At 43.3% G+C, this 129569-nt stretch overlaps 4 protein-coding genes, 1 long non-coding RNA gene and 1 pseudogene across 14 annotated transcripts; 3 read left to right on the top strand and 3 right to left on the bottom strand.

The window, feature by feature from the left end:
* Positions 1 to 11369: 11369 nt before the first annotated feature.
* Positions 11370 to 61456, top strand: LOC139536581 (rho guanine nucleotide exchange factor 25-like). 2 transcript variants are annotated; one of them, XM_071337222.1, is made up of 16 exons: positions 11370 to 11806; positions 41679 to 42019; positions 42198 to 42299; positions 47645 to 47772; positions 48159 to 48225; positions 48458 to 48561; positions 48930 to 48999; positions 50011 to 50100; positions 50568 to 50660; positions 51238 to 51288; positions 51514 to 51591; positions 51847 to 52038; positions 52138 to 52318; positions 57623 to 57825; positions 58034 to 58165; positions 60165 to 61456. In XM_071337222.1, the coding sequence occupies exons 1-16, from the start codon at positions 11713 to 11715 to the stop codon at positions 60279 to 60281; spliced, it is 2043 nt and encodes a 680-aa protein (XP_071193323.1). In that variant the 5' UTR covers positions 11370 to 11712; the 3' UTR covers positions 60282 to 61456. The 2 variants fall into 2 exon arrangements, with proteins under 2 accessions (XP_071193323.1, XP_071193324.1); XM_071337223.1 differs by lacking the exons at positions 47645 to 47772; positions 48159 to 48225; positions 48458 to 48561; positions 48930 to 48999.
* Positions 53186 to 56968, bottom strand: LOC139536586 (putative nuclease HARBI1). 4 transcript variants are annotated; one of them, XM_071337231.1, is made up of 10 exons: positions 56170 to 56968; positions 55906 to 56082; positions 55754 to 55815; positions 55585 to 55671; positions 55214 to 55497; positions 55099 to 55134; positions 54446 to 55000; positions 54261 to 54376; positions 54053 to 54164; positions 53186 to 53958 (listed from the first exon to the last, which is right to left on the bottom strand). In XM_071337231.1, the coding sequence occupies exons 7-10, from the start codon at positions 54915 to 54917 to the stop codon at positions 53588 to 53590; spliced, it is 1071 nt and encodes a 356-aa protein (XP_071193332.1). In that variant the 5' UTR covers positions 54918 to 55000; positions 55099 to 55134; positions 55214 to 55497; positions 55585 to 55671; positions 55754 to 55815; positions 55906 to 56082; positions 56170 to 56968; the 3' UTR covers positions 53186 to 53587. The 4 variants fall into 4 exon arrangements, with proteins under 4 accessions (XP_071193332.1, XP_071193333.1, XP_071193331.1 ...); XM_071337232.1 differs by having other exon boundaries at positions 55099 to 55497; XM_071337230.1 differs by having other exon boundaries at positions 54446 to 55134.
* Positions 61457 to 63378: 1922 nt separating the features above from the next.
* LOC139535273 (transcription factor Sp5-like) lies at positions 63379 to 66357 on the bottom strand (annotated as a pseudogene).
* Positions 66358 to 72471: 6114 nt separating this feature from the next.
* On the bottom strand, positions 72472 to 102175 carry LOC139536582 (beta-1,4 N-acetylgalactosaminyltransferase 1-like). Of its 4 annotated transcripts, none has more exons than XM_071337224.1 (12): positions 101976 to 102175; positions 82870 to 82962; positions 82379 to 82594; positions 82057 to 82233; positions 81616 to 81722; positions 79488 to 79525; positions 79197 to 79377; positions 78968 to 79060; positions 78634 to 78821; positions 78249 to 78389; positions 75222 to 75459; positions 72472 to 74610 (listed from the first exon to the last, which is right to left on the bottom strand). In XM_071337224.1, the coding sequence occupies exons 2-12, from the start codon at positions 82914 to 82916 to the stop codon at positions 74393 to 74395; spliced, it is 1644 nt and encodes a 547-aa protein (XP_071193325.1). In that variant the 5' UTR covers positions 82917 to 82962; positions 101976 to 102175; the 3' UTR covers positions 72472 to 74392. The 4 variants fall into 4 exon arrangements, with proteins under 4 accessions (XP_071193325.1, XP_071193327.1, XP_071193326.1 ...); XM_071337226.1 differs by lacking the exon at positions 101976 to 102175 and adding an exon at positions 90239 to 90650; XM_071337225.1 differs by lacking the exon at positions 101976 to 102175 and adding an exon at positions 90270 to 90650.
* Positions 75579 to 80059, top strand: LOC139536590 (uncharacterized). The gene is made up of 2 exons (XR_011667334.1): positions 75579 to 77730; positions 78019 to 80059. It is a non-coding gene; the product is annotated as an uncharacterized lncRNA (long non-coding RNA).
* A 4611-nt stretch (positions 102176 to 106786) lies between the features above and the next one.
* os9 (OS9 endoplasmic reticulum lectin) lies at positions 106787 to 118260 on the top strand. Of its 3 annotated transcripts, none has more exons than XM_071335650.1 (15): positions 106787 to 107109; positions 107553 to 107735; positions 108236 to 108299; positions 108567 to 108643; positions 112592 to 112690; positions 112863 to 113064; positions 114549 to 114686; positions 114810 to 114910; positions 114992 to 115046; positions 115159 to 115250; positions 115369 to 115560; positions 115763 to 115970; positions 116342 to 116509; positions 117153 to 117262; positions 117515 to 118185. In XM_071335650.1, the coding sequence occupies exons 1-15, from the start codon at positions 106960 to 106962 to the stop codon at positions 117653 to 117655; spliced, it is 1980 nt and encodes a 659-aa protein (XP_071191751.1). In that variant the 5' UTR covers positions 106787 to 106959; the 3' UTR covers positions 117656 to 118185. The 3 variants fall into 3 exon arrangements, with proteins under 3 accessions (XP_071191751.1, XP_071191752.1, XP_071191750.1); XM_071335649.1 differs by having other exon boundaries at positions 106872 to 107109; positions 114816 to 114910; XM_071335651.1 differs by lacking the exon at positions 116342 to 116509 and having other exon boundaries at positions 117515 to 118260.
* The last annotated feature ends 11309 nt before the right edge of the window (positions 118261 to 129569 follow it).

Raw genomic sequence — 129569 nt, 5'->3', positions numbered from 1 at the left:
ACTGAACCATTGCCTCTTAACGGCAGCAAACAGTCAACAACTTGTTGTGCTCTGTTCAATTATCGTTCACCTGAGCATGCACATTTCTAGAAGATCATTATAAAGAACACAATCTATAATTAAAACTTCAAAACTGTCTCTAGTAGAAAGTCTCCAGCAGAACATCTTTTAAAACCCATCTCTGAAGAATGCACTTACCTCAAAAATCTAACTGGTTTCTACTCACTCTGCCTCTTGAGAAGATATTGTTCAAACTGCTAAAAAAAAAGTATTCTCTGTAGATATGGTGCACCACCAAACAACCGTGTAAAGTTACAGAAGTCACTTCCTAATCCACCTCTTCTCCTGTGTCCTTCCAGTGAGTGACAGGTGAATGCAGGTTTCCCACACAGGCCCATCTATGCCGGTGCATTTCCCTTCTCCATCCCATAGTCTGCCTGATGACATGAGGATCAGAGGAGGAGTCTTAACGTAGACACCATGTGTCTCAAGTCAGCCAGCATGCTCTCTCACCTCATCCCAATTACTGAGGATTTCAAGAGGGGATTATTGACTGTGGCCATTTCCATCTCTCTCTACAAACCACAAATGCATTGAGACCTATGCCACCTTAAGTCTGAAACAAACCGACTGTCCCTTTCCCTCTTATATTGTCCTCTCTGGGCCACTGTAACACAGTGTTAGGAAATTATGTAGTGTAATCACGAGTGTCTTGCAAGGTTTTCCCCCCATTTCATTCAGTTAATCCATTCCCTTATCGGACATCTTTTTGAAGCAGTCAGGTATGACTGTTGTGCCAAAGTCCCCCTCAAGCCAACAAACTTCCCCCTTGTGTTTTCCTCCTGACCAATGAGAGATATTTCTCTTACAGTCATACTTACCTCACCATCTTGTGGCTCCCCAGTTTGAACACTGTTCTAATGTATCATTCATGGTTTGTGAAGACCGGTCTCGTATTCTTACAAATTATGTGATTTGTGGCTTAAAAACAACACATACTGTATGTGTTTATGACCCATTACAAAGGTCTCTGTGAGAGTTGCAGTCAGAACAGAGTAAACAGTCCAGTGGTGTTGAAGACAGAACTGTAGGGGAAACAAGGAAGAAGGAGGCAAAGAGATGACTCAGCAAAGTCTGCCCAACAGACCTTTCCCATGATGCCTCTGTCATAATCTTATTTTGTCTGTTCTTTATTTTCTCTGACATTCCACCTGTCTGGCAGGGTGACTCCCTCCAGCTTCTCATTCCATCCAAATACACATAGTCCTGCCTGATCAGAGTTTACTGTGGGACACAGCTTTGATACCAAACACACTGATGCTTGTCAAGCCCCACCAATGGGATGGCCTAGACTGGGATAAGGCTTGAATTAAGTAGTATAAGTACTCGTATAACGACACATGACATGGATACAAAACGAGAGGTGACCCTCTTAAAAACAAAACCTTCCAGTTCACTCCCACCACCTCTTTCTCTCGCTCTTGCTCTTTCTATTTAGATTATGATTCGATAACACACTAAAAACAGCCAACTTCTTCTCATCTTTTAAATAGTGTTGTTTGTTGTTCAACATACCAGAGCCAGACAGAGAGCAAGGATCTGTTGCTTTAATGAAAGCAGCTTATGCCAGCGGAGTCTAAATGTTTTCTAGGACTTCAAATCTATCAAATCTCATCAAATGTACCTACAGGGGGTAGTGTGCATGTTAACGTACAGAGAACCTTCAGAGGACGGTGGCCTTTATAACACACGTGTCAAATATTTAAATGTATATAATTCTGATCCACATGCAACCCAACACTTTTCTCAAGGTCATTTAATTCCCACCAAGATCTTCAGATCTGTTGGTTTGATTTCACAGACTAGTGGAACAACTTAGATTTACCACAGAGTGGCGCTACTGCTGAGCTAAAAACAAAACAACACTCCTGTCCTTTTACAGTACAGAACTAGACAGAGAGATTTAGCTGCTGTTTCTGATTCAGTACTTGGGTTTTACCTCATACGTTTGTTCATGGACACACTCATTCGTCCTATCTCCTGATATGGGACATTGGAAAGAAGCTACAATATCTTTCATGGAAAGGAACTGGGGCTATGTCTAAAACCAAAAGCTGTTTTAACCAAAGTCTTGGGTCTGGCTAATATTGGATTCTTGGCAGTTGATCAATGATGAATCTCCAATGGTTTTGGCTTTGAAACAGGGTTTAAATAGACATATTCCCTGCTGGTTATTCCTAATAATTGTATATTTTTCATTCACTCAGTAACTCAGTCATAAACACATATAAAACATACTGTTGGGGAGAGTAGGGTAAATTGAGCAAAAGGGGTAAGTTGAGCCACCTTGTTTCTCAGAAACCAAACACAAAATTAATCATTTCACCAAATATTTAGGAAGAGGTCATCATTTCATGGAGTCTGTGAAGGAAGAAACCACATGGAATAAGTGGTAAGCAACTTAGGTCCAAATAGATTTTCACCAAGTCAAATTCATGTATTGTGTTAGAGGTTACAGGATGCTTGTATCTAAACCAAAGTAGATCATTTTAAGATTGTTCTATACATCAGTTAGAGACTCTATAAGCTTCAATATGAGCTGTGGGCTAAGTTGAGCCAATGTTTGAGCCAATGGCAAGTTAAGCAAACTCAAGTGTTTTCTTCCCAGGCTAATGCAAGGCATTATCATTGGGATATAAGGTAATAACAGGGCCTGGCCTATGTTGTAAGTGTTTTTAAAAGTACAACGTCTTTGTTAGGTGTTAAGCCTGTGTTAAAAGATGCTTAATATTATTAAAATACAAAAATAAATTGTGTGTGTGTTGAATTATCTCTTGGAAAAAAAGATAGATGTGGATTTAAAAATGTTGTGGTAATTTCATTCAATACAGAAATTTGTATACGGCTTAACTTACTCTGTCCCGTGGCTCAAATTACCCCCATACCTGGGATAAGTTGTGCCAAGAGAACACTTTTTTGGGGCAAGCTACAGTGTTTTTTCCAAACTGTAAAGTTTCATGAATTCTGATTATTTCCAGGGATGCACAACATCCCGAAATATATGTAGGTATCTTTGCTAGAAAGAAAACTATATTTCCCTTGACGGAGTGATGCTGAATGTAAAACATGGCTCAGCTTACCCCACTCTCCCCTACATACGCTCACACATACTGAATCAAATATTCCCATTCTCACTTACTTTCAGTGTATCAAACACATACACATGTAGCCTACATCACATGTACAAATGCCAAGAGTGTGCAAAGCTGTCATCAAGGCAAAGGGTGGCAACTTTGAAGAATCTAAAATCTAAAATATATTTGGATTAATTTTGGTTACTACACGATTCCATATGTGTTATTTCATAGTTTTGATGTCTTCACTATTACTATACAATGTAGAAAATAGTCAAAATTAAGAAAAACCCTTGAATGAGTCGGCGTGTCCAAACTTTTGACTGGTACTGTATGTCCATAGACATACAGCCAGACAACAGAGAACATTTGGTGGGGCCATCCTTTTAGGGCCATCCTCTGACACCGCGGTCCTGGATGGCAGGGAGCTCGGCCCCAGTGATGTTCTGGGCCGTACGCACGACATGAGAGAAAGCGATAAGAAGAGGGTGTCACGCCCTGGCCATAGAGAGGCTTTTATTCTCTATTTTGGTTAGGCCAGGGTGTGACTAGGGTGGGCATTCTAGTTTCTTTATTTCTATGTTTTCTGTTTCTATGTTTTGGCCGGGTATGTTTCTCAATCAGGGACAGCTGTCTATCGTTGTCTCTAATTGGGAATCATACTTAGGCAGGCTGTTTTTCCAGGCTGCCTAAGTATGTTGTCTGTGTTAGTGGCCTGTATAGCCCTAGTCAGCTTCACGTTCGTTTTGTTGTTTCTTGTTTTTGTTGGCGACATTCATAAATACAAAGAAATGTACGCTCATCACGCTGCACCTTGGTCCGGTCATTTCCACCCTGACGACGATCGTGACAGAGGGAGGTTGCTAGGGGAAGGATGAGGAAAGGGGTGAAATGGTTGGCGACATCTGATACCCAATACCAAAGAAGGCAGTTGGGGTGGGTAAGGAGCAAATGGAAATCTGTTACAGAACTTCGACATCATAGAGTTTGAAGGGGTTTTATAGGATAGATTTGGTTAGATGGACATTTTTACATAGTGGAGGAGAACCCTGTTTTGTTAAAACTTTGATCTCTATGTGAGTGCTGATGGAGCCTGTCAGAGGGGCAGAGTAACGGGACGGACTGAGGAGAGATCCCTCTCCCGACAAGGACAGCGACAGGATCCACCAGATCCACATACAGCAGTGAAGACTCAGCCCAGACAACAAACGGATCTCTTGTATTCTCCATCTGCGTCAGAGAAAGAGGAGAGATAGAGAGCTTAGAATGACATGTATAGAATGACATGTATAGAATGACATGTATCTTCATCCATGTGAGCTGCAGGAAGGTAGTTTACACAATATACATCACAGAAGACTGAAATATAACAAAACTGTTTAACATAGAAACACCTGATTTCTGCATAAATCATATTTCATATTAATTATGAAAAGTATTCATAACATTCCACCCATGAGGCCACTAAAGGGCAATTTGGTAATATGTCTGCAGGAAAGGCCTATGAGCCACATCATAGCACTGTAAGGTAATAGGTAAACACACAGTGCATTCAGAAAATGTTCAGACCCCTTGACTTTTTCCACATTTTGTAATGTTACAGCCTTATTCTAAAATTGATAAAATATTTTTTTTACAAACAATACCCCATAATGATGAATTGAAAACAGATTGTTAGAATTGTTTTGCAAATGCATAAAAAATGTTGTGTTGCTACCATGCTGTATTTTCATGTGTTGCTGCCATGCTATGTTGTTGTCTTAGGTCTCTTTATGTAGCGTTATGGTGTCTCTCTTGTCATGATGTGTGTTTTGTCCTATATATATTTTTTTTTCTTCACATTTTTAATCCCAGCCCCAGTCCCCACAGGAGGCCTTTTGCCTTCTGGTAGGCCGTCATTGTAAATAAGAATTTGTTCTTTACTGACTTACCTAGTTAAATAAAGGTGAAATAAAAATATATAAATATATATTCTTGTGTAAATGTTTTTTCTTTGTAATGCATTTGCAAAAAAAATCCAAAACCCTGTTTTGCTTTGTCGTTATGGGGTATTATGTGTAGATTGAGGAGGGAAAAAAACAATTTAGTCAATTTTAGAATAAGGCTGTAACGTAACAAAATGTGGGAAATGTCAAGGGGTCTGAATACTTTCCGAATGCACTGTATATACACTGCTCAAAAAAATAAAGGGAACACTTAAACAACACAATGTAACTCCAAGTCAATCACACTTCTGTGAAATCAAACTGTCCACTTAGGAAGCAACACTGATTGACAATAAATTTCACATGCTGTTGTGCAAATGGAATAGACAAAAGGTGGAAATTATAGGCAATTAGCAAGACACCCCCAAAAAAGGAGTGATTCTGCAGGTGGTGACCACAGACCACTTCTCAGTTCCTATGCTTCCTGGCTGATGTTTTGGTCACTTTTGAATGCTGGCGGTGCTCTCACTCTAGTGGTAGCATGAGACGGAGTCTACAACCCACACAAGTGGCTCAGGTAGTGCAGTTCATCCAGGATGGCATATCAATGCGAGCTGTGGCAAAAAGGTTTGCTGTGTCTGTCAGCGTAGTGTCCAGAGCATGGAGGCGCTACCAGGAGACAGGCCAGTACATCAGGAGACGTGGAGGAGGCCGTAGGAGGGCAACAACCCAGCAGCAGGACCGCTACCTCCGCCTTTGTGCAAGGAGGTGCACTGCCAGAGCCCTGCAAAATGACCTCCAGCAGGCCACAAATGTGCATGTGTCTGCTCAAACGGTCAGAAACAGACTCCATGAGGGTGGTATGAGGGCCCGACGTCCACAGGTGGGGGTTGGTACAGCCCAGCACCGTGCAGGACGTTTGGCATTTGCCAGAGAACACCAAGATTGGCAAATTCGCCACTGGCGCCCTGTGCTCTTCACAGATGAAAGCAGGTTCACACTGAGCACATGAGCACATGTGACAGACGTGACAGAGTCTGGAGACGCCGTGGAAAACGTTCTGCTGCCTGCAACATCCTCCAGCATGACCGGTTTGGCGGTGGGTCAGTCATGGTGTGGGGTGGCATTTCTTTGTGGGGCCGCACAGCCCTCCATGTGCTCGCCAGAGGTAGCCTGACTGCCATTAGGTACCGAGATGAGATCCTCAGACCCCTTGTGAGACCATATCCTGACACATGCACATTTGTGGCCTGCTGGAGGTCATTTTGCAGGGCTCTGGCAGTGCACCTCCTTGCACAAAGGCGGAGGTAGCGGTCCTGCTGCTGGGTTGTTGCCCTCCTACGGCCTCCTCCACGTCTCCTGATGTACTGGCCTGTCTCCTGGTAGCGCCTCCATGCTCTGGACAATACGCTGACAGACACAGCAAACCTTTTTGCCACAGCTCGCATTGATGTGCCATCCTGGATGAACTGCACTACCTGAGCCACTTGTGTGGGTTGTAGACTCCGTCTCATGCTACCACTGGAGTGAGAGCACCGCCAGCATTCAAAAGTGACCAAAACATCAGCCAGGAAGCATAGGAACTGAGAAGTGGTCTGTGGTCACCACCTGCAGAATCACTCCTTTTTTGGGGGTGTCTTGCTAATTGCCTATAATTTCCACCTTTTGTCTATTCCATTTGCACAACAGCATGTGAAATTTATTGTCAATCAGTGTTGCTTCCTAAGTGGACAGTTTGATTTCATAGAAGTGTGATTGACTTGGAGTTACATTGTGTTGTTTAAGTGTTCCCTTTATTTTTTTGAGCAGTGTATATAGGACTACTGGTAAAAGTAGAAATACAGAGTGCTACATGTCCCTTTGGAGGACTGTATGGCTCCATATACTTTACATAAGATCCATATAGTGTATTTCCCACAGATGATATCATGGGCGCAACTTTGGTTTTAGAAGTGGGCGGGACATAATTATTATTATTTATTTTTTATCCAGTAGGATAAACACTCCAAACATCATCCGCATGGTCCTAAAGCACACCGTTTCCTCTTTTTGTATCCCATTCCAATGATAAAACTGGAGGGGACAAAAATGCAATTTCAGAATGTGGGGGGGACATGTCCCTGTCACCAGTGAAAGTTGCGTCCCTGGAAGATATAAGAGACAATGTATTCTGGGGTTGAGTTAGTGAGAGAGGGTGGCTGGTGGCTTAAACATTCCTGGTGGCTTAAACATTCCCTCAGTTAAATGCAATCTTTCCAGAATTATTACAAATGACCAGATGCAATGGGTCCAGTCTAATTTCATTTAGTCAAATTAAATTTAACATTTAGCAATTTAGTCATTTCATTGCGTGAATTATCTAGTGTGTTTGGTTTAATTCATTCTGAAAGGTTTTACTGTGTCCTAAATCTATCTCATGTTGAAGATTTCCAAGACAAAGGAGGACCGGCTGCTGCTTGGTTAGCAGAAGTGGAGAGCAGAGAGGGGTTTCAGATGGACACTGAGACCTAGTGAGATCCTGGGACTGGGAGGCCGAAAAGATAAGGAACTAGGGGTGGTGGGGGTGGTAGGGGTGGGGGGGTGGATGGTAAGGGGAGGTGTACTGTCAAATATAGCAGCCCTCTATTAAGGGTCAGTTTGACCTGTCAATCAGAATCAAAACAACCATCAACTCTAGGGGGTCACACAAAAGTATTTCAAGAATCCAAATTGATAATATGATGCAGTGCTTTGCTTCACCACTAGGTGACAGTATCAGACCCAGTCTCTGTGCCTTGGGCTGTGTCCCTCCTCGCTGCAGACAGGGCAGGTAAACACAGCAAGGCCTGCCTATCTGTCTGCAGCTGGAGGGCTCCAGGCCAGAGCTCTGCAGTCTGTCCCAAGTCCCCCTCCCTCTCCTCCCCGTCTCCACCAGAGGAACTGTCTGACTATATCCCAAATGATACCCTATTCCCTACATAGTGCGCAGCTTTTAACCAGAACCCTATAGGCCTTGGTCAAAAGTAGTACGCTATATAGGAAACAGGGTGCAATTTGGGACAAACATCTGACGGCTCCTTAGCCCCAACCAGAGCAGAGGGTAGGGAGGGGAAGGAAGGAGGAGGGCAAATTAGATTTGGTAGGGAGAGAAATCAAGCCACAATTCCTTGAGCAGGAGTTGGAAATGGTTTCAGGAGAGTGCAGAAAGGAAGAAGTGGTACCGGGCTGGGGTTGGGTCAGGGTGCAGATGTTTACACAGTTTGGATTGGGAAGGAAAGGCTGATCTGAAGGTGTTTTGATTCTAGAAGCATAGTTATGTCTACTCTACACTCACCTTCTGAGCAACGATTCCGTACTACCAGCAACACAGTGATCCAACCCTTCAACATACACACATACGCAACACACACCCACACATTGGAGAAAGATCAACGCTTTTCAGCTCACTGGGTTTGTCATTTAAGCAGGGTTTTTAAAGAGGCTTAAGTAGATGGCCAAGGGACCAAGCGCATTTAGATATTTTTATAGCCTTAATCTCCTGGGTAGATTCAGATTGCTGGGTTGTGCTGGTCCACCCATGATCGAGAGAGTGGATGGAGAGAGGGCGTGAGATAGAGGATGGATGGAGAGAGGGCGTGAGATAGAGGCTGGATGGAGAGAGGGCGTGAGATAGAGGATGGATGGAGAGAGGGCGTGAGATAGAGGATGGATGGAGAAAGGGCGTGAGATAGAGGATGGATGGAGAGAGGGCGTGAGATAGAGGATGGATGGAGAGAGGGCGTGAGATAGAGGATGGATGGAGAGAGGGCGTGAGATAGAGGATGGATGGAGCGAGATGGATGGTGAGACAGAGAGGGTGAGAGAGTGAGAGACACATATGCTGCTTCTTCACAACCTTCCTATAATTTCTGCTCCAGTAAGCCTGCTGCAGTCGTTCTCCATTTCTAGGTTCATATAAAATATTTTACACGTAGCTCTCCATGGAATAAACGCTACCACGGCCACACGCACCTGTGCTGCTGAGATCATCTGGTCATAATTATTTTATCTGAGATTAGAGAAAACAAGACTCCAGGCCTCGGGCACGCTTTGTTATTTAATGTGTGTGGGATATTTTACCTGCACATCGCTGCTTACCCCAGAGAGAGAGAGAATGAGAGAGAGAGAGAAACAGAGAGAGAGAGAGAAACAGAGAGAGAGAGAGAGAGAGAGAGAGAGAGAGAGAGAGAGAGAGAGAGAGAGAGAGAGAGAGAGAAACTAACACCATTGTAAATACAACCCATATTTATGTTTATTTAATTCACCATAATATAACATTTGAAATGCCACCATTCTTTTGAAACTATTGTGAGTGCAATGTTTACTGTTCATTTCTGACTGTTTATTTAACTTTTGTTTATTATCTATTTCACTTGCTTCGACAATGTGAACATATGCTTCCCATGCCAATAAAGCCATTTGAATTGAATTGAGAGAGAGAGAGTTCTATACTGACATTATAAGCCTCGGTCTAAACACGCAATGGAGTCCATTGTGATTGGTATCTGTCTGTACCGCCACGAACATCTGGAAAATCTATAATCAATACTGGAGAGTGGAGAAGTGTACATTACAGACTACACACTATGTCCACTTACATCTACAAATCCCCTTTAGAAGGCAGCTGTCCTCTTGATTAACAAGAGACAGAGGGAGGGAGAGACTGTAGAGGTGTTATGATTAGTAAAATACATTATTATAGAAAATATATTATATAAGTTCTCTGTAAATACATGTTTGCAACAAAACATACTCACTTTAAATTGTACTACTTTATTAAAAACGAAATATATTTTTTCTCTTTAACCAAGATGATTATTTATCTTTAGGCTTCATTAGTGGTAAACGACAGCATTTAGAAATGACAAAATATTAGATCAATGTACCTCAAAATATTAGATCAATGTACCTCAAAATATTAGATCAATGTACCTCAAAATATTAGATCAATGTACCTCAAAATATTAGATCAATGTACCTCAAAATATTAGATCAATGTACCTCAAAATATTAGATCAATGTACCTCAAAATATTTTTGTTGGAGTGATTTAAAATGTTGAGATTAGACAGATGACATTTTTTGTTGAGCAAGACTAGTGGCATCCAGGGAAAGACTAGTGGCATCCAGGGAAAGACTAGTAGCATCCAGGGAAAGACTAGTGGCATCCAGGGAAAGACTAGTGGCATCCAGGGAAAGACTAGTGGCATCCAGGGAAAGACTAGTGGCATCCAGGGAAAGGATTTTGTGACATGAAGTGGTTTCTGTGAGAATTACAGGAGTGTGTGTGTGTGTGTGTGTGTGTGCGTGCGTGCGTGTGCGTGCGTGCGTGCGTGCGTGCCCGTGCGTGCGTGCGTGCGTGTGTGTGTGTGTGTGCATTTTGAATGTGTGTTGCTGAACGCTGTTGATATGCACATGTGTTTACATAAACAAATGAACCCTCCTCAAAGATATCATCCTGGAGTAAACATTTGATATACACCCAGTTCTATATTGACCAGTTTCATTCCTTATACTCCAATCAAACATTTAGGCAAATATATATGCACTTACATGGAGACCTTAATGACACTACCAGGAATAAAGGAGAACAGAAGGTATACAGCAAACAGGTATACCATAAGGTCAATTAACAGTGAGTATTATAAACAACATACACTTTCCCACAAAAAGTCCATAGGAAGAAAAAGAGTGAGGCAGGGTTGCCAGGATAATGTCTGGGTGAGAGATGCAGACACCGGTGGTGCATTTCAGTTGAGGATTTACCATGGTGTTTTACCCAAAAGACTCAAACTTTTCTGTTTCCATCTACTCAGACCTGCAGCCATGTCTCACTGGGGCATGGCTCCGGCGAACCTGCCCTGACAAGGGGCCAAGCCCAGGCCCTGGGTACTTTTCAGCCTACATTTACTAACAATGGCTAACTCTGAACTTTAACACCTTCTTGAAAAGCAACTGTCTTGAATGATGCAGAAGTTGTTGATTCTGCTTGCCCCAAGTCTTAGTGTCACACTCCTGATGGACACACAACTACACTAGAGCTGACATTAACATAAACATTGGTGACAGACTGGTGTGGGGGTAAGTGTCATTGGAAAAGCACCATGAGTAAATGAGAATGAAAGCTCAGGCTGGTGTGGTGAGGGAAAATAGGAAGGAGAAAAAAGGTAGAAAAAAATAGGAAGAGGAGGGAACTACATGCTGGAATAGCCAGCGAGCAGGACTGCAGACTCCACCCTCCCTCTCCCTGCCTCCCTCTCTCTCTCTATTTCTCTCTCTCTCTGTTTCACACACAGAGAATGCTAGCCCACTATCTGACCACAGAGTGAGCTCAGTGAATTGTGGAAAGCATATTGTTTCTCCACATCTCTCTCTCCCTCTCTCTTTCACTCTTCCACATTGGATCCTAAAAGACTGGACCATTTGTTCTTTGGATATCCTCCTCCTGCTTTGGGATTTAACTGAGAGTAGAGCAAGCTTTCTTACTTTTTCTTTCGTGAATTTTTTTATCTTCTGGGGATTACAACAGGAATACCTCCTGTGTGTGTGCATTTGAGCGTGAGTGTGTGTGTGAGTGTGTGTGTCCTGTGCCATGCCCACCCCTGGTCGTTTTGGGACTAACGGCAGTGGATCAGCATGAAGGGGGGTCACCATCAGCGGGGGTGCGGGTGTCAACACCTGTTCCGAAAAGTACTGGCTAAGTGTGGCTGCTGCTACGCCCGAGTCCGAGGTTGGTACATCTCTGCCTTATGTCCGTCATTTTCACCCAGCTACTTCTCTTCGCTTTACTGGTCTCCGATGAGATGGAGTTTAGTTTGCTTTCTCAGTTATACTGTAGGTCAGATGGTCTTTGCAGTTGTGAAGTCTGTGTTTTTTGCTTCTGTAAACATACACGTTTGTCTGAGATGGTCTGAGATCAGATGATGAGAGAGAATCAGCAGTGCTCCATCGATTGTTGGTTGATATTCAATCTGTTTTTAGGTCAGATAATACTAGCAAATGGGCACCATTAAGTATAGCCTATACTCTTCTTCACTGTCCAAATCTGTTGTTCTGTGATCAGATATTGAGACCGAGACACTGCCACAGCTATAGGCTGAGAGAATTGATCCTTTTTTATTGTGGTATTATGACTCATACTTTGGTACTCTATTGGAATGAATGGCAGTAGAGGCATAATCCTGATTTTACTTATGCAGGAAAATAAAACAAAGGCATGTGATATATCAGAAATTGTGTAATAGAATATATTTGTCAACCTAAAATATTGTCATGTAATCATAAATACAGTTTATATGCATTTTATACAAATGTTCCGTATAAATAGCTTCTAAAATATATGTAAACTGACCATAAATGTCTCAACTTTTGTTTTCTTGGAAAGCTGAGAGTGCTGTTATATGATACAATATCAGTACTTGTTGCATTTACAACTTGTCCTAACATCTACTTCTTTCAGCCAGTGTATGGCTGTGGATTGACTGCATTGTTTGAATGGAATGTTGACATATTGGCAATTAATTTGAAACATTAAAGGAATCGTTCGTTTAAAACTGACTGGCTAGCTAGCAAACAAAAATACAGTGCAAACAAATTCTTCAAATTCATTATTTTACACAATATCTTACCACAGAAATGGCAACCATGGTTGACCAACTCCCTGACCAAAATGGCTGACCTTTATTCCATCATAAGAAGGTTCACCCAATTCTAGTATTCTAAGTCCTAATTCTAAGGGGGCGACCTCTAGGAGGTGTGTGGTACGTCAGTGTCTCTATCTTTCTCTCAATCTTTCTTTTTTTTTTTTTTTTGTCAGTCTGTCTGTCCTTCTCCCTTTAACTCCTCATTCCTTTGCACTCTTCTCTCTTGTTCTCTCTCGGGGGAGAGACAGCTGACGATAATTGATGGTGATGTTTTGCTGAGACTCCAACTCCTCCAGAGGAAATTAAATGTCTTTGGGCCCTGGTTGTGTTCACTCTGCTCTGGGGTTTGCAGCAGACACATTGCTAGTCTCATGCGGACCCGGGAAGCTGTGCATAATGTGAAAATGTATCACACTACACATCTAGTTAGAGTTATCAGTTATATAAAGTTAGAACAGTGACATAATTATTGTATTCTCAGTAATATAGAGTTCAAACAAAAACAGTAACTATACAGTGCTTTCGGAAAACTGAAATATCACATTTGCAAAGTATGCAGTACTTTGTTGAAGCACCTCTGGCAGTGATTACAGCATCGAGTCTTCTTGGGTATGACGCTACAAGCTTGGCACATCTGTATATGGGGAGTTTCTCCCATTCTTCTCTGCAGAATCTCTAGTTCTGTCAGGTTAGATGGGTGCATCGCTGCACAGATATTTTCAGGTCTCTCCAGAGATGTTTGATCGGGTTCAAGTCCGGGCTCTGGCTGGGCCACTCAAGGACATTCACAGACTTGTCCTGAAGCCACTCCTGCGTTGTCTTGTCTGTGTGCTTAGGGTCGTTGTCATGTTGGAAGGGGAACCTTCACCCCAGTCTGAGGTCCTGAGCGTCTGGAGCAGGTTTTCATCAAGGATCTCTCTGTACTTTTCTCCGTTCATCTTTGCCTCGATCCTGACTACTCTCCCAGTCCCTGCCACTGAAAAACCTCCCACAGCATGATGCTGCCATGGTGCCAGGTTTCCTCCAGACGTGACACTTGGCATTCAGAAGTTATGCTTGGCATTCAGGCCAAAGAGTTCAGACCAGACAATATTGTTTCTCATGGTCTGAGAGTCTTTAGGTGTCTTTTGGCAAACTCCAAGCTGGCTGTCATGTGCCTTTTACTGAGGAGTGGCTTCTGTCTGACCATTCTATAATAAAGGCCTGATTGGTGGAGTGCTGCAGAGATTGTTGTCCTTCTGGAAATTTCTCCCATCTCCACAGAGGAACTCTGGAGCTCTGTCAGAGTGATGACCGAGTTCTTGGTCACCTCCCTGACAACGACCCTTCTCCCCCGATTGCTCAGTTTGGCTGGGCGACCAGCTCTAGGAAGAGTTTTGGTGTTTCCAAACTTCTTCCATTTAAGAATGATGGAGGCCACTGTGATCTTGGGGATCTTCAATGCTGCAGAAATGTTTTGGTACCCTTCCCCAGATCTGTGCCTCGACACAATCGTGTCTCGGAGGTCTACGGACAATTCCTTTGACCTCATGGCTTGGTTTCTGCTCTGACATGCACTGTCAACTGTGAGACCTTATATAGACAGGTGTGTGCCTTTCCAAATCATGTCCAATCAATTGAATTTACCACAGGTGAACTCCAATCAAGTTGTAGAAACATCTCAAGGATAATCAACAGAAACAGGATGCACCTGAGATCAATTTTGAGTCTCATAGCAAGGGTCTGAATAATTAAGTAAATAAAGTATTTCTGTTTATTACATTTAATACATTTGAAAACATTTCTAGAAAGCTGTTTTCGCTTTGTCATTTTGGGGTATTGTGTGTAGATTGCTCAAGATAAAAAAAAAAAAAATCTATTTTAGAATAAGGATGTAACGTAACGAAATGTGAAAAAAGTCAAAGAGTCTGAATACTTTCTGAAGGCACTGTATATAAACCATTGGGTTTAAACTAAGGTTGCAAAATGTACATAGACACTGTGACTCTTTGCTCAGTGATGTAGGGTTTAAATAGACACTGACTCTTTGCTCAGTGATGTAGGGTTGCAATAGACACTGTGACTCTTTGCTCAGTGATGTAGGGTTTACATAGATCCCGAGAGAGTCAGCGATACGCTCACATCTGGAAATCTGCAGTGTCTCGGAATGTGCTGCTTTCGGATCATTGGATCATGGAAACGCTGGAGTCACTGAGTCACTCTGCCGAACATTCCTTTCCCCCAAAAAGCTAGGCTTAAGCAACCCCCTGACCCCCCAATACACACACAAACTCTGAACAGCTATCCTTTCCCCCCCAAAAAAACTGTTTCCGACAACTGAAAGGGGATTTATGGAGCGCTGTGGTGAAGAAATGTTATGTTCATTATCATCTGTTACAACTCCCATACGGGCTCAGGAGAGACAAAGGTCGAGAGCCATGCGTCCCCCGAAACACAACCCAACCAAGCCGTACTGCTTCTTAACACAAATACCTAGGTGTCTGGTTAGACTGTAAACTCTCCTTCCAGACTCACATTAAGCATCTCCAATCCAAAATTAAATCTAGAATTGGCTTCCTATATCTCAACAAAGCATCCTTCACTCATGCTGCCAAACATACCCTCTTAAAACTGACCATCCTACTGATCCTCGACTTCGGTGATGTCATCTATAAAATAGCCTCCAACACTCTACTCAACAAACTGGATGCAGTCTATCACAGAGCCATCCGTTTTGTCACCAAAGCCCGATACACTACCCAACACTGCGACCTGTACACTCTCGTTGGTTGGTCCTCGCTTCATACTCGTCGCCAAATCCACTGGCTACAGGTTATCTACAAGTCTCTGCTAGGTAAAGCCCCGCCTTATCTCAGCTCACTGGTCACCATAGCAGCACCCACTCGTAGCACGCGCTCCAGCAGGTATATTTCACTGGTCACCCCCAAAGCCAATTTCTCCTATGGTCGTCTTTCCTTACAGTTCTCTGCTACCAATGACTGGAACGAACTGCAAAAATCTCTGAAGCTGGAGACTCATATCTCCCTCACTAGCTTTAAGCACCAGCTGTCAGAGCAGCTCACAGATCACTGCACCTGTACATAGCCCATCTGTAAACAGCCCATCTATCTACCTACCTCATCCCCATACAGTATTTATTTATTTATCTTGCTCCTTTGCACCCCAGTATCTCTTCTTGCACATTCATCTTCTGCACATCTACCATTCCAGTGTTTAATTGCTATATTGTAATTACTTCGCCACCATGGCCTATTTATTGCCTTAACTCCCTTATCTTACTTCATTTGCACTCGGTGTATATATACTTTTTGTTTTCTTTTGTTCTACTGTATTATTGACTATGTTTTGTTTATTCCATGTGTACCTCTGTGTTGTTGTATGTGTCGAATTGCTATGCTTTATCTTGGTCAGGTCGCAGTTGCAAATGAGAACTTGTTCTCAACTAGTCTACCTGGTTAAATAAAGGTGAAAAAACGCATCCAACCCGGAAGCCAGCCGTACCAATGTGTCGGAGGAAACACCGTACACCTAGCGACCTGGTCAGCGTGCACTGTGCCCGACCCGCCACAGGAGTCGCTAGTGCGCGATGAGACAAGGATATCACTACCGGCCAAACCCTCCCTAACCCGGACGATGCTGGGCCAATTGTGCGTCGCCTCATGGACCTCCCGGTCGCGGCCGGCTGCGACAGAGCCTGGGCTCGAACCCAGAGTCTCTGGTGGCACAGCTAGCACTGCGATGCAGTGCCTTAGACCACTGCGCCACCAGGGAGGCCCGTACTCTCTCCTCTTTTTGACTAGAGGTCCTCTCAGTTCCTCAAAGCTCTGTCTTTGGCACAATTTAGCGGTGCTGTGAGCCTGCCCTGGCACAGGAGCTGTACAGGAGAGCTCTCCTCTCCATGAGTTAGGGATGTCAGAGAGCTCCCTCCCTGCCAAAATATTTGTACTCTTGTAACCACGACTGTGTGTGTGTGTGTGGGGGGGGGGGGGGGGGGGGGTTGTTTAAGTGTGTGTACATGTTTAAGTGTGTTTGTACAGTGTAGAGATAATCTCCTCTCTCTCTCTGACGACCCTGTTTTGATTCATTTCCTAATTTACCAAAGGCTAAATATAAAGATACTGAGGCTTGAGGCCTGTTTGAATGACAGATCTGCTGCCTGGCTGACTGAGGATTACATCCTCTATCCATCCTGCACACATCCTCAAATACGAGCCAACACACACACACAAACACACATACGAACATGCACGCAGATTGTCAATTGAACAACCCATTTGTGGAGCATGTTAACCTTTTAGCATGTCAGTGTAGATAACACCTACGTACCTTATCATAAGCCAAACAGCCAAACTATATAGTGCACTATATTTGACCAGGGCCCATAGGAATAGGGTTGCTTTTGGGACATGGACCTAGTTTAATTCATCAAAGTGCAGTGATGTACCATAGGAACAACTGCTATGCGCCATAGTGCAGTAGAGCTGATATACCAGGAGAAGATGGAGACTCCAGAATATCATGCTGTTATAATCTGACTTCTGACTGGGACCATCCACTTCTGCACCAACAAGATAATACTGATCAACCAGAGAGCTTAATGCCCACTGGTTGTGTGTGTGTGTGTGTGTGTGTGTGTGTGTGTGTGTGTGTGTGTGTGTGTGTGTGTGTGTGTGTGTGTGTGTGTGTGTGTGTGTGTGTGTGTGTGTGTGTGTGTGTGTGTGTGTGTGTGTGTGTGTGTGTGTGTGTGTGTGTGTGTGTCACATCTCCCAGTGTGGTTGTAAGTATATGTGCAAGTGTCTGTCTGCCTTTCCTCTTTTTCTGTGACAGTGTTTGGTTTGCACAGAGTGGTGTGTGTGCGCGGGGGAGTCAGTACTGTGATGGGACAGATTACCACTCTCTCCCTCTCTCTGTCCCTGTTTCTCTCTTCCCCCTCTTAAATCCTCTGTTGTTCCAGTTGCTCAGGCAGTGATTAAAGTGCAGTTCTATCCATGCTGCAGAGACAGAGTAGATGTGCGAAATGGGTAAACTAGGAAAGCATTATGTTAGGATGGCACTCTTATTATGCTGCCTCTCTCTCACTCATTCCATCTTGTTGTCTTTCAAAGCAAGTGACAGCATTGCAATTGAATTGATAGAGAGAGAGAGAGGATGGGTATCCTTATACCCCCACCCCTGTCTATCTCTGTCCACTGTTAAGTCTGGTTCTGATTTAGAATGTATGTGTATGTGTGTGCTCTTTATTGACACTGCCGGGTGTAAGTGTCTGACTGTCTTCTCATGGAGCTTTCTGCCCCCCTTTCCACTCTCTCTCTCCTCTATCGTTCCCTCTCTCGCTCTCCTCTGTCGTTCCCCTCTCGCTCTCCTCTGTCGTTCCCCTCTCGCTCTCCTCTGTCGTTCCCCTCTCGCTCTCCTCTGTCGTTCCCCTCTCGCTCTCCTCTGTCATTCCCCTCCTGCTCTCCTCTGTCATTCCCCTCTCGCTCTCCTCTGTCGTTCCCCTCTTGCTCTCCTCTGTCGTTCCCCTCTCACTCTCCTCTGTCGTTCCCCTCTCGCTCTCCTCTGTCGTTCCTCTCTCGCTCTCCTCTATCTTTTCTCTCTCTCTGTCTTTCCTCTCTCTCTTTCCTTTGTCTTTCCTCTCTCTCTCTCCTCTGTCTTTCCACTCTCTCATCTGGCTTTCCATCCTCCACTCTTAGGACACATGAGGGGAGAAAAGTGGTTAAGCCTTCTACTTTTCCTTTCTTTCCACCTCCTACTTTTCTCTTTCTCTGTGTGTTTCTGTTGTTTCTTGACCTCTATTCCCTTCACAACCCCCTGGTGCATGTTTGTCCCCTCAACTCCCTATCCCTCTCTCTCTCTCGCTCTCTTTCTTGCTCTCCCTCTCATTATCAAAATCAAATCCAATAAAATTGTATTAGTCACATGCGCCGAATACAACAGGTGTAGATCTTACAGTGAAATGCTTACTTACGAGCCCCTAACCAACAATGCAGTTTAGAAAAATATAAAAAATTACGAATAAGAATAAGAAATAAAAGTAACAAGTAATTAAAGAGCAGCAGTGAAATAAAAATAGCGAGACTATACACCGGGGGGGTACCGGTACAGAGTCAATGTGCGGGGGCACCGGTTAGTTGAGGTAATATGTACATGTGGGTAGAGTTAAGTGACTATGCATAGATGATAACAACAAAGAGTAGCAGCGGTGTGAAGGGGGGGGGGGGGGGGGGCAATGCAAATAGTCTGGGTAACCATTTGATTAGATGTTCAGGAGGAGGAGTCTTGGGGGTAGAAGCTGTTTAGAAGCCTCTTGGACCTAGTCTTGGTGCTCCGGTACCACTTGCCGTGCTGTAGCAGAGAGAACAGTCTATGGCTAGGGTGGCTGGAGTGTTTGACAATTTTTAGGGCCTTCTTCTGACACCGCCTGGTATAGAGGTCCTGGATGGCGGGAAGCTTGGCCCTAGTAATGTACTGGGCCGTACGCTCTACCCGCTGTAGTGCCTTGCGGTCGGAGGCCGAGCAGTTGCCATACCAGGCAGTGATGCAACCAGTCAGGATGCTCTCGATGGTGCAGCTGTAGAACCTTTTGAGGATCTGAGGACCCATGTCAAATCTTTTTAGTTTCCTGAAGGGGAATAGGTTTCGTCGTGCCCTCTTCACGACTGTCTTGGTGTGTTGGACCATGTTAGTTTGTTGGTGATGTGGACACCAAGGAACTTGAAGCCCTCAACCTGCTCCGCTACAGCGCCGTCGATGAGAATGGGCCGTGCTCGGTCCTCTTTTTCCTGTAGTCCACAATCATCTCCTTTGTCTTGCTCACGTTGAGGGAGAGGTTGTTGTCCTGGCACCACACGGCCAGGTCTCTGACCTCCTCCCTATAGGCTGTCTCGTCGTTGTCGGTGATCAGGCTTACCACTGTTGTATCATCGGTAAACTTAATGATGGTGTTGGAGTCTTCCCTGGTGTGCAGTCATGAGTGAACAGGGAGCACAGGAGGGTACTGAGCACGCACCACTGAGGGGCCCCTGTGTTGAGGATGTGTTGTTACCTACCCTTACCACCTGGGGGAGGCCCGTCAAGAATTCCAGGATCCAGTTGCAGAGGGAGGTGTTTAGTCCCAGGGTCCTTAGCTTATTGATTGGAGGGGGTCTAGGGTTTCTGACCAGCCTTTCAAAGCACTTCATGGCTACAGACATGAGTGCTACGGGTCAGTAGTCATTTAGGCAGGTTACCTTAGTGTTCTTGGGCACAGGGACTATGGTGGTCTGCTTAAAACATGTTGGTATTACAGACTCGGACAGGGAGAGGTTGAAAATGTCAGTGAAGACACTTGCCAGTTGGTCAGCGCATGCTCGCAGTACACGTCCTGGTAATCCGTCTGGCCCTGCGGCCCTGTGAATGTTGACCTGTTTAAAGGTCTTACTCACATTGGCTGCGGAGGGCGTGATCACAGTCTTCCGGAACTGCTGGTGCTCTCATGGATGTTTCAGTGTTATTTGCCTCGAAGCGAGCATAGAAGTAGTTTAGCTCGTCTGATAGGCTCGTGTCACTGGGCAGCTCTCGGCTATGCTTCCCTTTGTAGTCTGTAATGGTTTGCAAGCCTTGCCACATCCGACGAGCATCAGAGCCGGTGTAGTATGATTCGATCTTAGTCCTGTTTTGATGCTTTGCCTGTTTGATGGTTCGTCGGAGGGCATAGCAGGATTTCTTATAAGCTTCCGAGTTAGAGTCCCGCTCCTTGAAAGCGGGAGCTCTAGCCTTTAGCTCAGTGCGGATGTTGCCTGTAATCCATGGCTTCTGGTTGGGGTATGGACATACGGTCACTGTGGGAATGACATCATCGATGCACTTATTGATGAAGCCATTGCCTGATGTGGTGTACTCCTCAATGCCATCGGAGGAATCCCAAAACATATTCCAGTCTCTGCTAGCAAAACAGTCCTGTAGCTTAGCATCTGCTTCATCTGACCACTTTTTCATTGATCGAGTTTAATTTTTAATTATAAGCAGGAATTAGAAGTTTAGACTTATGGTCAGATTTGCCAAATGGAGGGCGAGGGAGAGCTTTGTACGCCTCTCTGTGTGTGGAGTAAAGGTGGTCCAGAGTTTTTTTCCCTCTGGTTGCACGTTTAACATGCTGATAGAAATTTGGTAAGACAGATTTAAGTTTCCCTGCATTAAAGTCTCCGGCTACTAGGAGCGCCGCCTCTGGGTGAACGTTTTCCTGTTTGCTTATGGCGAAATACAGCTCATTCAGTGCGGTTTTAGTGCCAGCATCAGTCTGTGGTGGTAGGTAGACAGCTATGAAAAATACAGATGAAAACTCAGCTTATCATGAGATACTCTACCTCGGGTGAGCAAAACCTCGAGACTTCCTTAGATATCATGCACCAGCTGTTATTTACAAAAATACATAGTCCGCCACCCCTCGTCTTACCAGATGCTGCTGTTCTGTCCTGCCGATACAGTGTACAACCAGCCAGCTGTATGTTGATAATGTTGTCCTTCAGCCACGACTCCGTGAAGCAGAAGATATTACAGTTTTGAATGTCCCGTTGGTAGTTTAATCTTCGGCATAGGTCATCGATTTTATTTTCCAAGATTGCACGTTTGCTAGCAGAATGGAAGGAAGTGGGGGTACATTCGATCGCCTACGAATTCTCAGATCGCCTTTAATGAGTCCGATCGCCTACGAATTTTCCAAGATCGCCTTCTATTTACGCAAATTACGGGATCTGGGCCTGTTCCCGGGGAAGCAGTATGTCATTCACGTCGGGCTCATCGGACTCATTAAAGGAAAAAAAGGATTCTGCCAGTCCGTGGTGAGTAATTGCAGTTCTGATGCCCAGAAGTTATTTTCGGTCATAAGAGACAGTAGAAGCAACATTATGTACAAAATAAGTAAAAAAATAAGTTACAAACAACGCAAAGAAACAAACAAAAAAACACAATTGGTTAGGAATACATAAAACGTCAGCCTTGTTCTCCGGCGCCATCTTATCTTATCTCTCTACCCTCTACCTCCCCTCTCTCTGTGTTAACCATTACCTCTCCCCCAACACCCCAGTGACCCAACCTGTTCTGTTCCTCCTCTGTCTCCCTTGTTTATTAACCTGAGACAGAGAGTCAAAACAGAACCATATTCTCTCTTCTTTACATCTCAATCCCTCACTTTCTCTCTCTCTCTTACTCTCTCATCCTCTCTCTTTTTATCTCCCCCTTCTCCCAGTTCATCTAAGAAGATGTAATGTGACTTTCTATATATTGATGTGAACATTGTTCAGTGAGGTCAGGGTCAGAGACGCCATCATTTTTGGGGGATAAATAGGCAGGAATGCCTGGTGATGTTAGTGCATTACCAGCTAGTGCATTTGGTCCTTGGAAGTTGTGGAAACGTACATTTTAGGTTTCCCATAGGTTCTGGGAATAAAGCCATACATTTCCTGACCATTAAAACTGAACGTTTTTTTTTACTTTCTGAGAATGGAAGGGACAATTTTGCCTATTCTGGTAATGTACATTTTTAGGTTGCAGGGAGGTTCTGAGAATGTTTTACTATGGTTCTCTATGGTTCCCTGAACGGTTTTATTACCATTCTGAGAATGTTATTTGAACATGATTAAAAAACATTCTGAGAACATTTTATAAATCTAGTGAACGTTTTGAACGAAATTGTAATGTATTTTTTTTAAACTTTCACTGAATGTTTCAACAAGACTTTCAATTACACTGCTAACTTAGTTTGGGTTAACTGTTTTGAACACCAAGGACAGATATGTCACGCTCGTCGTTGTAAGAATGGTCGGACCAAGATGCAGCGTGGGGTAGGTTAATCATATTTATTAATGATAACCAGCAACAAAACAAGAAAGAGAAACCAACGAAACATACAGCCTTGTAGGGCTCAACAGCAACAATACAAAAACAAGCTCCCACAAACTACAGGTGGGAAAAAGCTGCCTAAGTATGATCCCCAATCAGAGACAACGATAGACAGCTGCCTCTGATTGGGAACCATACCCGGCCAACAAAGAAATAGAAAACATAGATTGCCCACTCTAATAACACCCTGACCTAACCAAATAGAGAATTAAAAGGATCTCTAAGGTCAGGGCATGACAAGATAGGACATGGAAATTAATTTGCTTTGTCATTAATCATGCAAACACATTTATTTTTTATTATGGCATGGTCGTCAGTGAGATTCCAACCTATGATCTTCTGTTCTCTATATTCTGTTCTGCGCCACCAGGATATAGCTACCGTGCCATGTTTTTTTTTAAACTCATACAAAGCTGTTAATTTTTATTTCAAAGAAAACAAGCACTCATCAAGATCTTTGAACGTTACTAATGTTTTCTTGTGTTTTTTTATGGAATGTTGTCTTTATGTTCTGAGAACATCACTTTAAATAGAACAATGAGAAAACCGGCAGAAAATTTTATGCTAAAGTACTGAAATTCCCACAGAAGAACATTGTTTCTTAACATTCTCTGAACATTCTGAGAACATGACTTTAAATAGAACCATGAGGAAACCTGCAGAAAACGTTATGCTGAAGTATTGAAATTCACACAGAAGAACTGTCACGTTCGTCGTATGAATCGGACCAAGGTGCAGCGTGGTGTGCGTACATTCTTCTTTTATTAAAGAAAGAACAGTGAACAAACTAACAAAACGAACGAAACGTGAAGCTATATGAATAGTTCAGACAGGCAATTAAACATAGAATAAGACCCACAAACACCAAAGGGGAAATGGCTACCTAAATATGATCCCCAATCAGAGACAACGATAAACAGCTGCCTCTGATTGGGAACCATATCAGGCCACCATAAACATACAAATACCTAGACCTACAAAACTCTAGACATACAAAATCCCTAGACAATACAAAACCCCTAGACAATACAAAACTAGCGTAATCCACCCTAGTCACACCCTGACCTAACCAAAATATAAATAAAACAGAGATATCTCAGGTCAGGGCGTGACAAGAACATTGTTTCTTAACGTTCTCTGGACTGTTTGACAACATTCCCAATGTCAAACCAGTTGGAGAACGTTCCTAGAACATGACCAAAAATATAATTAAATGTAACCATGTTTGAACTTTTAGGAAACGTTCTGTTAAAGTAATGAAATGCCAAGAAAATAGCCTTATTTTGTCATGTTCCTTAAATGTGCTGAGAATGTTCCAAAGCCAAGCAATATCCTGCAACATTCCCAGAAAGTTGTGGGAAGGTTGTATGCAAAATAACCATAGGACAATCAAGCTCTCACCAAGCTCTAAGAAACACGGTTTTCAGAACATTATGTGCTAGCTGTGTTTTCTCTCTTTGTCATCAGCTTATAAGGCAGAATCAAGACCCCTCCTTTCATGATGGAAAAATCTGTATTAATAGTTTTAATAGCTCACAATTGAAAGCAATTCAAGCAAATGTAACTGAATTCGGAGGCTGGGGATGTTTTTATACTGTACTTATCAAGGCCAATGTCTTTTCCTCGAACTTGCTCACTAATTTTGTCACTCACACACAAACTTTTATTTTTTTTCTCTCCTCTCTTCCTCATCCTCTCTTCCCACTTTTCATTAGGCTCAATAATCAGTGAACTGTATACAAACACAAAGTGAGAAAGACTGAATATGTTATGAAAATGTTTGGGAAAACGTGCTCGGAAACACACTCAGAGCCCTCAAAGAGAATTTAGCGTCTCTGACTCCTAAACTACTGCAGCACATAAACTCTGACTAATTACCCAGTCTGTGTGTGTGTGTATGAGGTCATCACTGCCGGTAAGTGTAAAAATAAACCTGATACAAAGTAACTAAAAAGGAAATGATGGTGGTGAAGTGTGGTTGAGCTGACGCTCCATCGCTGGTCTCGTCAGTGTGAAAGCCTCTGCTGTGAGTTAGATGGAACCAAGGGAGTTCCTCTGGGTCAGCTGCTCTTGATGGAATGTCAAGATGAAGCAATAGTCAGTGTGTTGTATTCACTTCTTCACCACAGACTTTCCTAATGCACACTGTTTATGATCAGGGCCTGGAGTTTTTCCTTTTCTTGAACATATGATCCTGGCCCTACAGTGTATCTATGATTGCTGACATTTAGAGAACCCACTGGGCACAGACATCATTTCAACGTCTAGTTTTGATTTACATTTGGTTGAGTTGTCAACTAACATGAATTCAATGTGAAATCAACAAAAAGGTTAGGCTAAAAGTATTAAAAATATTAAATTCCCTTAAACTGATTACTCTTTCCAAATCCAATCAGTTTTCCATGATGATTCAACGCCATCACATAGAATTTTGGGATTGAAATGACATGGAAACAATGTGGATTGAACCAGGTCACAAAAACAAACAGTCCTGTTTTATTTGGGTGTACCAGATTAAGGATCATTATCAGATTAAATTACTCAGGCTCATGTGAAACCAGAATGATAATGTTCGGTGTATAAAACACAGTATAATCCCTCGCTTTCCAGGGATGGACAGTGACAGTTTCTGTACCCTTTTTTGGCTATGAGCAGAGTTAATACTAATTGGATGGGAGAGGATAGGAAAGGGTTAAATTGTTCTATAACAGATTCATAGTTTGCTGATGAGAGCAGTGTGCACTGAGGGGTATTTGCCTTGGCAGCTTTCCGACAGGAAGTTTAGAGCAGCTAGCCATAGGAGCCATCACAGCCAAACAGTCCACAGTTTACTGCAGTGGGGATGACCTCATCTAAAGGCACAGTTTATTTTGAAATAGACACAAATTCTTTATTCGAAATTCATAACACTAAGTTCATCACAATGTATTTTGTGTGTATTACACAATTTGATTTCTTTATAACGCATTCGTTCGTGTACATTACACAAATTCCAATTTGTTTTTGCTAACATTAGCTAGGTGGCTAACATTAGCTAGGCTAGGGGTTAAGATTAAGGTTAGGGGTTAGGGTTAGGTTTAAGGGTTATGGTTATGGTTAGGTAACATGCTAGCTAAGTAGTTAAAGGGTTAAGTTTAAGGTTAGGAGTTAGGTTAAAGGGTTAAGGTTAGGGTTATGGGGAAGGGTTCGGTAACATGCTAAGTAGTTGCACAGTAGCTAACAAGTAATAAGTAGTGGCAAAGTTGCTAATTAGCTAAAATGCTAAAGTTCTCCATGATTCGAACACACAACCTTCAGGTTGCTAGACATTCGTGTTGAAAGCCTACCCATCCTCCCCGACCAACCTCCATCCTATTGTTTCTGTCTTAAATTACCTACTGTCTTCATCTATGATTGAAATTCACTGTATAGAAATTGTGTACTGCCCATGAAAGATTTGCAGTTTTATAGCTAATCTCATGCTATTTTACATGTTTTGCCATGAAGCTGGGAGACAACATTGCGGTTTTACAGCTCAAGGATTCTTAAAAGATGGGACAATATCAAATATTTGTGTTAATATTAACAACATTTAAAACATATATTTTGATAGACCAAAGCATTAGCTATCAAACCAACCTCCTAAAATGCAACTACAGTAACTGGATTTATGTCAACTCCGTCACACAATAAAAAGCATTTCATTTCTACAATTATTCTTTAAAGTCACAGAGGGCTTTTGCAAGAAACTACATACAATCATGTGCCACCTCAGATTTGTCCTTTAAAAAAAATGTATATATTATTTTTTGTTTAAGATTTTTCTTCTTCTCTGTAATACTACTAGCCACCTAGCAATTTGGCTTTAGCCAGCCCAGATAGTTTCCCAATCTCTAAACTTCATAACTAGCTACCAAGAAGCCATTTAAGGCTATCAATCAAGTTTGAGTAGCTAGCTTGTCTAACTTTATTAGCTGGCATGCCTGCTGGCAAGGTTAGTAGACTTAAGAAAAGCAAGCAATTACTAACTGTACTGACTCACGTTGCGTTCAACCTTTACCCAGATTTTAGCAAAAAAACACAGGTCAGGAGGATACACACAGCTCAAGAGGTATGCTTAGACATGCAGTAAAATGAAAATATTTTTTAGGTAGAATTAAGCATAATGATTTATGGCTCTAGATTGCAGAAAAAGATAACATTTAGACGACCCCACAGCCATCCTGACATACTTTGTGCCCCTCAGATTGCATGATGCACCTGCAATTTGTGTGTATTTGGCGCGCTACAGTTAGGCCCTAAAGCTTAGGCTACCCACTAATGCCAGACAAAAATAATGGGAAAAAAACTAAATGTAGCCTATAGACATGAATTTCACAATAATTATACATGTTGTTTAATGTATTGTTTTCTCTTTATTCAAGCCGCCACCCAACGCCCTTCAGCTACACAATATTTCATGACCCTAAGCCCGCCCACGGGTTATAAGTCATTGGTCTCTGACCCTGTTATCACACCCCACATATTTCCAAAGAGATTTGGTTTGACTTTGGAGCCAATTCAACCCTAACCAGTATGGCTGATCTAAATAGCCCTTTGAAAAGGTACATTTGTCACATATTTCCATGGCTACTGTCTGTAGTAGGTCAACTTTAGGACTACATCTTTCCACTTGTGAGGATCCATGTGTAGTGTCCTGCTGTCGAGTAAGTAGGTGTACTGTAGTGTACTGTAGATAAGGGTTTTGTATGGCCTGGCTATAAGTGACCATAACCATGTGTAGCTGTATGCTGAGTAACACAGGGCTCTATATGGGTAGTAGTAGTCCTGTCCTCTTTAGACTGGGAAGACCCCTTTTACCATGGTTGTCTGAGAGCAGGGCTCTACCTTAAGTAGGTCACAAAAGTGGATCCCATCTTTCTGTGTGTGTGTCTGTCTGTGTGTGTGTACAGTTGAAGTCGGAAGTTTACATACACCTTAGCCAAATACATTTAAACTCAGTTTTTCACAATTCCTGACAATTAATCATTTAATCATAGTAAAAATTCCCTGTCTTAGGTCAGTTAGGATCACCACTTTATTTTAAGAATGTGAAATGTCAGAATAATAGTAGAGAGAATGATTTATTTAAGCTTTTATTTCTTTCATCACATTCCCAGTGGGTCAGAAGTTTACATACACTCAATTAGTATTTGGTAGCATTGCCTTTAAATTGTTTAACTTGGGTCAAACGTTTCGGGTAGTCTTCCACAAGCTTCCCACAATAAGTTGGGTGAATTTTGGCCCATTCCTCCTGACAGAGCTGGTGTAACTGAGTCAGGTTTGTAGGCCTCCTTGCTTGCACACGCTTATTCAGTTCTGCCAACAAAGTTTGTATAGGATTGAGGTCAGGGCTTTGTGATGGCCACTCCAATACCTTGACTCTGTTGTCCTTAAGCCAATTTGCCACAACTTGGAAGTATGCTTGGTGTCATTGTCCATTTGGAAGACCCATTTGCGACCAAGCTTTAACTTCCTGACTGATGTCTTGAGATGTTGTTTCAATATATCCACATACTTTTCCTACCTCATGATGCCATCTATTTTGTGAAGTGTACCAGTCCCTCCTGCAGCAAACCACGCCCACAACATGATGCTGCCACCCCCGTGCTTTACGGTTGGGATAGTGTTCTTCGGCTTGCAAGCCTCCCCCTTTTTCCTCCAAACATAACAATGGTCATTATGGCCAAACAGTTCTATTTTTGTTTCATCAGACCAGAGGACATCTCTCCAAAAAGTACGATCTCTGTCCCCATATGCAGTTGCAAACCATAGTCTGTTTTTTTATGGCGGTTTTGGAGCAGTGGCTTCTTCCTTGCTGAGTGGCTTTTCAGGTTATGTCGACATAGGACTCGTTTTACTGTGGATATAGATACTTTTGTACCTGTTTCCTCCAGCATCTTCACAAGGTCTTTTGCTGTTGTTCTGGGATTGATTTGCACTTTTCGCACCAAAGTACGTTCATCTCTAGGAGACAGAACGCGTCTCCTTCCTGAGTGGTATGACGGCTGCGTGGTCCCATGGTGTTTATACTTGCGTACTATTGTTTGTACAGATGAACGTGGTACCGTCAGGCGTTTGGAAATTGCTCCCAAGGATGATCCAGACTTGTGGAGGTCTACAATGTTTTTTCTGAGGTCTTGGCTGATTTCTTTTGATATTCCCATGATGTCACGCAGAGGCACTGAGTTTGAAGGTCGGCCTTGAAATACATCTACAGGTACACCTCCAATTGACTCAAATGATGTCAATTAGCCTATCAGAAGCTTCTAAAGCCATGACATAATTTTCTGGAATTTTCCAAGCTGTTTAAAGGCACAGTCAACTTAGTGTATGTAAACTTCTGACCCACTGGAATTGTGAAACAGTGAATTATAAGTTAAATAATCTGTCTGTAAACAATTGTTGGAAAAATTGTGTCATGCAAAGTAGATGTCCTAACCGACTTGCCAAAACTATAGTTTCTTAACAAGAAATTTGTGGAGTGGTTGAAAAACAAGTTTTAATGACTCCAACCTAAGTGTATGTAAACTTCCAACTTTACAACTGTATGTGTATTGTGTATGTGCGTGCGTGTGTGACTGACCAGTTTCCAGCAGGACAAGATAAGCCCTGTTGATATGCCCTGTTTCTGCAGTCATGAGCCAGATCACTCCTGTCCACAGCAGCCTGCTCCATGGAGCTTTGCCATTTGTGAAATTTGCCATTTCTAATTCTCAAGACTAAGATTCAGGATTCGGGGGACGTGAAAACAGTACCATAGTAGCCAACATGTTATTATTGTATTTTATCAGTTGATTTGTCTCTGTCTGTCTATCACAATGGTAAAGTCAAGTTTTAATCCTGTAGAGATTGAACAGGCTGGCTGCTGATGTGCTGGAGGTCCTGATGTAAGCAGTCACAGAGTCAGTCATGACAGATACAGGCACTGGGCCTATGGGATTAGAAAAACACAGGTTACATCCCAAATGGCACCCTGTTCCCTATAACGTGTACTACTTTTGACTAAGGCCCATAGGGCTCTGGTCAAACGTAGTGCACTATGTAGGGAATAGGCTGCCATTTGGGACACAACCACACACACAAACCCACAAGACCTCGCTCCGCCCCATGAGCTGAGCTGTCACTCAATCAATGGGAAATCCAACCCACCACAACAGGAGAGCAGTGGTGTGAGAGAGACATTCTCAGCAGACTGGGTACAGGAAGATCACGGCACACAGCCAGAGAGAGCTTTTGATTGTTACACAAAAGACATACGCCTACAGGTCCATAAGGTGTGTGTGTGTAAGTGCGTGTGACTTATGTAAATGGAGCATTCTTTTTCATCCCCCAGTTATCCCTCTGTAAACCTACTATTTCTAAACATATGAGATTTGATCTATGTTAAGGCCTCTGCATACCTTTACGTCACACATAAACGATATATATAGAAGTGAGGGGAAAGTGGAATAGTTTTTCAAATCAAATCACATTTTATTTGTCACATACACATGGTTAGCAGATGTTAATGCGAGTGTAGCGAAATGCTTGTGCTTCTAGTTCCGACAATGCAGTAATAACCAACGAGTAATCTAACCTAACAATTCCACAACTACTACCTTATACACACAAGTGTAAAGGGATAAAGAATATGTACATAAAGATATATGAATGAGTGATGGTACAGAACGGCATAGGCAAGATGCAGTAGATGGTATAAAGTACAGTACATACATATGAGATGAGTAATGTAGGGTATGTAAACATTATATTACGTGGCATTGTTTAAAGTGGCTAGTGATACATTTTTACATACATTTCCATCAATTCCCATTATTAAAGTGGCTGGAGTTGAGTCAGTATGTTGGCAGCAGCCACTAAATGTTAGTGGTGGCTGTTTAACAATCTGATGGCCTTGAGATCGAAGCTGTTTTTCACTCGGTCCCTGCTTTGATGCACCTGTACTGACCTCGCCTTCTGGATGATAGCGGGGTGAACAGGCAGTGGCTCGGGTGGTTGTTGTCCTTGATGATCTTTATGGCCTTCCTGTGACATCGGGTGGTGTAGGTGTCCTGGAGGGCAGGTAGTTTGCCCCCGGTGATGCGTTGTGCAGACCTCACTACCCTCTGGAGAGCCTTACGGTTGTGGGCGGAGTAGTTGCCGTACCAGGCGGTGATACAGCCCGACAGGATGCTCTTGATTGTGCATCTGTAGAAGTTTGTGAGTGCTTTTGGTGACAAGCCGAATTTCTTCAGCCTCCTGAGGTTGAAGAGGCGCTGCTGCACCTTCTTCACAACGCTGTCTGTGTGGGTGGACCAATTCAGTTTGTCCGTGATGTGTACGCCAAGGAACTACTACCCTATTACTACCCTCTCCACTACTGTCCTGTCGATGTGGATAGGGGGGTGCTCCCTCTACTGTTTCCTGAAGTCCACAATCATCTCCTTTGTTTTGTTGACGTTGAGTGTGAGGTTATTTTCCTGACACCACACTCCGAGGGCCCTCACCTCCTCCCTGTAGGCCGTCTCGTCGTTGTTGGTAATCAAGCCCACCACTGTAGTGTCGTGCGCAAACTTGATGATTGAGTTGGAGGCGTGCATGGCCACGCAGTCGTGGGTGAACAGGGAGTACAGGAGAGGGCTCAGAACGCACCCTTGTGGGGCCCCAGTGTTGAGGATCAGCGGGGTGGAGATGTTGTTACCTACCCTCACCACCTGGGGGCGGCCCGTCAGGAAGTCCAGTACCCAGTTGCACAGGGCGGGGTCGAGACCCAGGGTCTCGAGCTTGATGACGAGTTTGGAGGGTACTATGGTGTTAAATGCTGAGCTGTAGTCGATGAACAGCATTCTCACATAGGTATTCCTCTTGTTTAGATGGGTTAGGGCAGTGTGCAGTGTGGTTGCGATTGCGTCATCTGTGGACCTATTGGGTCGGTAAGCAAATTGGAGTGGGTCTAGGGTGTCAGGTAGGGTGGTGATATGGTATGGTCCTTGACTAGTCTCTCAAAGCACTTCATGATGACGGAAGTGAGTGCTACGGGGCGGTAGTCGTTTAGCTCAGTTACCTTAGTTTTCTTGGGAACAGGAACAATGGTGGCCCTCTTGAAGCATGTGGGAACAGCAGACTGGGATAAGGATTGATTGAATATGTCCGTAAACACACCAGCCAGCTGGTCTGAGGAAATGCTCATGCTCTGAGGACGCGGCTGAGATTGCCGTCTGGGCCTGCAGCCTTGCAAGGGTTAACACGTTTAAATGTTTTACTCACGTCGGCTGCAGTGAAGGAGAGCCCGCAAGTTTTGGTAGCGGGCCGTGTCAGTGGCACTGTATTGTCCTCAAAGCGAGCAAAAAAGTAATTTAGTCTGTCTGGGAGCAAGGCATGTGGGGTTCAACAAGGGTTCTTCGGTAACAGTAAAAAGTAGACAAAAGGATATACGGTGAGCTCCAAAAGTATTAAGACAGTGACACAATGAGGAAATTATACAATGAGGTTAAAGTGCAGTGTAGCTTAATACCCACACACACACGTCTGGAAATTGATAGGTCTGCCAAGCCATCAATCAAAACAATTAAATGTATTTATAAAGCCCTTTTTACATCAGCATATGTCACAAGGTGCTTATTCAGAAACCCAGCCTAAAACCCCATAGAGCAAGCAATGCAGATGTAGAAGCATGGTGGCTTGGAAAAACTCCATAGGAAGGAACCTAGGAAGAAACCTAGAGAGGAAACAGGCTCTGAGGGGTGGCCAGTCCTCTATTGGCTGGAGATTATAAGAGTACATGGCCATTAAGGCCAGATTGTTCTTCAAGATGTTCAAACGTTCATAGATGACCAGCAGGGTCAAAATGAGAGTTTGTTGACTGCATGTCAGATAATCTCCCCAAGGAGAAGTGGGTGTGGAGGAGGGAGCAAATTTCAACCTGGGCGTTTTATTAACAAGTCTAAAGAACAGGAAACAGGACTACAACAGTAGCCTCAAAACAACCAGACACCGTCCAGGAAAAAAAACACCTGTTCAACAGAACACAAGAAAACACAACCCAAACGAAATGACAGCAAACGTAACAATCCCGCACAAAAACCCAGAGGGTATGGCGAGATAAAATATCCCCCCTAATTACACTAAACGAACACAGGTGAAACACCAGACAGACATAACCAAATGAAAAGAAGAAAGTATCGGTGGCAGCTAGTAGACCGGCGACGACGACCGCTGAGCGCCGCCCGAACAGGGAGAGGAGCCACCTTCGGTGGAAGTCGTGACACTGCAAGATAAAACAAACGAGACCACCTCACTACGTGGACACAGTATGAGGGATGTGGACACAGTAGGAGGGAGGGAGAGAGAGAGAGAGAGAGAGCGAGAGAGAGAGAGGAAAGGAAAATAAAAGACAGGGTGATGAAGGAATAAAAATAGTAGCTGAGAGAAAGATTTGTAACTGTAATTGTGCTGAGCGCTTCCTTTTTTCTTTAACTAGGCTAGTCAGTAAAGAACAAATTCTTATTTACAATGACATCCTACCAGGGAACAGGGAGTTAACTGCCTTGTTCAGGAGCAGAACAACAGATATTTACCTTGTCAGCTCAGGGATTCGATCCAGCAACCTTTCGTTTACTGGCCCAACACGCTAACCACTAGGCTACCTGCCGTCCCGAAGGGGGTCTGAAGGAAAGGACATCTATTTGAATTAAAGGGCTTCCTAAAGATACAGTGAGCTCCAAAAGTATTGGGACAGTGACACATGTTTTGTTGTTTTGGCTCTGCACTCCTGCAAACATATTATTGCGACAAAATTCACTTATGTGCATTAAAGTAGAAAAAAGTAAAGTATTGGGTCCCATATTCATAGCACGCAATGACTACGTCATGCTTGGTACTCTAGAAATTTGTGGATGCTACCATGATTACGGATTATCCTTAAAACTTCTTGTCAATAGGGGGGCGCTGTTTTCACTTTGGAAAAAATCGTGCCCAAATGAAACGGCCTCGTACTCTTTTCTAGATCATACAATATTCATATTATTATTACTATTGGATAGAAAACACTCAGAAGTTTCTAAAACTGTTTGAATTATGTCTGTGAGTAAAACAGAACTCATTTTGCAGCAAACTTCCATGCAGGAAGTGAAAAATCTGAAAACGAGGCTCTGTTTCAGGGCCTGCCTATTCAATTGCTTTATATTTATCGATATGCATGCACTTCATACGCCTTCCACTAGATGTCAACAGGCAGTGGAAGGTGGAATGGGGTGTCTAGCTTGATCTGAGGCCGAACAAGAGCTTTTGGAGTGGCAGGTCAGGAATTTTCTTTGTCTACCAAGGCGCGCGAAGTACCTCGACATTGTCTTCTGATAAGCGTTCGGTATACACGGCGAATATCTCCGGCTCTGATTTTATTTGATACATGTGATAATAACATCGTAAAGTAGGTTTTTTCAACCGAGTTTTATCAGATTATTCAACGTTTATTGGGACTTTTGGAGTTTTCCGTTCTTTGCGTCGAGAGAAGTTGGGAACGTTATCAACATTGGCTAGCATTGTGGCGCGAATTCGACAGAAGAAAAGGACATTCTAAAACCAAACAACGATTTATTCTGGACCAAGGACTCCTTGTACAACATTCTGATGGAAGCTCAGCAAAAGTAAGAACAATTTATGATGTTATTTCGTATTTCTGTGGAAAATGTTGATTCCTATTCTCCGCCGTTTTGGCGAGCGCTGTCTCGCAATAACGCAAGCTGTTTGTTATGGTAAAGTTCTTTTTAAAAATCTAACACGGCGGTTGCATTAAGAACCAGTGTATCTTTCATTTGCCATACAACAAGTATTTTTATGTAAAGTTTATGATGAGTTCTTTGGTCAGATTAGGTGAGTGTCCAAAATAGCTCCGGACATTCTGGGGAAATGTTGCTACATATTCACAATGTACAACCACGGTTTGCAGCTCTAAATATGCACATTTTCGAACAAAACATAAGTGTATTGTATAACCTGATGTTATAAGACTGTCATCTGATGAAGTTGTTCAAGGTTAGTGATTAATTTTATCTCTATTCTGTCGGTTTTGTGCAAGCTATTTTGGCAGGGAGTAAATTGCGTTGTGTGTTTGGCTACTGTAGTGAGCTAATAGAAATATATATTGTGTTTTCGCTGTAAAACTATTGGCTGGATTCACAAGATGTTTATCTTTCATTTGCTGTACACCATGTATTTTTCATAAATGTTTTATGATGAGTATTTATGTATTTCACGTTGATCTCTGTAATTATTCTGGCTGCTTCGGTGCTATTTGTGATGGTAGCTGCAATGTAAAACTATGATTTATACCTCAAATATGCAAATTTTTCGAACAAAACATAAATGTATTGTATAAAATGTTATAAGACTGTCATCTGATGAAGTTGTTTCTTGGTTAGTGACTAATTATATCTCTATTTGGTCGGTTTTGTGATAGCTACTTATGCGGTAGAAACATGGTGAAAATATGCGGTTGAGTCTTTGGCTATTGTGGTTAGCTAATAGAAATACATATTGTGTTTTCACTGTAAAACATTTTAAAAATCGGAAATGATGGCTGGATTCACAAGATGTTTATCTTTCATTTGCTGTATTGGACTTGTGATTTCATGAAAATTATATTATATGATATCCCTGTCCCGTTAGGCTAGGCTATGCTAGTCAGCTTTTTTGATGAGGAGGATCCCGGATCCGGGAGGGTGACTCGTTAGAGGTTAATGAATCGTGAATAATGGTGAGTAAGAAAGTTACACACACAAATATCATACCCCAAGACATGCTAACCTCTCACCATTACAATAACAGGGGAGGTTAGCATTTTTCGCGGGGGACTCCAAATGACTCAATACATTATTTACCAATAATTTCTATTGGGCACATAATTTGAAACACGACCAAAACAAACAGCAAATGCATCCAACCAATTTGTAGAATCACAAGCTTGATGTAGTCCTTGCCTGCTATGAATATGGGACCAAATATTTAACTTTTTACTTCTTTAATACACAAGTGAATTTGTCCCAATACCTGTCCCAATACCTGCTACACAAGTTTTGGTTTATTTCATACTGTCATTTACAAGTTTTTCCCCCCAATTTTGTCATTGTATTTTGTTTGGAGCGCTTCGTGTGAGCAATTAGGATGTGTCTGTTTTCTCTGTCCTCTTAATGTTGAATCAGCGTGCGCACCTGAGCATGCACAGAAGTAGGCTAACTAGCCTGCTGCAAGCAAATGTATGAAAGTACCCATTTGGCGATGTCTTATTTCTTATTGACTTAACTCACCACCACTAATAAGCTGAGCTTCTCAGTCATTTTTTCTTCACCTCACACAGTCAACAAAGTCAGTTTTTAAAAATAAAATCCATTGTGAATAACAATCGTTCCTGACAGTAGGGTAGGCTATTTGAAAAATATTTACAACACTCTCCCCCTTGATAATCACCAGGCCTCAGTGTAAAAGAGCAAAATGCCATGCTCTGAGGATCCCATATATCCAGTGGAAACGTCATAAAATACCTGAACACATTTCCCTTTGGGCAAAAACAGCTGTGTATGTCCCAAGCTCACTGGAATAGGCTAGCTGCTACAATGTTACAAGTTCGCTAGGGACAGCTTCGGGCCAGACTCTCATGTTTAGGCTACAGTCATTGGGCTGGACTCTCACTCAGTTGATTGATTTAATACAATGTTGCACTTCACTAGCGATAGCTCAAGTCAAGACAGATACAAAGGGAGGCAGACAGGCAGAGTAGAGAGGTGAATGTGATTGAAATAACCTGCATTTTCATCATCTATTTTTATTTGTTGGCTTTATGTATTTTTACTTAGTTGACAAGGAAGTTATAGGCCTACTGCTACATTGGCTTAGGGCTAGGCTATCTCTTAGTTCCATGTACTTATTTCTTTAGCCATTCAACCTCCATTGCTCAGAGGAAGCAAACGGAGGAGGTGCTCCGTCTCAAAAGCCAGGGACCTGTAAGAAATAGACATAACCTTGGGAGCAAAAGCTGCATTAGGACATAACATCACTTTGGAGTTACCAGGCACGAACTCCGAACAGGAAAGCTGTACTGATAGTGTGTGGAGATCTCCAACACGCTTGGCCGATGCCACGGCCATGAGCAGGGCATTATTGTAGGAAAGGACCTTCAGCTCCACAGACTCCAGTGGTTCAAACGAAGGCTTACACATAACATCCAGGACCAAAGCCAGGTCCCAGGTTGGTGACATAGGCTTAGACACTGGTTTGAGCCACCAGATTCAACAACAGACCCTCCTGACGGACCCTCTCTACGGTGGCCTGAATCAAGCCCACCGGAGGAAACGCATAGAGTAGGGTCCGAGGCCACTGATATGCCAAAGCATCCGTTCCCAACGGAGTGCCCAGTTCCCCCATTGAGAAGAACAGACAACAATGCACGTTTTCTCACAATGAGTGAAGATCTATGTTAGCCCTGGCTAACTGGTCCCATATCTAGACAACCACCAGTCTCCACTCCATAGAGATACGACCCCCCCCCCCGGGAAAGTAGATCCGCACCCACGTAGAGATCCAGGAAGATGCATCACCCTGAGCGACAGGACATGCTCACTGCTCCATAAGAGCAGATAATGGGCCAGGTTCAGCAAAGAGAGAAACTCCATCCCTACTGCCTGTTTATGTGCACCACCACTGTCCTGTTATCGGACCTTACAAGGAGTCAACGCCCTTAGGCAAGACAGGGATACCATGAGCAACCGATGTCAGTGGTGAGATGCGTCCAGACTTGTAGCAATCACTCAGCTCTGAAACAGACACATACACAGAAGTCCCAGATGCACCACAGGTATCATAAAGGCCATCAGACCAAATAACTGCAGCCACAAGCAAAAAGGCACCGAGTGCCCCAGCTGAAACTGTGCCAGACAGAGCTGGAATGCGACCCTCTTTTGTTGCGACAAAAATGCATGCTTCAGAACCAAGTTCAGAAGAAGACCCAGATGCTGAGCTAGAGTCAAACAGCTTTTCTTGTGATTCACTATGAACCCCAGAGACTGAATACGGAAAACCAGCGTGGCAGTGTGGAGCTCCACCTGTTCCCTCAATTACAGCCAAACGTCCAGATAGGCCCCACCGGTGCCAAATCCGCTTCCACCACCATAGAAAAGTAATGACAGGGAAACTAAGCTTCCTGAAGCATTGGGATTTTTCAGATAATTACATTGAAATAGGTTCATTACTCCAGGCTTTGATCAGCACAGTATACGCTAGTGGCACCTGCTGGTCAAAAGTATTTAGAGCAGCCACATGATTATAGATGCTGTCCCACCAATACCAAAACAATCAGGTGGTTGTTCAAGGAAATTAAGCTTTGGACGTCATTGATCACGTGCTTCCGATAAAATGATACAGTCAGTCATCGGCACACTGCTTCGAAGTACACTGCTTAGCAATTTTTACACATATCTCGGAGCTCCAGCATCAAACGTAACATAACTGTAGAAAAGGTGCAAGGATTAGGGACAGCCCGAAAGGCAGGACCAGAAACTTGTAGGCCACACCCTCAAAATTAAACCGTTTGTGTGGAGGCTGTATAAATTATGACTAAATGAAAAAGCGCATCCTTCAGATCTATGGACGTGAACCAATCTTTGGTCAGGTTGGATGGGGAGTGTTGTTGCACAGCTATTTTCAGGTCTCTCCAGAGCCGTTTGATTTGGTTAGGGTCTGGCTGAGTCACTCAAGGACATTCAGAGACTTGTCCCGAAGCCACTCCTGCGTTGTCTTGGCTGTGTGCTTAGGGTCGTTTTCCTGTGGGAAGGTGGACCTTCGCCCCAGTCTGTGGTCCTGTGCGCTCTGGAGCAGCTATTCATCAAGGATCTCTCTGTACTTTGCTCCGTTCATCTTTCCCTCGATTCTGACTAGTCTCCCAGTCCCTGCCGCTGAAAAAATGTCCCCACAACATGATGTTGCCACCACCATCCTTCAACGTAGGGATGGTGCCAGGTTTCCTCTAGACATGACACTTGAAATTCAGGCCAAAGAGTTCAATCTTGGTTTCATCAGACCAGAGAATCTTGTTTCTCATGTTCTGAGAGTCCTTTAGGTGCCTTTTGGCAAACTCTGTCTGGCCACTCTACCATAAAGGCCTGATTGTTGGAGTCCTGCAGAGATGGTTGTACTTCTGGAAGGTTCTCCCATCTTCACAGAGGAACTCTAGAGCTCTGTCAGAGTGACCATCGGGTTCTTGGTCACCTCCCTGACCAAGGCCCTTTACCGAATGCTCAGTTTGGCCGGGCAGCCAGCTCTAGGAAGAGTCTGTGGTTCCAAACTTCTTTCATTTAAGAATGATGGAGGTCACTGTGTTCTTGGGGGCCTTTCAATGTTGCAGAAATGTTTTGGTACCCTTCCCCAGATCTGTTGCTCATCACAATCCTGTCTTGGAGTTCTACGTACAATTCCTTCGACCTCATGGCTTGGATTTGCTCTGACATTCACTGTCAACTGTGGGACCTTATATAGACAGGTGTGTGCCTTGGACTCCAATCAAGTTGTAGAAACATCTCAAGGATGATCAATGAAAACAGGATGCACCTGAGCTCAATTTTGAGTCTCATACCAAAGGGTCTGAATACTTATGTAAATAAGGTATTTATGCATTTTATTTTAAATACATTTTCAAAAAATTATAAAACCTGTTTTTGCTGTGTCATTATGGGCTATTGTGTGTAGATTGATGAGGAAAACAATTAATTTAATTAATTTTAGAATAAGGCTGTAATGTAGCAAAATGTGGAAAAAGGGAAGGGGTCTGAATACTTTCTGAATGCACGGTAAAAACATTTACAAAACATTTAGTTCTCAGCATCAACAAAACTCTATCCTGAATCTTGTTACGTGTGTTCAGGTGTGTTGCCCTATAATTGGCCACACATCTTAATGTGTGCTTGTTTCCTTTGAAATGGAGTCTGTTTGAAGAGACCAAAATTAATGTATGTGTAAAAGAACATTGTATTCTAGCTCCATCATGGTGACGCAGTGGACTACTTTCATGGATAGAAAACAGAAGATTATAGGTTTGAATCTCACTGATGTCATGTCACAATAAAAAATAAATGTGTTTGCATGATTAAAGCCTAAGGAAATTAATTTCCATGTGTCCTATCTGTGATTGGAGTAAAAAAAAGTTAACCGAAAATAAGCTAGCAGTGTTATTAAAACTCTTATTGAAATATTTAGTAAAAGTTTTAGGGAAGTTCAAAAGAAACTCAAAATAACCTACAGTTTCCATTCTCAGAGCATTAATAAAAGTAAAATGTTCTCAGAACCTCCCTGCAACCTAAAAATAATAGTTCCCTGAACAGATGAAATCTCCACTTCAAAAAACGTTCAGTTTTAACGGTCAGGAAACGTATGGCTTCATTCCCACAACCAATGTGAAACCAAAACATACATTTGCACAACTTCCAAGAAACTAAATGTGCTAGCTGGGTATAAATTAAAAGTGACCAGTACCAGAGAAATGGCCATGTTATTAACAGTGTTACCGCCAATGTGGTGTCTCCTAAAAATGGCTGTGTCAGACTTCTACAGAATATCTGTCTCAGCTTTTCTCTGGGCCCCTGATACCCCATTCTTATGATTACGGCTTAAATCAATGTGCTGACGGTACATAGTTAGAGTCTGGGAGGTGGCCAAAGTGGCAGCAAAGAGCCACAAAGAGCTTAAGCCACTGCTAAGATCAGCAGAACAAAATCAAACGTTAATGTTGGGGCTTCCTAATCAGAGCAGTGTGTTTGAGATCATACTATTTTCCATAGTCTAAAGGCTTAGTTAATGGAATTCATTCTGTGGTGTGAGTGAGTGACAGCACTTGTATTAGCCCACTAATGCAAAGTTGGGAGTACAGGAAACAATGGTTAGGATAGAATGTGTGATTAGGGCTGGCTTTGGCTGTCATGATTTACATCAGCTGCTTTTCCATCACTACAAGACAGACAGTGTCTCAGTCAGCTTGCTCTTGCTGACAGTGTGTTCTCTCAAGGCCTCATTCATCTCCCAAGAAAACTCTTCACTCTTGTCTTCCTCGCTCTCCTCTCAAACTATTTTACTTTGTGTTCATCCCTCCATCTCCTGCCTCTCAATTCCTCTCACTCTTTCTCACTCCTTTTCCCCTTTGTACCTCTTCCTTTCCTAGTTTTCAATGTCATTGAAATGTCTCACTGGAATCCAAATATACAGTGGGGTCAGCCAGTGTATACTATTCTGTAAACACCAGCTCCTTACCCCCTGAGAGAGAAGACAGGGTGGGCCGGGCTCAGCCCAGCACGGCATGAGTTTAAAACTCATATCCACACTCTCTTTGAGGACATATACAGTATGTGTTAACATAAACCTCCTCCAATATGTTTACCCCTTTCTCCCTGCAGACCCACTCCACACTCTTGTTCCTCCTCTTCCTGCCTCTCTCTCAGTGATGATATCACATCGGCAGGCTGACTCGATGGCTGTGTCAGCTGTCGCGTTTGAACTATTTTAGGACGTCTAATCAACAGCTCTCTCCATAGCTTAGTTTAGAATGCCTCCTACCCCCCCCCCCCCCCCTCCGCCTCCCACCACATACATACACACACACACACAGCACCGCTGTAGATAAACAGTGTCCGAGCCAAAGTATCTTGTTCTTTCTGTTTCTTTCTTTGTACTGTGAAGTGAGTTTCCACCTGTGGATTTGTTGATTAAATGTGGTTTATTTTGGCCTGGCATGTGACTCCCTGTGCTACATTGGTATAAATACTTTATCGGCTTAAAACAGATCATTTAAGCACATTTTTGTGAGGTGGAAAGGCAATATCCACATGAGAGCTCTGTGTGGGTTAGAAAGCAGTAATACCACAGCCTGGTTGCTGTGGTATTAAAAGCTGGTACTGGGAAATGGAGTACTGTTAATACATTAGTCTATAAATTCAAGGTATTCTAAGGAAGTAACCAATAGAAAAACCTGTGTTTAAATCAAGTCGGACTAAATTACCTCAATAACTGAATAACCAAAACCTCTCTCTCTCTCTGTATCCCCTGTAGAGTCGTACTCTGTGGCCGGCAGTGAGGGCAGTATCACTCCATCCGTAGGCTCCGTGGCCCCCCAGGCCTCTGGCATCTCCAGCCCCTGCTCTCCCTCCTCCCCTGGGGGGTCGCGGCACTCCGTCAGTGCCCTGAAGAAGTGGCTCACCAACCCCGTCCGCAAGCTGAGCGTGGGGGGAGGAGGAGGAGTGAAAGGAGGAGGGGGATGCAAGGAGGACAGGCAGGTCCACAGGCTGGATGGGAAGCATCCCTCTCCCCTCCTCCCTAACGGCCAAGCCATTGGAAGGCCTCTGGAGCAGGGGGAGAACTACACCATCCTCCTCTGCACTGATGTGGACTTGGTGAGGCATTACTCTACTATAGCCTTGGAATCCACACAGAGGTTTTATTAAAGATTGTGATAACATCACTTCAGGACAAACCCCTGACTCCAATGACTTAATATGAATGCCCAAGTAACATGAATAGGTTACGTGTGTGTGTGTGCGTGTGATATTGTCTATGTTGTGTGTTGTGCAGGGGAATGATGGCCTGGTGAGTCCAGCGGTGTACTCTCCAACACACCCTCTCTGTCACAGCTACCTATCTGACCTACTACAGGACAGGGATACACACAGTCTGGTAAGGATTACTCACATACACGCACAAACAGAGCAGACAGTGGACACTGCAGCCTTTTGTACCCCTGCACATTGATTCGGTACCGGTAACCCCTGTACACGGTGCCTTCGGAAAGTATTCAGACACCTTGACTTTTTCCACATTTTGTAACTGTACGTTACAGCCTTACCCTAACATTTATACACAATACCACATACTGACAAAGCATAAACAGGTTTCTAGAAATGTTTGCTAATTTGTTAAAAATAATAAACTGAAATTGCACATTTACATAAGTATTCAGACCCTTTACTCAGCACTTTGTTGAAGAACCTTTGGCAGTGTTTACGGCCATGATTCTTCTTGGGTACGACGCTACAAGCTTGGCACAACTGTATTTGGGGAGTTTCTCCTATTCTTCTTTGCAGATCCTCTCAAGCTCTGTCAGGTTGGATGGGGAGCGTTGCTGCACAGCTATTTTCAGGTTTCTCCAGAGATGTTCGATTGGGTTTTAAGTCCAGGCTCTGACTGAGCCACTCAAGGACATTCAGAGACTTGTCCCGAAGCCACTCCTGTGTTGTCTTGGCTGTGTGCTTAGTGTCATTGTCCTGTTGGAAGGTGAAACTTCATCCCAGTCTGAGGTCCTGAGCACTCTGGAGCCCTCGATCCTGCCGCTGAAAAACATCCCCACAGCATGATGCTGCCACCACCTTGCTTCACCATAGGGATGGTGCCAGGTTTCCTCCAGACGTGATGCTTGACATTTTCAGGCCAAAGAGTTCAATCTTTGTTTAAATCAGACAAGAGAATCTTGTTTCACATGGTCTGAGTCCTTTAGGTGCCTTTTGGCAAACTCCAAGCGGGCTGTCATGTGTCTTTTACTGAAGAGTGGCTTCCGTCTGGCCACTATACCATAAAGGCCTGATTGGTGGAGTGCTGCAGAGATAGTTGTCCTTCTGGAAGGTCTAGCGCTCTGTCAGAGTGACCATCGGGTTCCTGATCACCTCCCTGACCAAGGCCCTTCTTCCCAAATTGCTCAGTTTGGCTCGGAGGCCAGCTCTAGGAAGAGTCTTGGTTGTTCCAAACTTCTTCCATTTAAGAATGATGGAGGCCACTGTGTTCTTGGGGACCATCAATGCTGCAGAAATGTTTTGGTACCCTTCCCCAGATCTGTTTTTGCTCTGACATACACTGTCAACTGTGGGACATTTTATAGACAGGTGTGTGCCTTTCCAAATCATGCCCAATCAATTGAATTTACCACAGCTGGACTCCAATCAAGTTGTAGAAACATCTCAAGGATGACCAATGGAAACAGGATGCACCTGCTCTCAATTTTGAGTCTCATAGCAAAGGGTCTGAATACTTATGTAAATATGGTATTTCTGTTTTCTATTTTTTATCAATTTGCAAAAATTCTAACAGTCTGTTTTTGCTTTGTCATTATGGGGTATTGTGTGTAGATTGCTGATGATTCTTTAAAAATATATATATTTTAGAATAAGGCTGTGACGTAACAAAATGTGGAAAAGGTCAACGGGTCTGAATACTTTCCGAAGGCACTGTTATTGCAATTTTATTGCATTCCTTTAAAAAATATATTTTTTCATTTTAGTTTATTTATTAAATATTTTCTTAACTCTTCATAAAACTGCATTCTTGGTTAAGGGCTTGTAAGTAAGCATTTCACGGGAAGGTCTACACTTGTTGTTTACGGCACATGTGACAAATACAATTTGATTCGATTTGATTGTTAGAGCTCTGTACACAAAGGCTGATTCTGTGGCGATTTAGAGAACAAAGAGATATTACAGCTGTCAGAGCATTCATTTCCCTGTTAGTCAAACACTGGCACTGAGGCTGAAACAACTCCCTTTAAAACCCCTATCAATATTCAATAAGGAGAGAGTGGGGGGAGGTGGCGAAAGAGAGAAAGATGAGAGAGAGAGAAATAACAAAAGAAAGTAAGAGGGAGAAAGAGAGAAAGAGAATCCTGACCCACAGAGAAATTGGAGGAGAATTAACCATAAATAGATGTAAGGTCAGAAAACATCAAGTCTCTCCTCATGTAACCTGAGATACCGCTGTTGCTGGGCAACCGCTTATTGGTTAATGCAAAAATCCTGGAAATTAGAGCATTAACATTCAAACAGATCACATAAGCAATGCTAGAGTCATCAAACAAACCAGAGGAGTATGCTAAATTAGTACAGCTAATGTTTATAAAACATAAGTTTCCCCCGCAAATACATAGTCACTGGGAATGCTGTACAGTATATTCAGTGTATCTGGCAGTAACTCCAATTCACCCAAACATTACCTTCAAAGAACAACTTTGCCTTATCAGTTATTACACGCACATGCACACAAAAACACACAAATACACACACACTGTCACGCGGGACTAGGTGGGTGAAGGAATCAGACGCAGAGAGTTCCACTTGGGAAAAGTGCTCCTTTTACTATTGCACACAAAAAATGATAAGCCCAAACATACAGGGCGCAGAGAACAACTTGATAACCCAAAACACAGGGTGCCAAGTAAATAGTAAAATAATACACCTCTACCTAAAACACACACACGTAACATAAAGACAATCCTGCACAAAACAAGGGCGGGTCTACCTACTAAAAATAGGGAAGCTCATTAACCGAAAACAACAGAAACACAGGTGAAACTAATAAGACAAAACAAACAGACAAACGAAAAAGGGATCGGTGGCGGCTAGTAGGAAGGTGACGACGACCGCCGAGCACCGCCCGAACAGGCAGGGGAGCCAACTTCGGCGGAAGTCGTGACACACACGCTCTCGCCCTCAAACAATCAGGAAAAAAACTCACCACTTTAAATCTAAAGAACCTTTAAGAAAGCCCTGCGCAGTGGGATCAATCCTGTGGGATTTTCCAGGCTGCATCTGGAAGTGATCAAGCAGCGAGGCAGCAGATCAGCCCCGGACAGCCTACTGCGTCCACAGACTCACTGGGGAGCTGAAAACAGGGTCAGGGCTGGGGTTGGAGGGCTGGAGGGGTGGGTGGAGGGGGGTTAGTAGAGTAGAGGTCCGGGGAAGACTAAGACGTGGGTGTTAGAGAAAGAGCTACAGGGATGCTGGATATAACATGGTTAGGGAGCAGAGGTAGGGGTAGAGAGGGGTTGAGGGAGACGTGGGTAATGGGGGATAGAAGAGAAACCAGGGGAGGCTGTCAAGGGGAGGGAATAGGGAGGTAGAGGGGGACTGGAGGTCAGAACAGGGTGTATTGGGTGAGTCTAGGTCAGGCTTAGAGAGACTGGAGAATTCACGGAAAGGGGGGGGGGCTTGAGGAAGTGCTAGGGGGAATGGCCAGGCTGGAAATGTTCTCACTCCCTCCCCCCTCCTAACTCTTACTGAAACTCCAGCGTTTACACCTCATGACACATTCTAACCACTGAAACTCTCCATGAGGGTCAATAAATATGTAAATCTTTAGGACTCTTATCACAGCTCTGCCGTTGCCTTTACCTCCCCGGTCAGAAGAGATGACCCTGAGCTGAGCTGCCATGAATAGGCTACCTCACTAGGTCCATCAGGAGCTCTGCCATTCCTTTAACATAGCTTAGGTACTGGTGAATAGACCTACTGTCTGTGGGCTGCCTGGCGGTGGTAACATTAGGATATGAGGAAGCATGAGTCAGACGTGCTATGGCTATCATGGACATCAGCACCCATTTGTGTGTGTGTGTGTGTGGCGATTCAGGATCTTGTCATGATTGGGGGCTTTGTTGAGCCTAACCAGGCCTGGATTGGTCACTCAGGAGGTGAAAGTGATGGAAGGATAACTTAACCCAGCATTAAAAACAGGTCATAGAGAGGGAACGTGAGAGAGGAAGTAGGGGGACAAGACAAGGCCAGGAGAGAGAGAGAGAAAGAACTGATCCATAAATTGACTGAATGGGAGTGTTAGTGTAGTAGAGAGAGGGGTTGAGCGGTGGTGCAGATAAATACAGGGGTGGCTGAAGTCTTAGAAAGAGAAGATGATTCTTATTCCTATTCAGAGATTAGGCTGTATTTGAGGTGAAGACTTATTTATTCTTTGAAATACTACTCTCTTGCTATTTCAGCCTGCTATCACCTAGGCAAGAAAGAGAGAAAGGAAAAGAGATGGAAACGTGCTTATTGCTATCAGAGTACAGGGGATGTGGACTAAGTGTCACGGCAGGCAGTTTTTTCAGAGGGGATAAGTAGTGAGGAGTCTCCCTCCTAGAACAACCCAAACAGTGCTAGAGTTGTCCTGAGGAGAATCCCTCCTGGAACAGCCAACAGGGTGCTGGCCTTGTCCTGGGTAGTCTCCCTCCTGGAACAGCCAACAGGGTGCTGGCCTTGTCCTGGGTAGTCTCCCTCCTGGAACAGCCAACAGGGTGCTGGCCTTGTCCTGGGTAGTCTCCCTCTTGGAACAGCCAACAGGGTGCTGGCCTTGTCCTGGGTAGTCTCCCTCCTGGAACAGCCAACAGGGTGCTGGCCTTGTCCTGGGTAGTCTCCCTCTTGGAACAGCCAACAGGGTGCTGGCCTTGTCCTGAGGAGAATCCCTCCTGGAACAGCCAACAGGGTGCTAGCCTTGTCCTGGGTAGTCTCCCTCTTGGAACAGCCAACAGGGTGCTGGCCTTGTCCTGGGTAGTCTCCCTCCTGGAACAGCCAACAGGGTGCTGGCCTTGTCCTGGGTAGTCTCCCTCTTGGAACAGCCAACAGGGTGCTGGCCTTGTCCTGAGGAGAATCCCTCCTGGAACAGCCAACAGGGTGCTAGCCTTGTCCTGGGTAGTCTCCCTCTTGGAACAGCCAACAGGGTGCTGGCCTTGTCCTGGGTAGTCTCCCTCTTGGAACAGCCAACAGGGTGCTGGCCTTGTCCTGGGTAGTCTCCCTCTTGGAACAGCCAACAGGGTGCTGGCCTTGTCCTGGGTAGTCTCCCTCTTGGAACAGCCAACAGGGTGCTAGCCTTGTCCTGGGTAGTCTCCCTCTTGGAACAGCCAACAGGGTGCTTGCCTTGTCCTGGGTAGTCTCCCTCTTGGAACAGCCAACAGGGTGCTGGCCTTGTCCTGAGGAGAATCCCTCCTGGAACAGCCAACAGGGTGCTAGCCTTGTCCTGGGTAGTCTCCCTCTTGGAACAGCCAACAGGGTGCTGGCCTGGCCATGTCCTGAGGAGTCTCCCTACTTCCTCCCTCTACTTCCCATGGAAGTCTGCTTCCTAGATTAGGAGCTACCAGCCATAGGTCCAATTCATGAACTGTCTGTCAGGCCTGGACTCTATGCTCTCTCTGTATAGCAGACATATGCTTACAGTCAACAGACATGGAGTGGATACATGTATGAGCTCACCTCTCCACCCTCTTCTTTCAGAACCATCATTATTCTACTATTCTCCCAGGAGAAAAAGATGTCTCCTCCCTGATTGATGACTCGACCAGCCAATGGTCAGCCACCATGGACAGTGAGGAGGACAGGAGGAGTGCCTTAGAGAAGAGCATGTAGGTGGTTGTGACCTCCACGTGAACCCACAATGTGTCCAGTCTTATGGTCCCTATCCCATTAATGGACTGTCAGTTTTCCACCACAGCATAATGCAGCATCTAAGTGCTCCTGGTGCTGCAGTCATTACGTCCCTGGTAGTGTCCCAAATGGCAGCCTGTTCCCTAAGGGCCCTGGTCAAAAGTAGTGTACTATACAGGGAAAATGGTGCCAGTTGGGATGTAATTGTGTATGCTGTGTCCTGATGAGAGCTAACGGTGTGATGGTAGTGCTGGCTCCACTCTGGGAGAATCCCATCCCTCACTGTGATGAGAGAAGACACTGTTTAATGGCTGCCCTCTATTACTACAGCCAACTCATCTCTCTCTCTCTCTCTCTCTCTCAGATATGTGCTGACAGAGCTGATAGAGACAGAGAAGTTGTATGTGGACGACCTGGGCCTCATAGTAGAGGTGTGTGACAAATCGATCATGTGACATTTTTTATGCTGACCCCCTATCAGTTATTTTGTGATATAAAGTACAGTACACCTAAAGTCTCCTTTTTTTGTTGTTATGCCATAGAAGTTATTATGCTATTGTCTCAACCATATTACACAATGATGACTATAGCCAGATGCCCTCCTGTGAAGTAGCAGTATTTCCTGTCCTGAGGTAGGGTGTGTGTGTCTTCTACTCTGCCCAGGGCTACATGGCCAGCATGGCCAGTCAGGGGATCCCAGAGGACATGAAGGGCAAAGACAAGATAGTGTTCGGGAACATCCACCAGATCTATGACTGGCATAAAGAGTAGGTCTCACGCTCTTGGCTAAACGTGTGTGTGTGTGTGTGAATGTGAATACTGAGCGCTGTTTATGTGAAGAGCGTGTGTGGAGTGTGTGTGAGAGCTCACTGAGACTGGAGCATGTTCGTCAGCACGTATGATATAAGTCTGATGCTCTCACACTGAATCCACATGGCTGTGAGATATTTCCTGTGTGTGTGTGTGGTCTCGGGAAAACCTGTCGGATCTGTTTCTCTCGCTCCTTCTGTGTTTATCTGTTTCCATGTGTATAGTTGTGTGTGTGTGTATCTGTGTGTCTCTTCCCCTCTGTCTGTGTGTGTGTAGACGAGTGTATATTGGTGTTCAACCCTCCCCTCTGCACTGTGTGTCATAGCTATCTCCTGGGGGAGCTGGAGAAGTGTGTGTCTGAGCCCGACAGACTGGCCCAACTCTTCATCAAGCATGTGAGTCTGTGTGTGTGTGCATATGTGTGTTTGTGTGTGTATGTGCAAATGAGTGTGTGTTTGCATAAGTGTAACTCTTTGTTTGCGGACACACCATGACAACCTAGCCCCTTACATGGTCTTTGATTCTGTTTTCTTGTATTTGGAATGAAGTTCCAGGGTGTCCCTCTGTGTGTCTGGTAAGAAGTCCTGGTCTCTTCAGAGTACTGACTGTTTACTGTCCCTGTCTCTGGCTCACTGCCATCCAGATGTGTCTTGATCGTTCAGGCTGCCTGGAGGAGAGGAGAGGCGAAAGCCAGTAGAATAATAATAAGTGCAGGCATAATTATCCTACAGGGCTTTGTACTGTGCTACGGTCAGCTAACAGGTCCAGTTACAAAGAGCCATTGTTCAAACGCCAGGCTGTTTGTGAAACTGCAGAACCAAATGAGCCATAATGACAGATAAATGACATTCAATGCAAATAAACAGCTGTGTTTGTACTTAGTGCACACACAAACGTGCGCGCACACATGCACACACAAACAGCTGGGTTTGTGTGTGAAGGTCAGGATCTCACAGAAAAAATGAGGCCGAGTGAGAAGAGTAGGACCATGGCAGGAAATAGTCCATGCACACATACTTAAATTATTTTCTATAGACACACGCACACTCTCTCTCTCCCTCTCTCTCTTACTTCCCTGTCTCTCTCCCCCCTCTCTCCCTTCATTAGTCCAGCAAGTTTAATTAAGCAAGAGTGAATTAAACGATTCTTCCCAAGCTGCCAGAACCATTTAATAAGGCAAAGTTCCTGCTCTTATTTAACATATTTCAAAAGGGCCTGGAGGGGAAGGAGAACTGAGTCAAACTTAGAGGAATAAGAGGGCATCCATAATGGGGGAGACACTTAGCCTACACACCAACACACACACACAGACCTGCTCACACTAGCTCTCTCACACACAGGGACCACAGGCGCCACCATCTGGTATAGCTCTCTCATCATCTCTGTGTTTGTTTTTGGACCTCTAGGAGCGGCGTCTCCACATGTACGTAGTGTACTGTCAGAACAAGCCCAAGTCAGAGCACATTGTCTCAGAGTATATCGAGACCTACTTCGAGGTGAGTGACTCTTCACAGTACAACTACAAGGATAGTTTAAGAGCAGTTGAATCCCACTCAGGCATCATTCTAGCCTAATTCTTCTTATTTCTCTAACTCTGGTTTGGGTTGTTTGTATCTTAAGTGCTAATTATGTGTCTGTTTATGACTGAATCAAACCTGCCCTTAGTTCTGTATGTCTTCCCACTGGGCAGAGACGTCAGTTCAACGTCTAATTTTGATTTACATTTGGATTGAGTTGTCAACTAACTTGAATTCAATGTGAATTCAACCAAAAAAATACGTTTTCTGAAAATCCAATCAGTTTTCCATGTTGATTCAACATCACATACATTTTTTTGTTGTTGAAATGGCATTGAAACAACGTTAATTCAATCAATATTTGTTCAGTGGGTTCTGTGACTGACCCAAAGCTGCCCTTAGTTATGTGTGTGTCCTATGAGGAGCTAACCTGTCTGGTTCTGTAGGAGCTGAGGCAGCAGCTGGGCCACAGACTACAACTCAACGACCTGCTCATCAAACCAGTACAGAGGATCATGAAATACCAACTACTGCTCAAGGTGTGTGTGTGTGTGTGTGTGTGTGTGTGTGTGTGTGTGTGTGTGTGTGTGTGTGTGTGTGTGTGTGTGTGTGTGTGTGTGTGTGTGTGTGTGTGTGCGTGTGCGTGTGCGTGTGCGTGTGCGTGTGTGTGTGTATCTGCATGTGTACTTGTCTAAGCGCGTCCGCCTGTGTGCGTATACGTGTGTGTTTGAAATCCCTCTGGAATATGGAAAATAACTGGTATAATTAGCATGATGTCATCTAGCCCTAGCTGATTTGAGTCATCGTGTAATGGAGCTGTATTGAATGACTTGTCACTGGAAGACATGGAGAGAAAGAAAGGCAGGAAGAAAGACAAATTGTGAGTGACTGGAGAATAAGCAGCCTGCCCCCCAGCATTGTGGGAGCTTTTACTGTGATTTAGAGATGAATGTTGAAAGCTTTTGTCCCAAGAGTCCCAAGTCCTCTTATCAGCTCCCTAATCTCACAGTGGATAATATGTCACTCTTACATGAAACACAAGATACAGTACAGTCTCATTTTGTTCAGAAATCACTCCGAAACATTCAGTAACTATTCTCTGATTGGCTCCCTCAGGACTTCCTGAAGTACTACACCAAAGCAGGAAGGGATACCTCAGAGCTGGAGGTGAGAGTTCTCCCAAAACCATGGTACAAACAGTCATGGTCAAAACATTTCTAATACTTACTTGTGATATTACTGTGAACTGCACACACACACACAGAGTTCTCTCTCATGTACACAGCTCTGTTGGAGAACGAGAAAAAAAATACTGTTTTAAGTTGCAAACCATAATTGTCTATCCCACACCATCTCTTTCTCTCTCCACCCCTCCTCTTCTCTCACCCACAGAGAGCGGTGGAGGTGATGTGTTTCGTGCCCAAGCGCTGTAATGATATGATGAATGTGGGCAGGCTGCAGGGCTTTGAGGTGAGATAGACACCAGACGCTGTTCTCCATGTGATGTTGTGTTTTCTAGTACAGTTGGCAAGCATGTATGAGATTACTGAAAACAGGTGGAAACCATTTTGATTACATTACTTGTCAAACAAAAACATTATACATGATGAGTACAAAAAAGTATGTAAATGTATTCACTCACTACTGTAAGTCGCTCTGGAAAAGTGTGTCTGCTAAATGACTCAAATGAGTGTTTTTCTTTCTATCTTATGGGGTCTCTCTCAGGGGAAGATCACAGCCCAGGGGAAGCTGCTCCAGCAGGACACCTTTACAGTCAGTGAGCAGGACAGCAGCTTCCTGTCCCGCGCCAAGGAGAGGCGTGTCTTCCTGTTTGAACAGCTGGTCATTATCAGTGAGCCAATCGACAGGAAAAAGGGCTTCTCTCTGCCAGGGTACACCTTTAAAAACAGCATCAAGGTGAGAATGACAGTACTGTGTGTGTTTGTGTGCGTGTTTGTGTGCGTGTGTGTGTGCGTGTGCGTGTGTGTGTGACCCTTGTCTCTCTCTCTACTGCAGCTCAGTTGTCTGGGTGTGGAGGACCACTGTGAGGAGGACCCATGTCGTCTGGTCCTGACGTCCCGCGGGCCCGATGGGAGCGTGACGCGCTTCATCCTACAGGCATCGTCCTCTGAGACGCGGAGTGCCTGGGCCAACGACGTGGTCCAGATCCTGGAGACACAGAGGAACTTCCTCAACGGTACTGCTGCTGACAGCTGAACCCAGGGCCATATACATCATGTGTTCCAAATGACATCCTATTCCCTATTTAGTGTACTACTTTTTTCTCTGATGTTTACACACACAAGTATACAAAACATTTCCATGACAGACTGACCAGGGGCCTGTTGCACAAAACTAGGATAAGGGATTAAGCCAGGATATCTTGGTGATCCTGGCTCAATTGATCCGTAATCCGGTTGCACTAAAGATGGATAGGGGGCAGGAGGATATGTTATGGTATAAATTACCATGGAGATTTATTCTGTGGAGCTAGCCTGCTCCAGACCAGGCTAAATTCCAGGATCTATTTAATCTCATCCCTAATGTCAGTCAGCAGTCACCACAAATGGAAACCAATAGTTATTTCACTGCTCACTATACATTGTTATCACATATAACTAGACCCACTGTTATTATTTAAACGTTTGTGATCATTAATTTCAATGATTTTGGATAAAAAATGATTTTTAGATGATGTTGCTATCATTAGATAATTTACAGTTTCCCATAGACTATAAGGCTATATATAAAATGATAGAATATTAGGGCCACAGAGGGGAAAAAAACACAAGTCATAATATTGTAACCAGTTGTTTTAAAGGAGGACAGTTGTTAAAATGACAGATGTGGGGCATTTCGTGAAATTGTACTTCAGTATGGTTTCATAAACAAAGACATGCTGATGTGCCAGAATATTAAGTATCACATTGTCATAAGTATCAAAACTGTAAAAACAATATGTAGCTTTTCTGCAGAAAGAACCAGCCTCATAAATTTATGACTTTATCCTTTTTCTTCAGTGTGGCCCTAGTACTCTGTCATATAAACAAATACACATTCCATATGAATATAAAAACACAATGTGTAACATTATGTTCCTTTATTGAATAAGGACAAAACAAAGCAGGTAAACCATCAGCTCCTTTCGAAACTGAAGTCACAGTGACTCTACAAGATGGAAAGCACAGAATCCAAGCATATTATACAAAATGATACATACACATTCAAAGGTCTGTATATAACACACCCTGCATGTCTGCACACTAAAATAAATGCAGGACAAATCCATACACATCAACTGAACAGACAAATGAATGGATGCAGTAGCCTCCCTGCAGCCTTGTATTACACACAGTATACCGCACAAACATCATAAGAGGCCAAATTCGTCAAAAAACGAACCCAAAAAAACCCAAATTCCTCTGCCACCGCAGGACATATTTAACCAAAATTGAAAGCACACATACTAACTAAAATAATTCAACACATATTGGTCCCTCAGCAGCCGACCACTGTCGTCATCAGGGAAGATTGCCGGATTGTCCCAGTCCATGGCTGGTGGCACTCTGGGGGCCCTCTCCTTCCTCAGGCAGGCCACATTGTGGAGGACAGCACAAGCCACAGTAATATCACATGCCCTAACAGGGCTGACCCTTAATTTGTGAAGGCAGTGAAAGCGTGCCTTCAGGAGGCCAAAGGTCATTTCAACTCTGGCCCTGGTCCTGGCATGGGCATGGTTGTAGGCCTGCTGTGCTTCCTGGGGGTCTGTGAAAGGTGTCAGGAGAAAAGGCTGGCAGCCATACCCCCTGTCTCCCAGCAACACACCAGAGAATTCACCTGTCAACACAAAATCTCATCATTACTACCTCATAAACACAGTGATATTCTTGACACAGCCATGATGGTTATAAATAGGGGTTGTGTGGCTTACCTTGTGATAGGCACTGATAGATTTCAGAGGCCCGAAAGATTCTGGAGTCATGGACTGAGCCAGGCCATTTTGCCACAACATTGCTGATCACACAGTCAGCATTGCAGACCATCTGAAATCATAAGATGAGGAATATTACACCAATCAATGCACATCACTGGCAATGCAGAGTGTTCGTCAATGGACAATATCAAAAAGTTATGTTCACCTGAACATTAATGCTGTGAAAGGATTTCCTATTCACAAAATCGGCCTCATGGGCACCTGAGGGGGCTTTTATCCTTATGTGTGTGCAGTCCACTGCACCAATGACATTGGGGAAACCTGTCACACAAAGTAATGAGTATCCTACTATGTGTTAACAGTTGTCCTGTAATTTGTAGATCCTCTTACCTGCAATCCTATAGAACTCCTCTTTGATGTCACAGAGTCTTCTGTGGCCAGGGAAGGAGATGAAGACATCTGCTAATGCTTTGATAGCCAGACACACACTCCTTATTGTGCGGCAAATTGTGGCCTTGTTCAGCTGTTCTGCATCCCCCACTGAGTACAGGAAGGCTCCACTAGCAAAAAAGCGCAAGGCCACACAAACCATTTGCTCCACACTCAGTGCATGGCTCCGTGCAGTGCGGTGCTTAATCCTGGGACCCAGTAGTCTGCATAGATACCTGATGCCATCTGCAGAAAACCTGTATCTTTCATATAGATGGTCATCAGGGAAGGCCAGTGGGTCCAACCGGTCCCTGAAGACCCTTTCTCGCCTGAAGGCTCTCCTCAGCACAAGTGCTTCTTCATCCACCACATCTCGCACGAATGGGCATGCCATTGTCAGAGCAGAAAGGAACACACAATTTTGGGCCTTCATATAGGCTAGTGGCCACACCTGGTGCTGGGGGGGTGGGCAAAAGAGGGCGATGCCTTATAACGATGACTTGGTTGTACTGATTGCTGGGAAAATAAAAAAAACCTTAGAAAGATGCCACCGTCCTGTGTGCTCACAATAAGAGCTCATATGTCATGGCTCACTTGACTTTACGAGAATATACCTAATTTTTATTTTGAGCTGTGTCATCTTCTTGGAGCTGGGGGAGGAAAGAAAAATAATGATTAATACATTTGTGTTACAGTTAGCATACAGTGTACATTGAAGGCATATCTCACCTCCCTCTCAAGTTTTTTTATTTCAAGGTCCAGTTTCCTAATTGTCCTCTTTTTTATTTCGGACTCCAGTGCAAGATTTTCCATCTTTTTCTTCTTGTACTGAATGTCTATGTCTGCCAGTTCTATTTGGCGCCGGAGGTGGTTGCCATACAACTTTCTGATAGCTTGTGAGCTCTGTGAACACAATACAATTAGCGCAGCTGGAATTTGGCAGGATGTGGTGTCCTTTTATTAATACGCACTATGTTGCCAGGCTGGTTTTCCCACTGTATAGCATCTGGGTCCTGTAAAAGAAATTAGATTTTTTGATTTTGATGAGGACTCCTCACCATTGTAGAGTAAATAGTACTTTCACAGTCTTAACATGATACCTCATGCCTTCTGGAATCCAGAGAGATGGTCTCCTCCTCATCATCGTCTCCATCATGTGCTGTTGCTGCTGCACTGGGGCCTTCACCCTATCACATTTAATCGGATTCATATTGAAGTTAGTAGACAAGACATGCCAGGCCTACAGTATGCCTTTGATGGAGTACTCACTGGATCAGCATCGTCTGGTGCTTGTGCTGGTGGCTCTAACAGGAACACAGTGCTGCCAGACACTGCAAGGCAATAGGTAAACCAAAGTCAGACAGTCCAAATTGATTCAATATGAATGTGGTTGTATCCCATGTAGAGATGGAAGGACATACCTTGAATGAAGCGGGTGGCATCTTGGGAGGAACCTATGCTCGTCTCTTTCCCCCCAGGGATCCCCTCTAAGACGGGCCTGCCTTTATTTAGCTCCAAGGCCATGTCCTCTGCTGGGGTAAGGTCAGCCTTTGGTGACCCACCACCCGTGCCTTGTCTGTGGGTATTCTTTTTCACTGCTAAAACAGTACAGACAATGTGTGAGCAGGCACCTTCTGGGTACAATATATGCTTGTGCTTTGTTAAATATTAGTCAGGGACCATACCATTCTGCAGAATGTTCTTGTATTTGATTTTGACCTGCTGCCATGTCCGTTTTGGCCCGTTCATGTTTAATCTACACACACACACACACACACACACACACATTTAATGGAGTCACACTGCAAAAAATTACTTGGTATTTTTGTCTTGTTTTCAGTAAAAATATCAAAAAATTTATCATAGCTTTATACAGTGTGATGGAGTTACTTTACACAATTTCACTCATATCTGCAGTGCATTTCAATTAAAAATTTAACCGTTTCATAATTACAGTACAACTGCATTTTTGGAGATGTGAATTAAATATTTGAATTGTAATTGTGATGTTTCAGCGGAGCGGTGAGTGTGTAATTGTGCACTACTTACGCATTCAGGCGGTCTGCAATACTTTGCCACGCTTTTTCTCTTTGCTTTATCACTGTGGCCGTGTTGCCTTTCTTCTTAATTATATATTTTACCTCCTCGTATGCCTCCATGAGGATTTGTGCTTCCGACGGGGAAAAGTACGCGGCTCTAGTTGCCATGGTAAATCAGTTAATCTGTGATCTGTGGCGGGGTCTATTTGAGTGAGCCGTGAGCGCGCACCTATCCAGGATTGGTTTCACCTGGCTTAATGAATCCGTGTCTGCTCATCCTGGCTTGGTCTTTGTGCAACCAATTAAGCCTGGACGCACATGTTTTGGCTTCATTGAGCTCAGCTGAGTCATTTATCCCGGATGTCTTAATTCTACTTTTGTGCAACAGGCCCCAGGTGAATCCAGTTGAAAGCTAGGACCCCTTATTGATGTCACTTGTTAAATCCACTTCAATGAGTGTAGATGAAGGGGAAGAGACGGGTTAAAGAAGGATTTTAAGCCTTCTTAAACAAGCGAGACATGGATTGTGTATGTGTGCCATTCAGAGTGAATGGGCAAGAAAAACGATTAAAGTGCCTTTGAACGGGGTATGGTAGTAGGTGCCAGGCGCACTGGTTTGAGTGTCAAGAACTGCAACGCTGCTTAGTTTTTCACACTCAACAGTTTCCCGTGTGTATCAATAATGGTCACCCACCCAAAGGACATCAAGCAAACTTGACACAACTGTGGGTAGCATTGGAGTCAACACAGGCCAGCATCCATGTGGAACCCCTTAAGTCCATGCCCCGATGAATTGAGGTTGTTCTGAGGGTAAAAGTGGGTGCAGCTCAATATTAGGAAGGTGTTCCTAATGTTTTATACACTCAGTGTATGTTTGAAAATATGATGAAACATTTCAGGATATTTTTAAGCTGTGTTTATTAAGTATTTGCAATAGGGGAGCAACACTATCAATTGATTGATTCTGCCGTATGGATACATTTATTGATGCTCAATAAACAAATAAATAGTACCATTTGTTAAGTGTCAACTGCATGATTGTGTCTCACTTCTCCCTACAACTAACCTCCTGTCTTCCCCCATCTCCTGTGGTCCATAGCTCTCCAGTCTCCTATAGAGTACCAGCGCAGGGAGTCCAACAGCCTGGGACGAGCCATGAGGGCACCCGTGGCAACGACCTCTGACCTGCGACCCCACTCCTCGGCCTCCATTGACCGCCACCGGCTACCTTACCTGCACTCCTACAACACCTCTCTGCCCTCCCTGCACCTGCCCAGCCAGAGACCCACTGCAGACACACAGGTAGGCACTAATTTAAAAAACTGCATCCCAAATGGCACCCTATTCCCTACATAGTAGGGAACCGGAGCCCTATTGAATAGGGTGCCATTTGGGACGCTGTCCACAGAAAGTGAATATACAATAGTGTTAGTAGCTACTGGTACGAATATATTTAATCTAATTATTTCTCTCCCTCTCTGTACATCTTTCTCTTATTACCCCCTCTTAGTCCCCACTGTACCTTAGCCCTGCAACACCCCGTCCCTCTCACCTCCCTCTGAAGCTCACCTTGTCCCAAGAGGCCAGGCACTGCCAGGGGGTGTCCAACGGCCTGTGCCCCCCTACCCAGCACAGCTTACAGGTATTCAACCACACTGCAGAGAAATGCATTAAGAACCCACTGACTCCAACAGTCGCAGTATAGCAGTGATATAGTATCTTGCAGGTTCTGATAAGTCACAACTGCTATCCACATTGACAAATCCTTTTTTGAGAGCGACCACACATTTCTACAGAAATATAATCAAAGCATGATTTACAGTACGGGAAAGTCTGAGTTAACTTAGGCCTCACTGCCATTTGGGCTCCTGAGTGGCGCAGCAGTCTAAGCCACTGCATCTCAGTGTTAGAGGTGTCATTAAAAACCCTGGTTCGATTCCAGGTTGTATCACAACTGGCTGTGATTGGGAGTCCCATAGGGCAGTGCACAATTGGCCCAGTGTTGCTGGGGTAGGCCGTCATTGTAAATAAGAATTTGTTCTTAACTGACTTGCCTAGTTAAATAAAATAAAAAAATGGGCCGGATCTGTCATTAACCTCCCATAAACTCTCATCACTACAGATCAGTGACTAGTTTAGTTTATAAATAGCTCTTCTACGGTTAGGATGAGGGGAATAACTGTGAACTCAGCTCTTTCCCAGGTTCTTTACTGTTTTATCATATTATTCCCCTGGCCATTGGCCCGGGGTGTCGTGGTTGCCAGTGCTAGAGGGAAATGACTGGGCCAGTCCTATCCTCTGTCCTCTGGAGATATCCTGTTGTTGTTCCCAGCTGGGGTTACACTACTAACTGCACCCTGGCTGGCTGTCATATTGATCTGTGGTCAGTTCCTAGAAATACTATAGAAACCATAAAGATAGCTGTCAAGTCCCACTGATCCCAAGTCAGAATACTCTGAGGATGACTTCATCTTCATCTTCAATCTGATCCCTAGTCAGTTTTGGATAGGCTCAGGGGTTAAAAACATTCCTTTGTCCCAATGTTCTCCAGTCAGTTCCCAGGGATAACTAGCCCAGTGCCCTGACTGGTGGTTTATCTTATTTAGCCAGACTCTCCATTAAAAGGAGGAAATGGGTTTGATTTCAGGGCTCTTATCAGAGAGGCTTGTCATGCATGTTTCCACACTTCATTTAGTTCCTCCTCTCTCTCTGGTAGATGCAGACAGGGGGATAGGGTACTTTAGTGTAGTCCTGTCAGTGGGTTGAGGAGGGCTATTTCAAACTGTTCTTTGTGTTTGGAAAGAGATGTATGCTACAATAGATATAGAGTAGGTGAGAGGACTGATAGCATTGTGTGAAGGCTGAGTGAGTTCAAACTGTTTGGTCACCCTCTCTTCCTGTCTCCATCCAGGCTTGATGTAAGAATAGGAACTTGCTTTATAACCATTCAACATACAATCACCTTTGTCTTTCCTCTTTGCAAGGCTAGGTAGGGTTTCAATTTATCTGTGTCTCTCCATCTCTTTCTCTCTGAGATTAAGAGCTCAGCTCACTGTGGGGATATGCAGGTGGTCCAGGAAACAAAGGAACTCTGAATCCACTAGAAATAATTTAACTTTAAAGTATATTCCAATAACTTCCTTAACCCCCTCAGCGACAGTAAGGAAGGTATTGCCAGGGCACAAGTCAACATTTTCCAACTTCCTCCTATACACAATATACAGGCCTCCGTGTAACAGATTTTTTTATTGAACCTTTATTGAACTAGGTAAATCAGTTAAGAACTAATTCTTATTAACAATGACGGCCTGCCCCGGCCAAACCCAGATGACGCTGGGCCAATTGTGCACCGCCCTATGGGACTCCCAATCACAGCCGGACGTGATGCAGCCTGGATACGAACCAGGGACTGCAGTGACAGCTCTTGCACTGCGATACAGTGCCTTAGACCGCTGCACCACTCGGGAGCAGATACAGAGTTTCAATCGGAATATGACTCAGAGACTGGACAGCTGTGCAAACGGAATATGTAATAAAGGCTTTGATATAAAAGTTGACATATTAGGCCTCTTGCCCCAGGTATGACTCCACTATGTGTATGTAACTGAACACGCTGCCTCTGTCTACCCCGGTCTTCTCAGGGTGGTACTGACTGTTACCATGGAGCCATGCCGGGGGAGGGAGGGGCTTACGCATCGCATCGCTCAGGCAACCTGGATCAGCTAACTGAACTCTCTCTGCATGAGCATGAGTGCTGATAACCTTTGACTTCACAGCCTGAAAGAAGGGGTGTAGGGTGAAGTTGCCCCTAGACGCTGATCTTAGGTCAGTTTAGAATTTTCTCCAGGTTAGGTTTGGGGGATGAGGAAGCTGATCCTAGATCTGTACCTAGTGTAACCTTCACTCCAGAGCGAATGAGGGGCAGGCTGATAGAGCCCTGGTTAACCTGGCTCCACTTAGGACAGGCAGGGGCCTGGGGCGGGGTTACTTCACAGTTTCACTATCACAACTCTTGTGATTACCCTAATAACATTATGATTACTATGGTATCTCTAGCTTCTAATTAGGATTTTTTTGTTGGTATTTCTGTCATCATATTACATTTTCTACTATTTTGAAACCTGTACTTACTGTTGTGATGCGAGAAGTGAAGCAGAAATGCAGCCCTCTGGTGTTTCTGTGAGAGAAAAGGAAAAGTAACCAATGGACTCAGTGTGTTTGTGTGTGCATGTTGGTATGTGTGTGACTGGTGGAATGCATCTGCGTTGCAACGGTTGCTATTCACACTGCAAACCATTTCTACAGTACAGTACAACTCATATGGTGACATTCTTAACGCCATTTGTTTTCGTATAGAAATAGACATTTGGGAACAACCACTTAAGTCGCCAGCCCTTTCATGTTGCTTTTTCTTAAACACGGGGACCATATTACCATTATGCTACTGCTAAGTGTGACAGATTTTATCACAACACGGAAAGTAAAACAGCAGTGGGGAGGTAATGCCATATCTATTCTGTCCCTCTTCCTAAATAGCTATCCTCCTATTCTGAATTCATCCTCACCACCATTTCATAAAGTAGCCTTTGGGTCAAGAGTGTTGACATTGTGGGCCGGAGATATATTTGAGCTTGATTGTGGGACTGAATTTGTCCAGGGCTTGAGCAGTCATGATTGTCTACTCTATCCATTATTTCTGTGTTGCTCGGTATGCATACTTTTCCCTTCATTTAAGGGGCCACTTTAACCCTGCCATTGTTCCAACGTTATCTGAAGAAAACACACATAAACTCATACAAAGCCCACTCCAAACTCTGAAGGAGAGAGAGGAAAAGGGAACACCGAGAGGGCGTGCTCATCTGTCAGTGTCATCATGAATGTAAATAATCTGCTGTGGGATCATATCAATAAAAAACATTTATGAAACACTGTGCTGCTGTTTCTCCCCCCATCATACTTCTGGTCTTGGTCATGTTATAAGACTGCCAAAAAGGAACTGATTGTGAGATGACTTGAATATCCTGGAAATTCCCAGAATGACCATTTCCTTCACGTAGCCAACACTAACTGTTGCCTTTGAGATGAATATTTCCACCACACAAGAACAATACAAAAGTCAACAATAGCACCACTAAGAGTAATTCAATTTATCCAGTAAAAAACGAAACAATAACGTTCCACATCCATTGGTGATTTGCTTAGCGTCCATGCGGTTCATCTTGCCTACCTAACAGGCTTTGGGAGGGTATTGGAAAAATACTACAGGTATTTTACTTCCTCAAATGGTGAGTTGAGGGACAACTTTAAATGCTCAAAATAGGGCACTTGGTGATAGATGGCTACCTGATAGAAGATGCTCACGCACATGTTCAAATATATTGTCAACGGTAATTGACAACAGTTGACAAAATGGCTAAACAATCATTTGAGTTATCATTACTTGTCACGTTGTAGAAGTGATTGGAGACAGGCGTAGGAATACGTAATAGGGAGTTTCAATACTCCACCCAAAAATACAACATGCTATGAAAAGGCACGGGGACGAATCCCAAAACAAACACATATACAAAAACACAGGGATGTATCCCAAACAAACGAGCAGGTACAAAAGAGCAGGTACAACCTCTAATAAATACACAGGATGAGACCCGTAATAACAATGCACAGGACGAGACCCCTAATAACAATGCACAGGACGAGACCCCTAATAACGAGTACACAAAACACGCAGGGCCAAAGCCGAAACAAAGTACAGGTACTCAAAAGACCAACGGACCTGGGAACAATAACCGAACAAAACAATGGTGAACAGAGGGCACATATATACAATTGCTAATCAGGGGGAATGGGAACCAGGTGTGCGTAATGAAACAGTTCAGTGACGCCTAGAGTCCGGTGACGTAGACCTCAGAAGCTGGTGCACGGAATGACCAGCAGTACCGGGGGAATCCGTGACATTACTGAAAGTGTTCCGTCTTTTATTGTTTTATTTGAATGAAACCAAGGTCAAACAGTTTGTTTTACTCAAACATAGTTTTGATTATTTCAGATTTTATACTCATGTAATGTAGATCAGTGTTAATTGAATCACACTATTATTTTGGCTTTCTGACAACCAAATTACAATTAACGTCAGTTATCCTGTGCATCATGCTAAATTGACTAATATATCTAATTAATTTACAATACATTGTATTATATCAATACAAATGTCCCAAAAATACAAACTTAAGAAATAAGCCCAATAAACCACTACTTTTTACTTATCCAAAAGAGAATTTGGTCCTTCCTCTAAGGATGAATTAGTACAATACATTCTAGTGTGGTGTTATTGAAAACCATAACACCACATTCAGATATTCTCTACTGGCTGACTGAATAAAAATAGCCATTGTAAACAGCATTACAGCATTATTTCCAAAATTATTTGTATTGTGACTTCCTCCCTGATGTCTTTGGTCACTCTCTGAGACCAGTTATCTCCATTAGAGGTCCATGAGAAAGGAATATTCAACCACCACAACTCTTCTGCTTTTATTGCCAATCTCCACACAGGCAAACATGCTGAACAGAACATGATCTGAAGATCACAGGCCTCCTACTGGCGGAGTGGACAATGCTGGCTACAATGACCATGACAAACATGTTGTTATGACAATGGTTTGATGGTGTAAAAGTTTGTGTGTTTGTAAGAAGTCTCTTTCTCCAGAGAAAGGCCATTGGTCTGCCCTGGACTCTGTCTCCACAGTGGCCCTTCTGTCTTTCTGCTCTTTCTGAGGGTCTCATGGCCTGAACTCCACACACACAGAGACAGGAGCTGGGGTTCTCAATAAAACACACCACACTGACCGCGAGTCACTTGGCTTTTGGTATTTTCTCTACTCCTTCTTGATGTTCCTGGCTGGTCCTCTGGTGCCACCCTGTGGCTGTGGAGCCTCCTGTTGGGGGCCCTGGCTGTCGTGGCCCCTCCCCCCTGGTGCACCCAGAGGAGGCCTGGCAGTTGGGGCACTTGCAGCACCTGCAGCAGCGTGTGGAGGCCAGCAGTCACTTGGAGGAGCCTTGGAGGAGGGCTGCAATCTGAGGCTGGTTCCCCAACACCAGCTGTCTGCCCAGGGCAAAGGGGTGAGAGGGGTGATGGTGGGTCTGGCCATGAGGTTGCTGATGACCATGGGGGCTGCTGGTGGTCTGGGGTAATAGTTAGGAAAGTTCTCCCCCATACCATTGTGCTGGGGGTGGAAGTATGGAGTATGAGAGCTAACCTGGACCTGAGGAGCGAGCATCTTCACTGGGGGGAGCTCAAAGGTGTAGGCAGCCGGGGTGGAGGAGGGCTCAGCAGGAGTGGTGAGAGGCAGCTCATGGAGGTGGTGGTGCTGGTGGGGATAAGGGGGAAGGTCCAGTCCGCTCTGGACGTGTCCAGGAAAATGTTGTTTTGGCACTGTCAGAGTTGCCACCTGTTGGACCCCTAGACTGGAGCTCTGGGCCACTTCACTGCCCAATAGCTGGAGCATCCCAGTCATGGAACTCATGGTCCCTTCATAGGATGAGTGTGGCCGTTCCTGCCCCAGTCCACTGCCCCCCAGCCGGGCTTGGCCACAGGGTCTGGCCAGGAAGGAGGAGAGGGGATGGGGCCCGTTCTCAGGAGAGGAGCTGGGTGTGCGGTCCTATGGGGTATAGAGAGAATGGATGTTAGACATGCTGTACACTATTGAATTGGTTTTTCCTGAGCAAAAACCACATACAAAATCAAGATATTATAGTGATAACACAGAATTTAGACCTTCTTTCTAATGTGATAATATAGAGAAACTATAGATTTATTTTATTGTGGACTTCAACATCTCTATTTCTAAAATATATGTTATAATTTTATTGATGTAGTCAATGTATTTAATTAACTAAAATAGAGTAAAGAATTTTAAAAAAGACACCTCATAACGTGTTTTATATTGTTGTGAAGAAATAAAAGTGGATAAAAAAAATGGATTGTAGAAATTATTAATTCCAAAATACGTGCTCCGGCGGTATCCCTTCTGCATCATTGTCTTCACTGATTGCCTCAGTGACGCTATGACTGGATATCCTTTGAAGTGTGCCGAGAACCAATCGACACATTCTTGGCAGCATCTTGTTTTGGAGAGATTTCACAGTACAGATAAAGTAAGAACCGTCTGTGTGTGTGTGTCAATGAGAGGGTTAGATTAATCTCGCCGGTTGCCTCCCGGGCTTGAGCCAAGCGCCCTGTTAAAAGCCCACGGAGAAGTCGGCTCAAAACAAAAGTGACGTAATTAAGCACATGTAGTAGCATAATTAGTAGGATTCTGTGTTTTCTCATCCAAAGGTGATTGGTTTTGATATTAGGCCTAAACGCTTTATCTTCCTTGCCAATTTTTTTTTTTTAGAAAAATTATAACATTTATTTTATGGAAAAGAGCTGGGCGATGCACCATGCTGCCCTGTTGACTAAACGTTCGATTACTATTTGATTTGAGAATGGCGCTCATTTCTCCCGATTACTTGACCGGCCTTTGCCTGGTCCCCTGCAGCTCAGAATAATCGAATCCGCCCAGTGAGTGACAGAGAGACAGAAAGAGAGGAGGGGCGAGGGACATAGACATTTACTATATGGTTTACCTGAATAATTTACCCTTACAAAACAATATTGCAGTTTTGAAACTGCAGTAAAAGTGCAGTAACTACAGTACACAGTGGTATTTTGGATGCAGTAATTGCAGAATAACTGCAGCGTACTGCAGTTATACTGCCCACTAACTGCAGTTACACTGCAAAATTACTACAGTAAAAAAAACAGTGTTATTTTGGATGCAGTATAACTGCAGTACGCTGCAGTTCACCAATGGATGTGGAACGTTATTGTTTCGTTTTTTACTGGATAAATTGAATTACTCTTAGTGGTGCTATTGTTGACTTTTGTATTGTTCTTGTGTGGTGGAAATATTCATCTCAAAGGCAACAGTTAGTGTTGGCTACGTGAAGGAAATGGTCATTCTGGGAATTTCCAGGATATTCAAGTCATCTCACAATCAGTTCCTTTTTGGCAGTCTTATAACATGACCAAGACCAGAAGTATGATGGGGGGAGAAACAGCAGCACAGTGTTTCATAAATGTTTTTTATTGATATGATCCCACAGCAGATTATTTACATTCATGATGACACTGACAGATGAGCACGCCCTCTCGGTGTTCCCTTTTCCTCTCTCTCCTTCAGAGTTTGGAGTGGGCTTTGTATGAGTTTATGTGTGTTTTCTTCAGATAACGTTGGAACAATGGCAGGGTTAAAGTGGCCCCTTAAATGAAGGGAAAAGTATGCATACCGAGCAACACAGAAATAATGGATAGAGTAGACAATCAGCATATAGTATATGCAGCATATAGTATATAGGCTACAGTAGGCTATATGAACATCTGAGGCCTCCTGAGGGGGACCATGATAGATTCTTAGTGATGTGTACACCAAGGAACTTAAACCTCTCAACCTGCTCCACTATAGCCCAGTCGATGTGAATGGGGGTGTGCTCGGCCCTTTGTTTCCTGCAGTCCACAATCAGCTCCTTTGTCTTGCTGACGTTGAGGGAGAGGTTGTTGTTCTGGCACCACAAAGCCAGGTCTCTGACCTCCTCCCTATAGGCTGTCTCATTGTCGCCGGTGATCAGGCCTACCAGCGTTGTGTCATCAGCAAACTTAATGATTGTGTTGGAGTCGTGCACAGCCAAACAACCATGGGTGAACAGGGGAAACAGGAGGGGACTAAGCACGGATGTCTGAGGGGCTGCCGTGTTGAGGGTCACCGTGGCGAATGTGCTGTTGCCTACCATTAGCACCTGGGGTCAGGAAGTCTATGATCCTGTTGCAGAGGGAGGTGTCCAGTCCCAGGGTCCTTAACTTAGTGATGAGCTTGGATGGCACTATGGTGTTGAACACAGAGCTGTAGTCAATTAACAGCATTCTCACATAGGTGTTCCTCTTGTCCAGGTGGGAAAGGGAAGTGTGGAGTGCAATCGAGATTGCGTCATCTGTGGATCTGTTGGGGTGGTATGCGAATTGGAGTGGGTCCAGTGTGTCTAGATGACTATCGCCCTGTAGCACTCACATCTGTAGCCATGAAATGCTTTGAAAGGCTGGTCATGGCTCACAGGCTCACATCAACACCATCATCCTGGTGTTGATGTGAGCCATGACCAGCCTTTCAAAGCATTTCATGGCTACAGATGTGAGTGCTACAGGGCAATAGTCATTTAGACAGGTTACCTTGGCGTTCTTGGGCACAGGGACTATGGTGGTCTGCTTGAAACATGTAGGTATTACAGACTGTGTCACGGAGAGGTTGAACATTTCACTGAAGACACTTGGCAGCTGGTCAGCTATTCACGTCGGCTACAGAAAGCGTGATCACGCAGTCATCCGGAACAGCTGGTGCTGTCATGCATGGTTCAGTGTTGCTTGCCTCGAAGCGAGCATTAAACGCATTTGGCTGGCCTGGTCGGCTTGCATCACTGGGCAACTCGTGGCTGGGTTTCCCTTTGTAATCCATGATAGTTTGCATGTCCTGCCACATCCAACGAGTGTCAGAGCCGGTGTAGTAGGATTCGATCTTAGTCCTGTATTGATGCTTTGCCTGTTTGATGGTTAATCTGAGGTCGTAGAGGGACTTCTTATAAGTGTCCGGGAATGCGGCCGCTCTAGCCTTTAGCACAGTGCGGATGTTGCCTGTAATCCATGGCTTCTGGTTGAGATATGTACGTACGGTCACACAGCTGAGGTTGGGAGGCTATGCGTCTCCTGAATTAGAAAACTTTATGGCCAGTTGTTGGAGTTTTTGCTTGTTGTGGGATTATACAAAGAAGACACAAGTAAACACACACTCACTCACATAATTGAAAAGATAATGAAAATCATACAAATGAGCATGAGAGGGAATTGGGATTGACCAGACAAGAACAGTTTACAGAGAGATTGCGTTTCGTCTTTGGTGTTAAATTCATCCTTTCCTAAGGGAGTATTCAGAACCTCATTATGTCATAACTGCGCAGACTGAAGGGCCATTCTAACCCAGATCCGTCTGTAATGTGCCCAGCTGCTTTGGCCATCTGCACCGTCTTTAAAGACAGTCACTCATCAGGGCTTGTGTTGTTCTGCTTTTACTGGTGTCTGTGTCATAAAGCTGATTTCACACCTCTGGTGTTGCCCTGAATGGGCCACCATCACCATGATCTTGAACCTAAACCTGACCCACTCTTCCAACCACCCTCTCACCAAACTGTAGTAGACTATACCACAGAACCATGGGAAATCAGTTGATACAATGACACATGGGTCTGGGCTAATTTTCAGCAGTGACACAATTGGACTCAGAATAGTGGCTAAGAAGAATCTTTGAGACGACACCATTGTAGGAGTTCTATTGAATAGAGGAGAATGGGGAGGTTAGGTCTTTTCAAAACCCTGCATGCTTTCTTCAAGCTTCCTTTCTGTATCCTTCTGCAGTGGTGGATAAGTTGTCCAATTGTCATACTTGAGTAAAAGTAAAGATACCTTGATAGAAAATGACTCAAGTAAAAGTGAAAGTCACCCAGTAAAATTCTACTTGAGTAAAAGTCTAAAAGTATTTCGTTTTAAATATACTGAAGTATCAAAAGTACATGGAATTGCTAAAATATTCTTAAGTATCAAAACTAAAAGTATAAATTATTTCAAATTCCTTATATTAAGCAATCCAGACGGCCCAATGTTCTTGTTTTTTAATTTATTGATAGCCAGGGGCACACGCCAACACTCAGAAATCATTTGTGACCCGATTCAGGAAAGTAGGCGTATGTCCCAAGTCACGACTTCACAGGAGAGCTGTTTGAATGTAAAATAAATGTTTTTATCAAAATGCGTTTTTTTGGCAGAAGTGCTTTCTCGAACATGTGAACTTTCATGTGCCTTGTATGCCATCTGTAAATATGAATAAAATTGTTAAATTACAAGCCTAGTTGGTTTAGCCACAGAAAAAGCGAGCAACCTTCGCGCTACCCATAATTGGCTGAGAGAATGAGTAGGCTGGACATACTGAGAGATGAGTTTGGATTGGTCTACCATATAGCCCGCGTCTGTCGATTGGAGCTGGTCAGTATGTTTAGGTAATCGTGTCGAATGCGGCTTTTAATTTTTTTTTTGTGCGTAGTAAAACTGCATAAACCTAATGTCAAGTTAAAGTGTACTGTTAGCTAGCTAACGTTTTACAAAGTAAGCATGTGTGTTTAGTGAGTCCTCCAGATCAGAGGCAGTAGGGATGACCAGGGATGTTCCCTTGATAAGTGCGTGAATTGGACAATATTCCTGTCCTGCTAAGCATTCAAAATGTAAGAAGTACTTTTGTGTTTCAGGGAAAATGTATGGAGTAAAAATGATATATGATTGATACATGATTGTCTTTAGGAATGTAGTGAAGTAAAATTAAAAGTAGTCAAAAATATAAATATTAAAGTATAGTACAGATACCCCAAAACACTACTTAAGTAGTACTTTAAAGTATGTTTACTTAAGTACTTTACACCACTGTCCTTCTGTAAGATCACTAACATGTTAAATACTGCAATCTTCAAGCAAACTCAAGGATGCAGATATGAGATAATTAGGCCATTCTAGCCTGTCAACAGTTGCATCATGGAGAGGCCTGGTCGGTTTTATATTATGGGCGGAAAACATTACTCTGAATTCTATTGGAATATTTAACAGAACTACAGAGAGTGTGGCTCCATGTGTCATGCTGATTTTGTAGAGGAATCAGATTTGTTTTGGACTTAATCAAACAACTGAATAAAATGTCAAAGAAATGCTTTGATCGAATCAAATCTGTGATTTTATTAGCCTCCCTATATGCCAAACCTCTCTGATGTGCTTGGGTGATTAATTAATTAAACATTTCTTAAAGATTATTTCATATACACATTTAATATGAATGTAAGTCATGATCTGTTATATTAAGGTTAATAAAATGTGGAAGCACCACATGTAAAATCAGGAAAAAACCCTTTCATCCAAAATCACTCTGCAAATCTTCTTTCAACAGTTTAGTAAATTATGGAAATGCTCTTTGTGTGGTCAGCATCAGAATCATAGTGAGGTAGTCTGAAGTGTATATCACTGAGTTGTATAACACATAAACCGTATAAGAACAGTATATAAGGGACAGGTGAAGACAACCTAAGGGACAGATCGACATTTACTGAGGGGAGGGGTGGTCCAAAATAGGGGAGGGTTGTGTGGTTTTTTATTGGGCACAGGGGAGGGTAGTGCATTTTTTCCCTGGTTTATGTTCGCTCTTCTGCTTGTATTTTCCCTATAAACAGTGGCTGGACTTACTTTTGATATTACCCTAATAAAGTTTAGAAACGTTTGTAGGTTTGGTACAGTATGGTGTGGCTATTTTTAAGCTTCAGCTATTGCAGGCCTATGATATGAAGGCAGTGCACACCGGTGAAAAAATGTATTAATTACCCTCCTTCTGCACGTCTATATCTGTATAGCAGACGCAGTAGCCATCTGACATAACAAATGCTATCAGTGTTGTAACATGAAAACGGCATACCTCTATTTCTCTGGGGTTAGGCATAAGTACCAGTCAAACGTTTGGACACACCTACTCATTATAAGGGGTGCGTACTGGCGGCAGGGAAGTCAGGCGCAGGAGAGCAAAAACTGGGTTTACAACGGAGCAGTTTAATACATAAAACCACTGGCATCCAGAACAAACAATCAATGGGTACAAAACCCGTCGCATACCAGATAAACGTGCACATGCACTTACAATAAACAATTCCGGACAAGGACATGGGGGGAACAGAGGGTTAAATACACAACATGTAATGAGGGATTTGAAACCAGGTGTGTGGGAAGACAAGACAAAACAAATGGAAAATGAAAAGTGGATCGATGATGGCTAGAAGACCGGCGACGCCGACCGCCGAACGCCGCCTGAACAAGGAGAGGAACCGACTTCGGCGGAAGTCGTGACACTCATTCAAGGGTTTTTATTTATTTTTACTATTTTCTACATTGTATGAAATAACATAACAATGATATAACACATATGGAATCATGTAGTAACCAAAAAATGGTTAAACAAATACATTTATATTTTAGATTCTTCAAAGTAGCCACCCTTTGCATTGATGATAGCTTTGCACACTCTTGGCATTCTCTCATCCAGCTTCACCTGGAATGCTTTTCCAAACAGTCTTGAAGGAGTTCCTACATATGCTGAGCACTTGTTGGCTGCTTTTCCTTCCTTCACTCTGCAGTCCAACTCATCCCAAGCCATCTATATTGGATTGAGGTCGGGTGATTGTGGAGACCAGGTCATCTGATGCAGTACTCCATCACTCTCCTTCTTGATCAAATAGCCCTTACACAGCCTGGAGGTGTGTTGGGTCATTGTCCTGTTGAAAAACAAATGATAGTCCCACTAAAATGGGATGACGTATCACTGCAGAATGCTGTGGTTGCCATGCTGGTTAAGTGTGCCTTGAATTCTAAATAAATCACAGACAGTGTCACCAGCATAGCACCCCCACACCATCACGCCTCCTCCTCCATTCATCACGGTGGGAACCACACATGCAGAGATCATCCATTCACCTATTCCGCGTCTCACAAAGACACAGCGGTTGGAACCAAAAATCTAACATTTGGACTCATCAGACCAAAGGACAGATTTCCACCGGTCTAATGTCCATTGCTCGTGTTTCTTTGCCCAAGCAAGTCTCTTCTTATTATTGGTGTCCTTTAGTAGTGGTTTCTTTGCAGCAATTCGACCATGAAGGCCTGATTCACGCAGTCTTCTCTGAACAAACATGGGAGTAATGCTTCACTCTTTGATATGCCACATCAATATTTTACTCACCAATCAGCCTGGTTTTTGCTCCAACCCCAGTTGTAACTAACCTGGTTCACCTTCTCAACCAGCTAATTTTTAGAATCAGGTGAGCTAGATTAGGGTTGGGTTGAAAACCTACAGGACGGTAGCTTTCCAGGAACAGGGTTGGAGAGCCCTGGTCTAAGGCACTGCATCTCAGTGCTAGAGGTGTCACTACAGACACTCTGGTTCGAATCCAGGCTGTATCACAACCGGCCTTGATTGAGAGTCCCATAGGGCGACGCACAATTGGCCCAACTTCGTCCGGGTTTGGCCGGTGTAGGCCGTCATTGTAAATAAGAACTTGTTCTTAACTGACTTGCCTAGTTAAATGAAGGGGAACAGTGGGTTAACTGCCTTGTTCGGGGGCAGACAACAGATTTTTACCTTGTCAGCTCGGGGATTCGATTCAGCAAACTTTCGGTTACTGCCCCAACGCTACATATGCAGCATATGCAGCTGCTCGGCCATGGAAACCCATTTCAGTTATTGTGCTGATGTTGCTTCCAGAAGCAGTTTGGAACTCAGTAGTGAGTGTGGCAACCGAGGACAGACGATTTTTACGCGCTTCAGCACTCGGCGGTCCAGTTCTGTGAGCTTGTGTAGCCTAACACTTTGTGGCTGAGCCGTTGTTGCTACTAGACGTTTCCACTTCACGATAACAGCACTCCACCATAAGGTCTGAGCAATAAAAAAACATACCCACTTCAAAGAAAAATACAAAATGTATTAATAAAAACCTCTTTTCCAAAGCCTTTAACTGGGCACAGACGTCAATTCAACATTCATTCCACTTTGGTTCAATGTCATTTTATTGAAATGGCGTGGAAACAACGTTGATTCAACCAGTGTGTGTGCAGTGGGATGTGACCAATTTTAAGAAATGTACTGTATAGTAATAATTTGTAACAATGCACCAAAAAAATTGCATCCTGCAACCCACCTGGACTCATGCAGTGACCCATAAGTGGGAACCACTGCACCAGAACACCCTCTTAACTGTTGCCTAAAATAAACACAATACCATACATCAGCTGTATTTTTTATCAGAGACTTTATAATCATGTTTAAATGAAAACAGTCTGATAATGCAGAAGGTTGTCTTGATGATATTTGTCAGGTTGGAAAGACTCAGACCCGTGGTTCTAAGGTGAAGCAAGCAGAAAAATACAACCGCCATCATCATCAGTTGAACAATGGAAATCACTGTCCAAATCCCTTCAACTACTTAACGTCAGAGAGTGGAATTCAATCAAACCTGTCATTAAGCAGTGTCTTTGTTGACAAGCTACTGCCCCTACTCACATGCAGAACACTACTCATTCTGAAAACGGGAAGCATCTGCTTGGGGAGTCTAGCTGCTATTAGTCATAGATTCCCATGGAAGAGGAGCTACGTCACTGTGTAAAAAGGCTACTGCAATCAGGGTTCAATTGAACTGATGAGATCTCACTTAGTGTTAAATATCCCCTTTCAGGAAAGACAAATCTAAATCTGGCATCACCCAAAATTGTATCTGTTTTAAAATATTCCTCTATTAAAAAAGGACAAAATAAAAAGTTATCTAATGTATCACTGGCACCTTGGGGTATTTCAAATTACTCAAAAAAAGTATTTGTAGTTTGATTTTAGAAAACACTATTCTTATGCAAGGTTCCATCTAGTGGTCATGGCACACAATAACATTATGTGCTCCTGCTGTCAGGTTGCATGGCAGAGGAACTGTAAGTATAAAATGTTTTGCTGCCTTGGTACTTCAGTGTGACTGTGACCCTTACTTTATCATTCATATCATCGCTCTATAATGTGTCATCCTAACATTGTGTCTCTCCAACCATTTCCTTTGGTGTTCTACTCATTCTTACAGCGTTTCAACTCTCTAAACTCAAACTGTGCCATTATTCTATTAGTGTGTGTTTATTTCTATGTAGAATTGATAAAGAAATAGAGAGACATGCACTTTGGTCAAACTAACCCTTCTGTTCGAGGTAGCATATGAAAATGCAATTAATCTCACCTCCCATTCAAATGCGTGCATGGATAGAAGCATTCCTTATTATGATGCTTGGAGTATAAAACAGAGTGGGATCGACTCTAGATAGACAGAATGCACTAGACCAGGTGAAACAGGGATATTATTCCTGGGTTAGATCCCAGATCAGATGGATGAGCATCATTCTCCTCAAGCATGGGCCAGTCAAGGGCGACACAGGTTTCAAACAAAATATATAATTCAACACCAAACCACCTGGGAAACCATTGGCACAGACACCCAGGGAGAATTAGCAACACATTTAGAGTCTTGAATGTGTTCATTGTCCGGGGTTGGAAAGGGAGCACCCATGCGTTGTGTCTCTGAAGGGGTTGTCACATGCTGAGAAGTGTCCTCTCTACTGAATGACTGTCAATCCCCATCCTCAGTCCCCCTAGGTCCCCACAATCCTCATTTGTCTGACCCATAGAGCTCAGTCCAGCTCAAACTGTATAGTGCAAAGGGAAGGACAGAGTACACAGAGTACACACACCTCTGATCTCTTCATAACAGTATGGAAACTCGTTCACCTCATTTAGTCCTGTGAGGGCGTAAGGCTAATTCAGCATGACTTTGTTCTCTTTCCTCAACAAAAGGACTCGGTGGCAACTTGTCAGATAAGATTTGAGGCACAAAACGCATATATATCCCTTAAAATGATCTCAACCTTGAGTTTACAATCAAGAGTACACAACTGAGGAGAAATTATGATTAAGTTAATAGAAATGACAGCTTTGCTCTGTTTGAATGACAATCCATCGAGTGAAACAAGCAAGGTCGATTTTCAAGGGGATGTGTGTAATGTGGTTGTCTAAAGTCTTATCCGATTGGACACATCGGGCGAGAGCTTCTTTGGCAACTCAGAAAGAGCATGAATCTTGAACGAGAGGAGAAACGACAGGTTAACAAAACAGGGAATTTAATTGTGAGTCAAACACTGGAAGCGGTTCTTGAAATAGAGGAGGCCGTTTTTGGTGTGTGTGGCATCCGAGGAGGCTGGTGGGTAGCGGAACTTGGCATACGTCTTGTCACTCTCTGATTGGCTGACCCAGGGAAGCTTGATCTTGGTGGCGTGGTTGACGATGACATCATCACAGGATCCCACGTGAAGCGAGCCGAGGCCATCGATGAAAAACTCTGTGACAAGAACCAAGGGGTCAGAGCAAAAGGAAAGAGGTTAGTTTTTATGCTAAGGGAACTTAAAGTATCACACAATTTATATGTACAAACGCAACTAAACAAACATTTGAGAAGAAGCTATTTCGTTCCCTTCTTGAGCTTTTTGATACATAATTAATTAATGACTATTCAGACTGGTTTTGAAGAACTGTTACCTATATCACTTTCTTCCAAATGTAGATGGTGCAGCTCAGGGGTTAAATTGTGAATTCGGACATGGAGGAGCCCTATTTGGAGGGTTTTGGATCAGGTTTGAGCCAGGATTGAACACAAGTTAAGCCAAGATTAGGGTTTAGGGTTTGGGTTATGCCAAGATTAGGGTTGAATCGGGGTGTGGACATTAAGCTAGGGTTAGGCTTAGGGACATGGCTAGGTTTGGGTATAAGATTGAATTGGGATGTGGACACAAAGCTAGGGTACTCTTATCCTACTTTCTATCCTACTCCTCTTTGGACTCATAAGGTGCAGGTGCAGGCTCCGCGTAGCACCGACTACATTTGACTACTGGTACAGCTGATGTTATGGACAGGCACACTCTGTGTGGTTCTGGGGTTTGGGTCTGTACTCACCCAGGTGGGCCACTCTGGCCAGACGGGGGTCAAAGCCCACTTGCTGGATTTTGTCTGTGCGGGCCAGGAAGAAGTTGATGACCCCTTCCGTGACTACGCAGTTTGGAAAGCCCTGGATGATGTGGTGGAAGCCCCTCCGCATATGCAAGCAGTCACCCTCCTCCTCCCCTGGCTCAATGGAGATGGTCTGCCTGTAGGTGGCAGTATAGCCAGTGGCCTCCCGCACTGCACCACCCACCTAAATCACACACACAGATACAAATGTGCATATAAAGAATGCATTGATTCTGATACACATACACACAAAGAACATACAGTGCATTCGGAAAGTATTCAGATCCCTTGACTTTTTCCACATTTTGTTACGTTACAGCCTTATTCTAAAATTGATTAAATCGTTTTTTCCCCTCAATCTATATACAATACCGCATAATGACAAAGCAAAAACAGGTTTAGACTATTTTGCTAATTTATTACAAATAAAAAAATAGGTAAGTATTCAGACCCTCTACTCAGTACTTTGTTGAAGCACCTTTGGCAGTGATTAAAGCCTCGAGTCTTCTTGGGTATGACGCTACAAGCTTGGCACACCTGTATTTGGAGAGTTTCTCCCATTTTACTCTGCAGATCCTCTTATTCTCATGCTCTGTCAGGTTGGATGGGTTCGTTGCTGCACAGCTATTTTCATGTCTCTCCAGAGGTGTTCGATCAGGTTCAAGTCCGGGCTCTGGTTGGGCCACTCAAGGACATTCAGAGACCTGTCCCGATGCCACTCCTGCTGAGTGCTTAGGGTCGTTGTCCTGTTGGAAGTTGAATCTTCGCCCCTGTGTGAGGTCCTGAGCACTCTGGAGCAGGTTTTCATCAAAGAGCTCTCTATACTTTGCTCCGTTCATCTTTCCTTCGATCCTGACTAGTCTCCCAGTCCCCGTCGCTGAAAAACACCCCCACAGCATGATGCAGGCACCACCATGCTTGACCATAGGGATGGTGCCAGGTTTCTTCCAGACGTGACGCTTGGCATTCAGGTCAGAGAGTTCAATCTTGGTTTCATCAGAAAAAGCAGAGAATCTTGTTTCTCATTGTCTGAGAGTCCTTTTGGAAAATTCCAAGCGGGCTGTCATGTGCCATTTACTAAGGAGTGGTTTCTGTCTAGCCACTCTCCCATAAAGGCTTAATTGGTGGAGTGCTGCAGAGATGGTTGTCCTTCTGGAAGGTTCTCCCATCTCCACAGAGGAACTCTGGAGATCTGTCAGAGTGACCATTGGATTCTTGGTCACCTCCCTGACCAAGGCCTTTCTTCCCCGATTGCTCAGTTTGGCCTGGTGGCCAGCTCTAGGAAGAGTCTTGGTGGTTCCTAACTTCTTCCATTTAAGAATGATGGAGGCCACTGTATTCTTGGGGACCTTCAATGCTGCAGACATTTTTTGGTACCTTTCCCCAGATCTGTGCCACGACACAAGGCTGTCTCGGCGCTCTACGGACAATTCCTTCAACCTCATTGCGTGATTTTTTTCTCTGACATGAACGGTCAACATTGGGACCTTATATAGACAGGTGTGTGCCTTTCCAAATCATGTCCAATCAATTGAATTTACCACAGGTGGACTCCAATCAAGTTGTAGAAACATCTCAAGGATGACCAATGGAAACAGGATGCACCTGAGCTCAATTTCGAGTCTCATAGCAAAGGGTCTGAATACTTATGTAAATAGGGGATTTCTGTTTATTATTTTTTTTAATTTGAAATGTTTTATTTAATCAATTTTAGAAAAAGGCTGTAACGTAACAAAATGTGGAAAGTTTAGGGATCTGAATACTTTCTGAATGCACTGTATACCGTGTAAAAAAAACAACATTAGGGGTACTTCCAATTGTCTGACTGAAGTTGATATTGAGTGCATGCTGTAGTGATTTGATATACGAAATCAGAAGGAAACCGATGGAAACAGTTGGATCCTTGATCACGTCATCTTTCCAAAGGACACAATAAACAGACAAAACTAAAATAAGAACCAGAAAACCGAGAAGTTTCTCCGTCCCATGTTTGTCTGTCTGTGCTTTTGGGGTCCGAAGAAAGAAGGGATTCAAAGTGTCCAGCTGACCAGCTGCTGACATGTGTAACCCATAGACTCCCCTCTCAAGAGTAGGAGTCCCAGTCTATGGTACACAAGAGGTCTATTCTATTCCCAGAGCACACAGTAAGTCTCTGAGCGGGATTCAGGCTCCAGCCAAAACACCCTTCACCCTCAAACAGACACACACAGATCATTCATTACAAGCCTTATGTGTGGGTGTCAGCTTTTGTGGCTTTTGTGCTAGGATTGTGTGCATGTATGACGTGTGTGTGTGTCCATGCATCCATGCCTGCGTGTTTGTGTGAGTTTGTGCACACGCGCATGACTGATATTGCTGTGGTGTTCATGTATTACAGAGCAAGAATATGCCTGTACGGTTCAGTGAAGAAGAGAGGATGAGAACGGAAGAGTCTGTTGAGAGATTGCTTTCTTCTGTAAGTAGAAAACAAGGCCCGGGATTCAATCTTATCACGCTAGTAGACAATGCATCTTTTAAAGGCAATGTTACTGCATTTGTGAGATGATAGACTGGATGTGGCTAGCAAGGAATGCCTCCTCCTCATTTGTCATCTTCAGAAGACAGCTAACATAATTTATTTCAATACTCTTTTCATGATGTGCTGTAAATCAAAATTATTTTTAAACTTTAATAACTCATAATAAGTTGTGTCTGTCTGGCAAAATGACTGAAATGTTGATTATGTTTCCTCATGCTACCCAAGATGGAATGTGGTGAATTGTGTAGGTGCTGTTTTTGGCTCTGCAGAGTAAATCCCAGTGAGTAACCAATGTGTTCTGAGTCCAGAGAAAGCTTCTGAACTGGAGTCGACTGTTGCATAGAAAGTGGACCATTGTTGAATTATTGGTACTAACTATTAAAGTATTTGAACGATTTCATGTGATATTTGAACCCAGGTCTACAATACAGTATGGCAATGCCTGTGCCCCTCACCAGGTCCAGGGTAGTCCTCTCCAGGACGTCCACCAGTTTCTCCAGCTTGGTGTTGGCCGTGAAGATGAAGTCATCGTCCACCCACAGCACATACTTGGTAGTCACCTGGGAAACGGCTAGGTTCCGTCCTGCAAACCAGCCCTAGTTGTTGTGACACAGAACAGGATGTGGGAAAGAGGAAGCAGAAGCAGCGAAAGGACAACTAAGAAAATCACAGACAGGACTTTTTTTCAAGACAGTTTCTTTCCAACTTTTTCACTTAAGGTCATCTGTCAAGGATCATTTAAGCAAACAATGTTAGTGTTAGACACATTTTTGACTTGACAGGTACACTGTATCCCATCCCTTACTTGCAAATAGAGGCAGTAGGGTTTAAAAAAAATACCTTTCCAAATGGCATGATGTAATGTTCGATGTAGGGGCCAGAGACTGTCTTTGGGTTTTCACTGTCATCAGCTATTACTATGGTGACAGTGGAATAGTATTTTCGCACACTGTCGATGAGACCTTGGAGCTTGTCATAGCGCATGAAGGTTTTGGTTGCTATGGTAACAAGGGCACTGATGTTGTATTCTAGAAGGGGAACAGAGAGAGACAAAAAGTTAAAGGTATTTGACATTACATACTGTACATTGATCTCAGATGCAATTTTCTTCTTTTTTTTGGAAGTGTTGTGCGGTTGTGACAGATACAGTCAGCTGTTGTATTTGTTGACATACCCCCTTTGGGTCCTGTGTTGTAGAGTTTTGGAGTTACACCATGACGGACCTTGATAGTAAACATGGCTTGGTGACCCTCTGTCTCAAACTGCACTGAAAGACACAGCGAGAGTATTTCCAACCTCATTACCATAAATATTTTACAGATGTTATATGATAATTATTTGATAATGAACACAACACAGAAATAAGTAGTACACAGCAGAAAGACAGGTGTGTCTAGCCTCACCTGTGTCTGCTGTACTAGGGTGGAACAGTGTGTTGGTATAGGTGACAAACTGTAGCTGCCGGTTCAAATTGGACAGCATGCTGCTGGTCAGGGTCATGTGCATCTCCCCGTCACCTTTGACCTTTACCCCCTCAACCTCTGCTGCCACGTTTAACGTTCCCAGGGTAGAGGTGAAGTTGACCTGAGAAAGAAAAAAAATTAAGAGGGAGACAGAACAAAGAAGACAAGGACCAGACAGATGGAATAGTATTGGAAATAATAACTCAAACCAAATGTTATTGGTCTACTTACTATGTACAGCTCTTTGGGATGGTCTTGTACTGCAAGTCCTGAAAACATATGACGTCAATTTACTGGCATATTTGATGAAGGTGTTGGATGTTTATCCAATCCAAATTCACCACATCAATTGTCAGCTGAAGTAAACACTATTTCTCTGTTGTGCAACAAAACACTATTCTCTGCTCTAAAACAGCCATACAGTGCAGTAGGTTATCATGGTAGTAATGGTATAGATAGTAGCTGTCAGTGGTTGCATTAATAGTACTAACACCGTAGTAATAATAGTATTAGATCGTTAGAACACCTATTGTCTGTCACGTTAAAAGACAATGAGTTTTACTTCCAAATACCCTGATGAAGATTGATTGAGACCAAAACGTTGGTGAATAAGATCAGCATCAAGATTACCGGTGTGCTGGGTTTTTTCAAATTTTTAACATTGTTGTAATAGGACAGTCTCCCTGGATTGGTAACTTGATAAAATTACACTTGTCTTTGTATGCTTGCCCTATTTTGCCAGGTTTCCTGATGAAGGTCGGCTGACTGAAAGCTCAGACACAATTAAAGAAATTTGCATCTTACTAGAAGTGTGCAGAGACTTGTTCCTGTTTCTCCAGTTTTGCCTTTTGGCTCCAGCATCTTCACTAATCAGCTCTGGGTGAGCAGTGGATTTTGCCTAATCGCCAGGTTTCCATTACAAATTAGGTTTTAAATATCAAGGGACCTACAGTCCATTCGGAAAGTATTCAGACCCCTTCTCTTTTTCCACATTTTGTTACGTTACAGCCTTATTCTAAAATTGATTATCAATTTACACACAATATCCCATAACGACAAAGTGAAAACAGGTTTGTAGACATTCTTGCTAATTTATATAAAATTTAAAAAACCATGTATTCAGACACTTTGCTATGAGACTTGAAATTGAGCTCAGGTGCATCCTGTTTCCATTGATCATCCTTGAGAGGTTTCTACAATTTAACTGAATTTACCACAGGTGGACTCCAATCAATTGGACATGATTTGGAAAGGCACACACCTGTCTATATAAGGTCCCACAGTTGACAGTGCATGTCAGACCAAAAACCAAGCCATGAGGTCGAAGGAATTGTCCGTAAAGCTCCGAGACAGGATTGTGTTGAGGCACAGATCTGGGGAAGGGTATCAAAACATTTCTGCAGTATTGAAAGTCCCCAAGAACACAGTGGGCTCCCTCATTCTTAAATGGAATAAGTTTGGAACCACCAAGACTCTTCCTAGAGTTGGCCGCCCGGCCAAACTGAGCATCGGGACGTGACCAAGAACCCGATGATCACTCTGACAGAGCTCCAGAGATGGGAGAACCTTCCAGAAGGACAACCATCTCTGCAGCACTCCACCAATCAAGTCTTATGGTAGTGGCCAAACAGAAGCTACTCCTCAGTAAAAGGCACATGACAGCCCGCAGGGAGTTTGCCAAAAGAAACCTAAAGACTCTCAGACCATGAGAAACCAGATTCTCTGGTCTGATGAAACCAAGATTGAATTCTTTGGCTTGAATGCCAAGCGTTAAATCTGGAGGAAACCTGGCACCATCCTGACGGTGAAGCATGGTGGTGGCAGCATCATGCTGTGGGGATGTTTTTCAGCGGCAGGGACTGGGAGACTAGTCAGGATTGAGGGAAAGATGAACAGAGCAAAGTACAGAGAGATCCTTGATGAAAACCTGCTCCAGAGTACTCAGGACCTCAGACTGGGGTGACGATTCACTTTCCAACAGAACAACGACCATAAGCACAGAGCCAAGACAACGCAGGAGTGGCTTCGGGACAAGTCTCTGAATGTCCTTGAGTGGCCCAGCCAGAACCTGGACTTGAACCCAATCAAACATCTCTGGAGAGACCTGAAAATAGCTGTGCAGCGACGCTCCCCATCCAACCTGACAGAACATTCAGTTTTTTTACATTTCTAAAAACCTGTTTTTGCTTTGTCATTATGGGGTATTGTGTGTAGATTGATTAGATTTGTATTTATTTAATCCATTCTAGAATAAGGCTGTAACGTAACAAAATGTGGAAATGGTCAAGGGGTCTGAATACTTTCCCGAATGCAATGTATGTCAAGGTAAAATTAAACTAATCTCTGTTATGGGTCAGACCTGGGATGAGGATGGTTTTGAGCGGCCGTACTTCCATCCCCTGTGTTGGGTACTGCAGAGGATTGTTGGCCTCGGCCACGATGAGCATATCTGCAGGAGTCTGAGACCTGTAGGGGGCAGATACACACCAGTTTAATAATCAGTACTCAAAGCTATTACAGCTAGACTAAAGCCTCATGAACCCTATTTGGCCTACATGTTAAAAAAAAAAAAAAAAAAAAAAAAAATGGGGTAATGTTCAGCCTAACCCAATGACATCATCTCGTTCGTTCAAAAGACCTACAGCAAGTTTAACCTAAACCTAAGAATGTCAAAGCTTGGTATTTAATCACATGAAATGACAAACACAGCAACTTCCCCTAGGGTAAGGACTACCTACAATAATATATGGGAAGTCCTTCCCTTTCAGTTCTGTGCTGGTGTACAGTGCTTTGCTCTCACCTCATCTGGAAGCCCTGGTACTCCTTTGCCCTTCGTTTCTTCATCTCTTCCAGCTCAGAAGCCTCAAATGCAGTGTGCATGGGGTGGGCTGACACCCGGGGGAACAGCAGCTGGGCAAAGGGCAGGTTCATGCCCCCACTCTCACCTTCACACACACATCCATTACGTGCCAACAGACTGGAGACAGACGAAAGGGATGATAGGACTTCATCAATCAAATGACAATGAAACATGATTTCCACCACATCATCAGCTTATTGAGTCAGAATATCAAAGAGAAAAAAAATAAAAATAATTCAAAGGCCTTATATCAAATACTGACCCTGCAATACTCTCCTTCACGCGATAGGGGATGTTGGCAGATCTGTGGTCTGGTTCTGGGAACCTCTCCTCCAGGTGCCTCTCTACTGCAGGCCCTGGTCTCTGCCAGACATCCACGGTGGTGTAGGCCCGGGTGGGCCAGGAATGGAGGAGGGCCACCACCAACACCACAGATGCCACAATGGCCAACAACACGGTCTTCCTTAAGGAACGCATCCTAAAAACGGTCACAGCACACAAGGACAAACAGGAGACGTGCTGCGGTCACCACCTGCTTGGGCGGCGAAGCAAAAGTCCAACATTTTGTGACCATATCTGAGGTGACAAGATTAGCCTAATTGCTGGATGAATTGAACGCTGCCATGATCGGTTTTCTTCAGCTACAGTAAATGGCAGCTTACAGTATCACATGAAATCTGATTTAACACTTTCTAAACAACAGAAAAAAACATGTCTGGCATCCATTACAGTAAAAGAGAGTTGGTATCATACCCTACTGCCTGTATCCACTCAGAGAGAAGACGTCTCCTGTCGGCCATTGGATCCCCCAAAATCCCATAACGAACAGCTAAGGACTTTCCCCATCTGTAAACAATAACACACAAGTTATGTTTATTCAGTAGGATACCTGAGGTAACTTCTAATTTCCAAGGGCACGGTATTAATGGACCAGTGACAAATGTGAATATTGGTTGTAGTGGCTTCCTTTCCTCTTTACCATAGCCACTGCCCAAGCCTGAAGCGGGGTTGTTTCGTACGCATACAGTCCACACTCAAGGTTTCCAAACGGCCAAACATTCAGTGACATCCAGGGATATGGTGCAACAACATTTTTTATTCTTATATCTAACAAAAAAATGATTATCCAATCAACTTAAAGCTTAGATTACTTGATATGGAAAATACATAATATGACATGTCTGTATGCATGTCTGTATGGTCAAAAAACTATACCGCTCCCGCGTCTAGCAAGGACTCCCTCCCCCGAAGGCCCAACTTCCTGCCTTTATACTAACACATTTAACACAGTACAATGAAATGGGCAAGAGGGGGGGGCCAAAAACTGAGTTACACTAACAACAAATTAATACATCTCAATCAGGTAAATATAAATCATAAAAGGTACGTAACTAATATTTTCATCATATACATTAATATATTTACACAAATGTACATGGAGCTCAGTATGTTCAGTCTTTTATACAAATATGTCCAAAATCGGCTCTAACATACCGGCCCCTAATTGTTCACTGCACTGAATGCACAACAATTACTCAATATTCAAACGTAGAGCCAATACACAAAACATTCTATACCAGAGCACTATTACAGTTCATAGCTATATACAAATATACAAGGTGCCATATAGGAAAATAGTCCATAGATCTCAGTCTGAGTTGAAGTATAAAGGTGTTCAACTTCCAAAAATGTCAAGAGTTTGGCGTCCAAAAATGTATGACATCAAAGAATGTAAGAGTATGACATCAACGAATCAGAGGTGCACGTGATTCAAAGATGGAGCACTGTGTGTGTGTGTCACTCCATCGCCTCGAGGAGCAGACAGAGTTTATTGATAGGTCTCTGTAAGATATTGGTCTTAGTCTTAACCATGACACTCCGGACAAGACCTTTGGCCCCTGGCAAAGCCTTCACCACACGCCCCATTAGCCAAGAGTTCCTTGGGGCGGTGTCATCGACGATGACCACAAGGTCACCAGCACTGAAGTTTCTCTTAGTTTTGTTCCACTTGTTCCGCTCCTGCATAAGTGGAAGATACTCCCTGATCCATCTCTTCCAGAAGAGGTCAGTGATATATTGTACTTGCTTCCATCTCTTTCGTGAGTATAGGTCGCTTCTCTGGAATAGTCCTGGTGGCAGGACTGGCTTTGCTTTCAGATGAAGCAGATGGTTTGGAGTCAGGGGTTCTAGATCATTAGGGTCATTTGTTACAGTAGTGATTGGTCTGTCGTTCATAATCGCCTCAACATCACACAAGGCCGTCTGCAAAGCCTCATCATCCAGTACTTGCTCTTTAAGGACGGAATAGAGGATATTTTTCACCAGTCGGATCAACCTCTCCCATGTGTATGGTGGGCTCCAGAGGGAGGGTTGAATGACCATGTCACTCCTTCCTTCAGTAATTAATTTTGAATCTTGTTGTGATCCAGCTCTTTCAGAGCTTCTCCTAGCTCTCTGTGTGTTCCAACAAAGTTGGTGCCATTGTCTGTTCTGATACTTGTTACTGGGCACCTTCGACAGATGAACCTGCGCAGGGCATTGATGCAGGAATCAGTATCCAGATAACTAGCAACTTCTAGATGGACAGCTCGACTCACAAGGCAAGTAAAGATCACACCATACCGCTTCACCTCTATGGGGCCGAAGTAATCTATGCCCACATGGGTGAAAGGCAGCAAATCAGGTGACACCCGATCTTGTGGAAGGTCAGCCATCTTCTGTTCTCCAACTCTAGCTTGCATCCGCCTGCAGAAGACACAGCTCTTAAGGATCTTCCTTGCTAAGGAGTTGGCACAGGGTATCCAATATCGCTGGTGAAGTCTAGAAAGCATGTGACCTCTCCCAGAGTGGGCAACCTGCTCATGGATGTGGAGTAAGATCAGTCTGGAGATGTAGGAGTCTTTGGGCAGGATCACAGGATTCTTTAGTTCCGTAGGCATAGCAGCTTTGCTTAACCTTCCTCCTACTCTCAGAATGCCATTGTCAACAATTGGATCAAGCTTACAGATTGAGCCGCTTCTCTTGGCACATTGTTTTTCTTTTACAACAAGTGCAATTTCTTGTTTAAAGTGCTGTCATTGCTCAAATCGAATGATGACCTTTTCTGCTTCATCTAGGTCATCTACAGACAGACTTTCTTTTCTAAACGTCAGTTTGAACTTGTCAATTTGTTCCTTCAGTGAGTTTGTCAGACTCTGATCTGATCCTGGATCAGTTTGTGTGAGAACTTTCCTTTTCTGGCTTAACTGTAGAAGAAGTCTCTTCAGTTTCAGCATCCAGGCAACTGCTTTCTTCAAGCTGTTCCATGTTGAATAGTTCTCAATCAGTTTGCTGGTCGGACTCTTTTCTTCCACACATGTACTGTTTACGATGGCGTCTTTTCTCACCTCTGGATCATCCGGAGGGATGAAGCCAAGCTCCTCGGGGACTTTTGGCCATTGTGTTTCTGTTTCCTCCAGGAATTCTGGTCCTTTGCGCCATCTCTTTTAGTTCAGGAAAGTTTCAACATGTAATCCTCTTGAGGCATCATCGGCTGGGTTGTGTTTGGAGTTCAAATACCTCCACTGTTTTGCTTTCGATGGGTCACGGATCATAGCAACCCTATTAGCCACAAAAGTATGGAATCTCTTGGTATCGTTGCGGATGTATTTTAGCACAGACTAGCTGTCTGTCCAGAAAGTTGACTCAAGTTCAATCTGGAGCTCCAACCTTAACATCCTGTCCACTCGCACTGCCAGTGTTGCTGCAGCAAGTTCCAGTCTGGGGATCGTCATCTGCTTGAGTGGAGTCACCCTTGATTTCCCCAGTATGAATGCGATGTGGACCTTTTCCATACCGTTTGTGAACCTAAGGTAGCTTGCCGTGCCATAACCTTGTTCACTTGCATCACCGAAGTGATGCAGCTGGTGTAGACCTTCGTCCTTGACCAAAGTTCTCAGACATCATACACCTGTCGATCTGGAATCTGGAGAGCTGGTCCAGCTCTGAGAGCCATCTCTTCCATGAAATAGAGTGTTCTTCAGGGATGTCTTCGTCCCATCCACACTTTAGCTTGCAGAGCACTTGAAGAATTTGCTTTGCCTTTAATATGAATGGGGCGAGGAAACCTAATAGATCATAAATAGAGCTGACAGTTGAGAGAATACCTCTTCTTGTAAGGGGTCTGTTCTTGACAGTGACTCGGAAGGTAAACATCACTTTCAATGTTCCATCGGATTCCAAGTGCTCTTTCAACAGGCAGCTTTTCTCTGTCCAGGTCCAGTTCTTTTATCTGCTTGGCTTTGTGTTCATCAGGGATAGAAGCCAGCACAGTGCGGCTGTTGCTGACCCACTTGGTCAATTTGAACCCACCCTGAGAGACATCCCTGAGGTTTTTTGTGAGAGCTATGGCTTGTTCTTCTGTGGCCACTGACTTGAGGCAGTCATCAACATAGAAGTTGGACTTGACTGTTTGAATCACCTCTTCATCGTACCTCTCACAGTTGTCTTCTGCAGTCTTTCGCAGTGCAAAGTTTGCACAACTTGGAGAGGATATAGCACCGAAAAAGATGTACCGTCATTCTGTACTCCTCCAATCTTTTGTTAGTATCACCGTCCGGCCACCATAGGAATCGCAGGAAGTCTAAGTAATCTTCATGGACACGTACTTGATGGAACATTCCTTCGATGTCTGCCATCATGGCAATGTGCTCTTGCCGAAATCTTAGCAAGACTCCTATAAGCGTGTTTGCCAGGTCAGGGCCTTGAAGGAGTTCACTGTTAAGAGATGTACCTTTATAGGATGATGAACAGTCAAACACCACTCGTATCGTTGCTTTGCGCTTATGGTGAACGCCATGGTGTGGTATGTACCATACCTTGCCTTTCTCTGAGGAGCTGTTCTTGTGGTACCTTCTCGGCGTAACCTTTTGTTATCATCTCTTCCATGAAGCCTTTGTACTCTGCAGCGTAACCTTTGTCCTTCTTGAACTTCCTGATAATATTTAGAGCCAGCTTCTTTGCCATGTCACGATTGTTTGGCAGGACTACATCTTTGTTGCAAAAGGGCAACGGTAAGTAGTAGTGATGGTCTTTGAGGGTTATGGAGCTTGATACGATCTCCATAAACCTACGATCCTCAGCTGACATCTCACTTTTCTCTTCATACTCTCTCTCAGGGAAGTCATGGTTGTACTGATTTACAAGAAGAACCCCCAGGTCGGCCATTGAGATACGATTGGCCATCACCGTAGGACCCCCAGATTCTTCTGCCATGGTACAACTGTTAAGAGGACCGTTCATCACCCATCCAAAGAGGGTTTTCACTGCATACGGTCTGTTGCCTTGGCTATTTATGATTTGCCAGGGTTCCATTGCCTTTGGAGCATTTACGCCAATCAGGAGTTCGACGTCGGCATCAATCTCCTTCAACTGAACCTCTTTCAGGTATGGCCACCTTTTGAGATCTTTCTGAGTGGGAATATTCTCTCTTGTCACTGGGATCTTATGTTGGGTGTAGACCTTTGGTAATGCAAGAAATGTGTCGCCTTCCACATTGCCAATCTCTAATCCAGATATCTCAAAGCTCTTGGTAGGACTCTCCTGCCCCATTGTGCGTAGCAGAATTTCAGTCTCACTGCCTTTAGCTTGCAACTGCCTCATGAGTCTCTCCGTACAAAATGTTGCTGAGCTACCAGAATCGAGAAACGCATAGGTTAACACAGACTTGCTTCCATTTGCCACCTTTACTTGAACTGGCACAATTGCAAGTGCACAATCTGTACGGCCCCGGTATCTTCACCAGCTTCCAGTGAAACAAGAGCACTGCTGACAGTTTCCTCCCGCTTTACTGCTACACCACTCATATCTGCCTTTTGAGATCTAAATCTCTCTCCTTCAATGTGCAGGATAGTGGGGTGCTTTCTTTGACAACTCTGACAGGTCATCCTTCTTTTACATTCTCTGCTTAAGTGTCCTCTCATCAAACAGCCAAAACAAAGGCCTTTTGATCTCAGAAACCCAACCTTGAATTTGTGTGGCTGTGCCTTCACCTGTTGGCAGTTGACCAATAAATGCTCACCAGCAAAAAATATACATGAGATACTAGGAGCATCAGAAGGGTAGGTGCCTGGTCTCTTTACTTTGAATGTTTGTTCTTTTAGAGGTTTTTCAGAGTCACAATCTGCCACTACAGCTACTGCAGTGGCAAAGCTGCTTCCCCTACTCTTGGACTTGAACTGCTGTTTAAAGTCAGCTTCTGTTTAGGTTTTTAAAAACTTGTTGGTCAGGGGATCTTGAATAACTCCATACAACGGATCCTGCAGTATTTTGGCCTGTTTTTCCATGAACGTCACCAGGTCACTGAACTGGGCCCTCAGGTGACTTCTCTCTATAATATCACATGCCGTAGAAATTTTGACATGATCAACTTTATGTTGGAGGGAAGATTAAGCTCTTCCATGTTCTGTAGGTCTTGCATAGCGTTACAGCAACCTCTTAGAGTGCATAACCACCCAGTCCCTTTCCATCATCTGGTTTGATGTTTGTCCAGTTCCAAGCCTTTTCCATGTAAGCAGTGGTGACTTTGATTTCATTGCCAAAGTGTTCCTTTAACAACCTCTTAGCCTCTGCATAGCCTCTTCTGGCTTCCATATGCAGACAACTACGGACCAGATCCTTGGGCTGCCCAGAGGTGTACTGTTCCAGGTAATAGAGCCTATCCTGGTGACTGCTTGTCTTATCTTCTATACCATGCTCAAATGCACGCATGAATGGCCTAAAGTTTAGAGGATCACCGTCAAACATAGGCATCTCCCTAACAGGGAGTTTGGCTTGTTTGTGCTGTAGTACAAAGAGGTCAGCAATTTCATTCTGTCTTTGCATGACAGTAGAGAGGTTATCATGGCTGGTATTATGGCTGATACCCACAGTGTTGATTCTGTGTTGATTGCTAGACCTTGCTGTTGGCTGCTGAAGGGTGTGGTTTATGACTGTTTTCTGAATAGGTTTTGATGGCTTTGTGGTCGGTTGTTGTAAAACTCTTTGTAGTGGGGTCTTTGGAACTGCACCTAATGCAGCAAACTCAACAGGTGATGGTTCAGGTTCCTCATAGACCTCTGGTTCCTGTTTCTCAAAATAAGAGTTCATTCCATCTTCTTGGCTTAGTATGTGGGCTGCCACAGAATGGGATTGAGAAGTTGACTCTGTACTCTCCAGGACCTTGGCATTATATGCTGCTATGTCCGTTTCCAGTGCCATTTTTTCCATCCTAACATTCAGTTGAGCTTTCTCCAGTTCCAATGCATGCTTGTCCTGTAATGATGCTTGGCGAGCTAGTAGAGCTGCTCATTCTGCCTCAGCTTTAAGGCATGCAGAGAACACTGAGGAAGCAGTCTTAGAATACTTTGTTTTACTTTATATTTTTGACACATTGGAAATGCTGTCGTGTGGCTCAATTTCAGCCTTTTTTCATATTTCCACCTCTTTCAGGAAATGTTTATAAGTCCTCATTCTTGGTTGATAATAGTTAATGCTCTCCTGTTCCTGTTCCTCCTCTGTGACCAGCTCTAGCACAGATTCATGAGCATTCTTAAAGTCATTGAGAACAGCATCAAATGCTTCAAGACTCTCATTCACAGTTGCAATGTTTCCTCCATCAACAAGAATAACTTTTATTTCATTAATTTTGCGTGTACACACTCCAAGTTAGCCTCTCCAGGCTGCATAGAGTGCTTTAATGCTTTAAAACACAGACATCCATTTCAGCAAATTGACCCATTTTGAATTGCACATGTGCAAGTTCGGCATTTTAGATGCGTTTTAAACATTTCATCCCGTTGTAAGTTTTGTCCCTTTAATGAAGTTAACACGCAGTATCTTTAGATCCTTAAATTGCATTCGTTGCGTTGATGCATTGCATTTCCACGATAGGCCAAATATAAGACATATGATTAGGCTACATTGTGCATAGGATCTGTGTTTCCCAAACTTAAACTTCTTCATTGTTTTCACAACGCTGTGTTTTGAATTCCATTCCCAAGTTTATCAAACATTCCAATTATAAGCACATTTGCGCTTCCATAATATGCATGATCAAACGATCGCATTGAACAGGGCAGCTCATTCATTCGCAGTGGTTACTCACGCCTGGCGAAATCTAGGAGTTCAAATCTTACCAAGCGAGCTGTCCTTGTGGTTCGAATGCAATTACAAATAGAACAAAATCCAGCGTGTGCCCGAACCGGAGATTTCCTTCCAATAGTAATCCTTCACGGAGTTTGACTTGATTGTAGTGGCTTCCTTTCCTCTTTACCAAAGCCACTGCCCAAGCCTGAAGCGGGGTTGTTTCGTACGCATACAGTCCACACTCAAGGTTTCCAAACGGCCAAACATTCAGTGACATCCAGGGATATGGTGCAACAAAAATTTGTATTCTTCTTATATCTAACAAAGAATTATTATCCAATCAACTTAAAGCATAGATTACTTGATATGGAAAATACATAATATGACATGTCTGTATGGTTAAAAAAAAACTATACCGCTCCCGCGTCTAGCAAGGACTCCCTCCCCCGAAGGCCCAACTTCCTGCCTTTATACTAACACATTTAACACAGTACAATGAATGTAACAACAAATTAATACATCTCAATCAGGTAAATATAAATCATAAAGGTACGTACCTAATATTTTCATCATATTTAATATATTTACACAACTGTACATGGAGCTCAGTATGTTCAGTCTTTTATACAAATATGTCCAAATCGGCTCTAACAGGTAAAAATAATAGATCTAGAGGGGAGGAAACTGCGACATGCAGGTACAGCAAAGGTAAGGATGTTTAGCAGATATGATGGCCTTTCATGATGGAGCTGTTAAATGAATGGTAGTGATGACGGTTGTGTTAACAGCAGATAAATGCTGAGCAAAGTCTAGAGGGAAAGAAGGCTCTATTTAAGTACGACAATGAGAGCCAAGGGAGATAACAAACTTGTCTGGTTGGTGATTTGTTTCATGATAATTCCCAGTGTTAAGATAATCAAACAATTCTATTGACTCAGTTTTAAAGCAGGCACGCGAGATCGCTCAAGGTTGTAGTAAGTTCAGTAAACTATCACCTTCCTTTGGAATATGCATCTTCTGTAGCGACAATTGCAGTGAATTCAGGGGTCTCAATGACTATCACTGAAGCAGAATTCATAGTTTACAGCTGCAGAGCCACACCCACAATAGTTCACCAACTGATTATGACATTTAGGCTGCGTTTACACAGGCAGCCAATTCAGATCTTTTGCAAATTAGGCTGTGCTTATACAGGCAGCCCAAATCTGAGCTTTATGCCACTAATTGGTCTTTTGACCAATCAGATCAAATTATTTTGCCAATAATTGGGCAAAATATCAGAATTGGACTGCCTGTTTAAACACAGCCTTATTTGCATATCTGATACCTGTCTGATATTTTACCTAATGTGTAAACAGAAAGAAAAAAAACACATGGATTTGGATCTTTTGACATCCGATTTATACCACCTACAATTGGCTGCTTTTACAGAGGCGGATCAATTTTGATGATCTTTTCACTAATTGGTATTTTGACCAATCAGATCAGCTCTGAAAAAGATCTGACGTGAAAAGATCTGATGTGATTGGTTAAAAGACCAATTAGTGGAAAAAATATCAAAATTCGGCTGCCTGTGTAATTGCAGGCACAGTTGAAGTCGGAAGTTTACATACAGTTAGGTTGGAGTCATTACAACCCGTTTTCCAACCACTCCACAAATTTCTTGTTAACAAACTATAGTTTTGGCAAGTCGGTTAGGACATCTACTTTGTGCATGACACAAGTCATTTTCCCAACAATTATTTACAGACAGACTATTTCACTTATAATTCACTGTATCACAATTCCAGTGGGTCAGAAGTTTACATACACTAAGTTGACTGTGCCTTTAAACAGCTTGGAAAATTCCAGAAAATTATGTCATGGCTTTAGAAGCTTCTGATAGACTAATTGACATCATTTGAGTCCATTGGAGGTGTACCTGTGGATGTATTTCAAGGCGTACCTTCAAACTCAGTGCCTCTTTGCTTGACATCATGGGGAAATCAAAAGAAATCAGCCAAGACCTCAGAAAAAAGATTGTAGACCTCCACAAGTCTGGTTCATCCTTGGGAGCAATTTCCAAACGCCTGAAGGTACCACGTTCATCTGTACAAACAATAGTACGCAAGTATAAACACTATGGGATCACGCAGCGTCGTACCGCTCAGGAAGGAGACGCGTTCTGTCTCCTAGAGATGAACGTACTTTGGTGTGAAAAGTGCAAATCAATCCCAGAACAAGGGCAAAGGACCTTGTGAAGATGCTGGAGGAAACGGGAACAAAAGTATCTATATCCACAGTATATCGACATAACCTGAAAAGCCACTCAGCAAGGAAGAAGCCACTGCTCCAAAACCGCCATAAAAAAGCCAGACTACGGTTTGCAACTGCACATGGGGACAAAGATCATACTTTTTGGAGAAATGTCCTCTGGTCTGATGAAACAAAAATTGAACTGTTTGGCCATAATGACCATCATTATGTTTGGAGGAAAAAGGTGGAGGCTTGCAAGTCGAAGAACACCATCCCAACCGTGAAGCACGGGGGTGGCAGCATCATGTTGTGGGGGTGCTTTGCTGCAGGAGGGACTGGTGCACTTCACAAAATTGATGGCATCATGAGGTAGGAAAATTGTGGATATATTGAAGCAACATCTCAATACATCAGTCATGAAGTTAAAGCTTGGTTGCAAATGGGTCTTCCAAATGGACACTGACACCAAGCATACTTCCAAAGTTGTGGCAAAATGGCTTCAGGACAACAAAGTCAAGGTATTGGAGTGGCCATCACAAAGCCCTGACCTCAATCCGATAGAACATTTGTGGGCAGAACTGAAAAAGCATGTGCGAGCAAGGAGGCCTACAAACCTGACTCAGTTACACCAGCTCTGTCAGTAGGAATGGGCCAAATTTCACCCAACCTATTGTGGGAAGCTTGTGGAAGGCTATTCGAAACGTTTGACCCAAGTTAAACAATTTAATGGCAATGCTATCAAATACTAATTGAGTGTATGTAAACTTCTGACCCACTGGGAATGTGATGATGGAAATAAAAGCTGAAATAAATCATTCTCTCTACTATTATTCTGACATTTCACATTCTTAAAATAAAGTGGTGATCCTAACTGACCTAAGACAGGGAATTTTTACTATGATTAAATTATTAAATGTCAGGAATTGTGAAAAACTGAGTTTAAATGTATTTGGCTAAGGTGTATGTAAACTTCCGACTTCAACTGTATGTACATCCGCATCCTGATACAAACCCAATCCTCCAAATACGACTGCTGTCTGGACGCTCAAATCAGATTTATTTGCTTTGAAGTGTTTTTATTTAGCACCCTGCCGTTTTCATGACAACCACACTAAAATTGAAAGGAACAGTGAAAGGAAATAAGCATTGTATCTGTGTACTACTTCAGAGGATACATCAGTGTGAATGTGCAAATATGATATGGGTCACATGTAAAACTGAGTGTGGACAGTCAGAAAAAAATAATGGATATAGAAAGAGAATCAGATTTGGTTTCTTCGGTTGTCTGTGTAAACACAGCCATACAAGCCTCATTTAATTGGTTCATATGAGGCCTGGAAGTCATAATCGTCTGTCAGACTATCATGTCTGGCGGTGAACTATGTTACCAAGATTTCCAGTATTTTTAATAATGAGATATGCACTTTGATTTCGAAGAATATAACATGAATACCTTCATGGGATTACTACACCTATGTTATGTACTTTATCACAACCAAATAGTTTCAAATCGTGTTCAGAAAACATAATGTTGCTCTCATGTGGAATGTCATTCATTGAGCATTACATACTGTTTCATAGAAATCATGTACTATTTGCATGTGAAAATGTCATGGAATACATTTGCACCATTGTTTATGTCTTTGTTGGTGACCCACTCTTTGAGGATATCCACATCTTAGAGTGTAGCTTTAAACAATAGTACAACGTTGCACCGTTCACATTCTAACAAAGGACATGCAAATATTCCTACTTTGTGGTACCTTGACCCGTCTTACTTATATACATAAGGGCTGTAAAGTAAGTGGCCTGACCCCTTGCATTAGGCATTGTACAATCTCCAAAAATAGATATAGATATATCAAATTAAAAACAGTTCATACCTATTTGTGCACTTTCAATGCAGATAAATAAGTCAGGTGCATTTCATTGACAATTACATTTGTCAGATATTAGTTCAAGATTTTTACTTTATGAAAGCCACAACAATGTTTTGACAATGTTTTGACTGGTAATTTATTTCTGTGGTCATTATCACAGAGGACACTGATTTCCTTTCACACTATAGCTGTACTGATTAATTTGGTTGGAGTGTATGTAGGGGGTAGGGAGAGTGTGTATATGGGGTAGGGAGAGTGTGTATATGGGGTAGGGAGAGTGTGTGTAGGGGGTAAGGAGAGTGTGTGTAGGGGGTAGGGAGAGTGTGTGTAGGGGGTAGGGAGAGTGTGTGTAGGGGGTAGGGAGAGTGTGTGTAGGGAGTAAGGAGAGGAGATGGATGGATCACCATCACATCCTAGCACCATACTGCAGCAGAGGTGAGAGTTTTTCTTGCTCCAAGTCCTCTACCTCACAGGGTAGAACTTAGCGAGAGGGGGCTGAGTGGGGATGCCCAACCTGTCTTTAGTGTGGTCAATAGGAAGAAATCAATATAGGCAAAAGGACATTCGAAGAGGGTCAGCACTAAGCAACTACTCAGCACTCATAAATCACACGATGCCCTACCCTGGCGACCTGCAAGAGTTCAACCCACTGTATAGAACCTAATGCTTGTGTCCAAAGCAACTCCCGTTTTCATAAGGGATGGACATTTTAATTAAGACTATTAAAGGTTTTAATGGCCTCTGGAGTGGCACAGCCACAGTGCTAATGGCGTCACTACAGATCCGGGTTTGATCCCGGGCTGTATCACAACCAGGCGTGATCCAGAGTCCCATAGGGCGGCACACAATTGGCCCAGCGTCGGGAGCCTGCAGGCATCAGTTGACCGGTCGTCAGTTGAACGATGTTTCCTCCGAATCATTGGTGCGGGAAGGTGTTAAGAAGTGTGATTTGGCAGATCATGTTTCAGGGGGGGATGCATAACTTCCCAAGCCCATTGGGGATAAAGTAGAGTCGCAATTCAACGGCTCAGACACAAGAGGTATGTGGCAGGGTCTACAGTCAATCACGGATTACAAAAAGAAAACCAGCCCCGGCCCCGTCGCGGACCAGGATGTCTTGCTCCCAGACAGACTAAACAACTTCTTTGCTCGCTTTGAGGACAATACAGTGCCACTGACACGGACCGCTACTAAAACCTGTGGACTCTCCTTCACTGCAGCCGACGTGAGTAAAACATTTAAACGTGTTAACCCTCGCAAGGCTGCAGGCTCAGACGGCATCCCCAGCCGCGTCCTCAGAGCATGCGCAGACCAGCTGGCTGGTGTGTTTACAGACATATTCAATCAATCCCTATCCCAGTCTGCTGTTCCCACATGCTTCAAGAGGGCCACCATTGTTCCTGTTCCCAAGAAAGCTAAGGTAACTGAGCTAAACGTCTACCGCCCCGTAGCACTCACTTCTGTCATCATGAAGTGCTTTGAGAGACTAGTCAAGGACCATATCACCTCCACCCTACCTGACACCCTAGACCCCCTCCAATTTGCTTACCGCCCCAATAGGTCCACAGAAGACGCAACCACACTGCACACTGCCCTAACCCATCTGGACAAGAGGAATAACTATGTGAGAATGCTGTTCATCGACTACAGCTCTGCATTTAACACCATAGTACCTTCCAAACTCGTCATTAAGCTCGAGACCCTGGGTCTCGACCGCGCCCTGTGCAACTGGGTACTGGACTTTCTGACGGGCCGCCCCCAGGTGGTGAGTGTAGGTAACAACATCTCCACCCCGCTGATCCTCAACACTGGGGCCCCACAAGGGTGCGTTCTGAGCCCTCTCCTGTACTCCCTGTTCACCCACGACTGCGTGGCCATGCACACTACAGTGGTAGGCTTGATTACCAACAACAACGAAACGGCCTACAGGGAGGAGGTGAGGGCCCTCGGAGTGTGGTGTCAGGAAAATAACCTCACACTCAATGTCAACAAAACAAAGGAGATGATCGTGGACTTCAGGAAACAGCAGAGGGAGCACCCCCCTATCCCTCTCCACAGGAGTGGAGAGGGTAGTAAGTTAAGTTCCTCGGCGTACACATCACGGACAAACTGAATTGGTCCACCCACACAGACAGTGTTGTGAAGAAGGTGCAGCAGCGCCTCTTCAACCTCAGGAGGCTGAAGAAATTCGTCTTGTCACCAAAAGCACTCACAAACTTCTACAGATGCACAATCGAGAGCATCCTGTCGGGCTGTATCACCGCCTGGTACGGCAACTGCTCCGCCCACAACCGTAAGGCTCTCCAGAGGGTAGTGAGGTCTGCACAACGCATCACCGGGGGCAAACTACCTGCCCTCCAGGACACCTACACCACCCGATGTCACAGGAAGGCCATAAAGATCATCAAGGACAACAACCACCCGAGCCACTGCCTGTTCACCCCGCTATCATCCAGAAGGCGAGGTCAGTACAGGTGCATCAAAGCAGGGACCGAGAGACTGAAAAACAGCTTCGATCTCAAGGCCATCAGACTGTTAAACAGCCACCACTAACATTGAGTGGCTGCTGCCAACATACTGACTCAACTCCAGCCACTTTAATAATGGAAAAATGTATGTAAAAAATGTATCACTAGCCACTTTAAACATTGTTACTTAATATAATGTTTACATACCCTACATTACTCATCTCATATGTATATACTGTACTCTATACCATCTACTGCATCTTGCCTATGCCGTTCTGTACCATCACTCATTCATATATTTTTATGTACATATTCTTCATCCCTTTACACTTGTGTATAAGGTAGTTGTTGTGAAATTGTTAGGTTAGATTACTCGTTGGTTATTACCGCATTGTCGGAACTAGAAGCACAAGCATTTCGCTACACTCGCATTAACATCTGCTAACCATGTGTATGTGACAAGTAAAATTTGATTTGATTTGATTTAGTTCAGTTATCTTTGCCTTCTTGTGTACAGGAACAATGGTGGCCATCTTGAAGCATGTGGGGACAATAGACTGGGATAGGGAGTGATTGAATATGTCCGTAAACACACCAGCCAGCTCGTCTGCGCATGCTCTGGGCCAGCAGCCTTGCGAGGGTTAACACGTTAAAATATTTTACTCTCGTCGGCCACGGAGAAGGAGAGGGGGGGGTGCAGTACTTGTTAGCAGGCCGCAACGGTGGCACTGTATTATCCTCAAATCGGGCAAAGGTGTTTAGTTTGGCTGGAAGCGTGACATCGGTGTCCGTGACATGGCTGGTTTTCTTTTTGTAGTCTGTGATTTCCTGTAGACCCTGCCACATACGTCTCGTATCTGAGCCGTTGAATTGCGACTCCACTTTGTCCCTGTACCGGCATTTAGCTTGTTTGATTTTCTTGCGGAGCAAATAACTACACTTTTTATATTCAGCCATATTACCAGACCTCTTTCCATGGTTAAATGCAGTGGTTCGCACTTTCAATTTTGCGCGAATGCCGCCATCCATCCACGGTTTCTGGTTAGGGTAGGTTTTAATATTCACAGTGGGTACAACATCTCCAATGCACTTCCTTATAAACTCACTCACAGAGTCAGCGTATAGATTGATGTTGTTCTCTGAGGCTGACTGGAACATATCCCAATCCACGTGATCAAAGCAATCTTGAAGCATGGATTCCGATTGGTCAGACCAGCGTTGAATGGTTCTAGTCACTGGTACATCCTGTTTGAGTTTCTGCCTATAAGACGGTCAAGCAAGATGGCGTCATGGTTGGATTTGCCGAAGGGAGGGTGGGAGAGGGCTTTGTATGCATCGCGGAAGTTAGAGTAGCAGTGATCGAGTGTATTACCTCTGCGAGTACTGCAATCAATATGCTGATAGAATTTAGGTAGCCTTGTTCTTAAATTTGCTTTGTTAAAATCCCCAACTACAATAAATGCAGCCTTAGGATATATGGTTTCCAGTTTACATAGAGTCCAGTGAAGTTCCTTGAGGGCCGTCGTTGTGTCTGCTTGAGGGGAATGCACACAGCCATAACAATAGCTGACGAGAATTCTCTTGGGAGGTAATATGGCTGGCATTTGATTGTAAGTAATTCTAGGTCGGGTAAGCAGAAGGACTTGACCCTGTATGTTGTTATGATTACACCATGAGTCGTTAATCATGAAGCATACACCCGCCCTTCCTCTTACCAGAGAGGTGTTTATCTTTGTTGGCGCGATGCATGGAGAAGCCTGGTGGCTGAACCGATTCCGACAACATATCCCGAGAGAGCCATGTTTCTGTGAAACTGTAAGGTGCCTCACTAGAACGAGGTAGGTGCAAGAGTCAGGAGCAGGAGAGCACTGAGGTCCAAATAGTAAAATATTTATTTGGGAGTCCAAAACACAACAAAACTGGTCAGGAAACAAACCCAATGAAGGCACCCAACAAAACAGGAATTCGAAGTGACAACAGGAGGGAAAATAACAATCTACTCCTAAACAAATCACAACGGCACAAATGACCGTGAGAATAGCCTGTGGCGCAATCTAGCACACGCACCAAACAAACACAGAAATAATCCCGCACAAATTAACAGCAGGCAACGAGGTTAATAAACCCACAAAAATTAACTCAATAGAACACAGGTGTAAGAAACAGACAGACACAAATGAAAAAGAAAAATGGATCGGTGGTAGCTAGTATGCCCGTGACGACGACCGCCGAGCACCTCCCGAACAGGGAGAGGAGCCACCTTCGTTGGAAGTCGTGACAGAAACAGAGAATGTTACAATCTCTGTTGTCTCTCTGGAAGGCAACCCTTGCTCTAATACATCTACCTTGTTAAGAGACTGGACATTAGCGAGTAGTATACTCGGGGGGCGGTGGGCAATGTGCACGTCTATGGAGCCTGACCAGGAGGCCGCTCCGTCTGCCCCTTCTGCGGCGCCGTTGTTTTGGGTCGGCTTCTGGGATTAGATCCATTGTCCTGGGTGGTGGTCCAAACAGAGGATCCACTTCGGGAAAGTCGTATTCCTGGTCGTTATGTTGGTGTAACGACTTTCCTCTTCTTCTGACGAGGAGTAATAGATACCGGACCAATGTGCAGCGTGGTAAGTGCCCATTTTAATATAAAAAAACTGAACACTACAAAAATACAAAATAACAAAGTGAATGAACAAACAAAAATCGAAACAGTCCCGTATGGTACAGACACAGGAAACAACCACCCACAAAACACAATAGACAACAGGCTACCTAAATATGGCTCCCAATCAGAGACAACGACTAACACCTGCCTCTGATTGAGAACCATACTAGGCCAAACACATAGAAATAGAACAACAGAACAAAACATAGAAAAAACAACATAGAATGCCCACCCCAACTAACGCCCTGACCAAACTAAAATAAAGACATAAAAAAGGAACTAAGGTCAGAACGTGACAGTTGGTAAGTTGACATTGTTCTAATATCCAATAGTTCTTCCCGGCTGTATGTAATAAGACTTAACTTTTCCTGGGGTAACAATGTAAGAAATAATACATAAAAAAAACAAAATATTGCATAGTTTCCTAAGGACTTGAAGCGAGGCGACCATCTCTGTCGGCGCCATTTGCTCGGAATACAGCAGGTTTTCTCCAAAAAGCCAGGCCGCACGACCATCATTGAACACCATGTTCGCACCCGGCCCGGGGATACGGTACAAAAGAGGCCAAACTTGATCCCTGAGGCCCGAAGGAAGGCCGTGAAGCAGGAAGTGAAGGCTATGCTGAGGATGGGGGTCATCGAAGAGTCCCACAGCGCATGGTGTTGGTGCCAAAACTGGTGGTGCTGGACTCGCTCAGGCAAGCTGGGTTGACAGCAAACCCCAAGAAATGCAAGCTAGTGCCCGGGGAGGTGGAGTACCTGGGGTATTTGTTCGGACGGGGGAACGTCAAGCTCCAGGAGAGGAAGGTCCATGCGGTACGTGACTGGCCCGTTACACGCACCAGTCCTTCCTGGGATTGGCAGGATACTACAGCCGGTTTATCCCCAACTTTGCGGCTATAGCCTCCCCCCCTTACCGTTCTAACCAGGGGCCGCCTCCCGAAAACAGTGAAATGGACGGAGACGAGACCGAAGCGGGGTTCAAGCGCCTGAAGGAAGCTCTGTGCTCCCATCCACATCACTAAGGACTGAACATGGTCCACACACACCAGCACAGTCTAGAAGAGGGCACGGCAGAACCTCTTCCCCCTCAGGAGGCTGAAAAGATTTGGCATTGGCCCTCGGATCCTCTAAAGTTCTACAGCTGCACCATCGAGAGCATATTGACTGGCTGCATCACCGCTTGGTATGGCAAATGCACCACCCTTGACCGCAAAGTGCTACAGAGGGTGGTGCGGACAACCCAGTACATCACTGGGGCCGAGCTCCCAGACATCCAGCACCTCTATTTCTGACACACGTTTACACTCATCATTTGCTGCTGCTAGTCTGTACTTTATTTTACTCTTATTATTATCTATCCTGATGCCTAGTCACTTTACCCTTCCTTCATGTACATACAGTGGCAAGAAAAAGTATGTGAACCCTTTGGAATTACCTGGATATCTGCATAAATTGGTCATAAAATTTGATCTGATCTTCATCTAAGTCACAACAATAGACAAACACAGGTTGCTTACACTAATAACACACAAATTATTGTATTTTGTCTTGTCTATATTGAATACACAATTTAAACATTCACAGTGTTCTGCAAAGATGACTGCAAGAGCACAGTGCAGAATGCTCAATGAGGTTAAGAAGAATCCTGGAGTGTCAGCTAAAGATTTACAGAATTCTCTGGAACATGCTAACATCTCTGTTGACGAGTCTACGATACGTAAAACACTAAACAAGAATGGTGTTCATGGGAGGACACCACGGAAGAAGCAACTGCTGTCTAAAAAAAAAAACGTTTACATGCAAACGCAAGAACAGGTCGGCTATAATAGTCGATGGGATATACAGAATCAAAGAGTTGGATGAAAAAATGTGAGTTGGCTGTAGCCTGTATCCTTGCCAGTGCCATGTCTAGTAGCGCTGTCTGTGTCCCTCCCGACTAAAGTGTGTAATGCTTAATTAGCCTTTCCAGGACCCGTAAAAATGTTGAATGTATTTACTGCAGTTATCGACAGGCTTATGTGTGAGCTTCTCATCCTTGCGCTCCGTTATTCTTCCTCTGGTGCAATCCATTGCACAAACTAGGAAAAACGCACTATGTTGTCATTCAGATCTAATCAAATCTGGACCAATTTCAGGTCAAAGCACGTCGATGGACAGAACTGAGATATATGATTCAGCCTTTCTCAGAGGCCTCTGAATTGACCGGGTGCGGTTGGTGCACATAGACAAATGATACAGGTATACTTGTTTATTATTATGTATATTTTCTCAATACAAATTAAATATGGCAGCAATACACTCGTAAAAGGTCACCAACGCCTCTAATTAGGATATATCATATTCTTATTCTGCCTCTAATTCGCACATAACGTGCATAAATGCTTTAAAACAATTATCTATTTGCATGACTATTTCAAGTTAAATGGGAATGCAACTGATAAAATCCTCAATAATAATCCATCATAAGAAAATCATAGGCCTTTCATGAATATTATAACCTCAAAATAAATCGTACCTTAACGTCTCCACCAATCAGATTGTCCATTTGAAAGTGCCACCAATATGCTTATAATGCATGGGTAAAATAATGTTGTTAAAAATCTGGTTACATTCCACTTATGTGAATGCGGCAGTAGCACTGTTTTAATTCCGATAGATGATGTGCTTCATCCCCCTGCATGCAGCACAGTGCTGTGAGCCCACGCCAGGCTGTTCCGCCAAGACTCGTACAACGGACGCAAGAGCGATGCCACGAGCGGCCAGTCGTTGGAATCGCAGCAGAATGCATGCATCGAATTTAATTGCATGAAGGTTCATGCAAAGGCATATCCAACGGAAGAATATCATTATAAAATGTACTGCAAAGTAATAGACTAGCCTCGATCAGACCAGCATCATTGCGTTTTGGACCAGAAGTACATTAATTTCCAATTTTGCAACAATATGCATCAAATTTTATGCATAGTATAAAATGTTGAATGTTGAACTTTTGTTGCACACATATTCAGTAAAAAAGTTTGACTGCAGAGTTTATTACACAGCATTGACGCCAATGCACTGTCGGTCTGATCGAGGTGTGGCGCACTAACCTACATCAACCTACATAATCTGCCAAGAGATCTGGACCTTTATTGCACAGGTGATGGTGCAGTGCACTCAAGCTGTGACTGCAGGGTCTCTGCCCAGCTCCACTACAGTTATTGCTACATTTATGGCAGCGGTATAATAATTCCAGTGGTCTCTCAGGCCACAAAGGAAAAAATATAGAGACAGACAAACAAACAGGGAAAGGGATAATGTTTTTTTTGTACTTCGACAATAAATTGTACAACTGGCAGCAACAAGACGAATTGAGAGAGAGAGAGAGAAAGGGAGGCTGAGCAGCCCAATTCCGCACCCTTTCCCGAATTGTTTATTTGCACACTTTCTCGCATGGATTTTGAATGTTGGTACCTCGCTCCAGCCAATTATTTGCTTGCAATTCAATGCTTTTAAATCAATTACGGGAGTGTGCGCTTCAATTGTGTTGCATTGCATTTTGACTAAACACTAGAACACAAATACAAACAGTACGGAAACTTTTCATAGCATGCCATAAAATGGGTGGGTATCACTGGGCGAATTCGTTAAAACATCACCCGGTTCCCCGAGGTTATTAATTTAGACCGTTCAAATGGTCCTTAACACTTGTTTTTTTATTACATTTTATTTAACTAGGCAAGTCAGTTAAGGACAAATTCTTATTTACAATGAAGGCCTACACCGGCCAAACCCAGACAGCTGGGCCAATTTTGCACTGCTCTATGGGACTCCAAATCATGGCCGGTTGCAAAACAGCCTGGAATCGAACCAGGGTGTCTGCAGTGATGCCTTAAGCACTGAGATGCAGTTCCTTGGACCACTGCGCCACTTGGGAGCAGGTGTTCATCTTTTTCTTATTCACCCAATGTTCGAGGGTCTGAAGGACCCACAGTATTATTGGGTTTTTAAAACAATACGGCCATAACAATGTATGTAAAAATACTTAATAGTTAGATGTTGACTTCAATTACAAGCAATATAGACAGCATGCATGGTTAACATTTTCCATTTACCTCTGCTAGATCACATTTATCAATAAAAGCGCTATAGTGTTTTTTTGTAAAATGGGATTTTTGTAAACAAAAATATATTATAATCAAGACATGGGTTGTAACGGCTTCCGTCGGTAGAAGGAGAGGAAGACCAAAACGCAGCGTGGTATGTATCCATATTTATTAGAATACTTCTTCAATACGAACAAAACAAACGAAAACCAACGAAGCTACAGTCCTGAACTAGAGAACATAAACCACATGAACGCACGAACAGGAACAATCACCCACAAACCAACAGTGAAAACAGGCTACCTTAATATGGTTCCCAATCAGAGACAATGACAAACACCTGCCTCTGATTGAGAACCATATTAGGCCAAACAACAAACCCAACATAGCAACACAAAACATAGAATGCCCACCCAGCTCACGTCCTGACCAACTAAGCAAAGACTAAACAAAGGAAATAAGGTCAGGAACGTGACATGGGTGGAATAAATCATATTTATCTTGAACAAATATAAATGAAACAAGGTTTTCATCACTACTGATGTTTATTGCTTTGAACTGAACAAATTGGAAGGACAAATTTTACATAAAGTATTTAATGGAAATGATAAATGAGCCCCATTGAACACAAATGAAGGCCGGTCTACACACCACATGAGGGACAGAGTTTTACTGTGTGTGTTGCAAATGTATTTCTTGCACTTGATGCATGTGTACTGTGTCTTCCTGTTCTTGGATTCACACACATCACAGCACTTTTTCTTGTTGCTACCGGCTGCAATCTAGAATGATGAAAACACTAAGTTCAGGAATTTTACAAACATCTCACTCACTCACATACAGTACCAGTCAAAATTTTGGACACACCTACTCATTCAAGGGTTTTTCTTTATTTTTTAAAACAATTTTCTACATTGTAGAATAATAGTGAAGACATCAAAACTATGAAATAACACATATTTAGTAACCAAAAAAGTGTTATTTAAACAATATATTTTATATTTGAGATTCTTCAAAATAGCCACCCTTTGCCTTGATGACAGCTTTGCACACTCTTGGCATTCTGGTACAGGCCAAGGTAGGAGAGTGAGACACACACACATGCAACAACCTCACTCACACTTACTTCTGGTATTGGAGTTGTTGGTTCTGTGGGTCGGGCGGATGGGCGGATGGGGAACCAGCATAGGGTTCTTATTTTGCAGCTGTAGCCAGACACCAGCTTGTCTAAATTGTCCACCCCTTCTTTTGTGGCATTGCAATCCACTATGATCTCTGTTTTTTGAGGTTCCTGGCCATAGATTCTCCCATCCCTATGTAGCGTCATTTTCCCCTTTCTTTGGCACGTTGGACACTAGGGACGTGTCGGCTGTGAACACAAACTTAGAGGAATTGATAGGCCTGTTCCATGTATTCAACAGCTGAGGAGGGAGCTCTGGCTTGTTTTTTTTGTACTGTTCCTACCATTGTCGGCTTCCTCTTGAGGAGCTCCTGTCCCAGCTTGTGCGAAGTGAAAAAGTTATCGGATGTGATGTTGTGGCCACAGAGTCCCTGTGTCACGTCCAGGACAACCCGTATCCCTTGGTTCTTCTCAGGGGCTCCTCAATCTGGCTTCCCCGTATACACTTGCAAGTTCCACGCATATGATGAAGCAGCGTCACAGGCAGCCCAGAACTTGATTCCATATTTTGCGGTTTTAGACGATATGTACTGCCTAAAGGGGCAGCAGCCCCTAAATAGCATAAGCTGCTTATCAACAATAACTTTGGGCCCAGGGTTGTAAAACAGGGAAAGGTGGTCCACCCACTTGTCCCACACTGACCTGATTGCAGCTAGCTTGTCTTTCTGCCGCCGAGCTGGTCTGGTGTCTCGGTTATCGAAGCGGATAATCCTGTAAATAATGTGGAAGTTTTCCCAGAGACATTGTTGCACAGAAAAGTTATCTGGCAGTTTCTGCAACCCACAGGGATTCTGTGGATTCCCGATTGGATCTTAAAACACCAGCAAAGATAAGAACCCCAAAGTATGCATGTGAATGAGTTTGGTCCATCTCCTTCCATCTCTCTCTAAAAACACGCCTTCCCTGCAAATTAGTGCAGTCCAGAATGATTTTCTGATGGTGTCTGGGATGAACAGTTCAAAATAAGACTTTATGTCCTGCACATGAGTAACCGCCACCCGCGTATGCCCTGGTTGCATCCTTATCACATTGGCAGCCATCCGGGGTGGCTCATTCCTTGGACAAGAAGACCATTCAATTTCACACTTTTTTTTACATCCATATTTCTCCTCCTGCCGGCTGCTGATGAGCTGATTGCTGACGGGCTGGTCATGGGGCTGGCTGAGGGTCAATCTCATCCTCTTCCAACTCACTGTCAGACTCCGAATTGACAGAGACATGATCCTCATATTCTGAAAATTATTAATCTTCCACACTAGCTTCGACAATAGCTTCTCTCTCTGCAAAAAGTATTTCTAAGGCTCTCTGAGCATAGATTATTTTTGCCATACTGATTGATTGTGGTAAGGAGTCACATGCCAAGCTATTTATTTGTTGTGTCCTTCCCCCAATTTGCACCTGGCTGGGGTATATTTTTTACAATGTATCAAAATAATGTATCGAAATAATGTATTGTAATAACATTGTGCAGGTTCCCGCAATACATAGTGTAGTTTCACACACTACAAAGGGTAAAGAGTGCGAGAAAAGCTGAAGACAGGCAGACAGGCAGGGAGACAGACAGGTTCTTGGTGCTATGTTGAAACAGCAGGCCCAGGGAGGAGGATGACACAGTGAAGGCACACAGCAAACCTTTTTGTTTCATTTTTACTTGTTTTGACCTACACACACACTTTTCCACACTTTTATTACCCTCGGGTCCAGTGGACCTGAACACCAAATATGTAATATAAATGTGTAGGGGGGTACACAGTGTGCACTCAATGAAAATGTGTTATTTTACATGTTCTTCACAGAAAATGAGCCAAGGCCAATGAGTCTCAGGTTGAAAAAATTATTAATTGTATAGTTTTTATTTTAGTAAACATTGAAAATTGGTCCCACAGACCCGAACACCACACAAGGGTTAATTGAAATCTCAACTCACCCGGGGCACCGGGCCAGGCAAAACGAACTCACCCAATGCTGTGTGAGCGGCGCCTATACATACTTATTCGACCAATCGAGGAAACAGTCGTGTCCAAAAGGAGGGATTCTGGAAATGTTTGACAATTATCCAATAGGACAACGTAGTGGCTTTGATTGACATGTATAATACCGTATTCTGTGGTATTTTATGTCCCTGTTGTCCAATCCATGACGTTCCATAGCACAAATAAACAGCAACAAGACTTGACAGATGTAGCTAGCTAGCTTTTATACCATAGAAGAAAGAGAAGCAGAAACTAGCTATCATGGCTGCTTCCGTGGTTAGGTGGTTGAGGGGATTGTACGTTTTCTTTTTGACATGTCAGCTATCCGTCTTGGCTTTCTTGAATCTAGAGGAATTAAACGAGGTGAAATATGGGATCCAGATTCTTCCCGATCCGGTCATTATGGGGCAGGTGAGACGTGACATTAAGAATGTATAGTTTACGTTAGCTAGCATGCATGGTCTCAGCGATTCTGCCCAGTTAGCTATCTAACGTTACTGTAGATAACTAGTGGAGTCAGATGGCTAATGGCTTGCTAACGTTAGTCAGAGTCTAATACTATTTCGTGATATTTGAATGAAATGATAATGCACTAGCTATCTAATTAGATTAAGTAACGTTATAGTGCTGCTAGCTAGCGCACCAGTCAACGATGCGAACGTTACCGTTATGCACAGACAGATACATTGTGCTAACTGTTGCTACCTACTAATATCTAGCTATCGTTTAGAAAACGCAGTTTAAAGTTGACAGCAGCTGTCAGATAGCATACTTGCCTAGCTAGCTATCTCGTTAACTACCTATGTAGTACAGACTGTTTTATCTAGCGTTATGTCATGTTTTCTACGATGCAGGCTAAGACAGAAGAAGTCATGCTGGTGTCCAGCAAATACAAGCAGATGTATGAATGTCGCCTTCCAGCCCAGGCAGTGAGGTTTCACCAGGACCGAGCCTCTGAGCCTGACTCCCAAGGCTACACCGGACCAGGCATCCCAGACCTGCTCAAGCCCATGCACACTGCCCCCTGCCTAGTGAAGGTCAGACACACACGTACACACAAGAAGACTAAGGGGAGGAATACTATACCACTGCCTAGAGACAACAGTGCTTCATATTGCATCAATGTCTAAACAGTTTTATCCCCTGTCCTCTTTACACCAGAACTATTGCAGACAGTTATAAAGTGATGATTTTAATTAAATGGAAGATAATACGTTTAGTTGGCCCAGGTTGGATGCTTGCAATGAGTTGTGCAACTTGTATTGACAGTTAAATCCCTATCGTGCTTATCTGATTTGGTCAGTTTGCATTAGCTAACCATCCAAATTGTCTCTACAATAAGCTACCTCTCTTGGATTGTTGAACTTGTAATCTACCGGACCTTGAGTTGGACAGACTCCATATGCATATTAGAAATCAACTTCTCCATATAAGGCAGCCTAGGCTATTTGCTATTCTTCTAGTATTGTAAGGCCACTGTCAACATGAATATGAAATGTCATAGCAACTGAAACATTGTCATTCTCTATAACTGCAGACAAAAGACTGGTGGACATATGAGTTCTGCTATGGACAACACATTAGACAGTACCACCTTGAGGGTAAGACTTATTTTCAACCACTGTTTGCCAAAAGTTAACACAAGTAGCAACAGCTGGATCATTTTGTTTGTACTCACTGTTTACACTTTCACCATGTTTATTTTGGATCCCCTTGTTACACGTCATTATTTACTTCTCTGGTGTTGACCTGTCTAGTGTTGACCTGTCTGTCAAGTGCTGCTGCATCACATGGTTTACCTGATGGTGCTTTGTCTATTTAGATTTAGGCCTTGCCTCTAATGATAGTCTGTTTTTATCTCTCCACAGACACAGACATCAAAGGGGATGTTCTCTTCCTGGGGTACTATGATTCAGAGTTTGACTGGAACAATGAAACAGCCAAGGTAACTGGTTGGCTCCTCTTGCATGCAGCCCCTCTCCTCTCTACCCTTAAAGGATTTTGTCATACTTTGTGGCGCTGGAGGGGATGACTGACGTTTTACGTCCTCCTAACCAACTGTGCTATTTTTTAAAGTTTTTTAGCATTTCACTTTTTAAACTTATTTTGTACATAATGTAGCTGCTACTGTCTCTTATGACCGAAAATAACTTCTGAACAGCGATTACTCAGCTCGAACTGGAAGAATAATTTTTCTTTAACGAGGTCCGATGCGAAGGATATACTGCTTTCTCGGGAACGGGCCCATATCCCCGTCATTTGTGTGAAGAAAAGACGGAGAAAAAGAGGGTGGAGGCCGGGCTTCCTTCTCATAATTTGTAGGCCAGTGAGTAAACTTCCACTGCCATCCGTTCTATTGGCCAACGTGCAATCATTGGAAAATAAAATAGATGACCTACGATCAAGATTATACAACCAATGGGACATTATCTGTAATATCTTATGTTTCACCGAGTCGTGGCTGAACGACGACACAGATAATATAGAGCTGCCGTTATTTTCCATGCACCGGCAGGACAGAGAAGCTACGTCTGGTAAGACGAGCGGCGGGGGTGTGTCTCTATTTGTCAATAACAGCTGGTGCGCGATGTCTATTTGTAAGTCGCTCTGGATAAGAGCGTCTGCTAAATGACTTAAATGTAAATGTAAATGTAATATTAAAGAAGTCTCTAGGTATTGCTCGCCTGAGGTAGTGTGCTCTACAGCTTATCATAAGGTACTCTATCTACCTAGAGAGTTCTCATCTATATTATTCTTAGCTTTCTATTTACAACCACGATGCTGACACTAAGACCACACTCAACCAGCTGTATAAGGCCATAAGCAAACAAGAAAAATGCTCATCCAGAAGTGGCGCTCCTAGTGGCTGGGGACTTTAATGCAGGCAAACTTAAATCCGTTTTACCTAATTTCTACCAACATTTCATGATTGGAAAGAGAACTCTAGACCACCTTTACTCCACACACAGAGATGCATATAAAGCTCTTCCCACGCCCTCCATTTGGCAAATCTGACCATCATTCTATGCTCCTGATTCTAGCTTACAAGCAAAAACTAAAGAAGGAAGTACCAGTGACTTGCTCAATACGGAAGTGGTCAGATGAAACGGACTGTTTCATCTGGAATATGTTCCGGGATTCATCAAATGGCGTTGAGGAGCATCAACGACGTTGTCCCCACAGTGACTGTACGTAGATATCCCAACCAGAAGCCATGGATTACAGGCAACATCCGCATTGAGCTAAAGGCTAGAGCTGCCGCTTTCAAAGAGCGTTACACTAATCTGGACCCTTATAAGAAATCCCGCTATGCCCTTAGACAAACCATCAAACAAGCAAAGCGTCAATATAGGATTAAGATTGAATCCTACTACATCGGTTCTGACACTTGTTGGATGTGGCAGGGCTTGAAAACTATTACGGAATACAAAGGGAAACCCAGCCGTGAGCTGACCAGTGACGCGAGCCTACCAGACGAGCTAAATGCCTTTTATGCTTGCTTCGAGGCAAGCAACACTGAAGCATGCACGAGAGCACCAGCTGTTCTGGACGACTGTGTGATAACGCTCTTGGTAGCCGATGTGAGCAAGACTTTTAAACAGGTCAACATTCACAATGCAGTGGGAACAGGATTACCAGGACGTGTACTCAAATCATGTGCGGACCAACTGGAAAGTGTCTAAACTGACAATTTCAACCTTTTCCTGACTGAGTCTGTAATACTTACATGTTTCAAGCAGACCACCATAGTCCCTGTGCCCAAGGAAGTGAAGGTAACCAGCCTAAATGATTACCGCCCCGTAGCACTCACGTCGGTAGGCATGGAGTGCTTTGAAAAGCTGGTCATGGCTCACAACAGCATCCATCCTGGATACCCTAGACCCATTCCAATTCGCATACCGCCCCAACAGATCCACAGACGACACAATCTCAATCGCACTCCACACTGCCCTTTCCCACCTGGACAAAAGGGAACACCTATGTGAGAATGCTGTTAATTGACTACAGTTCAGTGTTCAACAGCATAGTGCCCACTAAGCTAAGGACCCTGGGACTAAAAACCTCCCTCTGCAATTGGATCCTGGACTTCCTGACAGGCCGCCCCCAGGTGGTAAGGGTAGGCAACAACACGTCTGCTATGCAGATCCTCAACACTGGGGCCCCTCAAGGGTGTGTGCTTAGTCCCCTCCTGTACTCTCTTTTCACCCGCAACTGCGAGGCCAAACACAACTCCAACACCATCATCAAGTTTGCTGACGACACAACAGTGGTAGGTCTGATCACCGACAACGAGGAGACGCCTATAGGGAGTAGGTCCGAGACCTGGCAGTGTGGTGCCAGAACAACAACCTCTCCCTCAATGTGAGCAAGACAAAGGAGCTGATCGTGGACTATGGGAAAAGGCGGGCCGAACAGGCCCCCATTAACATCAACGGGGCTGTAGTGGAGCGGGTCGAGAGTTTCAAATTCCTTGGTGTCCACATCCCCAACAAACTATCATGGTCCAAACACACCAAGACAGTCATGAAGATGGCACAACAACACCTTTTCCCCCTCAGTAGCCTGAAAAGATTTTGCAGGGGTTCCCAGATCCTCAAAGTTCTACAGCTGCACCACCACCTAGCTAGCCATTTCACATCGGTTACACTCACCCCCCTCCTCCTTTTCCGCAGCAACCAGTGATCCGGGTCAACAGCATCAATGTAACAGTTTAGCTTCCGTCCCTCTCCTCACCCCTACCTGGGCTTGAACCAGGGACTCTGCACACATCAACAACTGACACCCACGAAGCATCGTTACCCATCGCGCCACAAAAGCCGCGGCCCTTGCATAGCATGGGGAACAACTGCTTCAAGGCATCAGAGTGAGTGACATCACCGATTGAAACGCTATTAGCGCGCACCACTGCTAACTAGCTAGCCATTTCACATCGGTTACACATCACTGCCTGGTATGGTAACTTTTTTACACTGTTGCTACTCGCTGTTTATTATATATGCATAGTCACTTCACCCCTACCTACATGTACAAATTACCTCTACCCCCACACGGATTCAATACCGGTACCCACTGTATATAGCCTCGTTATTGTTATTTTATTATGTTACTTTAAAAAAAAAATTGTAACTATCTTCAACTGCACTGTTGGTTAAGGGCTTGTAAGTAAGCATTTCACGGTAAGGTCTACACATGTTGTATTCGGTGCATTTAACAAATAAAGTTTATTTGATTCAGTATGTGTTTAACTTCTCATACAAAGGACTAAACCAAGAGTTTTTCATGTATACTTGCTGGAAAACATGCAAAAAGCATGTTGTATAAGCCAATTGAGAGAAAATGTACAGGAAAATCTCAAGCTGTTAAGATTTGTATCCTACTTTTGTTTTTCATCCATTTTACTATAGTTGCATTAGGGTTAGAATGAGTGCTTGGCAGGTACGGGCTGCTTGTTGGTTTTGGAACACAGCATGTACCTTGTTCAGGTTGATGACATGATGAGGGAAAGAACAGCATGTGAGGCTGTTGACTTGACTGCTACAGCAGAAGTGACTCCCTCCCCTGAGACTCTCCTGCTGTTTCTAGTTGTATGTACAGGATACACTGTCCAACAAAATTCTTACTGGCAGGTTCCTTCTGGACAATTCAACAACAATAATAAAAGTTTAGATTACCAACATAAAGTAAATGGCTCAGTAGAATATAATAAACATTTTAAGTATAATACAGGAAGGCACAATTTATGGTTCAATATTAACACGTGTATCAGGGAAGGAGGGGATTGGAGGCAAGTGTTTAAATTTGATGTAATGGTCTATGCAATTTGACGATCCAGTAGAATATCCATGGTGTATGCGTTGATAATAATATTTTTCTCTTCCTCCCTGGTGCCCAGGCCTCCAAGCAACACAGACTGAAGCGCTACCACAGTCAGAGCTATGTCAATGGCTCCAAGTGTGACCTGAACGGGAACCCCAGGGAGACTGAAGTCAGGGTGAGAGCCTATGCAATGGGGTCTTAATATTGCAATAAACATCAGTAAGGACAACCTGTGTATTGTATTTAATAAATCTTGTAAAACTCCAAACACATTAGATATGACTGGTGTGACTCCTTGACAATCCATGACTTCTGACCCCTGATCTGCTCTGGTCTGTGTCTTCCAGTTTGTGTGTGAGGAGGGCTCGGGGGACTACGTGGCCCGTGTGGATGAGCCCCAGTCGTGCCGCTACGTGCTGACGGTCCACACCACCCGCACCTGCCAGCACCCCTTCCTGCGCCCGCCCTACACCGCCAAGCCCCAGGGCATTGTGTGCCAGCCAGCCCTCAGCACCCAGCAGTACATGGACTATGTCAAGGCCCAAGTCTGTGAGTCAACAGGGGGCTGGGGGTCTTTGGGAGGGTGCTTAGCCTATACAGTGGTTGCTCAACTAAAAGTTTTGCGATTATGCTGCGGGACTTCGAGGTAATTTGTGGTTTAATACGGTACCCTGGGTCACTACTTCATTGCTCCAGACCAGAGCAATCCAAATAGAAACTGAGTCCTCACAAGTCCTCAACTGGCAGCTTCATTAAATAGTAGCCGCAAAACACCAGTCTCTACGTCAACAGTGAAGAGGCGACTCCGGGATGCTGGCCTTCTAGGCAGTCATTTCTAACAGTCATTTATCCCCGGCACCTACATAAAGCTGAGTGACTCACTCATTCATGGCTTTGGATCAAAATAAGTACCAACATTCTTTCTGATAGTCTTTTAATAAAGAAATGTTTTGGTTATCCTGACCTGGACACCATGTACAATATTATAATAGCCCATTATGGGCTATTAGCAGGACAATATACCTTTACCCAACACCTCTCTGTATTTTGGGACTTTGCATGGCAATTGATCAGCATTAAACTTTGTGGATGAGGCCTCCTGAGTGGCGCAGCGGTCTAAGACACTGCATTGCTACAGATGCTGCTTCGATACCCGTGCCAGACACCACTGGGAGACCCATGAGGCGGCTTTTGGTTTCTCTCCCTCTAAAAACTTAAATGAATAAATCTAAATAACAAACTTTATTTACAAATTAGTGAGAATGTCTCACCCCATGTTCAAGAATGGCCTTTTCTCGCTCACTCTAGGTTAAATGAAAACAAAATCATCTCCAAAATATTGTTATTTTTTAAACAAAGCGATTATTATTAATTAGTTTAGAATGATATGAAAGCCCCTTAGATATTCTCACAGATCAGATTTGCCCTAATGAAAAATGCCTCTTAGATATTCATTTAGAATCCTCTTAGGCTCTTAGTACTGTAGCTTCTCCTGACCATCACGTTATACAGCGCCATATTTTCCGTTCCATCTTAACGGAAACCCTGAGGGTTTGAGTTTATTTTATTTTTACAGGGACAGTGCACATTAATCAACGTTTCAGTAAAAGTGCCGGTTTTAGCCAGCCGGCTAATTTTCAACCGCAGTCCCTGGGGTTTAGTTTTTCTTGGAATAGAAACACCATAATATTCAATCAATTAGGCTAAATTTCTTAAAATCAATCCCATATACTATGTTCTTACAAAACTTTTAAAATTCTTTATTCTTCAATATTGGCATTACTATCAAATGCTTCTCAAAGATGCCCTCTGGTGGTCTAACTAGCATTAATGGTAAAATAGCTGACAATCACATAACGTGCCATAGAATTCTGCAGCAGCCCGCAAGGTGTGCTGCAGTATGATGCAACTTTTTAAAGGAGGAACCACTATGTACTGTGATATGGAGCCAGGCTAAATCTTTTAATTGGTACTTTCCTGATTTCACAAGCCCTAAGGAATAGTGTAATTCTCGCTCTGTCTTTCATTTTCAGCGGATACGAAACGTAAAGTGGAGCAGATCTCAGAGGAGCTGAAGACTCTTGATGAGATGTTGGCTGGTGACGAGGGGACAGACGAGGACTCAGCGACGCCAACTGATGACCCAGATGTCCTGGGGTCAGACGCAAAAGGTGCAATGCCCGTTTGCTTAATCAAAGTACTTAATTTATTGGACAGCTTGTTTGCAGGATTTTATAATGAAAGCATCATATTGTGAAATAATCAGTCCTCTTGATTCATTCCTCTTGGACCAGATGCAGTTGTCACCTCTGAAGAGCCTGAGGATTCTGATTTCTGGGAGGGAGTGACAAAGCCAGGGAGTACTACAGCAACTGACACCACTTCAGAGCATCAGGTACAGTCAGTGATCGTCATATCTTTGAACGTATGCCTTAGTCTTCCACAAGATGGCACCAACAGTGTTTTGTTTTCACAGGCTGGAGAGGATGCCTATGATAATCAGCTCACAGACAATGAGGTCACAGAGGATGGTAATGTATTAAACTGGAATTAATTTTTTTTCTTCACTGCAATATCACTTCTGATGCTTTCAAGTATTTTCCTTTTTGTTAATATCCATCTGGTGTTTTTTACTCCTCATAGCTTTTGGAGATGAACAATTTAACTTCAAGATCATCACTGACCCTGCAGACCTGATGAAATTTGTGCAGCATCTCAAAGAGAGCAACAGAAAGGTTAGTGCTGCCTTTAGGCTATTGCACAGTTTACTTTTACCCATAACAATGTATTCATAATGCAGTGACATTTTTGTGCATTTAATTTCAATATGGTTCATTCTGAGTTCGTTCTCAGAAAGCAGAAAATGAAGCCGAACGAGAGGAACTCCGAAATGAGAAGGAAAAGGAGAGGGATGAGGGGGATGAAGAAGAGCATCTCCTGCTGCAGGAGTTTGAGGAGGAGATGGCTGACATCTCGGTGCCTTCTGCCAACATCGAGGAAATGAAAGGGGAAATGCAAAAGGAGTTTGACAACATCATAGACGAGGTGCGAACAGACACTAGAGATGCTAGACAAGTGTACAGGCTGTGAATGGGTCTTTGTAATACATGTTATTGAGTGCTCAACCACATTATTGGCCAAACATGTGAGGTAGATGGATATCTAAATGACCATTATTATTTTGTCAACATGTTCATATTTTGATTGATAATGTTGCTTGATGGGGTTTCTCTTTTTTTTCTTCTAGGCTCAGCAAGAACTGGAGACCGAGGGTCTGAAGGGGGAGTTTGACCGCACTCAGGCAACCCAGACCCTGGAGGCTACTCTGGACAAGCTGCTGGACCGCCTGGAGGACAAAGAGGCCGGGGACACAGAGGCAGAGCCCCAGACAGAGGGAGGCCAGAGGGCCAACGACCCAGCCAGGGGCAGCCCCAGCCTGGCACCTCGACAGCCAGGTAACTGGGCTCTCTGCCTGGAGCTCCACCCTCTGGGCCTGGCTCTGTGTTCATAGATCATACATCTACATTCCGTGTATATTCATTTCTATGTAGATGTCTGTCATAATTTCTTGTTCCATCTCATGTTCAGTACCTTTTTGGAGATTCGCTGTTCAATGCTCAGGGGAGAGTAAAATTGGAGTAGGCCATATCAGCATACTGACAGTCCCATATATAGAGAAAGGGAATCATAGAATACCGGTAGTGAATTAAACTCTTGAGAGATCCCACCCACATTGCTGGCTTTAACTCCTATATCCTGTTGCCCTACTTTTACTTGTTGGGAGGTGACCTCTGTTGTTTGTCCCTCTTTTGTCTCGTCACCCCAGACCAAGCGGCTGACGACCTTGTTAAGATCAGAGTTACTAAGTATAAGACAGGCAGCAGTCCCGATGGGGAGGTCAAAGTTCAGGAGATGGGCGAAGGTGACCCCCAGTGGCAGCACATTAAGGACGTGGTTAAAGAACAGCTAGAGAAGGCGGGACTGAAGGCCGAAGGTAGGAAGGGGAGTGCCCAAAAACACACGGCCCGTCTCTTTTCCTTCTGATATCTTTAGCGTATGATCATGTCACTCTTCTCATCTAATTTGGGCTATTTAGGTCAGGTTCCAAAAATAGAAGGGGGTCACTGGCAAAACAGAGCTATGCTTTGCATGATCTCGTATCTGTTGAAATGTGTTTTTAAATTCCCTTCAGATCTCTGTTGATGTGTGAACATATTATCTGAGGAAGCTTCTGGGTGTGCTTGCCATATTAACATTTCAAAATAGGCTTATCTGATTTTAGGCTAGAGTTGACTGTGTGATAATAGGTTGCTTCTTGTGTAAATATTTTCCGTCTGGATTTTAATGATTTGTATATAGCATGAAATATCTTTTTAAGAGGTGTAGATGCAACAGGCACTGTCTCATCCATTTTCATCTGTTTCTTGTGTGCTTTCCATGTCTCGTTTCTATTATGTTCTCGTTTCGTATATTATTGCTTACTGTATGTGGTATTGTGCCAGAAGCTTTTCAATAGGGTTGCTGGCTGACATTCATGTTTGTGCAGAGTTGCACATTTTAAGCTGTCCATATTCTAGTGCGCTTTGGTGTATGTGAAACGCCTGTTAGTATTGTAATGTTGCTAATGATTTTTTAAGGTAAAATTGAGGTGAAGATTATAACACGAAGGACAGCTGAGGAGGCTGGGGACCAGTGGTTGACTGAAGAAGATACCAAGTCCTTCAGAGAGCTGCTCATCAACCTACTGGTAATTACATTTATTTTAAAATCAGCCTTTTAAAAAAACACTACAGAGTTTTCTCTTCTGTCTATAAAAAGGGTTTTGAGATGTGTTGAAAGATCTGTAAGGACATTTTCTCTATTTGGTTCAACGACTGCTCTCAAAACCAATATAAGCAATTGATAGAGAGTGAAGCAGTTCAACATTTTGGATGAAGTCTAAGTAATATATGAGTAATTGTGTGAGCTATTATTTTGCTCTTCCCTGTATTTCTCTCAGACAGGGGGAACAGAAGAGGTTTACAAGGAGCAAAAGAGACAGCAGGAGTTGGAAAACAACTACAGATTTGTATGGGGAGAGAGACAGGAAGAGGCCCAGTCCACCAGTACTGCACCAGACTCAGACGATGTGGAGTTATGAGCTCTGGGGAGACGTTTCCTCGCATCGTGGGAACCAAGCACCTGTGGAGGCTAGGAGACAGGGAGTGTCCCTCTCCCCTGTCAGAGCTCTGAACTCACTGTCAAGTCTCAGCCGCCCCTGGGGCCCCACTGGTAAAACCAGTGTCCACAGACACACCTGTTTCCACACTCAGAAATGTGTTGTCCGTATCAGGCACTTATGTACCTTGCACAAACCAATCCAATTGTCTCAGCTGTGGTAGTGTAATAGTGTCAGGTTTTTTTCTCTCTAGTGAGAGGCCAATGTGATGGCTGAAAAAGCATTATTTCAATGTTGATTGCTATCAGTTGGAAACGGAGGAGGGTGAAAAACACCATGGACTGGACAATTTGCACATGTGAAAATGTCTCTTTCTTGGACTGTATATGATGTTGAACTTTGCATTTCTACAGAACTATGATGCCCTCTCCTGTATCCACATAGCAGTGCTTATAATTACTCCTCTGTATTTGTTTGCTGCTCTACACTGATTAAATCACCTCAATGAGTGATGCAATGGTGGAATTGACCTGTATTTACACTTGGCTTCACAACTGGATGAATACAATAAATTGAACAAAACACTCCTTTTGCAAACATATCTAAAAATAATAATAATAAAATTCTGCAATGTTTAAAAATAATGCAGGTTCGGGAATACTGAAAAAGAGTGAGACACATATGCTGTTGTAGGCTGGGTACCAGTCTCTCTACTCTGTCCTCCATGTCATGTGCCAAAGAGCCTGGCCTTTGCTATCTTCAATGAACAGTCTATTGTTAATGAGCTCGAGCAGATCCTGATTCGATTGGAACTCTTGTCACTTTTTTTCTCCACAGAACATGTTGGTATCCGGTTGCTTTTTTTAGTTTGTCCAGTTTCTACAGTAGCACACGTCTAAATTCTCAAATTAATACATACTGCAATTCCAACCACAAAATGTCTTAATTCAACTTGCTAAATGTTTATTTTTTTAATTAAAAAAACAAAACTTTGTTATAAATTATCGTTCTATTTCCGAGGCTCCACATGTTGTCAAAGAAAATATGTTAATTCCGGCAGCCAATGAGCAACTCCGCTATAAATCCAGCACATATTAAACAGTCTCTTTGGCAATGACAAGGAGTGGAATGTTAGTTTAAGAGGCTGGTACTCAGATTAATGCTGTTGTGGTTTAGAGGTTGAACCACAGTTTTGAACTATTTAAATCAGAACGAGTGTCATTTAGTATAGCTTTTACTCTTTAAGTACATTACCAAGTTAATTTGGTCATTGTGGAATTGACATGTTTGTTGAAACAATCATACTTCATATGGATTTTGTTTCTGGAAACTTGACATTTATAAATTTTGAATGTTCAAAACCGTTATTTTAAGTTCCAGATTATATTTTGCTTTAATGGCATTTAGAACCAAAGGATACTAAAATGTAATTTCTCTGAAATAAGTATTGGAGCTCATCTAGTGAGAGAAATTGGTTAAAAGTCATTCAACGCCTGTTCAGCCAAAACGTTATCTTTTCAGCATTGTGCTCATAGGGCAGCTGTTCTTATCAACTTCATGTTAAAGTTACAACCTTGGCATAGGACAACATAGGAAACTGGTTAGGAATCGGACGTCTCTGACTTGCTAACTAAATGAACGCAGTACATGTATAACTACAACCAGTTAGCGATTCGGAAATGTCAGCGTTTCCTAGTTCAGACTAGCACTTGAACGCGGCATTTTTTTTGCGCAAAGTTTTTTTCAGAGATGTTGAAGGCGTCACAGGCCGACTAGACCGCGCGTGCGCGAGCGTTGCAAAATAAATTTATAAATCTATGTTATTCAATTAGTGCACCCACACTGCTCGCGTGCGCCAACGAGCGTCTGCTTTGCCAAGGGCTAAAATAGAAGTAAGTTTTATTTCTGACGCAGATCGCGCTGCAAGTCCTGCCTCTCCCATCTCCTCATTGGTTGTTAGAAGCAGGTACCCAGCAGGGACTGAAAGACGAACGAGGTCAGTGGAGGTAATGCACCTAATTTATTAAAGTTGCCAATCGCATTATAAAGTCAAGAGAAGGAAAAAGCCTGGAAGGAGGAGAGTTGACTAGAAACGATTCGGTTGATCGTATTATGTGTGGATTAATTGTCGGAGTAGAGGATCTTGTACATTTCAGGTAAAATAACAACTCAATGTTTATATCCCAGGACAAATTAGCTAGGAACAGCAAGCTAGCTAAATAGGACAAATTAGTTAGCTAAATTGCCATGTTTAATGCTTTTCGACCCGTCCCCAAATTAATATAATTGGTTCAGAGTTTGTTTTGATATTTTAACCTGCGTGTCGTGATCGCGTTATTGTAACTCCTCAAAATATATAAATAGTTTGGCTTGAACATGTGAGGGGATCATTTTTATATGAAGTTAAAACCATTATAAGCACACTTCCCTGAGGGATATTATATGGTGAAGAGGTCAAACAGATCCAATGTTGATACATTGTAAGTTATTACACTACACTAGATGGACACCCTCCCTAAAAGTAATTTTGAGCTGCCTTGTAAAATCTGCATACTCATACCTAGCTGATTTAAAATAAAGACCATTAGAAAAAACATGGGCAAGAAATGCCACAGTGTTTATTGATATTTTGAGGAATTCCCTCAGTGGTTTCAATTTTTAGGTGATAGGCCTATATGGAGGAAACGACTGCTTTTTCTGTCAACAACCCAACAACACCCTTACACTTTCATCAACATTTTTTTAAAGTAATGAAGCTTTTATCATAAAGATAATATTTTCTAGTACAGTAGCTACTTGGTTAGAACGTTTGCCTTACGTCAATGACTGTACTATGCTCTGGTGCCACTCAATGATGGTTGTGCCTGTTGCGTGTCGAATAGAAATAGAGGGCGGGGACTAAGGCAAGAAACCGCAAAGGATTAACCAATCAAGGGATTCAGATACATTTTGTGGGCCTGTACGTTATAATATAACTTATATTATCATAAACTGGAGTGTATTTATTCCGCCTATTCTGTTGCAAAACGTTTCTTAAACGGAAGCAAACGAAATGGGGAGCTACCCGAATTTGTCCAATAGAAACTAGTTTTGCTCTCTTTGCTTCTTAAACGGGTTCCGTAATGAATACACCCTTGATGTTGATGTTTCCAGTACCTCGTTGTGCAGCCCACCCACCCATAAAGAGACTTTTAACATCGAAGTTTAACCTGTGGCTAAAGTAGTTGAATTTCCTATTGACAGTAATAAATGAACGGACTTTACGCACCAGTGAAAGACACCGGACAATCTGTATTGTTTTAGGCTGAAAATTGGAATTGATGTCTCATTTCACATCCATGCTAACGTTAGCTGGCTGTCTAAAATTGATTATGTGAGATGAGGCGGTTAGCGACAACATAGCTATTCAGCAAGCTGAAGAATACTCCAAGGAAAGAGAAAAAAGACTGTTCACTTCTCTCACTAGTTTAACGCCAAGTGGAATATCGTATTTGTTTTGACGAAATTGTGTTTAACTCGTGAGCAAATATTTAAATTATAGTTAACGTTAGTTAAGCCATGTACTGTATGTGTTTAGCTACAGTGCCTTGCAAAAGTATTCAAAAGTATTCCTTGGATATCATCACAATTTATTGTGTTTTTAAATTTAAGTGTCATTTTTTTGTCAACAATATACACAATACTTTAATGTCAAAGTGGAAATAAAATTCGAAATTTCTGACCTGGCCAAGGCTTTCGACTCTGTCAATCACCATATTCTTATCGGCAGACTCAGTAGCCTCGGTTTTTCTAATGACTGCCTTGCCTGGTTCACCAACTACATCGCAGATAGAGTTCAATGTGTCAAATCGGAGGGCCACAGGGTTCAATTCTCGGGCCGACTCTTTTCTCTGTATACAGTGATCCCTCGCCACTTCGCGGTTCACTTATCGCGGATTCGCTATTTCGCGGATTTTCATAATGCATTTATTTTTTTTTTTTTGTGCATTGTGCTCTGCATTCTGATTCGCTAAAAACTCACTCCCGCTTCTTGTATCAAAACATGCTACGAATTGTGCTATCATTTTGTCGTCTCGTGCAGTTATGTGTACGTACATAAAACAGCTTGGCAAATTTACATTAAGTTGGCCAGGAAGGAAGGAAGGACTAACGCTTGGTCGCTTAGCAACCATGGTGCGAATGGCCACTGAACTTAAGCGAGTAGCTGAGGAATGGGACCCTTTGATGAGCCGTTCATTACAGTTCTCCAACGTAATCGATGGTGGCATGTCGGTGTACAAGGATCTTTTTGCAAAGAAGAAAAAAGAGCGACAACAGCTGCCTATCACTATGTTCTTCTCCCGAACAAACACACCTGCACCGCGGGCTTCAGAAGAAGAGAACACTGCAGAGCGCAGTCAGGATGCAGCGGCCCAGTCTGAAGAGCAGTGAAACGGCCTACACGTGAGTCACTGTATTTGTATACATGTAATAGTTGCTAATTGTAAAAAAAAAAAAAGTTTTCTATTTCGCGGATTTCACTTATCGCGGGTCATTTTCGGAACGTAACCCCCGCGATAAACGAGGGATTACTGTATATCAATGATGTTGCTCTTGCTGTTGTTGCTCTTGCTGCGGGCGATTCCCTGATCCACCTCTACGCAGACGACACCATTCTGTATACTTCTGGCCCTTCCTTGGACACTGTGCTATCTAACCTCCAAAAGAGCTTCAATGCCATACAACACTCCTTCCGTGGCCTCCAACTGCTCTTAAACACTAGTAAAACCAAATGCATGCTTTTCAACCGGTCGCTGCCTGCACCCGCACGCCTGACTAGCATCACCACCCTGGATGGTTCCGACCTAGAATATGTGGATATCTATAAGTACCTAGGTGTCTGGCTAGACTGCAAACTCACCTTCCAGACTCATATCAAACATCTCCAATCCAAAATCAAATCGAGAGTCGGCTTTCTATTTCGCAACAAAGCCTCCTTCACTCACGCCGCCAAACTTACCCTAGTAAAACTGACTATCCTACCGATCCTCGACTTCGGCGATGTCATCTACAAAATAGCTTCCAATACTCTACTCAGCAAACTGGATGCAGTTTATCACAGTGCCATCCGTTTTGTTACTAAAGCACCTTATACCACCCACCACTGCGACCTGTATGCTCTAGTCGGCTGGCCCTCGCTGCATGTTCGTCGTCAGACCCACTGGCTCCAGGTCATCTACAAGGCTATGCTAGGTAAAGCGCCGCCTTATCTCAGTTCACTGGTCACGATGGCAACACCCACCCGTAGTACGCGCTCCAGCAGGTGTATCTCACTGATCATCCCTGATCATCCCAAAACCTCATTTGGCCGCCTTTCCTTCCAGTTCTCTGCTGCCTGCGACTGGAACGAATTGCAAAAATCTCTGAAGTTGGAGACTTTTATCTCCCTCAACAACTTTAAACATCTGCTATCTGAGCAGCTAACCGATCGCTGCAGCTGTACACAGTCCATCGGTATATAGCCTACCCAATTTACCTACCTCATCCCCATACTGTTTTCATTTATTTACTTTTCTGCTCTTTTGCACACCAGTATCTCTATTTGCACATGATCATCTGATCATTTATCACCCCAGTGTTAATCTGCTAAATTGTAATTATTCGCTCCTATGGCCTATTTATTGCCTACCTCCTCATGCCTTTTGCACACATTGTATATAGATTCTCTTTTTTTTTCTTTTTTCTCCCTACTATGTTATTGACTTGTTTATTGTTTACTCCATGTGTAACTCTGTGTTGTTGTCTGTTCACACTGCTATGCTTTATCTTGGCCAGGTCGCAGTTGCAAATGAGAACTTGTTCTCAACTAGCCTACCTGGTTAAATAAAGGTGAAATAAAAAAAATGAATCTGCTCAAGGGATGTTACCATGGAATGAGGCCATTGGTGATTTTAAAACAAATTCCGCAATTTAATTGGGTACAATGGGAAATCATGGTAGTCACAAACCACAGTTGGATTCACAAGTTTGGACAGCACAGTAGAGTACAGTACTGTAGAGTAGCGTTCAGTATTGTACACGTTAGAGCATGCTAGAGTTGAATACCAGGGTTGGGGAAGTTACTTTATTACATTTACATTTACTATTAAATCTAAATCTAGAATCGTCTTCCTATTTCGCAAAAAACATCCTTCACTCATGCTGCCAAGCATACCCTGGTAAAACTGACTATCCTACTGATCCTTGACTTCGGCGATGTAATTTACAAAATAGCCCCCAACACTCTACTCAGCAAATTGGATGCAGTCTTATCACAGTGCCATCCATTTCGTCACCAAAGCCCCATATACTACCCACCACTGCGACCTGTATGCTCTCGTTGGCTGGTCCTTGCTTCATATTCATCGCCAAACCCACTGGCTCCAGGTCATCTATAAGTCCTTGCTAGGTAAAGCCCCACCTCAGCTCACTGTTCACCATAGCAACACCCACCCATAGCAAACGCTCCAGCAGGTATATCTCACTGGTCATCCCCAAAGCCAATTCCTCCTTTGGCTGCCTTTCCTTCCAGTTCTCTGCTGCCAATGACTGGAACGAATTGCAAAAATCACTGAAGCTGGAGACTCATATCTCCTTCACTAACTTTAAGCATCAGCTATCAGAGCAGCTTACAGATCATTGCACCTGTACATAGCCCATCTGTAAATAGCCCATCCAACTAGCTCCTCACCATATTGTTATTTATTTTATTTATATATATTTTTTCTGCTCCTTTGCACCCCAGTATCTCTACTTGCACATTCATATTCTGCACATCTATCACTCCAGTGTTTATTTGCGAAATTGTAATTATTTTGCCACTATGGCCTATTTATTGCCTTACCTCCCTAATCTTACTTCATTTGCACACACTGTATATATAGACTTTTCTATTGTGTTATTGACTGTACGTTTGTTTATTCCATGTGTAACTCTGAGTTGTTGTTTGTGTCACACTGCTTTGCTTTATCTTGGCCAGGTCGCAGTTGTAAATGAGAACTTGTTCTCAACTGGCTTACCTGGTTAAATCAAGGAGAAATAACATTTAAAAAAGAGGCATTAGAAGAAGACAAATGTATGTTACCAATTGATTGACATCTATTGCAGGATAAATCAATGGTAAAGTTTACATAGCTGGCCATGTATATTGATGTTAAATTTTACATTATGGGTTGGTTATGCAGGCTTCTTCCAGAATAGGACTTGGAAATATGAAAGTATAGATTAGCCAAATTAATTTACCTGAGCATAACCCCAAATCTAAGGATTTATTATCTCGCTCATTTTTGAAGTTATCTGTCTAAAACTTTGCTCAGCTATTGTTGCCATCTTATGTTCTTCATTCAAATCATCCACAGCATCCTATCTGTATGTTTGGCTGTTCTTGGTCATTTGAAAGATGATGCAGCATCAATAAAAAACAGAAAACGTATGTTTATTTCCTTGTATTTTCTTCTACCAGATCTATTGTGTTCTCCTACATTCAATTCACATTTCCACAAAATTCAGAGTGTTTCCTTTCAAATGATACCAAGAATATGCATATCCTTGCTTCTGGGCCTGAGTTACAGGCAGTTAGATTAGGGTATGTCTTTAGGCGGAAATTGAGAAGAAGGGGGGTACCCCAAAGAAGTTAAGACACATGAAATAATTATTGGATGACTTAGAATAACTGGATTTAGTGGCAGATTTTGGATCAGCTTCGTCTACCCTAATCGAAACCTAAGCTACTAGGGGTTGAAAACCCGGTCTTAGATCTGCATTTATACCCGTAGAGACAGGTGAAAAGATTATCTGTAATTAGACGTGAAAAAGACCAGCAGGTCGTTTCTCCCTCTCCTTTTGGAGAGGGAGAAAGAGGAATCCTAGGAGACCTGGCTTTCTCTATTCTCTATCAGCCCCAGTAGCTTGTGCCTTGTAAATCATGATTTTCTGCACCGTCAGCTGCACATTTTGACACTGCACTGTGACAAGTCTGAGAATTATCTTTTCAGAGAGGAGAAATCTCATTGTTTATACGTTCCACAGATCTAGGCCAATAGGAAGGCCTTATGTTGGGAGGTAGAGATGCCTTTTGGACATGTCGCTTGAACCTACCTGTGCATGATCAATTCAGCTATCTCTGTTGGATTAGATAATATTTCGTTCATTTGTTTTATTTATACTGAACCAAAATGTAAACGCAATATGTAAAGTGTTGGTCCTATCTTACATGAGCTTAAATAAGAGATCCCAAAATATGCACAAAAAGCTTATTTCTCTAAAGTTTTGTGCACAAATGTGTTTACATTCCTGTTAGTGAACATTTTTCCTTTGCTAAGGTGATCCATCCACTTGATAGGTGTGGGATATAAAAAAGTCATTTTTTTACCAAATTCTCAAAAACGACGGAGGTGGCTTATGGTAGACCAATGAACATTCAATTATCTGGCAACAGCTCTGGTGGACAATCCTGCAGTCAGCACGCCAATTGCACGCTCCCTCAACTTGAGACATCTGTGGCATTGTGTTGTGACAAAACTGCACATTTTAGTGGCCCTGTGTAATGATCATGCTGTTTAATCAGCTTCTTGATATGCCACACCTGCCGGGTGGATGGATTATCTTGGCAAAGGAGAAATGCTCACTAACACGGATGTAAACTAATTTGTTCACAAAATTGGAGAGAAGTAAGCTTTTTGTGCATATGGAACATTTCTGGGATCTTTTATTTCAGCTCATGAAACATGGGACCAACACTTTAAATGTTGCATTTTATATTTTGGTTCTGTGTAGTTTACATTCTTGTCAAAGGGAATGGTGTACAGAACTGTTTATTTATGTTTTGTGTATATGTATGTTTAAGAAGAGTTAGATTGATTTTAATGAAAAGTGCTTTAACCAGCATATTAAAGAAAGACATTTTACTTTTACCTTTAGGTCAATTGTGCTTTCTTCTGTTTGAATGGGATCGGGGGGAGGGGTAGTTAAGTTTTTAGGGTCATATATGGTTATATACCCATATATTATTATAGGGAGATATAACCATACTTTACAGTATGTTCTCAAAGGTGTGAGTTTACTCAGCTGTGTATTTCTTATCTCTCCCCACCCAGATGTGCTGAATTAGACTGATTTTATTGACTGAACAGTAAACCTGATATGAGGTGACAATCATCTCAGACAGAGGCACTCCAGGGTTACCAAAGGTTGGTTGGTATTTATCCTGTTCAACAAAACCCCTCATATGGTATAACATACCTAATGTACTACGACCATGTCTAACATAACATAGAAACAATGTTCAATACAAAAATAACATTACATTCATTTGCAATACTTTACATGTGTGTTACAGATATTCATTCATTCTCTTATAGTGGTGACAAAAAGTAAAAATAGTGGTATCACAGCAAAACAATGGTTTCTTAGTAGAAAATAAAGTAACTCAGGATGAATGACGTGTGTACAGTCTGGCGTAGTGCAGTCTGCTGTGCGGTGTTTGGTTGGATGAAAGGGACGAGGTGGGACCCTATACACCGGGTACAAATCTGAGCAGAGATGGAACAAGAAAAACGTAGCTCAACTCATTGGTCAGATCTAGAAAGATGACAGAGCACCACTAAGAACTGTAGCACAACAGTCCAGCCAGCACAGGGCTGATAACTAGTACAATCTTAGTTGCTTTCTTTTAGTGATTGTTTAATCATTTAATATGAAGATTCAACTCACTCCATATTAGACCATAATGGTCTCTAACCGATATGGGTCTCAATCACAGACGACTTTGGAGTGTTGTTTTTGTACTGATTGGTCATTTAATGTAAAGTCCTACTTGCCTCAGTCTCCCTTTCTTGATGAGAATGCCTCTGCTTGGCTGTGCGTATACCTCCTCCCTCCAGGGCTGAGGGATGGCTATCAACAGCACAGATCAACAAGTTAAACAGGCTTAGTTAGTACACGCGTTCCCCAGCATTCTTTAGCCATAATCTACTTTGGCATTTAGGAATTCCACAAAGTGCCACTGGAGGGCAGACTGTCTCCAGGCTTTGTTTTCCCTCTACCCAGCAATAGATCTGTGTAGCATATTGTAGCTAGTTACTCACCTGACCTGGAGCTCCTGCGACCCAGGAGGCCCACAAAGACATCATCCATGTCCCCTACAGAAAAAGAGGAGTCTGGTTCTTTCAAAACGTTATCATTACATACTGTATGCAACAGTGCTCATCATTACATAGTGTATCCAAGGTGTTGGATAAGATTTGACTTACTGATCTTACTTCTTCGTGATGGTAGATCATTTACACCTGAAAATAATGATTGCATATTACTGTACAGTATGTTGTTACCACAATTTAAATGCTGCATTTTACTGAATTTGTCTTCAGATGCATTAGTCACAGACAAGCTGCCTTCGATAAACCTACTGTGTCTCTGCATAAATCCATAATGCACGCTGCCATCCATATTGAAGAGCCAGCTACCAGTGATGGCAAACAAAGGCTCTTTAGGACCCCAGAGTCCCAGACTCTCACCTGCACTCCTCCTGCCCATCAGCCCCACAAAGGTGTCGTCGTGAATGTCCCTGTACCTCTTAAAATGAGTTAAATCACTGCTGAGGTAATATGGTCTGTCCTGGGAAAGCAGAGAGTTTGTATCAATAAATTGACTTCATTTTTAAATGTGTGAGATACAGACCAACGGCTACAAGACCCAATATGAGAAGACGGCAAAACCTTAGTCTTAGAATTTAAATTTAAATAGTAGAGCAGTGTCTACCTGCAGTATTGAGTTGTAGGAGTCCTCTTCACAGTCTGACTCCATGGGATATGAGATGAGGACAACCAAGAAAGTCAATATGGCCTGCGCACAGCGGTGTCTCATTTCTCTGCTGTCCAGGTGGGATAGTGTTCTCTGCAAACTAAGGCAGGAGAAAAGACAGCCATGCCAACCATGAGAAACATTGTATGAGCAAAATCTTCATCTTTTTGTATTAATGTATTCGTTTTATCAAACGAATCCTTTTAATATGAGTATTGGTTCAAAAAAAATCCAGACGTACAGTACATTATACATTTTTTCTCAAATGACATCACAATATCTGAATTTGAGGCTGCTTAGGCATTTATTTTAGTATTTAAAAAAAACATGAAATTAAGTATTTCGATAGCCTACAGGAAGTATTTTCCAAGCCCCCCAAACACAAATTATATTGCACAAATAAATACTGGGATTTAAAAATAAATAAAACATAACTGGATGATAAGATCACAATATTCTCTAAATGAGAGTACACTTATTGACGTTTGGCAACACAAGACGGTGTCCCTGACAAATCAATGCAATGTAGGTCTATCTTACTTTTAGCATTATACATATTCATACTGTATATACAGTGCCTTGCAAAATAATTCAGACCCTATGGATTTCTTCATTTTATTGTGTTAAAGTGTGATTAATTTAATTAATTACCAAAAAAAATTAACAATCTACACAAAATAGTCTAACGTCAAAGTGGATAAAAATGTATAGATATATATAATAATAAATTAAATAAAAATAGACAACACAATATAACAGTAGCGAGGCTATATACAGGGGGTACCGGTACAGAGTCAATAATATGTACATGTAGGTAGAGGTAAAGTGACTATGCATGGATAATAAACAGAGAGTAGCAGCAGCGTACAAATGGGGGGTGGGTACAATGCAAATAGTCCGGTTAGCCATTTGATTAACTGTTCAGGAGTGTTATGGCTTGGGGGTAGAAGCTGTTAAGAAGCCTTTTGAACCTAGACTTGGCACTGCGGGACCGCTTGCCGTGACATAGCAGAGAGAACAATCTATGACTAGGGTGGCTGGAGTCCTTGGCAATTATTTGGGCCTTCCTCTGACACCA

Source organism: Salvelinus alpinus, chromosome 12 (genome assembly GCF_045679555.1).
Source record: "Salvelinus alpinus chromosome 12, SLU_Salpinus.1, whole genome shotgun sequence".
Lineage (NCBI taxonomy): Eukaryota > Metazoa > Chordata > Actinopteri > Salmoniformes > Salmonidae > Salvelinus > Salvelinus alpinus.
This window is presented reverse-complemented; position numbering and strand designations above follow the sequence as displayed.

What these genes read in the sequence shown, in the direction of transcription:
- LOC139536586 (XM_071337232.1), bottom strand. Translation starts at nt 54,917, where the DNA reads ATGAAGGCCCAAAATTGTGTGTTCCTTTCTGCTCTGACAATGGCATGC. An exon ending in GGAGTTCTATAGGATTGCAG is followed by an intron (nt 54,377 to 54,445) that starts GTAAGAGGATCT and finishes TTTGTGTGACAG; the next exon opens with GTTTCCCCAATGTCATTGGT. An exon ending in TTCACAGCATTAATGTTCAG is followed by an intron (nt 54,165 to 54,260) that starts GTGAACATAACT and finishes TTATGATTTCAG; the next exon opens with ATGGTCTGCAATGCTGACTG.
- LOC139536581 (XM_071337222.1), top strand. Translation starts at nt 11,713, where the DNA reads ATGAAGGGGGGTCACCATCAGCGGGGGTGCGGGTGTCAACACCTGTTC. An exon ending in GGGATACCTCAGAGCTGGAG is followed by an intron (nt 51,289 to 51,513) that starts GTGAGAGTTCTC and finishes TCTCACCCACAG; the next exon opens with AGAGCGGTGGAGGTGATGTG. An exon ending in CTACCCAGCACAGCTTACAG is followed by an intron (nt 58,166 to 60,164) that starts GTATTCAACCAC and finishes CGGTCTTCTCAG; the next exon opens with GGTGGTACTGACTGTTACCA.
- os9 (XM_071335650.1), top strand. Translation starts at nt 106,960, where the DNA reads ATGGCTGCTTCCGTGGTTAGGTGGTTGAGGGGATTGTACGTTTTCTTT. An exon ending in GGAACAATGAAACAGCCAAG is followed by an intron (nt 108,644 to 112,591) that starts GTAACTGGTTGG and finishes CCTGGTGCCCAG; the next exon opens with GCCTCCAAGCAACACAGACT. An exon ending in ACACCACTTCAGAGCATCAG is followed by an intron (nt 114,911 to 114,991) that starts GTACAGTCAGTG and finishes TTGTTTTCACAG; the next exon opens with GCTGGAGAGGATGCCTATGA.
- LOC139536582 (XM_071337224.1), bottom strand. Translation starts at nt 82,916, where the DNA reads ATGGCCGACAGGAGACGTCTTCTCTCTGAGTGGATACAGGCAGTAGG. An exon ending in CAACACAGGACCCAAAGGGG is followed by an intron (nt 78,822 to 78,967) that starts GTATGTCAACAA and finishes TTCCCCTTCTAG; the next exon opens with AATACAACATCAGTGCCCTT. An exon ending in AGAGGACTACCCTGGACCTG is followed by an intron (nt 75,460 to 78,248) that starts GTGAGGGGCACA and finishes TGTGTGATTTAG; the next exon opens with GTGGGTGGTGCAGTGCGGGA.